This window comes from Carcharhinus amblyrhynchos, chromosome 9 (assembly GCF_965287045.1).
Source record: "Carcharhinus amblyrhynchos chromosome 9, sCarAmb.v2.hapA, whole genome shotgun sequence".
In the NCBI taxonomy this organism is placed as follows: domain Eukaryota; kingdom Metazoa; phylum Chordata; class Chondrichthyes; order Carcharhiniformes; family Carcharhinidae; genus Carcharhinus; species Carcharhinus amblyrhynchos.
This window is the reverse complement of record NC_137332.1, coordinates 69,851,339-69,995,517: the sequence shown is the minus strand read 5'-3', so window position 1 is coordinate 69,995,517 and position 144,179 is coordinate 69,851,339. Positions and strand designations below refer to the sequence as shown.

At 40.1% G+C, this 144,179-nt stretch overlaps 2 protein-coding genes and 1 pseudogene across 5 annotated transcripts; 1 reads left to right on the top strand and 2 right to left on the bottom strand.

The window, feature by feature from the left end:
• Positions 1-45,762: 45,762 nt before the first annotated feature.
• Positions 45,763-122,770, bottom strand: suco (SUN domain containing ossification factor). Of its 3 annotated transcripts, XM_080195915.1 has the most exons (24): positions 122,526-122,770; positions 97,659-97,749; positions 97,231-97,332; positions 87,273-87,415; positions 85,432-85,563; positions 85,060-85,240; positions 83,047-83,170; positions 82,439-82,560; positions 80,040-80,107; positions 79,731-79,838; positions 79,332-79,437; positions 77,741-77,761; positions 75,820-75,875; positions 74,385-74,476; positions 70,322-70,387; positions 66,701-66,781; positions 65,497-65,587; positions 61,128-62,399; positions 53,886-53,973; positions 51,984-52,088; positions 51,455-51,609; positions 49,317-49,408; positions 47,648-47,706; positions 45,763-47,489 (listed from the first exon to the last, which is right to left on the bottom strand). In XM_080195915.1, the coding sequence occupies exons 1-24, from the start codon at positions 122,576-122,578 to the stop codon at positions 47,046-47,048; spliced, it is 3,852 nt and encodes a 1,283-aa protein (XP_080052041.1). In that variant the 5' UTR covers positions 122,579-122,770; the 3' UTR covers positions 45,763-47,045. The 3 variants fall into 3 exon arrangements, with proteins under 3 accessions (XP_080052041.1, XP_080052042.1, XP_080052043.1); XM_080195916.1 differs by lacking the exon at positions 77,741-77,761; XM_080195917.1 differs by lacking the exon at positions 85,432-85,563.
• On the bottom strand, positions 87,929-88,679 carry LOC145348221 (large ribosomal subunit protein uL16m pseudogene; annotated as a pseudogene).
• A 525-nt stretch (positions 122,771-123,295) lies between the features above and the next one.
• Positions 123,296-143,790, top strand: tmed5 (transmembrane p24 trafficking protein 5). Of its 2 annotated transcripts, none has more exons than XM_080195913.1 (4): positions 123,296-123,524; positions 135,949-136,046; positions 137,681-137,861; positions 140,491-143,790. In XM_080195913.1, the coding sequence occupies exons 1-4, from the start codon at positions 123,339-123,341 to the stop codon at positions 140,707-140,709; spliced, it is 684 nt and encodes a 227-aa protein (XP_080052039.1). In that variant the 5' UTR covers positions 123,296-123,338; the 3' UTR covers positions 140,710-143,790. The 2 variants fall into 2 exon arrangements, with proteins under 2 accessions (XP_080052039.1, XP_080052040.1); XM_080195914.1 differs by having other exon boundaries at positions 123,371-123,552.
• Positions 143,791-144,179: the final 389 nt, after the last annotated feature.

Below are 144,179 nucleotides of genomic sequence, written 5' to 3'. Positions count from 1 at the left end.
CCAATCAGCCCATTGAGTCTGCACTGACCACAACCCACCCAGGCCCTATCCCCATAACCCCACATATTTACCCTACTAGTCCCCCTGACATCAAGTGGCAATTTAGCACGGCCTATCAACCAAACCCGCACATCTTTGGACTATGGAAGGAAACCGGAGCACCTGAAGGAAACACACACAGACTCAGGGAGAATGTGCAGACTCCGCACAGACAATGATCCAAGCCAGGAATCGAACTGGGATCCCCGGTGCTTGAGGCAGCAGTGCTACCCATTGTGCCACCATGCCATCCCAAGTTCACATGTATTGGTATACAGTGAAAAGTATAGTTTCTTGCGCACTATACACACAAAGCTTACTGTAAATAGAGAAGGAAAGGGAAGGGTGCTGAATGTAGTCTTACAGTCATAGCTAGAGTGTAGAGAAAGATATAAGATAGGTCCATTCAAAAGTCCGAAGGCAGCAGGGATGAAACTATTCTTGAGTCGTTTGGTACCTGAACTCAGACTTTAGTATCTTTTTCCCAACGAAATAAGGTAGAAGAGAGTATGTCTGGGGTGCGTGGAATCCTTGATTATGCTGGCTGCATATCTGAAACAGCCAGAAGTGTATATAGAGTCAATGGATAGGATGGGAGGCTGGTTTGTGTGATGGACCAGGCTTTTTTCACGACACTTTGAGGTTTCTTGCAGTCTTGGACAGAGCAGGAGCCATACCAAGCTGTGATACAACCAGAAAGAACGCTTTCTATGGTGCATCTGTAAAAGTTGGAGAGAGTCATGGCAAACATACCGAATTTCATTCGCCTCCTGAAAAAGTAGAAGCTTTGGTGCTTCCTGGTTGTCTTGCAGCTTGGTATGGCTCTTGCTCTGACCAAGGCTACCACAGGATCCTGTGAATTATTATTTAAAAGACACAACATTGATTTAGATTTAGAGAAAAACAAGATTCTTGGCAATTCCAGTCTCATGCTCAAAGACAATTAAAAACATAGAAACATAGAAACATAGAACATTACAGCACAGTACAGGCCCTTTGGCCCTCAATGGTGTGCCGAGCTATGTCCAATCCCAAGATCAAGCCATCCCACTCCCTATAATTCTGGTGTGCTCCATGTGCCTATCCAATAACTGCTTGAAGGTTCCTAAAGTGTCCGACTCCACTATCACAACAGGCAGTCTATTCCACACCCCAACCACTCTCTGAGTGAAGAATCTACCTCGGACATCCCTCCTATATCTCCCACCATGAACCTTATAGTTATGCCCTCTAGTAACAGCAACATCCACTTGATGAAATAGTCTCTGCACGTCCACTCTATCTATCCCTCTCATCATCTTATAAACCTCTATTAAGTCACATCTCATCCTCCTCTGCTCCAAAGAGAAAAGCCCAACCCCCTCAACCTTTCCTCATAAGACCTACCCTCCAAACCAGGCAGCATCCTGATAAATCTCCTCTGCACTCTCTCCAATGCTTCCACATCCTTCTTATAGTGAGGTGACCAGAACTGAACACAATATTCCAAATGTGGTCCCACCAGCAACCGGTATAGTTGCAGCATAACCCCATGGCTCTTAAACTCAAACTCTCTGTTAATAAATGCCTTCTTCACGGCTCTATCCACTTGAGTGGCAATCTTCAGAGATCTGTGGATATGAACCCCAAGATCTCCCTGTTCCTCCACATTCCTCAGAACCCTGCCGTTGACCCTGTAATCTGCATTCAAGTTTGTCCTACCAAAATGAATCACCTCACACTTATCAGGGTTAAACTCCATCTGCCACTTTTCGGCCCAGCTCTGCATCCTATCAATGTCTCTTTGCAGCCTGCAAGAGCCCTCCACCTCATCCACTACTTCACCAATCTTGGTGTCATCAGCAAATTTACTGACCCACCCTTCAGCCCTCTCTTCCAAGTCATTGATAAAAGTCACAAATAGCAGAGAACCCAGCACTGAACCCTGTGGTAGACCACTGGTAACTGGCATCCAGTCTGAAAATTTTCCTTCCACCACCACCCTCTGTCTTCTATGAGACAGCCAGTTACTTATCCAATTGGCCAAATTTCCTTATCTTCTTCATGAGCCTACCGTAGGGAACCTTATCAAATGCCTTACTAAAATCCATGTATAGACTCCATGCTCTACCTTCGTCCACACATTTTGTTACCTCCTCAAAGAATTCAATCAAATTTGAGAGGCAGGACTTACCCCTCAGGAAACCTTGCTGACTATCCCAGATTAAACTGCATCTTTCCAAATGGTCATAAATCCTATCTCTCAGGACCCTTTCCATTAACTTACCGACCACCAAAGTAAGACTAACAGGCCTATAATTACCAGGGTCATTCCTATTTCCTTTCTTGAAGAGAGGAACAATATTTGCCACTCTCCAGTCCTCTGGCACTATTCCCGTGGACAATGAGGACCCAAAGATCAAAGCTAAAAGCTCCGCAATCTCACCCCTTGCCTCCCAAAGTATCCTAGGATGTATCCCATCTGGCCCAGGGGGCTCGTCCACCCTCAAGTTTTTCAAAATTGCTAATACATCTTCCCTCAGAATATCTACCTCCTCCATCCTATCAGCACTCTTCCTCAAAAACAAGGCCCCTCTCCTTAGTGAGCACTGAAGAAAAGTATTTATTCAACGCTTCACCTATCTCTTCTGACTCCATGCACAAGTTCCCGCTACTATCCTTGACTGGCCCTAACCTCACCCTGGTCATTCTTTTATTTCCCACGTAAGAGTAAAAAGCCTTGGGGTTTTCTTTTATCTGACCCACCAAGGACTTCCCATTCCCCCTCCTAGCTCTCCTAAGCCCTTTCTTTAACTCATTCCTAGCTACCTTGTAACACGCAAGTGACCTAACTGAACCTTGTTTTTTCATCCTTACATACGCTTCCTTTTTCCTCTTAACAAGACATTCAACCTCCTTTGTGAACCATGGTTCCCTCACTCGGCCATTTCCTCCCTGCCTGCCAGGGACATACCTATCGAGGACATGCAGCATTTGTACCTTGAAAAAGCTCCACTTTTTGTTTGTGCCCATACCTGACAGTTTCTGCTCCCATCTTATGCTCCTTAATTCTTGCCTAATTGCATCATAAATACCCTGCCCCAATTATAAACCTTGCCCTTCCGTGTGACCCTATTCCTCTCCATTGCAATAATGAAGGACACTGAATTGTGGTCACTATCTCCAAAGTGCTCTCCCACAAACAAATCTAACACTTGGCCCAGTTCATTACCCAGTACCAAGTCCAATGTGGCCCCACCTCTTGTCGGCTCGTCCACATATTGTGTCAGGAAACTCTCCTGCACACACTGCACAAAAAGTGTCCCATCTGAACTATTCAACCTATAAAGGTTCCAATCAATATTTGGAAAGTTAAAGTCACCCATGATAACTACCCTGTGACCTCCACACCCATCCATAATCTGCTTTGCCATTTCCTCCTCCACATCCCTATTACTTTTTGGGGCCTATAGAAAACTCCTAACAACATGACTGATCCTTTCCTAGTTCTAACTTCAGCCCATATTACCACAGTAGGCAGATCTCCCTCGAAATGCCTTTCAGCAGCTGTTAAACTATTCTTGATTAACAATGCTACTCCCCCACCTCTTTTACCGCCTTCCTACTCTTACTGAAACATCTATACCCCGGAACTGCCAACAACCATTCCTGTCCCTGTTCTAACCATGTCTCCATAATGGCCACAACATCATAGTCCTAAATACTAATCCACGCTCCAAGTTCACATACCTTACTCCTGATGTTCCTTGCATTGAAGTAGATACACTTCAACCCACCATCCTGTCTGCCTGTATACCCCTGCGGCCTTGGTACCTTCCTCAATACCTCGCGACCCTCAACACTGGCTTTTGGGCTACATCTCATTTTCTCATCCCCCTGACAAATTAGTTCAAACATCTCCCCCCACTACCCTTGCAGAGCAGATGCAAATTTCCCTCCCAGGATATTAGTGCCCCTCTGGTTCAGGTGCAAACCGTCCTGTTTGTACACGTCCCACCTTCCCCAGAATGTGCTCCAAATATCCAAGTAAACGAAACCGTCTCTCCTACACCACGCGTTAATCTGCACTCTCTCCCTGTTCCTCAACTCACTAGCACGTGGCAACTAACCAGAGATGACAACATGCTTTGTCCTAGCTTTCAGCTTCCAGCCTAATTCCCTAAATTCCTGTTTTAAATCCCCATCCCTTCTTCTACCTACATCGTTGGTACCAATATGCACCACGACCTGTGACTGATCCTCCTCCCCCTTAAGGATCTTGAAAACACAGTCCAAGACATCACGGTCTCTTGCACCCAGGAGGCAACATACCATCTGTGAGTCTCTTTTGCTGCCGCAGAACCTCCTATCTGTCCCTCTGACCATCGTGTCCCCAATTACTATTGCTCTCCTCCCTTCCTTTCTGAGGCACAGGGACAGACTCAGTGCTCGAAGTCCAGTCACTCTGGCTTACCACTGGTAGGTCATCCCCCTCAACAGTATCCAATGCAGAATACTTGTTACTGAGGGGAACAACCACAGGGGATCCCCGCACTGGCTGCTTCCTCCCAGCCCCTCTCACTGTCACCCATCTATTTTCATTTTTCGGAGTCTCCAAATCCCTGAAGCTTTTATCTATGATCACATCTGCCTCCCGAATGATGCAAAGTTCATCCAGCTCCAGCTCCAGTTCCCTTACACAGTTTTTGAGGAGCTGGAGATGGGTGCACTTCCCACAGATGAATTCAGCAGGGACACTAACAGCATCCCTCACCTCAAACATCCTGCAGGAGGAACACAGCACTGCTTTCACTGCCATTCCCTCCAGATAAAAAGAAAGATCTCGCCTGATATTTCCTCAGCCCCTTAGATTAGAGGAATAAGTGAAAAAAGAAAAAAGAAGAAAGTTTACCTGCTCACACTCCAAGTCTTTTTTTTTAGGTTAGAGGAGGGGGGAGGGTGGGAGACTCTAGAAGTGCAGAGTCTCAGCTTTCCTCCCCTTTCAAATTTATTGGGGGAAAAAATCCTTCCAGGTGTCACTGGGGCCTACTTCTGGTTTTCCATTCCCAGTATGAAAAAAACCCTCCGAAAGAAGTAAGGTAAAAGTCCCTCTTACCTTGATTAAATCAAGGTTCAGGAGATCACAATGATCAGGAAGCACATCAGAGAATCCCTACAGTACAGAAGGAGGCTATTTGGTCCATCGAGTCTGTACCAACCCCAATCCCACCCAGGCCCTATTCTCGCAACCCACACATTTACCCTGCTAATCCCCCGACACTAGGATTAATACATCCAGCTACCTTCCATGCAATGATACTAGTTCACCAAGGAGCTCACTCAATTCTCTTTCGAGTGCTTCTAGTAAATTCACTGAACAAGCAAGGTGTGAGGAGAAATACCTCCTGTCTCACTCTTCTCTGCATTTTCCTTCATACAGATTTTCCCCCCTTTGGGGAACAATGGGCAGGCGGTGGAAGGATTCCCAGGCTCATTGAACCACATCAAAAACATCCCCCTCATGGCCAACAAGTCCTGGCAGGAGACTTGAACCAAAAGTTTCTGGCCCAGAAGTAGGGAGGCTCCAGCTACACCACAAGACCTCCTTTTTGCTTCAATAACTGAAACAGATACGAGACAAGCATCCTGACTCTACAAGTGTAGCGGAGGCACTGACAGATGCTGGAGTGGGATAACTGATTTCCTAACACCTGGCAACTGTCCCAAATTTCATACATACATATATAAATGTCTGGAAGCCACTCTATAGTGTCATGGAAAAGGTAGCCTTTCCAGTGGTTCACCCCAACAAAGGGAAGTTAAGATATAATGAAGCAAGATACATACAAATATATATAATGGATAAAATGAGATAGAGCATCAGTCTAAAGGCAGGCAGTACCAAACTGAAAACATACTGAGATACAAATACAATTTTAAATTTACTCACTTATTTTCAGCAAGTGGGAGTCATTGGTATGACCATTGTTTATTGCCCATCTTTAAATACTGTGAGAAGGTGGAGATGAGCCACCTTCTTGAACTGTTGCAGTGGTTGCGGTGAAGGTATGCCCTCCCACAGGACTGCTGGGGAGAGTTTGATTCATGGAGAATCCCTGCTCCCAATTTTTCTGTGTTTTTTGTGCACGCGCAGTGCAGCAGAAGTAGGGAAGGGGTCTAGGATTTTGAACAAGTGATGGTGAAGGGGCATAATATAGTTCCAAGTCAAGATGATGTGAGACTTGGTAAAGAATTTGAAGGTGCTGATGATACCATGCATCTGCTGACCTTATTTCTCTAGTTGGCAGAGGGTGTGGGTTTGGAAGGTTCTGCGATACATCTTGTAGATTTAAAGTTCATTTAATAGTGTTACAAGTAGGCTTATATAAGAACATAACATAAGAACATATGGGATGGATAGGATAGAGGTGGAGAGACTCTTCCCGCTCAGAAAGGACAGTAGGACTAGGGGGCACAGCCTCAAGATAAAGCGGGGACGGTTTAGAACGGAGTTGAGGAAGAACTTCTTCACTCAAAGGGTGGTGAATCTCTGGAATTCTCTGCCCGTTGAGGTGGTGGAGGCTGCCTCGCTAAATATTTTTAAGACGCGGGTTGATGGGTTTTTGATAAGACAGGGGATTAAGGGTTATGGGGAGAGGGCGGGAATGTGGAACTGAGCCACGACAGATCAGCCATGATCTTATTGAATGGCGGGGCAGGCCTAACACTGCAATGAAGTTACTGTGAAAATCCCCCAGGTCGCCAGACTTTAGTACTTTTACATGAAAGGGGAATTTAGCATGGTACACAATGCAGCCATGGGTGAACCATGGTGAAGGGGTGACTGCTTACAATGGTGGAACTGGTGCATATCACACTGACTGCTTTGTCCTGATGGTGTCAAGTTACCAAAGTGTTGTTGGAGCTGCACTCATCCAAGCAAGTGATGAACATTCAGTCAGACTCCTGATTTGTATCTTTTAATAACAGCATAAGAACTGGGAGCAGAAGTAGCCATCTGGCCCTTTGAGCCTGCTCCACCATTCAATAAAATCATGGCTGATCTTTTCATAGGCTCAGTTCCACTTACCTGCCCACTTACCATAACCCTTAATTCCTTTACTGTTCAAAAATTTCTCTATCCTTGCCTTAAAAACATTCAATGAGGTAGCCTCAACTGCTTCACTGGGCAGGGAATTCCACAGATTCACAACCCTTTTGTGTGAAGTTGTTCCTTTAGAGGTGGAAAAGCTTTGGGGAGTCAGGTGAGTTGCCCGCCATACTCACAACAGAATCTCAGCTTCCAATTTGCTCTTGTAACCCCGGTATTTATGTACCTGGTCCAGCTAAGACTCTGATCAACGATGACCCCAGGATATAGATGGTGGGTGGATTTGACATTTGTAATCTTAGTGAAAATCAATGGGAGCTGATTAGGATCTCTTTGATTAGATATAGCCATTGTGCAGCAACTGTGTGGTGCAAATGTGTCATTTATTATTGGAGGCACAGGTACCCCTGCCAGGATGGGCAAATCTTTTCTACTGATTGGTGCTTATATAAGTCTGAGAGGAAGTATGAGACTTGGTATGTAACTTGCAGCACTAGCTGCAGAACTAGAGCCCTCTAACAATTAAAGTTGAATTATAAGATCAGCATGAAGAATGTTAGTAACTGGTAAATAGATCAACACTTGATTGTATGATGAGAATTTTGCTGATGTAGTGTTTGCCCTCACAACGGGATTTCCCCTCCCAAGACTAATTATGGCAATATGACAGTGCAAAGTGCACTACACTGATTTAGAGAGAGTTTAAACTAAAATCGATCAATCTCAAGAGTATTTCAAAATTGGCATTTTCCCCATTCAAACGAAAAGATCAAGAGACTTAACTGTTGTATTCCAGCATCTGAATGTGAAGAGAATCTTTTTATCCATTCAATATGGCTAAAAGATGGTTGAAGCAACCAATGTTTAATGTATTCATGGGATGTGGGTGTAGTTATCTAGGCCAGTAATTATTTCTCATCACTAAACAATCTTGAGAATGTAAGTGGTGGTAAGCCGCCTTTTGGAACCACTCCAGCCCTACAGTGTAAGTACTCCCATTTTTCTGAATAGTAGTAATTGTTGAAATAACAACATTGATGGCTGGAAATTGACTAGAACTCTGAATATTTGCAAAAAGAGAAAGGAGGATTTTCTGAGGATGAATCTTTGGTATTGCAACAAAAATGTCAGAGTAACAGCTCACCAAATTTTTGTTCTTCCAGTTGTGGAGTATGCAAGTTGTGGGGGGGGGGTCCTTTTCTAGAGTGAGGGATATAAATAAAATTGGAAAGACCCAAAGTGGAGCTGCGTTATTCTGCACAGTTCAGTATGGGCAACATACCAGTGTCACATCCCTGATCAAAGAGCTGGAATAGGAACCATTACAGCAAAGTAGCAAGAAGGGCAGCACAGTGGTCGTCATAGAATCTGCACTGTACAGAAGGGGGCCATTCGGCCCATTGAGACTGCACCGACAACAATCCCACCTCACCCCCATAACCCCACATATTTATCCTGGTAATCCTCCCGAAGCTAGGGTCAATTTAGCATGCCAATTAACCTAACCTGCAAATCTTTGAACCGTAGGAGGAAACTCACACAGACACGGGGAGAATATGCTAACCCTACACAGATAGTGTCCCAAGCCAAGAATCAAACCCGGGTCCCTGGCACTGTGAGGAAGCAGTGCTAACCACTGTGCCATCGTGCCTCCTTGCTGCCTCACAGCACTAGGGCCCAGGTTCAATTCCCAGCTTGGGTCACTGTCTGTGCAGAGTCTGCACATTCTCGCCGTGTCTATGTGGATTTCCTCCGGGTGCTCCAGTTTCCTCGCACAGTCCAAAAGGCATGCTGGTTAGGTATATTGGCTGTGTTAAATTCTCCCTCAGTGTAACCGAACTGGTGTCAGAATGTGGCGACTAAGGGATTTTCACAGTAACTTCATTGCACTGTTAATGTTAGCTTACTTGTGATCCTAATAAATAAACAAATAAATATATAGAAAATAGTCTGACTATGTTTTGTAAAATATAGAATGAATTGGTGGGAATTGACAGAAACCTTGTGCCAAATGACAAACTTGAGGTAGCCAAACTACAAAACTATTTGTTTCCAAGGCTGTGTATCTATAATTTTTCTCACCAAAGACAATCTCACAGTGGAACAAGCTGCCAAAGGAAATAATCATAGCCCCCTCACTTGAAAGATTATTTCCATTTATAAGCTTCATTATCTGGACTACCATTTCAGTAGATCGTGCCTGATTTAACTAACATTGCCCTTATAAATAAATGTTGGAATAATATGGATGTGATGCTGACACAACTAAGCAGAAGCAGATGCCAAGGTCAAGATTTCTGGCACAGCAATTTATGTTGGGAGAGAAATGAAACTAGTTCCTTTATTCTGAGCACATTACCAAAGTTGAATGTTATTTAGTCCAGAATGGGAAGACCAGAAAACCAACATGAAGGAATTGCGAAATTTTAAGATAAAATGTGAATTGAAAACTATAGATACATTGAAGAAACATTGGATCACATCTTGCTGGAAGAGGGCTGCCTGTGTATACATCCTTAACTAAACATTTACCTGCATCTTTCAAGCAGTAACATGCTGGAAGTGCGCAGAACACAACTGGGTATTCAGGAGCTTAATTAATGGCGGGATCAATAGGTAGCTCCTTAACCAATGAGATTTAAGGATGGGAAAGCACGGGAATGATGGAGAAAGGAGGTTAATCCCTGTCAAACTAAATTCAAGAAAGAGAAATTTTGAGAGGAATGAAGATTGGATTCAGAATGACAGGACAGAAACAAATAGGGAAAGCAAGGATTGCCAGAATTCTCCAGTTTCATACACCCCATTACCACTGCCACTGAGAACAGAGAATTTGGCGTGCAGCCAAATTTTAAATATCCATGAATCATTTAATACATGAGAGTCAAAACAGTGCATCTCTGAGCCAGAGACGTTGATTGGCATTGCATCAATGATTATCAAGTATTTAACAGATTAAGTAGACTTTTGGTTGTAAGTCCTACTTACTGCAACAAGTTTAATGATGAATTAATGTACAAATCCAGCAAGTTCTTAGAAGTAACAGGGAGAGATGCCATTGTGTGAAGGACTGAGAGGTGGAAACCAAACAGCGAGTTATGGAGATTCAAATCTCATGATGTATTTCTTCTTCTCCCGAAATTATTGCCCAATTTGTGCATTAGCAACAGCATAGGTCGCGAATTTGCCATTAGGACTACAGCAAGATCTGGTCCAAGTAATACAACTGGAGGACTGTAGGTTCTTTCTGCATTGGTGAGCCTGTCAGGGAATGAATGCGCTTCCAGGTAAGTAATTACTTGGCAATCCCAAGAATAAAATGAGGGGGAAAGGAAAACAACAGGTAGCAGTCAGATATGTTATCATCAGAGGGCAACAGTTAAAGGTAAACGTGTCGAGGGAATCCCTTCAGTGGCACAAAGTACGGCCCCTTGGGGAGAGATATATGTTTAGACAGCTCCCTGGAAATGCCCCCAGAACTGCCAGGTTGGTACTGCCAATCTGTGCAGGCTGTAGTGGGATCCCCATTGGGGGGAGCAATTCATTTATATGTGGTGGAGGGGGTGGGGGTGGGGTTGGGTGGCAGAGGCACACTGCAGGGGTTGCCAGCGATTATCGTTGTGGGGTGAGGATTGGAATGCTAGCAATGATCATGGGGGAGGAATGTGGATGCTGATGATCATCATGGTGGAGGTACCCTCAGTAAAATGAGATTTGGGTGGCACTCAGGGTGCTAGGGACTCCAATTCAATTCAAGCCTCAGTCACCGGTGTGGAGTTTGCTCATTCTGCACCTACGACCGCCACGTCCACGTGAGTTTCTTCCAGGTGCTCCAGTTTCCTCCTGCAGTCCGAAGTATGCACTATTTAATGGTATTGCCCATGCTAAATTGTCCCTTCGTGTCCAAAAGACGTGCAGGTTAAGGAGGTAGGCAACGCTCAATCATCCCTTAGTGTCTAAATGATGTGCAGATTAGATGGATTGGCCATGGTGAATTGTCCTTTAGTGTCCCAAAACATGTAGATTAGTTGGATTAGCCATGCACGCTCTTCCCGTGTCTGCATGAGTTTCTTCCGGAGTTGCTCCAGAGTTACTTTATAAGACCCTTGTCAGGCCTCACTTGGAGTATTGTGCGCAGTTCTGGTCGCCTCACTATAGGAAGGACGTAGAAGCTATTGAAAGGGTACAGAGGAGATTTACAAGGATGTTGCCTGGATTGGGAGACATGCCTTATGAAGATAGGTTGAGGGAGCTGGGACTGTTCTCCCTGGAGAGACGAAGGTTGAGAGGCGACCTGATAGAGGTTTATAAAACGTTGAGAGGAATAGATAGGGTGGATTCTCGGAAGCTATTTCCCCGGGTTGAAATGGTCGCTACGAGAGGACACAGATTTAAGGTGCGGGTAGGCAAGTACAGAAGTGATGTTAGGGGTAAGTTTTTCACGCAGAGGGTGGTGAGTGAATGGAATCGGCTGCCGTCAGTGGTGGTGGAGGCGAACTCGCTGGGGTCTTTTAAAAGAATTCTGGATGAGTATATGGGATTTAATGGGATTGGGGGTTATAGATAGGTCTATGGATTGGTAGGTGTTGATGTGATCGGCGCAACTCATGGGCCAAAGGGCCTGTTTGTGCCGTAGTGTTCTATGTTCTATGTTCTATGCTCCGGTTTCTTCCCACAGTCTGAAATATGCACCATTTAGTGGGATTGCCGAGGCTAAATTGTCTCTTATTGTCCCAAAGATGTGCGGGTTAGGTGGATTGGTCGTGGTGAATTGTTCTTTAGTGTCCAAAGCTGGATTAGTCATGAGGTTACAAGAATAGAGGATTGGGTAACCTACTCTGTCAATGGGCCAAATGGCCTCTTCTGCACGGTAGGGAGTCTATGGTCCTCCATTGATCGGAGAGTCACAAGAATGATTCCAGGGATTAAACAACTCTAACTATGGGGATAGGATGTCACTAAATGGTGCAGACCACCTTTTAAATTACAAAGCCAATGCTCAGAGTGGACTGGGCAAACCCAAATCCATTACTTGCTTGCTCCAAAACCAAACCCAAATAAAGGTACTTCGATGGTGGTGGTGGGCGGGTGCAGTATGTGAGTGTGGTGCGTGAGTGTGTGTCTGTGGAGGAGTTAACTTAATGTTTGGCTCAGGTGCCTGGCATGGCCAGTTGTTTTTTTTCATTCATTTATGGAACATAGGCATCACTGACTGACCAGCATTTATTGCCCATCCCAAGCTGCCCTTAAAAAGGTGGTGGTGAGGTGCAGTCCACATGTTGTGGGTTGGCTCACAGTGCCATTAGGGAGGGAATTCCAGGATTTTGACCTATTCCAATAGAATCCATTCTGTCAGAGTAATGGTGCAAACCCCAGGCATTTTTTTTTGCTGTCAAAACAGGGAGTGGAGCTGGAGAAATCCAAACCAGTTTTCCCATCAGGAAAGACACCTTCTGGTAAGATTCCGCCTTGCGCGTGGAGGTAGAGGCTGTAGGTATGGTTCTGAGTGAATACTTTGCATCTTTCTTCACAAAAGAGGGAGATATTGCAAACATTGTAGCTAAGGAGGACAGAAAATGCAATAAGAGGAATAAAAGCAAATTACTGTGGATGCTGGAATCTGAAAGCAAAAGAGAAAATGCTGGTAAATCCCAGCAGGTTTGGCAGCATCTGTACAGAGAGAAAAGAGCTGACATTGAGTCCAGATGATCCTTTGTCGAAGGGTCATCTGGACTCGAAACAAATTCTTTTTGCTCCTTACAGGTGCTGCCAAACCCACAATGAGAGGATTAGCATTCTTGAAAGTGGCTTAATCATCAGAGCAGGATGAAATGTAACCCAGGCTTAAAAGCCAGGGAGGAAACCGTGGAGGGTCTGACCATCATTTTCCAATCCTCACTGGATACAGGCGAAATTAGAGACCAGCTAACGCATCTTTTTTTTTTGAAATGAAAGAGCAAGGGATGAACCAAATAATTATAGGCCAGTCAGTTTGGAATCAATTCTGTGGGATAGGACAAGTTGTTACTTAGAAAGGTAATGATTAATCAAGGATAGTCAGCATGGATTTGTTAAGGGAAAGTCTGACTAATTTGATTGAATTTTTTGAGGAAGTAACAAAAGGGAAATGCAGTTGATGTGCTCTATGGGGATTTTAGTAAGGCTTTGGACAGGATCCCACATGGCAGACTGGTTTAAAGGAATAAAAGTCCATGAGATCCAGGGAAATGTAGCAAGCTGGTTACAAAATCAGCTCAGTGGCAGCAGGGTAATTGTTGTTGGATGTTTTTGTACCTGGAAGGTTATTTCCAGTGGACGTCCCCTGTTTTTTGTAGTACGTATGCGGAGAATCATAGAATCCCTACAGTGGGGAACGCAGCCATTCAGCCCATTGAGCCTGCACTAACCACAATCGCACCTATGCCCTATCCTTATAGCCCTACAAACTTACCCTGCCAGTCCCCCTGATACTAAGGGGCAATTGGCATGGCCAATCAACCTAACCAGCACATCTTTGGACTGTGGGAGGAAACCAGAGGACCCAAAGGAAACCCATGCAGAGTCAGGGAGAACACGCAAACTCCACACGGACAGTGACCCAAGGCTGGAATTGAACCCGGGTCCCTGGTGCTGTGAGACAGCAGTGCTAACCACTGTGCCAGCATGCCACATAATCAAAAGTTTCCAGATGACAAAGAGATTGGCCTTGTGATTAACAGCAGGGAGGATTATTGAAAACTGCAGAAAGATATCAATGGACTGGTCAGCTGGGCAGAAAGGGGTAAATGGAATTCAACCCTGAGAAGTATGAGGTAATATATTTGGGAAGATCAAACAAGCAAGAGAATACATGATAAATGGGAGGACACCAAGAAGTGCCGAGAAAGTGAGGCACCTTGGAGTGAATATCCGTAGATCCCTGGGAGTAACCAGGACTTGGATGTTTTTTGGTTTTTACCCTTGTTGGATGGGGAACTTCATGTGGTATTCCTGGTAACATCACTTTGAGATATTGTCAATGGACAAATAACGGCTTTGGTCAATATTGTTTAGTCCCCTGCATCTTGGAGTGACAGCCAACTCCGTCCTTTGTGAAACGTTGGTTTTGGTTTGCAAAAACCATTTTTTCTCTTCAGAGGGAGAAATTAAGATTGCGGAAATAAAACGGTGAACTGTTCCAGTGTGGATGGCCATTCGGGTGGGGTGCTAACTGGTTAGACAATATCCCCATTACAGCTAAGACTAATAACAAAGTAGTGATTGTGTTATTGTCATGGGACTTTGGAAGTTACACCTGATAGCACCCTAATTTGTACTAATGTCTTGCCACAAACCTACAAGGAGGACAAAATCAAACCTGTTAAAAATGTGACCCTTTTAACTTTGGGACTTCAAGTGATGAAGGATTGAGTCAAGGTCCACCAGGGAACTTGACACCTTAAGAGGAAGAAAACAAAGAGTTTAGCATAGATAATGTAAATCTTAACACTTTCACTAATTTATCGTTTTACAATGAAAGCATTGAATTTAATTGGATGGTCTTTAATAATTTGAATGCCCACAAAGGATGGGACGAGGAAATCCCTGAGACCGGTACGGTGGCACAGTGGGTAGCACCGCTGTCCCACAGTGCCAGGGACCTCGGTTCAATTCCAGCCTTGGGTCACTTTCTGTGTGGAGTTTATCATGTGCTCTCCATGTCTGCATGGGTTTCCTCTGGGCGCTCCGATTTCCTCCCACAGACCAAAAATGTGCATATTAGGTTGATTGGCTATGCTAAATTGATCCTAGTGTCAGGAGATTCGCAAGCTAAATATGTGGGGTTACAGGAATAGGATCTGGGTGGGATTGTGGTTAGTGCAGACTTGATGGGCCGAATGGCCTCCTCCTGCACTGTAGTGATTCTATGATTCTACGTGGTAGACTAATCAGTAATGAGTGTAATAGGAATAATTTTAATGATAAGCCAATTAGTTTAATTTATCCATGTTGGAATTTTAGATGTTTATGTTCCATCATTTTGAATTCCATTATTAATTTTAGAAAAAATATTAGACAATCACAAATTTGTAATTCAATGTGGGAAATGTGATAAGAATTGAGAATTACTCTCTTGCCTTCCACCACCCTGAATGTTCAATAGTCCAAAGTGAAGCTTTGAAGTTTCCGAGGCTGCTCGGAATTCCCCTGCAGTTTATGCAGACAGATTTAAAATCAAAAGGGGACTCAGTCAGCACGAGGTACATAATCACCCTGAGGGCAGGAATAAGAAAGAATCATCTCTAATAATAAGAAGGTGGTTGATAATGTTGATAACAGTGAAGAAGAGAAATTTAGTCTGTCCAAGGAGGAAATGTTGCTCCTCATAGTCAGAAGAGAAATGTAAAGGACAGAAAAATATCAAAATGTTCAAATTGCTGAATTCTTAACATCTAAAACTAATAATATCAGATAGAAGGAGAATGGTGAAATTTCATAAACTGAAAGACAAATTCAACAAAAATGAATTGAAGTTAAAGTTCATTTATTTGTTACAAGTAGGTTTACATTAACACTGCAGTGAATTTACTGTGAAAATCCCTTAGTTGCCACACCGCAGCGCCTGTTCAGGTACACTGACCGAGAATTTAGCAAGGCCAATGCATCTGACCAGCACCTCTTACAGGCTGTGGGAGGAAACCAGAGCAACCGGAGGAAACCCACGCTGATACGGGGAGAAAGTGCAGACTCTGCACAGATAGTGACCCAAGCTGGGAATCGAACCTGGGTCACTGGCACAGTTAGTGAAAATCTTTATAGTCTGTTTGATAATATGGAAGATGTGAACGTTAATGTTGTTGTAGATAATGTAAATGTCAGCAATATGTTGAGGGTGATATGATATTGTGGATAAGAGAAATGGTAGTGTGGTGTTTGTAGAAGAAACTGGAATTGATCAATCTAAGAACAAAGATTTGCTTAGGTTTTAGATGTTATTTTAGATCTACTTAGATAGGATAAAAAGAAAAGAAATAGATTGGAAGTACAAAATCAAAATCAAGAATTGTATAGTTGCTGGATAAATCGAGAGTTTATAAATGTTGAGGAAAAGAATTGTAACAATAGATTGATTAGAAAGAGAACAAAATGAGGGATTAACAGAAACTCTGGTACTATAAAAATAAGGGCAATCAATAAAACTCACTTTATCAATGCGCAAAATTTATAACAAAATAATAGATTGTTGGCTCACCAATTAATGGGGGTCCTAAGCAAACTGATTACCCATTGGATAAAATAGAACTTGAAGATTATTTTAAGAACAAAATGGCTACTAGTAATACAAAAGCAGATATCAATAAATTCAGTCATTACAGAGAGAACATAGATAATGAAAAATTAATAAAACCTATCAAAAATAAGAGATTTCAGAAGTGACTCGTCAGTTCAAAGTTGATACAGTACCCAGAATAGATAACTATAAAAGAATTGATACAGTTTAATACTAAAAGTCCTCAATTTGTAAATAAACTATTCTCAATTTGGCTAATGTCAGGGGAGATACCAAAATCAATGAAAATATGCAGAATAATTCAGCTTCCTAAAGCTAATAACCCAGAACTACTGAAAAAATATTGGCTGAAGTTCTCCTATCTTGCTCGGCATGGGAATCATAGCAGGCGAGACAAAAACTTCAGTGGAACATTTAAAAGTTTGTTGAGCTTGGGCAGGAATTTCTAGTCCTGGGGTACATGCAGCAGGAGAATCCCATTCATTGGCTATTGGAGACCACTGACTCTCAGACCCATAATATTAACGCTATTTACAAAAAGCAAAAGAGAAAATGCTGGAAAATCTCAGCAGCCCTGATAGCATCTGTAAGGAGAAAAAAGAGACATTTCAAGTTCAAATGACCCTTTGCCAAAGCCCAGCTGTCCGCATTAATTTGCTTTAATCCTTTATTTACAAAATCTTTGGCTAATTGATTGAGCAGTGCAGTTAAACTTAATGAGAGGCAAAAAGGATTCATTGCCAGGGTCTCAGGATGTAATGATAATAACGTGATTTTGAAAAACTTTTTGTGAGGTGCAAAATTGCATAGGAAGAATTAAGCTGTAGTGTGTGTAGTCTTAACTAAAGCTTTTGATTCAATTGGTTACAAGCTTATTATTAAAAGTTTACAGTGGATTGGAGTGTGTGAGGAGTTTGTAAATCTGGTTGAACATTTATATATGGATATCTTCACACTGGTGGAAATTAATAAAATATCTACTGACCCCAAACCTTTAAAATGTTCCACTGTTTTTTTTTGTCTCACCTGCTACAATTCCCATGTCGACCAAGATGGGAGAATTTTGGCCAATTTGTTTTTTAGTAGTTCTGGGTTATTAGCTTAATGAAGCTGAATTATTCTGCATATTTTCATTGATTTTGGTATCTCTCCTGACATTAGCCAAATTGAGAATAGTTTACTCACAAATTGAGGACTTTCAATATTAAACCATATCAATTCTCTTATAATTATCTAATCCGAGTACTGTATCAACTTTAAACTCACTAATTAGTAAAGGAGTTAAACAAGGTGATCCTTCGTCACCAATATTACTTAATATTGTTATGGATATACTGATGTGCTCTTTGGTTGATGCTGGAGATGGTCTTATGATGGTAAAGGATCCTCAAAAATGTCTTGTTACCCCTTTGGCTTTCACTGATGATATAGCTCTCAAGAATATAGTATGCAAAGAAATTTAAATATGTTAGAATGTAAGAAAACAAGATCGGAAATTAATGTAAATAAAACAGCAGAATTTTATATGGAACCCAAAATTAAAATGACTATATTTAATAATAAGAGGGCTTAGAAAATTAATGGTATCAATCTAAATTTAATTGAACCTGGAACATGGGAAAATACCTAGGGTCTAAAATTGATCCCTGGGTTTGTCATGAAGAGCAAAATTGGGCACATAACTTACAACTGTGAATAAATAATTTAATACTTAGCTCGCTGAAGCCATCTCAACATTGAAATACTTTTAAACACTGTTTTGTTCTTCATTTTAATATCAGCTAATTTTGAGTCATCTCAGAGCTCACTAATAACCTTTGACAATATGATCAGAAAGACTGTTAAAAACATCCCTCATCTTCCAAATGAGATAGCTGATGGGTTGTTATACTCAAGAAATGGAGATGGAGGTTTAGGTTTGCCTGAAATGGAGTCAAATTCCAATTGCCATTCTTAAGAAACATAATACTCTTAGAGCAAATAAAGATAAGGTGATTTCCTTCTCTTTTGCATGTCAAATTGATATCGAGACTAATTGCAAGCAAATATTGGAACTGGGTATCATTAAGGAAATAATTGCCCAAGAGCCTCAAAATATGATTGTTAATAGAGCGAACCCAGAGGATTTAGAACTGAATTGGCAGCAATTGGAATTTTAAAAATGGATTAATCTTAGACATCAAAGTATTGGAATTTCCTATTTTGGTAATGACCCAGTTTTCAACCTTTGGTTGGGTTTTAATTGTTTTAAGGAATCCCAATTTTATCTTTGCTCTTTTACTCAGATGCTATTTCAACTCAATACCTTTTATTTGGGAGAACTGTTTTTACTTCTAAATGCAGAGTGTGTCATCTGGTAAATGAAATTATCTCCCATATAATTGGATACTGTCCACTTGTTAAAAATGCACAATTTCCTAGACATAACAGAATTTTAAATACGTTAAAAGGTTATGTTTTAAAGCACGGCTGTACAGTTTACATTGAACCATACATCAAAACTGAAAATGATCGACTTTCTGAACCAGATGTTGTGAATGGTGTCAAGGTGGCAGTGGTTGATGCAACTGTAAGACATGAAGACAATGGGGATTTTTGTTGAAAGCTTGGAATGAAAAAAAAATAAGGAAATGCAAGCATTTGAAGGACAAAAATTGCACAACAGAATTGTGCAATTTTCAGTTTTGTTGTTGAAGAACAAAGGAAGTGGTTAGAACATAATGGGCTTGAGCAAAACAGAAATTCCCGTTGTTGGACCCTCGCCCACTCCAATTCTATGACAGGTGAGCTGGTAGAGTTCTTTAATGTCTTTAAGATAGTTAATTTTAAAAGTTTAGCACATCAATTTGGTAGGAATAATGGTAGGAAGGATTATTACTTATGTGGCGAAAAACTGCAGCAGGTGACGGTGCAGAGGGACCTCGGGGTCCTTGTGCATGAGTCGCAAAAACCCAGCTTGCAGGTACAGCAGGTGGTCAGGAAGGCGAATGGGATGCTGGCCTTCATCGCGAGGGGGATTGAATATAAAAGTAGGGAGGTCTTGCTGCGGCTGTATAGGGCATTGGTGAGGCCGCAGCTGGAGTACCGTGTGCAGTTTTGGGCGCCGTAATACGCAAGGATATTTTGGCCTTGGAGGGAGTACAGAGGAGGTTTACTAGGCTGATGCCGGAGTTGAGGGGGTTGAGCTATGAGGAGAGGCTGAATAAATTAGGCTTGTACTCGTTAGAGTTTAGAAGAATGAGGGGAGATCTCATTGAGACGTATAAGATGATGAATGGGATGGATAGGATAGAAGTGGAGAGACTCTTCCCACTCAGAAAGGATAGTAGGACTAGGGGGCACAGCCTCAAGATAAAGGGGGGGGTGGTTTAGAACGGAGTTGAGGAGGAACTTCTTCACTCAAAGGGTGGTGAATCTCTGGAATTCTCTGCCCGTTGAAGTGGTGGAGGCTACCTCGCTAAATATTTTTAAGGCGCGGGTTGATGGGTTTTTGATAAGAGAGGGGATTAAGGGTTATGGGGAGAGGGCGGGAATGTGGAACTGAGCCACGACAGATCAGCCATGATCTTATTGAATGGCGGGGCAGGCTCGAAGGGCTAGTTGGCCTACTCCTGCTCCTATCTCTTATGTTCTTATGTTCAATGTTGTAGGATCACACTAGTTCAGACTATCAAAGTCTTAATTTTTTATAGACGATTGATTTTGTTCTTTACTTTATAATATGTTTAAATTGGTTTAAAATAATTTTAGTGTATTTTAACTTGTTAATTTTATTTGTTAATTTTAATGCTTGATATATTTTAGTAATAAAGTTAACTATTATAGCTTCAATATTTTCAAATGATGAGGGATATAACGATGTGCTCCTACATTCCTATTATTTTACAGTATTCGGCAGATAAAGATTTTTATAATTATTTTGCCCTTGTTTGCATATTACTTGCCCATTTACACCCAGGATAGTAAATGTTGTGGGCATACCATATTAAAAGATTGGTGCCAGAAGTTCACTGCTACACATTCCCCGGAATTAAGGTGGGTACGGCTCGCAGAACAGACTTTAATGACTGGGGGCACATTGACCCAAAATGTAATCCTTGTTCGTAATGTGTATTTTAAATAAATGATCTCATTTATTTAATTCCCAGCTTGGGTCACTGTCTGTATGGAGTCTGCACATTCTCCCCATGTCTGCACGGGTTTCTTCTGCATAATCTAGTCATCTCCCACAGTCCAGAAGTGTGTGGGTTAGGTGGATTGGTCATGCTAAATTGCTCCTTCGTGTCAGAGGAATTAGTAGGGTAAATGCATGGTCTTATGGGGATAGGGCCTGGGTGGGTTTGTGGGCAGTGCATATTCAATGGGCCGCATGGCCTCCTTCTGCAACGCAAGATGCTATAACAATTGTTTACAGCAAAGACTCCACCAGGAATGGTGCTTCCTAAGTGTAATTCTTTTTAACTGCAGGGAGTTTGCACTTGTGATACTGGATACCTTGAAATTTCCAAACTTCAGTGATGTTTCTTACCCTGATGCAGTAGAGAATAAGCATAGAAGCAGCCTGCTATAAAGTATCTCATAGGATCTGATTCTGTGTGGGAGGCATAGGGGGATGCTTGCCTCCTACCACCCCTTGAAATGCAAGAGGTATATTCAGAGGAGATGGTTGAACGGGAAAGGAATAATGCAATTAATCACACTAGCCTCTCTGGGATTACTTACATTGGTTGCAGAGCAAAGTGTCTTGCATATAAATAAAATCCAATATAGAATGGGTTCTAAAACAGTCAGTCAAATATTCAGACCTCCATAACCACCTCCTATACGCTCTGCTTATATATTGTTATAATATGAAACTCAAATCAAAAATTAACAAAGTCTAACTTTGAGGGAGGGGGACAATAATTTTCCAATATTTCACACTTTTTGCATAAGACATTAAACTGAGACCCCCACCTCAGTGTTGCAGGTGGATGCAAAAGATCTTGCGGTATTATTTTTGAAAAGGAGGCGGCGGGTTATCCCCGGAAAATATTTATCCTCAATCAACATCACAAAAGAACAGATAGCACGGTGATAATCACAGTGCTATTGTGGGAATTTGCTGTGTGTAAATTGACTGCCATGCTGCCAATGTTACAATAGTGACTATGCATCAAAAAGTACTTAACTGTAGAGTGCTTTGGGATGACCGATAGTTGTGAAGGGTTCTATGAAAATGCAAGTCATTTTTTCCCCTGTTCTGCCAAATTACAATGAGAACTTGTATATCTGTAATAATTTTTGTCCATCAGTTTAGGGAAAACAATGTATATTTACAGGTAAAAGCTTCCAAAGGCTTACAGCCTCGTGCCTGCAGTCAGCTCCAGAGATTGTTCTGGAACAAAAACCCAAGCTGACAAGAGCGATTCCCCCACCCTGCTCCCCGATTGGTTTTTCTGGTTCTCTAGATCATGTGATTCTTACTCTGCCGGTTGATCCTTAAAGGGACAATCACTACATCCCTCCCCTTCTAAGTCCTTTTATATAAATGTCAATACTCACTTTACACAGTCCAAGATAATTAAATATTTAGCACATAAATTTAGTCAATTATAAATTAAGGCCGTGATTCACCCTACTCAGCTCAAAGTGTCCATGCCAACAAGAAAACCAGAGTGCTTTTCACTGGCATTAGCAGTGGCTATGAGGTGGGATTCACCTACATCAGCAATGTAAATTTATGTATTGCAGGAAACACTCCCACCAGGCCAGCTGTGCAGAGATAGGGGCACCTTTTGAAATAAATTTTCAAAAGGTCAATTTATTCTCCATACCCCTGTACACCTGGAAAGCTTAGAAATCATAGAAGCACTCCATTCTGCAGAAGGGGTTTCCCTTTCTGTTTAGGAAGCTGCAGGTGTGAGAAGACCCTTTTGAAGTCCTCTAACTCAGAGGAGAAAATCACTAACTTCCCTTCCCCACAGCTGCTCACTCAGACTCATTTCTGTAACATTACATTTGTTTGACATCTGAGCCTTCCTAGAAAGATCAAATCCAGTGCCAGCTTTTGAAATCATTGCAGACCTTTGAATGCCTTTGTTCTCATTCAATTGCATTCTTCTTGAGAAGGTGAGAGGGCATGGGATCCAAGGGCCTTTGGCCTTGTGGATCCAGAACTGGCTTGCCTGCAGAAGGCAGAGAGTGGTTGTGGATGGGTCTTTTTCGGCATGGAGGTCAGTCACCAGTGGAGTGCCCCAGGGATCTGTTCTAGGACCCTTGCTGTTTGTCATTTTCATAAATGACCTAGATGAGGAAGTGGAGGGATGGGTAAGTAAGTTCGCTGATGACATGAAGGTTGGTGGTATTGTGGATGGTCTGGAAGGATGTCAAAAGTTGCAGCAGGACATAAATAGGATGCAGGACTGGGCGGAGAAGTGGCAGATGGACTTCAACACGGATAAATGTGTAGTCGTCCATTTTGGCAGGACCAATGGGATGAACGAGTACACTATCAAGGGCAGGAGTCTTAGTAGTGTTAAAGAGCAGAAGGATCTTGGGGTCCGGGTCCACAGGACTCTTAAATCGGCCTCACAGGTGGAGGATGTGGTCAAGAAGGCGTATGGTGTACTGGCCTTCATTAATCGAGGGATTGAGTTTAGGAATCGGGAGGTAATGCTGCAACTTTATAAGACCCTTGTCAGGCCTCATTTGGAGTACTGTGCGCAGTTCTGGTCGCCTCACTATAGGAAGGACGTAGAAGCTATTGAAAGGGTACAGAGGAGATTTACAAGGATGTTGCCTGGACTGGGGGGCATGCCTTATGAAGTTAGGTTGAGGGAGCTGGGACTCTTTTCCCTGGAGAGACGAAGGTTGAGAGGCGACCTGATAGAAGTTTATAAAATGTTGAGAGGAATAGGTAGGGTGGATTCTCAGAGGCTATTTCCCCGGGTTGAAATGGTCGCTACAAGAGGACACAGATTGAAGGTATGGGGAGGCAAGTACAGAAGTGATGTTAGGGGTAAGTTTTTCACTCAGAGGGCGGTGAGTGAATGGAATCGGCTGCCGTCAGTGGTGGTGGAGGCGAACTCGCTGGGGTCTTTTAAAAGACTTCTGGATGAGTATATGAGATTTAATGGGATTGGTAGGTGTTGATGTGATTGGCGCAACTCGTGGGCCGAAGGGCCTGTTTGTGCTGTAGTGTTCTAGGTTCTATGTTCTATGCATGGTCCAGTGCCTCGAATTCACCTTTGTTTGACAGCTCAATAGAGTTTTTCACAGATTGCTTGAGGTATGTATATTGATCTTTCCCTTCCCGGTTGAATGTATCTGAAGTATCCCCAAGGCTCCTAATTGCAATGTTTGTGAATATCCTAGCTCTGCTTGACAACTGCAGGTAACCTCAAAGCAGCTATGTGCTTTTGCTTCCTCTTTTCTAAATGCAGTGTTGCCAATACAATTTTCTGTGGACAAGAATTATTTGTGGAAAAACATCAAATATTTATTTACAGGTTAAAACTATACAGAAGCTTACAGCCTCTGCTGCAGTCAGCTCCCAAAATTATTCTGGGACAGAAACCTAAGCTCACTATGGTGATCCCAACTCCTGCTCCCCAATAGGTCATGTGACCCTTACTCTGTCAATTGATGCTTAAAGGGACAATTGCCACAGAATCCATAGTGAATATGGTGACCGCAGTGTTTTTAATGAGTGTGTTAATAAAATAACAACAAGTGTTGCACTCTGGTGGCGCACAGAGTTCAAGCTTGCAGTTAACCCCATCAAGAGGTGGCAGCCGATAACTGGGGACTTTCCCCATAGAACAGGAAGGAAGAATCAGCTGGAACATCAAATCAGATAACACTGGTGCAACTCGTGGTGAACGGTTACAGAATGGTTCTGGCAAAAATCTGGGGCCAAATTCCCTCCTTATCCCTGACCCTACCCCATCAGAATAAACTTTGTTTGGTGCAAGAACAGTATATGAAAAGAAAAAGACACTGTCTAGAATTTTCCCATCCCGCCACAGTGAACGAAGATTTGGCTGCCTGCCAAATTCTCCAACTTCACTGCAGATGTGTGGCGTGAACGACAGTTAAGATTGTGCCCACTGAAGGTTTTAACTACATTTACCAAATGAATAGCTGGGTGATACTCATTCAGACTGACCCTTGATTTGTACTGAATTAGTTTAAATTACTTTATCTAAGATAGGCTGAAAGAGCTGGATCTCAGCACTTTAGGGAAGCGTAGACAATGGGTACGTTTGTAAATGGTGAAGGGAATATTTGTGAAGAGAGCTCATTTAACTAAAATAGGTTAAGGAGGGTGATTATTATAATCTCAAATTGTTTAGGGTTGGAACCAGGTTAGATGAAAAGCAACTCTTTATGGGAGAACAGTAGACACATGAAACAAGGTGCCAGCTCATACATGAACATTGTCAATAAATTCTTTTCACTGAGAGCCAGGCCTGTTTCTGGTTGAGCAGACATCACTTTGCACTAAAGGAAGCAAACTAGGGTGACACAGTGATTAGCACTGCTGCCTCATGTCACTAGGGACACTTTGTGGATCTGCATGTTCTCCCCGTGTCTGTGTGGGTTTCTTCCAGGTGCTCCGATTTCCTCCCATAGTCCAAAAGATGTGCCGGTTAGGTGCATTGGCTATGCTAAATTCTTCCTTAGTGTATCCGAACAGGTGCCGAGTGTGGCAACTAGGGCATTTTCACAGTAATTTCATTGCAGTGTTCATGTAAGCTTACTTGTGACACTAATAAATAAACTTTAAGATCATAATATTAGTTAAGGCCAAAGTGGTCTTCTGGGTTAGTTTTGATCAGCTAAAAGAGTCCAAGGAATTTTTGAGATCTCCACCTTTTAATTGGCTTGATGTTTTAATTTGGCATTGTTTTCTCCAAGAAGGTTCCATGGTTTTGGGGGGCACAAAGTGGCCAGTTCACATCATGACGCACAAGGCATTGTAATTGTTTGTGGTAACTGAATGGACAAGGATCCATGCTTGTCATCATCCTATGTTTACATTAGTGGATTGTAACAGATGGTGTTGATGGAGAACTAACAAAAATATTGCTAAAAATATCTGTAAATGGATAAGGGCAGGCTAAACTGTGATGCTGTGGCAACTTTAGCTGAGTTTAAATAGCCTGTGACATAAAACAATAACCATGGGTGAACAGTTCCATGACTTTTGATTATGTTGGCCCCAATAAAACATCAAGGCTTTCAGATGAATGGTGGCAGAGTGGTTAGCACTGCTACAGCACAATGCCAGAGGCCTGGGTTCAATGCTGGTCTGGAGTCACTGTCTGTGTGGAGTTTACACATTCTTCCGGTGTCTACATGGATTTCCTTCAGGTGCTCCGATTTCCTCCCACAGTCCAAAGATGTGCAGGTTGAGTGGAATGGCCATGTTAAATTGCTCCTTAGTGTTCCAAGATATATAGGTTAGGGGGATTAGTGGGATAAATACGTGGGGTTATGGGGACAGGGGTTGGGTAAGAGTCAGTGCAGATCTGTTGGGTTGAATGGCCTCCTTCTGCACTGGAGAGATTCTATGAAGGAAAGGGAGAGGTTAAAAACAGCAGAAAATCACCAAGGACATTAACCACACTGCACTGCTCTAAATTTGATGCAAATTATCTTACACAAATCTTCACTAAACCGTTTTCTTTCCCAAGCACAGCGGCAAGTCAGAGTAAACTCTATTTGCATGATTTGTTCAAAAAAAAACATGGTAAGATAGATTTTAAACTATTAGATGTTTTTCAACCACCCAAGCAGAGAGCAACATTTGCATATTCCAAAATGAAAATTGCGTTCAGTTTTACTTTTGCAAACTTTTACCAATTACACTGACATTATCCTTAACAACGCTTGCGTATGTTAAGTTCACACCTTTCGACATCTGTGTGATTAGACTGCTTCTAATTCTCAAAACTCACCAGCAGGTAGGTTGACAATGACAGGCACAAATCTATCTGCTACCAGATCTTCACATCATTCAGTCTTTACTACTTCCTCAGGCACCCTCCATTAGCCGCAAAATAAAGATAACACATCTATCAACCCAACATCTAAATGCACCTGAAGGAAACGAGCAGACTGGTGTCCCCACTTACAAGGCTAATATGAAGAGCTACCCGGTTACTGCAAATTAGTGTGAAAGATATGTTACAGAATTATATACATTGGATGTACAGCACAGAAACAGACAGCCCAACCAGAACATGCAGTGTATATAAACTACCTGAGTCTCCTCCCATCTTTTTTTCATCTAAATCTACCATCATAATGATCCATTCCCTTCTCCCTCATATTTGTCTGGCTTCCTTTTAAATGCATCAACGGTATCCACTCCATCCATTCCCTATGACAGTGACTTCCACACTACTACCACACTTTGGGTGAAGACGTTCCTTCTCAAATCCCAATTGGATTTCACGGTGACTACTTTATATTGGTGACATCTTGATATTGATGCACAATGGTTAGCTCTACTGCTTCACCACGCCAGGGACCAGGGTTCGATTCCCAGCTTGGGTTACAGTCTGTGTGGAATTTGCACATTCTCTCCACGTCTGCGTGAGTTTCCACCAGGTGCTCTGGTTTCCTCCCACATTCTGAAAGAGGTGCTGGTTAGGTGCACTGACCCAAACAGGCACCAGTCTGTGGTGACTAGAGGAATTTCACCATAACTTAATTGCAATGTTAATGTAAACCTTACTTCTGACTAAAAACTTTAACATTAACATCTTGTTAAGCTCTCCACCCCCCCACCCCCGCAGAGGAAACGGGGGGGTGGGGGGTAGATTTATGAACTATTATGATTTCTGTCATGGTTTTAAATATCTCTGCTGGTCACTCCCCAGCCTTCCTTCATCAAGATAGAAGAGACAAAGCCCACCCATCTTTTCCCAGCTATGTATACTCAGGCAGAGGCATAGAGATATACAGCACAGAAATAGGCCCTTTGGCCCAACTCAGCCATGATGATCAGATTTCCTAAACTGAACTAGTCCTATTTCCTTGCATTTGGCCTATATCCTACTAAGCCTCCCTGAATCATGTACCTGTCCAAATGTATTTTAAATGGTGTAATTGTACCCATCTCTACCACCTCCTCTGGCAGCTCATTCCAAATACACACCACTCTGAAAAAGTTGGTCATTAGGTCTCTTTTGAATCTTTCCCCTCTCACCTTAAACCTATGCCCTCTAGTTTTGGACTCCCCTATATTGGGGAAAAGACCTTGGCTATTCAACTTATCTATGCCCCTCTTGATTTTATAAACTTCTAAGGTCACCCCTCATCCTCCTACGCTCAAGGGAAAAAAATCCCAGCCTCTCATTAGAATTCAAACCTTCCAGTACTGGCAACATCCTCGTAAATCTTTTTTCTGGGATCATCCCTGTAAATGTTGTCTGCAACCTTTCCAGTCCCTGTATATCTTTTTTTTACAACTTGCACACAATTCTGTGCTCAAATCAAAGTTCAATAGATGTTTAGCACAACTTCCTTATTTTTCAATTCTATCCCTTTAAATCGAAATCCAGTGACTTCTTTAAAAAATGGCCTTGCTAACCTGTCACATAACTTAATGATTGAAGTATTTGTGCTGAGGTCCCTTTGCTCCTCTGTCTCCACTAGACTTGCACCTCCCAAGTAATAAGTGATCTTCCTACTAAAATGTACTGCCTCACATTTATCTTTGTTGAAACTCATTTGGCAATTACTTGCCAAATCTGCAAATGTATTAATGTTCTCCCGTAAGTTAGAAATTTCTCTCAAGCCAATCATCCTGACTTAGAAATATATCACCAATCCTTCATTGTCAACGGGTCAAAATCCTGGAAGACCCTTCCTAATAGAACTGTGAGTGTACCTACACACTTGGACTGCAGCAGTTCAAGAAATGGCTCACCACCACCTTCTCAAGGGCCAGAGATGGGTAATAACTGCTGACCTAACCAACAATACCCACATCCCTTGAATGAATGAGAAAAAATGCTGCAGACCTCCTTAGTAATTGATTAACCACCCCCCCTCCCCCCAGCATGCCTCCCAGCCCACCCAAATTTACTGTCATCTGCAAATTTAGAAATTGTGGTTTTGATTCCAAAGGGCAGATTGTTAATGTAAATTGTCAACAATAGTGGTCCCAGCACTGATCCTTGTAGAGCAGCGCTTCCCATTTTCTGTCAATCTGACTAACTACCCTTTACTTCCAATCTACTCTGTCTTAAAAGGCAGCCTGCAATCCATTCTGTAACTTGTCTCCTGACTCCACATTCTCTAATCTTACGCATTAGTCTATCATGGGGCAGCTAATCAAAGAATGAGGATGCCAAATGGCTGTCAGAACGTTTTATTCATTGAGTCAATTATAACTTACCAGTTAAGAAGGGAAATATATGGACGCTTAGGCCTGGAATATTCACTCAGCAGTGCTGCTTTTTCAGTGCCATTCATGTGAACATGCCACTGGGAGCAGGACTTGGCCACACATACTTCCAAACCAAACCAGGTCATGGATTTTCAAGTGCAAAATACATCCTGTACAATCTGAATTTCTATTACCTTTTGCCTTTGCTTAGAAAATGTTGCACTAGATGCTGAACCCCCTCCTGCCACCAACCCCACCCAAAACTGGTCACAGCCTCAAAGAGGTTCCAAAAATTAACCTGTTTTCTTTAAGGCCAAATTCATGAATAGGTACATTTTAAAAAGCTTTGAATATTATTTTTAATTCACTAATGAAGACTGCTGCACACAAGTATAATGTAAAAGCCCTGAATCTTGTTGGCCCATTTCTCACCCTTCTGCTGTCACCACTGTCCTTCTCTTCCAGATGGCACGGTGGCATAGCAGTTAGCATTGTTGCTTCACAGCGCCAGGGACCTAGGTTCAATTCTAGCCTCAGGTCAGTGTGTGGAGTTTGCACATTCTCCCCATGTCTGCATGGGTTTCCTCCAGGTGCTCTGGTTTCCTCCCACAGTCCAAAGATATGTGGGTTAGGTTGATTGGCCATGTTAAGTTGACCTTAGCATTAGGGGATTAGCAGGGTAAATATGCAGGGTTACAGGAATAGGGCCTGGGTGAGATTGTGATCAGTGCAGACTCAATGGGCCAAATGGCCTCCTTCTGCACTGTAGGGATTCTATGAACCCCTGTTTCTTGTCCTCATCTCTCTTCCTGCCAATGTTCCCAGTCAGCGGATCATTCTCCACCATTTTTGTCATCTCCGGCATAACAGCCACCCACTTCAGCTTTCAGCATTCTATAGTAACTGGTGCCTCCACAAAACTTTGACCCACTCCTCAATCAACCTCAACACCTTCTACTCTTGCTATAGGAGTTGCAACATCTATTGTTTCACATCCTCTATTCCCACTATCTGGCAGAGCCACAATCACTCCCGAGGGAACCCATGGTTACTTGCGCTTCCTTCTATTTTCTTTTCCATTGTGGTAACCCCATTTTGCAGAACACTTCCCTTCAGTCCACGAGCATAACGCTAGAGTTTCTAGTAACTTGTTATTTTAATTCTCCACATTGCTCCCACTCTGATCTCACCGTCCTCAGACTCCAATTCTATTTTGATAAAACTCAATAAGTTTGAGGAATATCACCCATCTTTAGATTAGACACTTCACAGCTTTCTGGATTCAACATTGAGTTCAACAATTTCAAATTATAACCTCTGCCCCTATTTTTTCTCCACTGAGCAGCCGTTGGCAATGGCTTGGCCAAGGCCATTTATGCCCCCACTGGACCCATCTCGGATTGAAAATACCATAGAAAACACTCAGCTGGTCAGTCAGCATCTGTGGAGAAAGAGATACAGCACTTCAGGTTGATGACTTCCCGTCAGAACTGGAAGAAGTTTGAGACAGAACTGAAAGAAATGAGGTTTCAAGCAAGTGGAGGGATGGGAGGAATGAACAAAAGGCACAGTCAGAGAGATTCAATGACAAGAGTTTCTTATGGTACAGGGCAGAAGGGAATGGTAAAGGATCAATTAAATGATTAAAATGGCAGCAATCACTGTTAAATCCAGGTAAATCTCCTTTAGACCCATCTATATGTACTTGTTTAAAATCTGCTACATCTGTAACTTCTTCCAGTTCTAACAAAAGGTCATTAGCCAAAAACATTAAGTCTTTCTCTCTCCGCAGATTCCACCTGGCTTGCTGAACGTTTCTAGCATTTTCCATTATTTAAATTAGGGTTACTCAGAGTGGACAAGATACTTTTTTTTATTAAAGGAAGTGTTTTATTTTTAATATTGCATTGTAAAGCACTGCTTTGGACTGATTCATTACTAGATTTTTAGTTTTTTTTAATTCGTTTGTGCGTCATGGACATCATTGGCTAGGCCAGGCACTTATTGTCCATCCCTCGTCACCCTCAGGCCATCGCCTCACTGATATGCAAATGAGCTTGAGCAGAAACCGGGAGGAAGAAAATACTTCTCAATTTGCACTAAGACTGCTAATCATGAATCTCCAACCCTACATTTTTTATTCAGGAACAAAGAGAACAGATCCCAAACACAGTCAAAAGTTGGGAGAGATAAAGGTTAAGTCAACATGTCACCAGTCACAATTATTATATGCAAAAGAAAGGGACCTCACCAGTTTCAGGCAGCTGGCTCTGTTGCTTAAGATTAAAGTCAGGAACCACAATGGCAGCATGGTGGCACAGAGGTTCACACTGCTGCCTCACAGTGCCAAGGCCCCAGGTTCAATTCTTGACTGGGTCACTATCAGTGTGGAGTTTGCACTTTCTCCCCATGTCTGTGTGGGTTTCATCCAGGTGCTCCCGTTTCCTCCCACAATCCAAAGATATGTGGGTTAGGTGGATTGGCTATGCTAAATTGCAGTTAGTATCAGGGGGACTAGCTAGAATAAATGCATGAGGTTTTGGGTATAGGGTCTGGGTGGGATTGTGGTTTATGCTGACTCAATGGGCTGAATGGCCTCCTTCTGCACTGTAGGATTCTATGAAATAAAAAAGACAAGCAACCTGGAAAACTTAGCTGCCCACCCATATGCTTTCCATTGACCAGAAAGGGTTCCTGAATTCTGGAGATTGTCACGTGTGGCTGGACAGTCAGATTCTTGACAACCATTTCTCCCATGGTTTTTACAGATCATTTTTATTATTTGATTGAACACAAATGAGACAGCAAAATAAAATTGGAGGAAAGGTGTTTATTTTTGTTGGCTTATTCTGTATCAAGATGGGTTCCCTCTGCCTCTCGTTGTAAACTGATTAGGGACCAAGTTTTTTTTGTCACTACTACTGTTTGGGGATCCCCAGACTATTCCCATGAGGGACTTCTTTCCTGCACTATTTATATCCAGACTGATTCTATGTCTTGGACACCAGTACCTATATCATTTCTCACGTCAATACAGATCTTAACTTCACTCAAAGCTTCAACACCTCCTTTTCCTTCTAAATAGAGTACCCTTGAGCATTCAATTCCCAAACCTGGTTTCCCATCAACACATCTCAGTAATCACCACTAAATTGTACCCTTCAAATTAATTTGCACTGTTAACTTGTTAATTTTATTCTAAATGTTTTGTGCATCGAGACACAATGCACTTAAGTTTGTTTTATCCAATTTTCCTCCTCTGTTAGAGTCCTTGGCACAATATCACTCTCACATGATCTGTCATTATTTTTTGTTTTCTGTTGATCATTAACCTGCATCCTTTCTTTAACCTTGACTTCTTAATTTTATAGCTACTTAACCACCACCTCCCACTATTTAGTTATAAAGCCCTCTCTACTTCTCTAATTATACGGTCCACAAGAATAATGGTCCCAGCATGGTTCACATGTAGGCCATCCCAGCAGTACAGCCCTCGCTTTCCCTCGTGATGATGACAGTGACCCACAAACCAAAACCCTTTTCTCCCTCATCAATCTTTGAGCCACATATTTATTTAAATTTAACGCACCCTCTGCCAATTTGCACCTGGTGCAGGTAATAATCCAGCGATTGTACCCTTGGAGGTTCTATTTTTTAAATTTAATTTAACTCCTCAAACTGCCTACACAGAAACTCCTTCCTCATTCTACCGATGTCATTGGAACTGACATGAACACGCCCACCACAAGTTCCTCTCCAGCCAGAGCAAATGTCCTGAACCCTGGTACCGGGCTGGCAACACAGCATTCAAGATTCAATCCTAGCTACAGAGAAGAGTGCCTATTCCTTTGACTATATATTACCAACTATGACTACATTTCTTTTCTTTTCCCCCACTTGAACGATTCCCTGAACAATGGTGCCGTGATTAGTTTGCTCATCCTCCCTACAGTCCCTGTTTTCATTCACACAGGGAGCAAGAATCTCAAACCTGTTGGACAGTGCTATCTCTTGGATCCCTTTACCTGCCTCAGTGATAGTCACACCCTCCTGTCCCTGATCACTGACAGAATTTTAGATAATCTAAGGGGTGTAATTGTCTCTTGAAACACAGCATCAGGTAACTCTCCCCTTCCCTAATGTGTTGCAATAACTGAAGCTCAAATCCAGCTCACTAACGGAGTTAAATTTCCTCGAGCAACCAACATTTGCTGCAGATGTGGTGGCTATGAACCACAACGGGGTCCGCCAGTTCCCAAGTTTTGTTTTTATGCCTTCAGTTATATTGAATGACTACAGAAGCAGGATTGATCTCCTTGAAGCTAAGCAATATAAGGGAAGATGGATTCAAAACTTGAGGTTTAGAGGATTTTAGAGTAAGAAGACTGTAAAGAGGGACTGTCACCACAGGACACAGAATTAATGCAACTGGCAAAATACATTTCTTTTATCCAGCTGCTTGTTGTGTTCTGGAATACACTGCCTGAAATGGTGGTGAAAAATGTCAAAAGGGAATTGGGCATATTTGCAGAGGTATGGGGAAATAGCAGGAAAGTGGGACTAATTGCATTGTTCCTTCAAAGAAGTGGCAAAGCAGAATGGGCTGAATTGCTTTCTGAGCTCTATCATTCTACAATGTTTGTGGTTGCTTTTCAGTAGAACATCTCCAAAGGCTGCAGCATTTAAAAAAACAATGCCACTTCCAACAGTTGGTGGGTTACTACATGAACTATATTTATCAAAATGTCTATGATGTGGCTGGTTGAAGAAAAAAAAATCAATCATGTCTCCCTGCAATACATCCTGTTCTAATGGCGAGTTCAGCTATCAACTTGAACTGAGTGTTAGATATCGGGAGGAACATCTACCTATTCTCAATGCAGTTGACTACAGAAATTTCTCATTTGATTTTGGATAGAAATACTCAGCTATTCTGAATATATTTCAGGTTCCCATTCCTCTTATCATTTACAAATGTTAATTATGAACATTTTAATTACTATATTAGGATGGGCCTGGCACAAGAACCTCTCTGATTCAATGGAAAAGAGTATAGTTTACTTCTTCATTAACATGCAGGCAGGATGCACTGCCTGAAAGGTTGATGGTATCTCACTATAGCAAAATTAAGTTTGATAAATATCATGGTACATTTGTGCAGCCCATGATGTTTGATTCCATTTGCTGTCACATAGCATTTTATTCAGTAAGTGTAGTGACCCAAAGTAATTCCCTGCTTTTATTTTTCAAAATGGCACAAAATTATGGCCACGGATTCTCCCATTACGACCTGCAGCTTTTCTGTTGGGTTGGGCTGGGAGATGCAGGTGTCAGCCATTTCACGGAGCCCTGACAGCTTTTACGACCTGTGTGCATCTTCCAGCCAGAGAAAAAAGTGGGGCTGCCAGGAACCCGCAGAAAACTGGTGGGGCCTCTGATTAGCATGAGTTTACATAACTTTGCATGCCATTATTGGAATACACACGCCATCTTCACCCACGTCTGCTTCTCCCAGCTCTTTGGCGTGATGTAATTTTGGTGCAAATTAGAATAGGTATTTAAAAGTCGCAACCTGGCATGACAGCCTTGAATTGGCGTGAGGTAAGTTCTGCCAGTGGAATGTGGGAGATGTTGCAGGCAGACCTCAGGTGCCTGGTGACCTTCCTCCTGCTGCATTCAGGTGTTGGCCCATGGACCAGTGATAACTGTTGGAGAGGGGAGGGGGGAGTATTTCCTAAACTCCCTGGGTGAGGTTCCATCAGTAAGATCCCCCCCCACCCAGGCAGTTCTGTCACACAATGTGGGAAGTAGCTTCGAGTGCTCTCACTCCCCCGCCATCTCTCTGCCCCCACCCCCACCTCCCCCATTGTCTGCAACCACCAGCTCAAGATCATGCAGGTCGATGCATGTCAGTCGGAGTGTCCATGACAGCTTTGTGATCCGGCAGTCAGACATCCCTGAGCTCTTTGGACTCCAGGCCAGGATCCCAGGATGTCTACTGGGTGACAAGGGTTATCCACTGATGACGCCTGTGCGGAGGCCCCAGACCGAGGCGGAGACCCACTACAACGAGGCCCATGCAGCCACCCGGTTCATTGTTGAACAGTTTTTGAGGGATATCTTTCTTGTATATATTCTAATATAAAATTATTATTTTATTTAAAAGTGATTTTGTCCCCTGCTCTATATAAAAGTTCTTCCACTTGTCGACAGCATTAGTATACAGTGAAAAGTATTGTTTCTTGCACGCTATACAGACAAAACATACCATTCATAGAGAAGGAAAGGAGTGCAGAATGTACTGTATTAGAGCATTGTTAGACAGTTTAAGAGTTAGAATGAAGTTTTAGAAGCTTAAAACAAGAATAAAGGGTAGAATTAGAAGATATGCTGGGCACAGCTTGCAAGTAGTCACCTCACTCTGGTGCCATCATCCTGATGAGAAAAATTTCATGAAAAATTTTCTAGTACCTATGCTAATAGTAACCATTTAGTTTGAATTGTGTGTGCTTGTTCTATTCCTGTAGTTTAATGTAAAGTGGTATCATTTCTTATATCCCTAATCTGAAGTATACTTTCAAATTAATCTCAAATACTTGTATTCCAGATCAAAAAGCTCAAACTTCTTTCACTAGAATTGACATTAGATATTAAACACGTGGCTGCTCTTCACATTGCTTGTGGCATTCAAATATCTCATGTCTTAATTACAAGAACTGGATCCAGCAAGTGTCACAAAGAACAAAGAACAACACAAGACAGGAAATAGGCTTCAGCCCAATGAGCCCATGCTGCCATTTTAACTTTGAGTCCCCTCTCCACCCATGACCCTTGTCTATGCTTATGGCATACCACATTGAGGGACGACTAATTTAGGGACAATTTGTTACACCAATCAGCCTAACAGCACATCTTTGGGGCGTGGGAGGAAACCGGAGCACCCGGAGAAAACCCATGCAAGCACAGGGAGAATGCGCAAACTTCTGCAGACACTGGCCCAAATCCATGTATCTGCACAGCAAACAGTGATAGTCACTGAGCTGTCGTGTTGCCCAGCTTAAGCAGTCCAGTTTAAGCGTACGCTAACGACGTGAAGTACTAGGCTACTCGCGAAACAACCAAGAGCAGCCCTTGTACGACCCATCACGAGTATGCCCTGGGTTGGGCAGCAAGGCGGACCGAATAGATTACTTACATATAATTTGATCATTAGCTCCTCCGACTTATATTACACTGTTTTAGATGTATAATTCAACACCCTATTACCTTTGTCCAAGATGTATGGGTTTGTCAAACTTTTTGAAGGCTAACACCACATTGGTCCGTTTCAAATCTGCTGCTACTTGTCCAGTGTACAACTATTGAATGAGTCATTGGCAGATGTTTCACACGTTTCTTCCTTTTTTTTGCAAAGGAAGCTTGTAGGAATAAGGATCACCACAATACAAAAATCGAGAAGTTAAATAAAAGGCTGCCGTCATTCCCCAAATAGTTACTGGGGACAGAGGCACAAGAGGAATTGCTCTGAGATTGTAACCCACGAGTAAAAAAGATGTGCAGATTAGATCAGATAATCGGGTAACAGATTTACACTGAAAAGCACTGGAAAAAGTTATTCAGATCAAGTAATGCCATTGTAATACTCCTACTGGTGAGCAACTTTGCAATAGCAATGGTGAGGAGGGCACAACATTTCCACTGCCCCCATATATTGCTGTGGAACAAGGAGGAGGCCATTTTTAGGACATTTATATAAATCTTAAGCAATTACAAAAAATGCATTTTTTTTAAAGAAATCTCAAGAACTTGTAAACATTACCAATTAAAATGGAAATAATTCAAAATCACTGGCATAGATTAACGTGAAACATTTTAATTAAACAAAGCTAAACCACACTTACCCGAGTCTGTGCAATCTCTCATAAGCATGCTGCTCTTCTACATTTTTTGATAAGAACTTTTCAATACATTTAGCACATCAGGTCTGTTCCATTTCTTCTTGTCTCAGATGTAAACAGGAAGTATTGCTGTGGCTGAAGTTCTGTGACAGGGTCTAGCATATAGATTATATGCCCAGTGAAACAAGGCAAACTAGAAGGTATTCATTTAGCTGCACTAAGACACTATTTTCAAACTAAAATGCTCAAAAATCCTAGGGAAAATGCAAAACTGAACACATGCCATGTTTCACAGTTGAATATAATGGTCTCATCTCTGGAGTACTGCACACAAAGATGGTTGGTTATAGCTTGATCTTTAGAGATCAGTATGGGAAACAGCAGTACAGTGGCACAGTGGTTAGCACTGCTGCCTCACAGCACCAGGGACCCAAGTTAGATTCCAGCCTCAGGCGACTGGCTGTGTGGGATATGCATGTGCATATCCCACACAGCCAGTGTGGATAAGCTCCGGCTGCTCCAGTTTCCTCCCACAACCCAAAGATATGTGGGTTAGGTGGATTGACCTTGCTAAATTGCCCATATTATCCAAAGATGTGTAGGTTAGGGGGAGAACTGCATGGGATTATGGGGATAGCAATGAGGGCGTGGGGGGGGCGGGGTCGGTGGTGGAAGAGATCCTGTGTAAGATGGGTGTTTCAGAAGGTTGGTGCAGATTCACTGGGCAATGATTCTCTGATTGCTTCCCCAGTGTGTGTGGGAGCAGAGGTTATCTGGCTTATCTCCCCCCGCCATTCCTTTCTAACAAGATGGGAAAGTCATCACAGGGACAGAAGACCAATGAAGCTGTAGTGGTTCATTCATCTGGAAGAAGATAGCTCAATCGTGTCATAATTGCCACATCACAACCATATGATGGGACATTCAATAAGAGATCCTTTTCGGTGAAAATTCATTTTCAATAAAATAGAAAATGAACATGGAAATAAGGTCAGGTATTGCTTTCAAATACTCAAAAATTAGCGGGGGACTGTTTTAACAAAAGAACAAGTCGCAGGCACAATGGGCCTACTGCTACATCAAAAACTGTTCTGTTCTTATGGAATTCAGCTTTCACCATCAGTAAAAGTCACTAATATAAGAATATATACAAGATATCCGTCAAGAAAAACACAAGTTTGTCTTCCATCTACAAGCCCCATTGGTCCAGAAAGATAATGTAAACCAATCGGATAGCTCCCTGAAAAAAAACAGGACAGGTATGATGGGCTGAGTGGTCGCTTTCTGTGCTGCATGGTTCTATGGTAGTGCCTCGTGATTTGGACAATCTGTTTCAATTTGGTAGGCATAACAGTCTAATCATGTATCAAAATAAAACACAAAAGGAATTGTTAACTTTCAATAAAAAATGCATTTCAATATTAAGGTAAAATGATTTGTACATTTTCTACAAATTTTTTTCAAAGAAAATATAAATTTTCCAAAAATTTGTAAGTCTCTGCATGAGATCTACAACTATCTCACGTAAGCTGAAAGTTAGGTACTTTTATGTTTTATCTGTCTAAATTTACATTGCAGATTGCAAGCAAATAGATGCACATAAAAGCTTGACCAAGTTTCATGCAATGGGAAATGAGTCAACATTTGTCTAGTGGATTAAGTAGAAAGGATCCCCTGCACTTTATTTGCACGATTTTTTTTAACCAAAGGTTAGTGATGTGGTGGAATTCACCTACAGGGGATCCCTCAATTATGAAAGTATAACTTACAAAAGAAAAATATTTGAAATGTACATCCTCTCAGTTCTACCACCAATCTGTAGATTGCAGTCAAATAGGTTAGGCTAATAATTCAGTAGTTAGTAGCGAAAAAATGGACAATTATGCAATACTGCCAAAAATCAAACTAACTTGTTAATGTTGTTAAAGAGCTCCATACAGCATCTAAATGCTTAAACTGCAATACACTTGAAAACATCATTTGCAAGGTATCTAGGGTTGATTCCCAATCCATTGCCATCAAATTTTGCTCAAGACAATGAACCCTGACATATATTTGACTCAAATTTATAATGCATTATAAATTCTGATGAAAGGTCATCCACTAAAATTTTAATTATGTTTTCGCTCCATACACGCCAGCAGACCTGGGTTTTTCCAGCATTTTTGGTTACTTATCTCAAATTCAGATACAAGAGTCAAGTTTTGATGAGCTTGAAAAACTCTCATCATTCTCATCTTCTTTGTGTAGGACTACATTACCACGCAGGGTATGCACTATTATCCCCATTCGTTGAAGGCAGCCCACAAACTACATGCTGCCAGCTCATTTAGATTATCATGCAGCCACTGCTAAGTGTGCAGAGCAGTTCCAAATCTAGTGCTACCCTTTCTCAGCTTTGCATTGGTTCATTGTCGCTCTTAAAAGGGGAAGTGCATTTTGCTTGGTGTAGATGCTGGAAGTAATTTCAAAATGAGTTCACTTGTGAAAGAAATAGAAATGCACAAGTGTCAAGGCTTTTCTACACTGCATCGGAGACATTGGCACACAAGGCAGATGGAAGTCATCTGCCACATGAAGCCCTCTTGATAGGGCTTATAAAGACAGTGGGAACAAGTATCCAGGAAGGCCAAAGCCAGGATTCTATCCCAAGGGTCCTGGTTGCAGTGCCAGAAGTTCAATGATCACATGCAAGAGGGTCACAGGCAATTAATGCATCTTCAAACACAATGTCCCATCAACTGCATGATACCCCCAGTGCTCACCAACCAACAGTCAATATTAACCTTTACTCAGACTGAAGGACCAAGATTTTCTATTCGTGTGTCAGGCGGGTTCAATAAGGAGAACGAACTTGACAAGGATTGCTAAGTCATATTTTATGTCAGTGTAAAAGCGTGATATAAGAACATAAGAAATAGGAGCAGGAGTAGGCCATCTAGCCCTTCGAGCCTGCCCCGCCATTCAATAAGATCATGGCTGATCTGTCGTGGCTCAGTTCCACATTCCCACCCTCTCCCCATAACCCTTAATCCCCTCTCTTATCAAAAACCCATCAACCCGCGTCTTAAAAATATTTAGCGAGGTAGCCTCCACCACTTCAACGGGCAGAGAATTCCAGAGATTCACCACCCTTTGAGTGAAGAAGTTCCTCCTCAACTCCGTTCTAAACCACCCCCCCTTTATCTTGAGGCTGTGCCCCCTAGTCCTATTATCCTTTGAGCGGGAAGAGTCTCTCCACCTCTATCCTATCCATCCCATTCATCATCTTATACGTCTCAATGAGATCTCCCCTCATTCTTCTAAACTCTAACGAGTACAAGCCTAGTTTATTCAGCCTCTCCTCATAGCTCAACCCCCTCAACTCCGGCATCAGCCTAGTAAACCTCCTCTGCACTCCCTCCAAGGCCAAAATATCCTTGCATAAGTACGGCGCCCAAAACTGCACACAGTACTCCAGCTGCGGCCTCAACAATGCCCTATACAGCCGCAGCAAGACCTCCCTACTTTTATATTCAATCCCCCTCGCTATGAAGGCCAGCATCCCATTCGCCTTCCTGATCACCTGCAGCACCTGCAAGCTGGGTTTTTGCAACTCATGCACAAGGACCCCAAGGTCCCTCTGCACCGTCGCCTGCTGCAGTTTTTCGCCACGTAAGTGATAATCCTTCCTACCATTGTTCCTATCAAAGTGGACCACCTCGCACTTGCCAACATTAAATTCCATTTGCCATTTCCTGGCCCATTCGCCCAGCCTATCTAGATCCTTCTGTAGACTCTCCACACCCTCTACACAGTTTGCCTTTCCTCCAATCTTGGTGTCATCAGCAAATTTCGACACCATACACTCGGTTCCCTCCTCCAGATCATCTATATAAATGGTAAATAGCTGAGGCCCCAGCACCGACCCGAGGCACTCCACTAGTCACCATCCGCCAATCCGAATAGCACCCATTGACCCCCACTCTCTGCCTCCTATTTGACAACCAATCCTCTATCCACACTAACACCCTACCCCCAACTCCCTGTCCCCTGACCTTCTGCAATAACCTCCTGTGAGGTACCTTGTCAAACACCTTCTGAAAATCAAGACAGACCACATCCACCGGCTCTCCTCTATCCACCGCCCTAGACACATCCTCATAGAACTCCAGTAAATTTGTCAGACACGACTTCCCTTTAACAAAACCGTGCTGCGTCTGCTCTATCAAGCAATTCCTCTCAAGATGCCTCGCTATTTCCTCCTTGATGACGGATTCTAACATTTTACCTACAACAGACGTTAAACTAACCGGCCTATAATTCCCTGCCTTTTGCCTGGCACCCTTCTTAAACAACGGCGTAACATTAGCCGCTTTCCAATCTTCCGGCACTTCCCCGGAATCCAGCGATGTCTGGAAAATAACCAAGGCATCCACTATCACCTCCGCCATTTCTTTCAGAACCCTCGGATGCATTCCATCCAGTCCTGGCAACTTGTCCACAATCAGTCCCTCCAGTCTGTCGAGCACCTCCTCTCTAGTAACAGTAATGTCATTAAGACCCTCCAGTCCTACCACCTTTCCATCTCTAACACCCGGCAAATTATTCACGTCCTCCTCCGTGAAGACAGAAACAAAAAAGTTATTCAGGACCTCAGCCATATCCCCATCCCCTACCACTAAGTCCCCCTTCTCATCCTCTAAGGGACCAACGTTCACCCTAGCCAGCCTCTTCCTTTTTATATATTTATAAAAACTCTTGCTATCCTTTTTTATATTAAGCGCAAGCCCAGCTTCATAGTTTCTCCTACCCTTCTTTACCATCTTCTTTGTCAATCTTTGTTGACATTTAAACCTCTCCCAATCCTCTTCGCTACTCTAAACGCCTCCGATTTTAATTTAACACTTTCCTTCACCTCCTTCGTTATCCACGGCTTATTACCTCTCCTCCTACTGTCCTTTTTGACCATCGGAATAAATTTCTGCTGAGCACCAAGAAAGATCTCCTTAAAAGATCCTCCACTGCTCCTCAGCAGACCTACCTTCCAACACGCTTCCCAGTCCACATTCGCCAATTCTTCTCTCATCCTACCGTACTCCCCTCTGTTCAAACAAAGGACGCGCGTCCGGGAACCCACTTTCTCCTCCTCCATCTGCACCAGAAATGACTGTGATATGATACCAGTGATATGATTATCCCCTCCCCCATAACCAGTGCCAGGGTGAGTTTCCTGATGTTGAACATCAGGAACATCATTTGAATATATTACTATATCTTCACCCCACACCCCCATCAGAAAATCCATTCATAGCAGCGTGACGGTAGAATGCCCTGAATCACGTTCTCTTGGTGAGCAGGCCTCCCAGAGAATTTCAGGGAGGAAGAGTGTCATGTCAGGACCCTGATCCCAGCACTGCCTGGGTAGTATCAGAAGGCAATGCCTAGAGAGTGGGGGACAGTGTCATGGGGTTTCCTGGGTGCACCGCTTTGCTCTCTGCACTGATGCAGCCTTTAAAAATGGCATCCTGCTTGCTGTGGGTATGCCGGCGTTGGACTGGCGTAAACACAGTGAAAAGTCTGACAACACCAGGTTTTAGTCCAACCTATTTATTTGATAATATACTCGCAAGCTTTCGGGATAGGTACTAACCCGAAAGCTTGCGAGTATATTATCAAATAAATAGGTTGGACTAAAACCTGGTGTTGTCAGACTCATCCTGCTTGCTGGCAGGCTTGGTGACCATGATGAAGGAGCAGTGCTCCAAAAGCTAATGGCATGTGCTATCAAATAAATATGTTGGATTTTAACCTGGTGTTGTGAGACTTCTTACAAGATGGGCGAATCAGAAGCTACCCCACAAGTGATATATTTTGAGACCTGATCGTCGAAGGTTTTTTGCAAAATCCCTGATTACATGGTGGAGAAAGCCATCACTGGGGGCAGCAGTTTAACACCACTTGCTGCACACCATCAGCCTTTGCTGATTTTCAGATGAACCTCAGTCTGAATGTTGACATGCCTGATCCCACTCTCACACTTAGCACTTCATACCTTTATCTCACAGCTTGCACACACTTGATTTTAATGCCAAAATTGTTTACCTCCAACAGAAACAGTAAAGCCTCACCAAAATGGCATCTGACATGGCTAGTACCAATGCACTGCAGACTAATTGACAAAATGGTACTCAGAAATAAACTGAGGGCAATGGAGTTGGTGAAGATCAAGTGTAGCATTGACATACTATCCTTGGTTGGTTGAAGTCATGAAGTTATGTTTTAGCTTCATTTGAAAAAAGTGGCACCTTGGCCTTTTGGTAAGATGCAAATGAGATCAAGCCTTGGAGAGGGCACTAAGCCTACTCCAATCAGTTTCGATCATACAGATCAAGCCCAAGACAGGAGGCGAGAGACCCGTCTTGTCAGCTTGGATTGGGAATGTCTCGACTTGAGACTCTGAATTGGATTTGATCTGATTGAATTGGAATAAAAACAAAAAAAAGGAGCTGAATTTTGCAGCCTTAATATTTTTAGGCTATAGTCGTCTTTCACCTCATTCTGTTTATAAGGAGATATCTTCTGATTAAAATTGACCTCAACTTGTTTATTCACAATTGCACTGGCACCACCTACTGACTTATTTGAGAAATGTCTCATAGCTCAGAGGTATTATGCTTGTACTAATGAGTTTTGCAACTCAGTGAAGTCCTAGATTTGACTTAAACTAAACAGAGGCAGAAAGCTTAAAAACAAACTCAACTGCCACAATGCAGAAAAAGGTCCCCATCCTTCTATTGCTCGTCAATTCTTAATTGTCTAAGTATCTGCTGCGCTACAGCATTCCATGTTGGAACAGAGCAGCATTACCTCAACACATTTTCAGCTGCTAGATAAAGCACACGAGTAACTATTTAAATTGAAAGGAAATGGGTAAATTCTATTTCCAACTGGCTGTTTGATGGAAAAACACCTGATGCAGTTTGTCAACAAGTGCAGGAAAATATTCACAAATCACTAATCAACTGAAGTTTCATTTTGATATAACATTAATTGCAAGTTTAAGATCTGCAACTAGGTGGCACAGTGGTTAGCACTGCTGTCTTAGTACCATGGACCCAGGTTCAATTCTGGCTTTGTGTCACCGTGGAATTTGCACGTTCTCCCAGTGACTAGGTTTATTTCCTCCAGCTGCTTTGGCTTCTCCCACACTCCAAAGCTGTGCAGATTAGATTGATTGGCTATGCTAAATTCCCTTAGTTTGCGGGGGAGGGGGGTGAGAAGGGTAAATAGATGGATAGGACCTGGGTGGGATTGTTGTCAGTGCAGGTTTGCTAAGCCAAATGGCCTCCTTCTGCTTTGTAGGGATTCTATGCTCAGAATTTTTTTTAATTCCAGAATGTCAACTTGTAGATGTAACACAAGTTAAAAAGTGCTTAACTTTTAATTTTGCAGCTTGTGGACTCAGGACTGGACTAAAAAATGTGCTTATTGGTAATGAAGCCAAAAACACATCCTTTTAAATTAATCAAGTTTCATTCATTACAGGTGAGTATTTGTTGTTGTAGATGCTGAGCAACACACTAGCCTCTCTTATGCTACTCCTGTTTTAATAGAGGTTATCAATTGTGTATCAAAGTTAAAACCAGGAATGTGGTGTGACTAGACAGCTTGAAAGATTGGTATCATTCTGGACTCTGGTTTGTGGACTTGAATGAAATGCTATGGGTATTTGGTTAAGAGGCATTTGATTTGCAAAAGAGCTCTGCTGGAGCAGAATTCATCCAATTGTCCCTTATTTCAACAAGACAACCTTGAACGTGTTAGTCTCAAACCACTCCGTATCATGTTCCAACAACAAGCAACTGTTAACGGTCAAAGTCCAAGATGGGCAATGGATATGCAAGGGCACAAAATCTAATGAAATTGGTGAAAAATCAGCACAAAAAAATTAAACAAAAGTCTCTCTTGTAGGATTACCAAATAGAACACTGCCAGGCTTCTACTGCAACAACTGCTTAGTTAAACAATTGCCTGTTTGAATTTGTAGACTGCTCTGAAGTTGGCCAGCAGTAACAACATGGGTAGAATGACAAAAATAGAAACAGAAACTAGCCAGGGTTGGCAAGTAGCAGATTAGAAGAGAAGGAACATGCTGAGGGTGTGAGCGCAAAGTGGGGAGAGAAAACAAAGAAGAGAGAGAACAGTATTGGGAAAGTGCAAGACTTCAGAAAAAAATACAATGATACATGTTCGAGGTAGTAAGAAAGAAAAAGAACATATTTATACTTTTCAGAAAGGTTTTTGTTTCAACCATCATGACAGTCATCAAGAGGAGGAGTGGATCATGTATATTAATAGGGCTGGAATTAATTTGGGAAATTCAGCATCAAACTGATGAGAGAATTATCAGCTGCAAGTCAAGCACAGGGCAAGTCTCAGTCCATAGTACTAATCTTTTGCATACTGATCAAATCCGCAAACACCACGTGATCTCACACTCAAAAGGTTTCCCAAACTTTCCAGCCATGGAACCCTTTTGACCTCCCAAAAGTACTGATGGAACTCCTGAGAAACATTTTTATATTGAAGAGTTAATTCACAACAGAATTATTGTTCTTGCACAATGGTTAAAAAAGGAACAAAACCCAATATATATGGAAGTCTTTTCTATTGTGAAGTGTGTATGTTTAAGAACTTTTGAAATCAAGTCATACCTTTTAGCCATTTTTAATGGGATGAGTGCGGCTGGAACATTCTTGCATATAAACCCTTTCTCTTACATGCTGATGGTCCAAGGCCTGTTTTCTCTCCTGTTTTCCTAGTCACTCAGCTATCCACGCAGTCTCTGATTAGACGAGCAGTTTTGCAGCATTTTTTTCCAAATTTTATACAACCTGCCTGCTGTGGAACGCCTGGAAACCTCCCATGGAACTTCAGGGTTCTACAAAACCTTGCACTAGTACATTGAAATAGCTTCAGTCACTTGGGAAAAAGTGCCAGTGATTGCGAATGCAACATAAATGATGGCAAGAATAAACATCATCCATGAAATGTTGACCACCCGTTAGTTTGTTTGCATTAGTAACAAAAACAAACAAATGTTTAATTCTTTTTATTAGTTCCTGGATCTAATAAAAAAAGGGCAAAGGAAATTCAACTTATTTTAACAGAGTAAAGACAATAAAGTGTTCAGTTTTATTTAGAAATTCACAGTTTTCTAATGGCACTACAGCTCTGCAGTCACATTATGCTCCTGTTCCACAGTGTTGTGCATAGCACTCAAAACGACAAATTTTAAAAACATATAAATAACGTCAATTAACTTTAGACCTGTTCGCAAAGACCCATAACAAACGGTCCTCAAGTGCTGTGAGTGGCTAATGTGCAGATCAGCCAGGTAAGATTACTGCCAGCAGAGGCAAACTTGGTGGGGGCTCGAGCTGGGCAGGGTATGGAACACATGAAATCCAGTATTAAATTAGTTACATTACAGGATATGACAAACTTCAATTCAGCAAAAGACACTGGAATAAAAAAAAAGTGAAAGTGCACATTGAACTATAAGTTAACGATTGGACATCTCATGTATGTTTCACCATTAAAGAATGCTCTCCTCGAACACTCAACTCATTCGTTCACAAATATATACATTCAAAAAAAAATTCACTTTCACACATTACCTCTCTAATATATATATATACGCATCAGAAAATAAAAACACTGTACCAGGATGTGAAAGTACCAGGTCATACAAATCTGTAGCCAATTTAGAAGTAGTCGACTCACCTACAATGAACTGAATTTGATGCTGATTTGCAGAAAAATAATTTCATCAGAACCCCTTCCCATTACCATTTGACTTTTTGGAATTGACGTCCATCTGACTGTGTGCAGACCATCTCTACAGCACTATAGTGTTACACTGTCAAATTCTGTATAATTAAAAGGAAAGCTGAACACAAGGGGAACCAGAGATTGAATATCTCCATCTTTCAGCTACGTTATAAATATACAAAGGCACAAATATGGAAAGGTGCAAGAACGAGGAATACAGCTCGATGCAGAAAGTATGCATTAATCCCTGTTCCATCTGTAACCAATTAGTTATACTGATTCTTAATCCAGTTAATTCCACTGCATCTCTTTGCAGAAGATCTGGGAGATTCTTCTTCTGTCTCATGTGCCCTTTCAAAATTGACTTAGAGTGTTGCTTCCCATTAACGACAGCTAAAAAAGTGCAACTCTCTCCACCCTGAAGACAGACTCTCGTAGCAGTAGATTAGTAGCATGAAGTTCAGGCATTGCAAGGCTGAAAGCACCTTGTAAACCATAAACACAGAATAGGAAGAGGCAGTTCCAATCCGAGTCATTAAATCACAATCACACGTGGCCCGAAACTGTTGTGACACCAAATGCTCCCACTGTAATATCCTTGTTTCCTTTTATTATATCATGCAAACTTGGCATTGATCCCGATTTAGTCTGTATCAAGTTACTAATGAACTTCCCTTGATTTGTGACCTTTGACTTCTTCCTTTTCAAAGATCGTTTTTCAGTTTTAGTCTTTTGCGGTTGTCCATTACAGAGGCTTGTGCACGCTGAAATGCCGCAAAAATAAGATTCCTCTGATTGCGACGAGGTCTCTGAACCCCCTTCAGATGGAGGACCTTTATGAGAAGAACTGTATACAACACCCGTGCTAGAAAAGTCACTTGGATTTGAAAGAGGTTTGCAAGGTTTTATTCCTCCATTAACCATTGGGATTACAGACTCTGTGGGTTTTATAGTGTGAACCTTCTCAATTTTTGTTTTGCCGCGTTTTTTCTAATAAAAAAAATCACAAATAAGAATTCACAACTTTTGCAAACTCAATGAAAATATCTTGCTACATGTCCTTTCTGCTAGTCTGGTAGTCTGGTCATCTACTATTAGCTACAGTTAAAACTTGAGTCAAAAATATATTAAGATAAATAGCACAATACCTTTTTATTGTCTTGTAAAAACTTTAGTGGTTCTACAATATACAAGTCATCTGGACCCACTAAGGAAAGAATAGAAATTGGTATAGATATTAGCAATCTGTGACCTGGGTAAAACAAGGATTCACATTTATTGACTCACTTCTAAAGGGAGACTTAAGTAAATTTGCAATTTGCCTATTAAAGTTAGTGTGTTTTCACTTGCCTAAAGAGAACATAATGCAACAAATTTCATCTCCTCGCAATAAAGTTTAAATTACTTGAGAATTTAAAGTGAGGGAAAAAAAGCATTGAGCTGCTCTTTAGAGTTTGTATACAGTGAATCTGGCTTAGCCAGCCACCTGTTTATCCCTACTTTCACAATACCAATTCTCTTCTCTACTTTTCTGGAGAGAAAACATTATGTCTTAAACAATCCTTCAACCTGCCTCTTGGCAAATCCAACCCAAATATTCAACAAAGCAGAATAATTCCAAGAAATTCAACCTTTAAGCAAGTACAGCTGCATTAAAATAAGCCCATTGAGTTTTTTTTTCCTATTTCAATAGCATTAATGGAGAGTTGAATATGATGCAGCAGATGGAAAAGTTCAACTGCACTTTTCTTCTACCTCATCATTTTAAGCATTTTGACTTTACATTGAGCTCCTCTCTTGGAAGCAGAAAGGAAAATGTATTAAGGAAGCAAAAATGTTCTAATGCAAATGGCCTGGAGATCAGACAAATTTAAGACAAGAGCTGTTTAAATTGCTAAGTAACCCAATACCTTTGGTAATTATAGTCTGAGTTAGAGAAAAAAATCATTTATATTCCACGTGAGGGATCACGAACATGGCTGGCATTTTCCAGAGGTGATAACATGCTGCTTTTTGAAATGCTACTGGCCATGTTCTTTGCAGTGGTTTGAACCAAATTGAGTGGTTTGCCAGGCTGCTTCACTGGGTAAGTAATGGTCAACCAAATTGGAGTCACATACAGGTCCGATCAGGTATAATAGGAAACTTCTTTCCCTCGAGGGGCTTAGTAAAACAACTAGGCATTTAATGATTGGATTAAAATAGCAAGACATCATGTGATTTGAAGAATTTTTAATCACAATGTCTGCATTAACGTTCCCATAACAACCACTTTTCTATCTTGCGACTATCTTGCTTGCAATTCAGAGGAGTCTTGTATGTTCACTCATTCTAAAATGGGTGCTGAATTCCAAATTATTTTTGAAATTTAGTTAGGTGCAACAATAAGCAAAGGAATTTTAAAAATTGCCTTCAAACCTGCAACAGGAAAACAGCTCACATATGCTAATGATTGTCCTTAGCACTAAAGTTCTCTCACATATTGCTGTTGTCAAATCACTGAAGTACAACTTTTATTCAGCAAAATATAGTTAAAGAAAAGATTCTGCTCGCACTGAGTTGCCTCGAACTGTACTGCCTTCCGATGATATATCTCCTCCACTGACTGATTTACTGTGCTCGGCCCTGAACCTTTCCTCTGGTGATGATAAACTCCTCTCTTGTTGATTACCATGTGCTAATAAATAATGAGGGAAGAAAAACATTAAAAATAAGCCAGTGCAAATATTAACAGAAGATTTCATATAGGTACTGCTCAGGTTTCAAATTCAGTTGTTGGCTTGTATAAGTAACTTAGGATAACTTTAAATATTTCACCTTCTGTTGCAGGTAACTGAAAAGACTTTGAACGAACAAGGGGGAACGAAGTTCGTCTGCGAAGATTCATGTCATCATACGAAGAAAAACATCTATACAATAAAAAAGTTGTTAAATCAGGATTGCCTTCATTAAACATATTTTTCTTATGTTATCTTAAGCGCACAAGTCGCTAAAGAAAATAAAGAACAATTTTATTACAAGAATAAACTTCAGGAACTTCACTATATTTTGAAGTCCAAAAATCAAAATTCTTTCTAATTCAGTTCCGGGATACAGGGCAGCCATCAGCCCACAGTGATTTAATAATGGCCTGAACTTGTAAACTCAGCCAAATATCCATAATGTGAGGAACTGTGCTGTAACGCCAAGAGAAATACTGCACCAACTACAGCAGAAATATTTTCACACAATGTGGTACAACAAAAATCTGCAATACAATTTTTACTAAAAGCATCCCATTTATTCCCTTCACTGAACAAAAAAGTTACAAAACACAATTGTCGTGACTGTTACTCTGTTTGACTTAGGGGATTTTCACAATAACATCACTGCAGTGTTAATAAGCCCACTTGTGACACTAAATAAAACTTTAAATCACCAAAAACTGTTGCAAATAATTTATTTTATACACAATTCTAAAGCATGGTTACCCTTAAGCAGGAAGCATTTAACATGGCATCCCTTTAAAGTCCATCTAAAAAATCTTCCCATATAAACCTCTCAAAACAAACCAAAGTAGAATAGTAAGTAGTCTGCAACTGATTTCAAATTTTTAATGTTGAAGAGCTGGAGTTCATGAGGTTTCAGTTCCTTAACACTGCTGAACTCATGATCGAAATCATGGCAAGTGAAGGCCAGATACTTCCCCAGAAATGAGAAGGAAAATCAAGTAAGTAAAAGACGGTCCATCCTACATTCCAAAAGTCAAAGTAATATTTCAGCAGCATGCGGACAGGGTCTCAGTCAAAATTTGTGTGTGGCTCAGGCAAATAAGCTCTTGGAGTTTAAGTAATAGATCTGCCCTTTTATTCTAGTTTTTTTCCCCCAACCTCCTTCAACCTGCCATGCCAAAATCAGGCACCACTCAACCATTTCCACATTGGTCATGGCGTTTGTGCAGTAGAGTGACACAGTGGGGCCTTGTAGGGAGCCAGGACTGCAGCTATTGTAGACCACAACCAATGACTCTCCTCACTGGAGACTGTCCCCAGACAAAATTCAGTGAAGGGCTCAGAATTTAATTTAGCTCCTGTAGAAACTGTTGCCTGGCTTGGTGATACTATCTGCCCACAGTAAAAATAGTACTGGTTTGCATGAACTATGTTGGAATATTTACTAAAGCAAACCAGCATCAAACTAAAGGATAGTCAGACTTGATCTCTTTATTTCAAACTTCTCAGACCAACAAGTTTTAAAAATCAAAAACTTGTTTATATATTGTGATCAGTAATGTTAGCACAATATCTTACTGACACACTGCACAAGTGTGCAATTTGTACGTTTTTGCATGTTAGACTTCAGTATGAGACACAAGGCTGTAAAAAGTTTTCCCTCACCCACTGCAAGGGAGATTAGTTGCGTATGCAGATATCAGCCGAGTTGTGGCAAGGTGCATTCTCATTCCCTCTTGCATTCTATTTCTCAATGCAATACATACACTGAGCACTTGAAATCATTGATTTAGTTTAAAAATTTATTATTGTCACAAGTAGGCTTACGTTAACACTGCAATGAAGTCATTGTGAAAATCGTCTAATCACCATACTCTGGTGCCTGTTCAGGTACACTGAAGGAGGACTTAGCATGCCCAATGCTCCAAACCAGCATATCTTTCAGACTGCACGAGGAAACCAACGCAGGCATGGGCGAGCGTGCAAACTCCACAGTGATCCAAGCCAGGAAGAAACGCAGGTCCCTGGTACTGAGAGGTAGCAGTACTAACCACTGTCACCGCAGCATCTTAAACTTGAGGTGTATTTGCCCAAGCGTGTACATTTTCTACAAATCTCATTTAAGGTAGAGTTTTGCTACAAGTTTCCACTGAAGATGAAAAGATACATCTTTCTGGTACTAGCTTCTATTTAAAACTGCTATCCAGTCTCAAGCTGCAATCATACAAAAAATAAAACAATTACCTTTTTGGGCTTGGGTAGTGATTGCTTTTGGGAACTGTAGGTGAGTGAACACCTTGTGACATAGGGTTGTTCCAGCAACGCTGCACACAGAGTAGTACAGCCAGAATGATACAAACAGCTAAGGAAACCACGAGGTAGCTCTGACGATCAGAAACCTGGTAGGAAATATATTTGAAATGTTTAAATCAGAAATTACTGTCAGTATTATAAATATTTACCTATCAAAGAAGTTTCTTCATTTAGCTCAAGGAACTGCAGAATTTGCTATCCTGAATTTGTCATTTTACATCTTAAGTATACATTTTGCTGACACCACAAGAGACAGCTTCTTCCAAGCAGGATTTGTAATTTTGTAAAAGGAACGAAGGGCATTATGCACCAATATTGTTCTAGCCATTTAATTGTAAAGCATGGGAGGAATCCAGTTAAATAATGCAATTTAATCAAAACAGTCATATTCAAACCAGGATGCGAAAGTTTCTATATAATTTCACAATACCAATTAATAAGTGCTTTAAAAATTATTTACCTCATGGTCTAATTTTTTCACCGTTTCGGATAGATTTTTCACCAGTTCTGTCATGTTTGCAAGCTGCCCCTGTAGCAAACCAATTGCTTCAGTTTGACGCTGATCCTGTATTGAAAGATATCAGAACAATCAGCAAGCAAATTGCTGCCGCAAATATTTCCAAATTGAAATCAATAAACAAACACCGGGACATAAAAGCTCTACCTGCTTTTTTAAAAAAATGTTATTTTTAAAGCTATAGAATTCTACTCAACTTTGCATGCTTTGAACTAGGTTTTGTTTTGAACAGTTTTCCCCATGGGAATGAGGAAAAACAGACCTGCTTACTTCAATCCACAATTTATTTTTAAAAGTGCAGATGATTCTCAAACACTGAAAATACAACTTCCTCCATTAAATGTTATTTGATCGATCTGAGTACAAGTCAAGTCAACTGGGCAGTGGAAAAGATTAATTTTATTTTTAAATTGACCAAACAGCAATTTCTAGAGGTAAAGTTGTTAATTTATTAGTCACAAGTAAGGCTTACATTAACAATGAAGTTAGTGTGAAATTACCCTAGCCATCACACTCCAGTGCTTGTTTGGGGCAATGCATCTAACCAGCACATCTTTCAGACTGTGGGAGGAAACCGGAGCATCCAGAGGAAACTCACGCAGACACGGGGAGAATATGGAAACTCCACATGGAGTGACCTATGCCAGGAATTGAACCCTGGTCCTTGGCGCTGTGAGGCAACAGTGCTAACTACTGTGCCACCCACCTGGTAACATTTGATCAGTGAATCAAACACATTGAAAGCAACAGGAAACATGGGTATGGCTCCAATGAAAGCTTCTATTTGCGAGAAGAAATGTGTTTTACCGTAATCCTTTGTCAGAGGCAAGTTAAAACCCAGATTTTGCAGTGGTGTTGACAGTTGAAACTATTAATCACCATCATTACATAATCGAAACTGACAGCAACTTCTGGAGTCAGCACATGCACAAAACATGAAAATCCAGAAACTGCTGACAGTGATTCTCTGCTCCTCCAAAGTTTGCACTTCTTGTGCCCCTCCCCTTGTAGAATCAATGGGAAAATTCATGAATTGATGAAAATGTCCATTATGCTGTTAGTCTCACTATGGAAAACTTGAAAAAGTTTTATTTTGGTGAACGGGTGTAATTTTTTAAAAAAATAGTGAACTAAATTCATAATTATTGCTAAATACCCTTACTGGTCCTGGAAAGCTAATTTTATATTTGTGTAATGTCAAATTTGTTCAGTACAATGGGAAATTTTACATTCTTAGAAATTCTTTTCAAAGTTCTGTTTCTATTGATTTTTTTTGCTAAATCCATTCGGTTATTTAAATTTTCAGGTGCCAAAATAAAAATGAAGGTATTTACTGTTTTTCAATTTTCTGATTGCTGTCTGAGAATACTTCAATCCAAATGGTTGCTTATTGCAGTGTGACATCACTGCTGCTGCATGCCAAGAGATCTTTTTAAAGTGTCACCATATTTAAACTGTCGGAAAATAGGATTTTACTGGTGGATTTCAGAGATCAGCAGTGAATATGATTGCTGTCTCTGGCCACATAATCCAGCCAAAATGCAGTAGGGAACACAGTCGAGCTTGGGAAGACCCAAGAACTAGACAGAGTGGCAGAATTAAAAGGTAGATTTAGACAGACAGACAGACAGACAGACACAAGGGAAAGGACAGTTATGAAGAGAATTAATAAAAATCACAAGAGAGAAAAGACTAATGAGGGAATACGCATAGATTAGGGCCAACAGTTGCACTGCTGGTCTCAGTCAACTCAGAGCCTTCCTGATTTGTGGGCCTGAATACATAATAACATACTAAAATCAGCAGATTTCTGGGTATTCTTTTGGAAGTATTATTATAAAATACCTTCTCCTCTGCTATTCTTGAAGTATTTTGTAGCTTTATAATGGTCTTGTTAAATGCCTTCTGCATTTCTTCCATTTGTTTGCGATACCTAGAAAGCAAAACATAATATTTCTCAAGAAAACAATGGCAGAACTTGATATTTCCAAATTTGTTGATGACACAAAACTTGAGAATGAGAGTGGTGTGGAGGGTATTAAGCGGTTTCAGGGTGATATAGGCAAGTTGAGTGAGTGGGCAAATACATGGCAGATTAGCATAATGTGAACAATATGAAGCTATCCACTTCGCCACACTAATTTCTGGGATGGCAGGATTGTTATGAGAGATTGGGTCACATGGGGCCTGTACTTACTTGAAATTAGAAGAATGAGGGGGAAATCTAATGAAACACAAAATTCTGACAGGGCTGGATAGATGAGACAGAGTCACGGTCTCAGGATATAGCATTTAGGGCTGAGGAGGAGGAGAAACTTAACTCAGACTGGTGAAACTGAGGAATTCTCCACCAGGGACGGCTGTGGAGACTAAGTCACTAAATATATTTAAAAAACAGATTTTTAGACTAAAGGTGTCAAGAGATATGGGTAGAGAGCAGTAATGTCTTGAGATAGAGGATCAGCCATGAGTATATTGAATGGTGGAGCAGACTTGAAGGGAAAAATGGCCTAACTCCTGCTCCTATTTTCTATGGTTCTATGATAGAGGAAAGGCCAGTAAAGGTTGCTGCTTTGTAATGCATCCTCTGACTCAATGGCCATCACTGACTCACTCGCAAAGTTTACATTAGTATGATTACTGAATTAATGAAGCTAACAGAATCACGAAGCCAGTCATGCAAACATCAAAGTTCATTAATTTAACATAATTTGAAAAGACAGTATCTATTACTGTTTACCAATAACTAAGGCTTAGTAATAATTTCAGTGTCATTTTAGTGCAAGAAAGGCTGAGCCCGAGAAATAGGATTTTTTTTTAAACAGATATGTTCGGAGCTAAAATCAAATACTGCCACCTTAAAGATTCTAAGATTTAGCAGGATGGGGAGGAGCTGGAAGTTTGACACCAAAAAGGCAGAAAGTGAAATGTGTATGAAATGGGGCTGCATTAAAGAGAAGGTTCAACTGGCGATTGAAACGACTAGCAAAGTGCCAAAAGAAATTCCCCCCCACCCCACATCTTCAAAATATTTCCACTAATTGTAAAGAATTTAAAGTGCTCTCTCAATGGCTCTGCAACTTTACCCAGCAAGTAGCATGGTCCCAGGCTTGATCCCAAATTTGAAATCAGCTGCCCTCAGCCATGGTGGTGGCCCAGGTGCTGTAATTAAACTCATCAAAAAAGGAACTGAGGTTAACAGCCCATCATTCAGATTCTTGAGGTGTTCATTGGATTTTACAATTGGACAGCTGCAAGATGTCCTACAGTTAAATGCTTTGCCAGGTCTACATGAATAATGACCAACAGGACAAGGTACCAAGAGTCAATCTTTGAAAACATATCCCAATGATTCAACACACTTGAGGCACATGAGCAACAGCCAGGAAATCAGATTTTTGAATAAAAGCTGCTAAATATTACAATGTTATCCAATAAAAATTATGAACGCAAGGTTCAGTAACACTCATGGTCAACTGATACGAAAGCCCTTAGAAATCAAGAATGGTGGTGATCACTAGTGCAATAACTGGAAAGAAAGGTTGACACAAACAACTTTACATCAACCTTAGCTTAGTAACAAGTATCATTTTTCCAAGTCAGAAGGCTGTGGGTTCAAGTTTCACTAATGATTTTAGCACAGTCCAAGGCAGCATTTCAGTGCTGCACTGAGAGAATGCTGCACTTTGCAGTACTGTCCTCTGGATGAGACAAAAAAAAATCTGCTCTTTTACAAGGTGCAGAAGATGGCATATCACTATTCAAGGACCACCACTGTTCTCCAAGTGTCCTGGCCAATAATCATCTCTCAGCCAACACCTAAAACTGACAATCTGTTCACTCCATTGGTGCAGAGACACCTCGGGGTCCTTGTGCATGAGTCGCAAAAACCCAGTCTGCAGGTGGTCAGGAGGGCGAATGGGATGCTGGCCTTCATAGCGAGGGGGATTGAATATAAAAGTAGGGAGGTCTTGCTGCAACTGTACAGGGCACTGGTGAGGCCGCAGCTGGAGTAGTGTGCGCAGTTTTGGTCGCCGCACTTACGCAAGGATATTTTAGCCGTGGAGGGAGTGCACAGGAGGTTCACTAGGCTGATACCGGAGTTGAGGGGGTTGAGCTATAAGGAGAGGCTGAATAAACTAGGCTTGTACTCGTTGGAGTTTAGAAGGATGAGGGGAGATCTCATTGAGACGTACAAGATGATGAATGGGATGGATAGGATAGAGGTGGAGAGGCTCTTCCCGCTCAGGAAGGACAGTAGGACTAGAGGGCACAGCCTCAGGATGGGGGGGGGGGGCAGTTTAGAACGGAGTTGAGGAGGAACTTCTTCACTCAAAGGGTGGTGAATCTCTGGAATTCTCTGCCCGTTGAAGTGGTGGAGGCTACCTCGCTAAATATTTTTAAGGCGCGGGTTGATGGGTTTTTGATAGGCAAGGGGATTAAGGGTTATGGGGAGAAGTCGGGAAAGTGGAACTGAGCCACTTCAGATCAGCCATGATCTTATTGAATGGCGGGGCAGGCTTGAAGGGCTAGATGGCCTACTCCTGCTCCTATTTCTTATGTTCTGTGACCTTGCCGCACACAAACATTTTCCTTCTTTCCAATAATGACAACATACAAAAATGATCTTCTTTGCTTACAAGGTACTTCAAAATAGCCTGATACCAGGATATGCAACTACAAATCCAGTCTATCTGCAAATGAACACAAATTCAGGGTACAATTCTCAAGTGTTTAAAACCAAAAAAAATCCAGCCAATGCGCTTCACTCCACATGACCCCAAGTAGCTAACAGCAGGTGGTTACTGGCCAAATATCTTAAGCTGCAGCATTTACCAGAACGAGCTAACACTCAGCCAAGCAATCACAATTATAGTACTGCCATCCATTCTATAAAGTGGAAGCTGCCTTGTTTATGGCCATTCATAATAGTACAAATCTAACTTGACCAGCTGCCACTCTCATCACTTTTGCTACAAACAGATGGAGAGTCAGCTGTACTATCACCCCACTTCAATATTCACTCCCTCTGCTGACGAGTAGTCATAGCAGTGTGCCATCTACAGAACGCACTGCAGAAATTCACCCAGACTCAAGAGGCAACACCATCTATCAAATCAACAACCTCTAGCATCTAAAAAGGACAAGGGCAACAGGCACATGAGAACACTGCCAGCTGGAGATTCCTCTCCAAGCCACTCACAATCATGACTTAAGTATATCGCCATTCCTTCACTTTCATTGGGTCCAAATCCTGGAACTCCCTCTCCAACAGCACAGTGGGTGTACCTAGAGCACAAGACCACAGGGGCTCAAGGCAGCTCACACCCAGCTTCCCAAAGACAATAAATGTTGGTCTAGCCAGAGATACCTACATCACATAAATGAACTGAAAATAAAAATCAGATTATGCGCTTTGAGAACCTGCTTACCAATGATTATTTCTGGTTCCAGTAGAAGCACTCAACTCTAGGCTCAACCACACTACCAGATAAACATGAAGTCAAGGACTAAATGTCAAAGGAGGATGAGCATCTGCCTTGTATACAAAGGCAGCCTTTGAGTATATATAGCAACAATAAGCCTTAGTAAAACTGGCTAATGGAGGGCAAGTGGAAAATCACTGAGAGATTGGATTCATGCCCAACATGGGAACAAAGCAAGGTGAGCTTGTGCGCTGGTCCACCATTCAGAACCTCTCCCTGTAGCTCAATTCCATTTAATAGTGTTTGCGCCATATCCCTGGATAACCCAAACTAACAAAACTATCAATCTGAGTCTTGAAAGCTTCAATACACCCACAATTGATTGCCTTTCAGGGAGAGACTGCTCGAGATTTCTTCTACCCCTTATGAAAAACTGCTTCCAAATTTCACCAAAATTGGGTTAGCTCAAGTTTTAAGATGTCTGCTTATTTTAGCTTTCCCTACCAGAAGAGTGTTTCTATTGACCCCATTGAATTATTATATTAAGCACCTCAATTAACCTTCTAAATTTAGCATACATTCCTCTGAGTTTATGTATTTAGAAAAATGATCAGTTTCAAAGAAAATCAGCACAGCCTGACACATCACTTTGAGAATCCAAGACAGCAGCCATAATCCAATCATTTCCATATACTTCCGCAAATGACATTCCCTAAATTAGGTCAGGGACAAGGCACTGGCTGACAATTCCAAAGTTCTCAGTTTCATTTACATCTCTTGCAACAATAAAACAGCCCATGCTTGCTCACATTGGATTTCACTAAAGTCTTGGTTTAAACATGAACAAAATAGCTACACTGCCCTTGACATCAAGGCAGCATTTGACCAAGTATGGGCATCAAGGTCCAGCAAAACTGGACTCAATGGGAATCAGGGGCAAAATTCTTTGCCAGTTGCGATACTTAACAAATGGAAGATGGTGCTGTTATTGGAAATCAATCATCTCAGTTCTACAACATCACTGCAGGAGTTCAAGATCCTGTCTTTCACCTCAACCATCTTCAACTGCCTCGTCATCGACCTTCTCTCCATCATAAAGGTTAGAAGTACGGATGTTCACTAATGACTGCGCAGTGTTGAGCACCATTTGCGACTCATGTACTGACACAGCCCACATTGAAATTTACCACGGTCTGAACAATATCCAGGCTTGGGTTGATAAGTGGTAAATAACATTTGCGCTACACAAGTAGCAGGCAATGACCATCTCCAATAGGAGGGAATCCAAGTACTGCCCCTTTACATTCAAAGATGTGCAGGTGAGATGGATTGACCATATTGAAGTGTCCCTTAGTGCCCAGGATGTGCAAGTTGGGGGATTAAATGTGTTCAAAAGGCGGCTAGATACAGCACTTGGGATGAATGTATTCAAAAAACTGTTGGTATTGACGAAGGATGAGAGGTGACCTGATAGAAGTGTATAAGATGTTGACAGATATAGATCGGGTGGATTCTCAGAGGTTTTTTCCCTAGGGCTGGAATGGTTGCTACAAGAGGACACCAGTTTAAAGGTGCTGGGGAGTAAGTACAGAGGAGATATCAGGGGTAAGTTTTTCACTCAGAGGGTAGTGGGTGAGTGGAATCAGCTGCCGACGGTGGTGGTGGTGGAGGCAAATTTGATAGGGTCTTAAAAGAGACTTCTGGATGAGTACATGGAATTTAATAGAACTGAGGGTTATAGGTAAGCCTAGTAGGTAGGGATATCATCGGCGCAACTTGTGGGCCGAAGGGCCTGTTTGTGCTGTAATTTTTCTACGTTCTAAAAAGCAGGATTAGGCTATTGAGTTGGACAATCAGCCATGATCATGACGAACGGCAGAGCAGGCTCGAAGGGCCAAATGGCCTCCTCCTACTCCAATCTTCTTTGTTTCTATGAGAGGGTGACTGTGAGAGACTAAGGTATCTCTCCTCCCACAAGCTATTCAGTCCACATAAATTAGCACTTGCCCTGCACAAGACAGATTTTCAACAAGTAGGTTGAACGTTATGTGGCAGTAAGGCAAGGAAGTAGATTATGGTCACAATTAGATCAGCCATGAACTTTAGCACAGCAAGTTTGAGGAGCCAAATGGTCTATTTCAGCTTCTATTTCTTGTGTTCTTCTGCAGAGTTTTGTCAACAAAAGCAAACCAATGATCAAAGTTCTTATATATTAGAAGAGCATCATTAATAGAAAATAAATCAGAGCCTCAACTGCACAGTGAAATGACTGTTGACAGTCCCCAAAGTTGAACAAGGAAATCTGTTTGAGAGTCTCAAAAGTCACAACCTAGCAAGAATTCTTATATACATATAACACACAAGGGCTTTGCATTGGCACAATTGACAAAACCATAGCTCAAAAAACTCATCTTTATACTGCATTGCTCCTGACGAGCTTTTTTCTTTACAAGCTGCTCAGGCTCAGGCACTCTGATCATAGCTAACATTAGTTGTGCTCCGTCTGTCACAGATGTGACAGAGCAGCTGGTGCCCTCTTTAGCAGATTCAGATGCAAGATTCTGGCCAGTTTATGGGCTGTTGATATCTCTGGCCCTTTGACACAAGAAAAAGATTTATGTCGACATCTGGCTTACTAGAAAGGGAACAAAAATTGGCACCAAGTGCACAGATTTACAGGACACTTTGCACCAAGTGCACATACGGGCACACTGACCTGCTTATTCTTGCCTCATGTGGTCATGCACTGTATGGCAGTGAGAATTTACCCAGAGAAAAAAAATGCAAATAAAGGTCAGGTGATCTTTGGGGATTATTTTGGGGAATCACCCAAAGATTGTGACCTCCACTTTGAAAAACACCAACCTACATGCTGTGATATCCAGCTGAAAGACTAATCATAAGATGAACCCTTTGTTACTGATTCACAGAAAGTGCATTGCCACCAAGTGTCCAGAAACAGACTTTCCTGAGTTACATCTGTGGCCTCTGATCTAGTTAGTCATTAGAAGAAACAATTTGACAGTAATGTCAAAATGGCCAAATGTGGGGAAGTTAAAATCTCCACAAAGTATCTAACCCATATATTGCAAAACAAATCAAGCACCATTAAATTAAAAATGGTCTAGATGAGGCACAATATTGTTTCTGCCCAGTTATCTCTTGGCGGACTGGGCCAAACCAAAAATGTAATAATGATGCAACGTCTTGCTAACTGACCAGGGATAACTAATTGGGCAGCATGGTGGCACAATGGCTAGCACTGCTGCCTCACAGCAATTCCAGCCTTGGGACACTGTCCGTATGAAGTTTGTACATTCTTCACATATCTGCATAAGTTTCCTCCCACGCTGCAAACATGAGCGGGTTAAGTTGAATGGCCATACTAAATTGCCCCTTAGTATCATGTATAAATAGATGGGGTTAAGGGATCGGGTCTGGGTGGGATTGTTGTTGGTGCAGGTTGGATAGGCTGAATGGCCTCCTTCTGGACTGTAAGAATTTTATGACTCACCAGCAACACCACAAAAGTACAGGTTTCAGTGACATTTTTTCTCTACAAAACATTAAAATATACGTTGCTTAATGATTAAAACACATTTTTGTGTCTCAAGCAAATGTTTAAAAAGGTGCAGAAACCACTCCAGGCTATTGTACACACCGTTGGCTCAGTTCTTCTAGATACCGGCTACTCAGGGACATGTTCATTTCTAATGCCTTGATACGGTTGTTGAGCCGCATAAATACAGACTCCTTTTGATTGGATCCATGTACTTGATTCCCATTAGTATATCCCAGATCAGTAACATTGTGCAATTCTGCATAGAAATCAGTAACTGTTCTATTTAGCCCATTTGAGGATGGAACAGGCAGGAGGATGTCTTCTGCAGCTTGATCTTCATCTTTTGTCTCTGCTGCTGATGAGACAGAAATATCTGAACCTGAAGGCAGCAAAGCTACTTCCGTTTCTACCAAGGTCCTTTTCCCACCAGTAGTTTCATTCTGAATCTCAGTTGCTAGATGCTCATCTATACTATCAGCTGGCTGTATGGGCACTGTCGGCGTGATTGGTATTTGAGCAGTTTCTTGGTTTTCGTTCATAGACCCATTTGGTAAAACACCCAAGCTGGTCTCGTTAGCAGCTTCAGTTTCTAATATTAGCAAAGTCTCCTCTGGAGCTTCAGTTATTTCCTTCTGTGGGGTGTCCAATTTAGTTTCTGTACTTTGTTCCAGAATGGGTACAGTAAGCTCTGGTCGAAGATGAATCTGGTCAGACAGTGTGTCAGTGACAATATCATCAGAACTGTGAAGAACGGCAGTACATTTCACATCATATTTTGTATCAGATGTACTGACTTCAGGAGAATGGGAAGCAGGTGGAGGATGGCTGGGCTCCAATTCAATAGTGTCAGTCTGATTGGTTAAACTATCAGGCAAATCAGTACTAGACTGACTTTCACTGCTAACTTTCGTCACTTTATCAGCAGACAGGCTGTCCAATTCATCCTCAATCACTTCCTTTGTCTCATTGATCAAAACAGTTTCCTTCTGCCCAGTTAAAAGGTGGTGGATGTCAGGAACTGGTTGAACTTTTTCATTAACTAGGAGTGTTTGGCTGCGCTGCCTTCGGAGGGCCACAATGAGGAAGCAGGATTTATAAATATACTCTTGGAAATTAGAAATACAAGAAATACCAGGCAGCTCACTGCAGTACGTCTGTGTTTCAGTTTCAAACCAACTGCCTCTAATATAATCATCGTCATCATCTTCAGGTTTTAGAAGAGTGACAGTGGACTGCCGATTCACTAATTCCTCATCCTCATCTTGTACCAGCTGCACAATGAGGTTCTCTTTGTGAGTACTTGGATCAGAAGACTCTTGCTCTGGTTTACCATCTTCCCCAGTTATGGAACGATCAACAACCAAGTCTGGCCTAAAGACAAAGACAGAGCATCAATTAAGTTTCAGATAATTCATTAACTGTTGCAACGAACAATATTTTTTGGCATCTAACAGTTCAGGATAATCCGGTGTTGAGAGATCCATGTGCAGAGTCAATACAATACTAACAAAATGGCTCAAACCTCAGTAGGGTGCCCACCATACAGTGCAAAATTTACATTTGCCACACTTGCCCATCCCTGGGGCCTATAAGACATGTGGATGTGCCGGCGTTGGACTGGGGTAAACACAGTAAAAAGTCTGACAACACCAGGTTTTAGTCCAACCGATTTATTTGATAGTAAACGCACAAGCTTTTGAGGTTTCCCTCTTTGTCAGGTGAATGGAGAGTTCTGGCCTCAGACAGAGCATATAAAGCACAGACAGTTTAGAGATTACTGATTAGAAAGCGAATCTTTACACCTAACCTGCTGTTCAAGTCCTAAAGTGGCTGACAATGTGAGTGGAAGGAGCACTGATCACTGGTTAAAGAGATGTGTAGTGTCTCCAGACAGCCCAGTGAGTGAGGTTTTGCAAACCCAGGCAAGTCACGGGGGTTACAGATAGCGTGACATGAACCCAAGATCCCTGTTGAGACCGTCCTCGTGTGTGCGGAACTTGGCTATCAGTCTCTGCGCTGTCGTGTGTCGTGAAGGCCGCCTTGGAGAACGCTTACCCGAAGGTCAGAGGCTGAATGCCCGTGACCACTGAAGTGTTTGCCAACAGGAAGGGAACAGTCTTGCCTGGAGATTGTCGAGCATGATTGCTCGACAATCTCCAGGCAAGACTGTTCCCTTCCTGTTGGCAAACACTTCAGTGGTCACGGGCATTCAGCCTCTGACCTTCGGGTAAGCGTTCTCCAAGGCGGCCTTCACGACACACGACAGCGCAGAGACTGATAGCCAAGTTCCGCACACACGAGGACGGTCTCAACAGGGATCTTGGGTTCATGTCACGCTATCTGTAACCCCCGTGACTTGCCTGGGTTTGCAAAACCTCACTCACTGGGCTGTCTGGAGACACTACACATCTCTTTAACCTGTGATCAGTGCTCCTTCCACTCACATTGTCAGCCACTTTAGGACTTGAACAGCAGGTTAGGTGTAAAGATTCGCTTTCTAATCAGTAATCTCTAAACTGTCTGTGCTTTATATGCTCTGTCTGAGGCCAGAACTCTCCATTCACCTGACAAAGAGGGAAACCTCAAAAGCTTGTGCGTTTACTATCAAATAAATCGGTTGGACTAAAACCTGGTGTTGTCAGACTTTTTACTGCCTATAAAGACAGTCAAACAATGCCTCTAATATTCAATTCTTTGGTCAGTAGAGCTGTAATTTCCATCTCAGTGTAAGAATATACTAACTCACCATGCTATTGGCTTTTAATGCAGTCTACTGCTAAAATAAGAGCTCTGCTTACTTAAATTAAAAACAAGAACATTTGCTGCCATATTAATAGTGCAGAGGAAATGGAACTGGACTAGCCTACTAAATGCTGTGGCTACCAGAGCACATCAGAGGCTGGGAGTCTTGCAGTGATTAACTCACCTCCTGACTCTCCAAAGTCTGCCACCATCTACAAGGCACAAGTCAGGAGTGTGATGGAATACTGTTCACTTGCTTATGAGTGCAGCTTCAACAACACTTAAGCTGGACATCATTCAAATCAAATCAGTCCATTTGATTGCTACCCATCCAGAAATATTCACTCACACCACCACTGACAAAACAGTGGTAGCAACATGTATCACCATCTGCAAGATTGACTGCAGGAACTCACCAAGGCTCCATAGGCAGCACCTTCAAAACCCTAGAAGGATAATGCAGCAGGCATATGGGAACATCAGTACTTGGTTGTCCTCCAAGCCACTCACCATCCAGACTGGAAATATATTACCATTCCTTCACTGTCGCCAAGTCAATATCTTGGAATCCCCCTAACAGCACTGTGGGCATACCTACACTACAGGGATTCAAAAGTTCAAGAAGGCTTACCACCATCTTCTTACGGGCAATCAGGGATGGGCAGCACAGTGGCAAGCATTGCTGCCTTACAGCACCAAGGACCTGGGTTCAACTCTGTCCTTGGATGATTGTTTGTGTGGAGTTTGAACATTATTCTCACGTCTATGTGGGTTTCTTCCCACAGTCTAAAGATGTGAGGATTTGGGGGATTGGCCATGCTAAGTTGCCCCTCAGTGTCCAAGTGTGCGTGGGCTGAATGGATTAGCCATTATAATGGGATAGGACACAAGGGTGGGCCTGGGCATGATGCTCAGAGTTGGTGCAGACTCAATGGGCTGAATGGCCTCCTCCTGCACAATGATTGTATGAAATGCTGGCCTAACCAGCAAAACCCATATCCCATAAATGAACTACATTTCACTTCACAATCGGGTCGTCTTCAGCAATAGCATTAAAGTGTTTTCTGCACATTCGCAGGGGGGTAAATAAGGAGCTGTGGAAGATTTAAGTTAAATCATTAGAAAAACCAGCATCAGGATAAGGAATAAAAAAGCAGGTTATAAATGACAAGGGTACACTGCTCTGACAAAATTTGATCTAAGCTAATTCAAAAAAAATTATATGATACCCAAGAATATTCAATCTTTCTTCAAGCAATCTTGGTTTTTGTTTCTCTCATTTACGTCCGCCTCTCCCATCACTGGAATTTATGCCACAGGTAAAAACTGCCAAAATTACTCTTTTCATACGCTCTCAAGAGCCCCATTGTTCACTGTTACTCGTCTGTTTACTAAACTGCACAAATTAAGCTTCTATTTGAAAAAGTGGCTACTAACTTTCCTTATGATTAATGAGCACAGTGTTTGGGTGGCATGACATTCAAGTTGTTGAACCCAGTATAATTAGTGCTACAATTTAAGCTGTTATTTAACTTCCATCCACCTCAGATCTTTAAAACAAAATTTGTTCAAAGTGTATGGTCACTTACTTGATCACATCCAATCCCTATTTAAAAAGCTATATGTCAACTAAATACTTGAGGCAATAAAAACAAACCTCAAGAATTAAATTTAACTATGTTCTACTTTGGTGCACTAAGTGTTTAAAATGCTTATAACTACTCACTCTGGCAGTGAAGAGGTCGGACTAGGGCCCACCATAGGATCAGGAATGTCCAATTTTGCAGTTTCATTCTCAGATTTAATACTTCCATTGACTGAAAAATATAAGCATTCCAATATTGCTTTTAAAATGCAGAAAATTATTTTGCAATGCAATAACTTAGGCAAAGCATTAGTCTTCCAAGGTTTGGTGCAACGTCAGGTTTGGACAAGAAAAATCAGTTTGGTTCAGTGGCAGCAAATTAGGAGGAGAGATTGAGCATTACATGTTCTTGAACTGGAATATGTAATCCAAGCGAACAGTTCAATGCAGTACAGAGGTAAAGCAATAGTGTATAAGACTCTAGACAAGTGATTAAACCGAAATCCTGTCTGTTCATTCAGGTGGACGTGTTTTTAAAATCACAATTTGAAGAAAAGGTGTCTTATCTAAGATTAATCTTTACAGCAACAACACAGTTTAGTGGTATGCTCCTTCATTGTTTCTAGAGGTTGATGTGCACCAATCACTACTGCATCTCCCCACAGTAGCTGTATTTCAAAAAGTAATCCATTGGGTATAAATCATTCTGGGGAACAGAAACATTAAAAACAACCATACAAGTACAAGTTTGCAATTTCTTTAGATCCCTTTGATACCCAATAGGGTGCATCACAATGTGATTGTAATCCAGCCAGTGTCAATGAAGTATTATTTCAAAACTAAAATTTTAGTGGAACAGTTAGAAAGAACAAACCGAATCTTGTTGGTCTCAGGAGTTTCCATTCATCATTAGCTAGAAAAGGATGCGAATGCTTGTGTGTCAGATTTATGTTCAAGTTGTTGGCATTTTGTCCACTACTTCGCATTTTTACAAAGTAGAAGCAAAACAGTGATGAAACAGTCACAAATTAATAGTACAATTTTATTCGAAAAAAGGAATAGAACCAGATGAAATCTGCCCACGCAAACTATACTTCAATAGATGACTTGCTATGGGAGACCTTTTCACTTCTTAAGAACAGCCAATGATCAATCCAAAAAGATATTCATTTTGACTTCCACCATTATATTTTCAATTCCAAAAAAACCAAGAAAATAAATGCCTCAAATGTAATCACATGAAGTGCTGACATTCAAACTTTTGCAACGTGCAAGACATATCAGCATTTTACAATTAAAACAAAACGCTCTTGAAAATATACATGCAATTGAAAAGCTAGGGTACCTTCCATTTGAGACATTTCCTCAGCTTCATTCTTGGCCCCAAGCATGTTGGCAGCTATGTTCACCATATTGAGAATAGCATCTATATGGAAAAAGTAATATTTGAAAGGAGGCCTGTTTGGGAAAGGTTCACCCAGAGGTTTGCTAAAATTTGAGTCTTTAGGATCAAATTTCATATAAAGTAGAAGAAATGTTTATGTGGAACATACAAGTGGATGACCAGAGGGCACTGAGAATGGGTCATTCGCAGTATTTATAACTTGAAAGCAATATACCTTTGGTATAAGTTTATAATAAACCAACATATTCAAGGTACATAATTAAAGATTTGAGTTTGATTTTCTAAACAAAGTGAACTGGAAAAGCAAATTCCAAAAAACAAACATTCATGTTTAGATTTAACCTTGAAATTAGTTCTAATAAAGTATTTCACACCTCACTTTCAAGCAATTTCAAAGCATCTGAAAGAAGCTTTTAACTAGTAGTTTTACAGTGCTCCAAAGATGGTATCAAACGTCAAATAAATGACCAGATAATGACAATCAATATCATAAAACAAGACTAAAGTGAAGGGCATTAATTTCTGAAATAAACTCACCTTTATCTCTGTCTTCTCCAAAAGTAACTGTTAATATATATATATGTACACACACTATGTTCACAAGTATATCATTGCCAATAGTACATCAGTAACTTAACACAATTGAGGAATTACTTTAAAAACAGAAGTAGCCCATTAACAAATCTGAAATAAATTGTTCCAAACCTACCAGTTAAACATCTTATAGCACACAATCTATCAGCTTTAAATGAGAAACAATGCTATTTTATCTCTGTCCATTTTTGCACAAGGTCTTGTCATAAAATGTGTTCACAGCAAAGTGAGGGAAGCATTCAAATCAAAGTGCCTGGAGCAGGGGGAAAACATGCAAGTGCCACAGTTTTATCAAACGCAATTGTTTAACTTCTGTGGAAATACAAGCATGCTTTAATACAATTCTTCTCAGGGACTTTTTTCCATATGCAAGCTATTCCTGAATAGCGATGAAGACATTTTTGACATCAGTTTTAAGCAAAAATATTCTGGAAGGTCAAGTTTGCATTCAGAATCTGAAAATAGGCAGCAACTTGAGAAATAAATATCCAGAAATAAAACCAAGCTACTTGGGTTTGGCTAAAGTTTGCGAGTGTTGGTGCTTTAGGAGTGTTCATATCCGATAAATATCCAAAATATCCAAATTTTACAGAAACCATGGAAATTGTGAAATGCGCACCAGTCTGAATGCACATATTCCACATAATAAAAGCCTTGATTTCTCTTGGGAATGAGTCACACAATGACCATTTTCATATTTGTAATGCTGTTGCACAGGCCCTGACCACAATACCATAGGGCATTAGCACATGGTGCAGCACTTCTACTGATTAACTCTGTCAGGTCTCATCACTATCACATTGGTGCAACTGCCATCATTCATTAGCTTTCATGATTGTTCAAACAAAATGCTTCCATTTTAGCTGCAAACCATGCAACATTGACAAAACTATAAGGAGATTTCAACAACAAGAGAAAGCTAAACAACTGACTTCAAGGAAATGGAAGTTGAGACCTTTGTACTTCACACTGGAGCATTAAGTTGAACTGCAATGCCAGCAGTGCTGTTAAGCAACAGATAACAAAGACAGATAACAAAGATAACAGACAACAAACCAAGTGTTGGTCATGCTGTTTACCTTGCCCAAGTTTAGAACCAGAAAGCACCAATGTGGTGTGACCAGTGAGCAAAGACAAATCATATACTCCCTTCATCTGATCCACACTTTTGAAAGGGGCAGTGACAAACTGTAAAAATAACAGCTAATTTCCATTTCTAAAGCAGAGGTGCTAGGGCCAATTCCAACATCCTCACCAGGGTCCCAGCTGGCATCAGCTAACTCTACAAAACCTGATCTGACAAAAAGCAACTTGTGGTTGCTATTTTTCAGCCACTCACTGGATAATCCTGCTGAGCCGAAAAACTGCTTCCAGCAAAAATGTAAATGTAGTTTGATTGATGTGATATTATTGATATTTCAAAGCTATATGTATGAAATTCAATGGATTAAGAAACTAATAATACCTAAATATATTAGTGGTTTCATTCAGGTGTTTACCAGCATCTGATCAAATTTGTAATGTGGAGACAAATTCTATGGTCACGTGAATTTAAGCACAGAGTGTCACAGTGGTTGACACTGTTGCCTCACAGCACAAGGGACCCAGGTTCAACTCTGTCCTTGGGTGACTACACATTCTCCGTGTCGCCATGGGTTTCAACCGGGTGCCCTAGTTTCTGCTCGCACTCCAAAGACGTGCAGGTTAGGTTGATTGGCCATGCTAAATTATCCCTTAGTGTCCCAAGATGTATAGGTTAGGGGAATGAAGGTGGTAAATATGTGTGGTTACAGGTATTAGGGCCTGGGTGGAATGCTCTTCCAGAGAGTCAGTGCAGACTTGATGGGCCGAATAGTCTCCTTCTGCACTGTAAGAATTCTATGATGTACTTTTAAAAATAAGATACCTAGTAAGGCTCTAGCTTATTTAAAGACAATATTATGATGTCAGATAGATTTTTAATGCACCTTTGACCAATGTTGTGGTAACATACATGAAGCATGAAAACGATTTTGCACTCTGGATTCATAAATTGGCTAAAATTAAAACAAAACTTGTAGAGATTGCTACGTCAAGTACAGATACATTCTCCTTTCAGTGCTCAAATATAGTTTCTTCAACACATTTTTCATACAAATACTGTCAAATTTGATTAAAATCCAAATGGCAATACTGCACCATTAAAGCAATACTTCAGCTCCTGCAGAAGTGTCATTAATTAGACATTTAAATAGCTCCAACATTCAAAAGGAACAGTTTGACGATTTTGCAGAGTATTTACAGTCATCCAATAACTGGTTAGTAGTTAAGTTTGATGTGACAAACACACCAACAGCTCTGGAAACTAAATCTCTCTTGTTGCAAGGACAATATACTTAAATGTTTGAAATCAATAGCTTGTGTTTTAATGCTAATAATTTGATTTCTGATCTTAGAATAAGGAATAGTACTGCACTTTATGACTGTCTACTCAAGGGTGATCTCAAAAATTACTGACCTTAGGCACTACAATTTTCCCCCCCACTGCTACTGACCCAATATTACTCCTGAGAACACTTGGACATTTCCCACTTAAATCCATTATACAAAAACAGACCACACATTTTGAACCAGTTGAGAAGCCCAGTTGTCTGGAATGGATAAATCAGATGAAGCTGGTCTCCCTCTTTATTCTCTATAAAAAGATGCAAATCTTTCCCCACACATCTGAAAAATTACAAAGTTTGGGAATGGGAAACAGGAATTAAATCATCACTCTGCTTCCAATCATAAAATGCAGTAAACAAACATACATCAGCATGGAAGACTGAAGTGATAATCTAGGAAGAAGTGAGTACAAATTTCTGGTTGGATGGAGGTACAAGGGAATAGAGTATTTTCAAGGCCTGAACACAAAGCAATATATTTGCAGTCAAAATTTTTGAAATTCACCCCATCAAAATGGGGAATTAAAAATTAAAAACTCACTTGTGGCTGAACCCAGAAGATTTTTTGAGGATTTTTCTTCTCGAGTACCATAATCCAGTGGGTAATCTGTTTGATAGCAATGACAATACAAACATTTTCACAACAACTACATGCAAACATTAGATAGCATTGAGTGCATAAGCTGCTAAAATTGAAGAAAGCAGCTGTCAAAATTGCTTCAAGATTTTTGATTAAAGTCTCCATACAGTAGAAATAATGCACTACAAATGTAAAGCCATTCTGCATTTTCAGAAACAAATGCTTATGATAGTTTTGTTTTTCATGAGCCCAGACTCAATTCTGAATCTCTGCAAACAGCGCAACCACATACTGCCAAAATCCAAGCACAAACAGAAAACAAAAACAAGCTGTGGTTGTTTAATTCTTTTAGAAATCAAGATCAAGATACTGTTCCAAGAAGCTAATTTCCTTATTTTATCAAAATCGCTTTAGTAGTGACTTGCAAAGCACATGACTTCATCCACACTTTTCTCCAATTTCCCAGGCAGAGTGTGGATCATTAGCCTTTTAAAGTAACGTGCTCTGCATGGTTGTCATCTAAAATGGACAAAAGCAGCCCAAGGCCTACTCTGTCAAACAAAAGTAAAAATACTGCAGATGCTGGTAAAAGTGAAATAAACAGAAAATGTTGTAAATACTCAACAGGTTACGTAGCACCTGCAGCGAGAGAAATGGTTAACATTCCAGGTCAATGACTGTTCATCAGAACTTGTCACATTTACATTTGGTGACACTGAGTTCTAGTTTTAATTAATACATCCTTATTATAGTTAGTGGGTATAAAGGTAATGCCTGTCTCTACAACTTTTGTAAGAACTGAAACTTAAAGCTAATAGACTAGATCCAGTTCCAAAAAACTGTTTGCACCTTTCTCAATGTTAGCATTTCTCCAATTTGAGTTTTAATCCATCATTCAATATTTAAGAGTGTACATGGAAGTCTTCGCTTTAAGGATAAAGAAGCATTGGCACCAAATTTTAACTGCTTAAAGAGCAGCCTTCATACAATCTCAAAAGTATCTGTCCGAAATTGTTAAGTCCACTGTTTAAATCACAATTGATATTTAGCTTAGTCTCCAACAGAGAACTAATCAATACATCGACTGTAATCAAGAACTCAAGCAGAAAAATGTTATGCAGAACATATTACATTTTATTTTTGAAAGACTGCTTTGTTGAGTCAGTATCTTTATTTGTGATGTACATTTCCACCCAAAACTCTTTCCCCAATTGCTCTGTACCTGGATTGTTAATCTAAGTTAAGTTTTAAACTGTGTCTTGACTGAGCAAGGCAACAATGCCTCACATACTGCTGGCCTCACTATACAAAACAGTGTTTAGGAAATGTTACAGGAGTGGGTGCAAAAGGGAAAAAAACTGCATCAAGGACTATTTATCACTAAAACTTTATATATAGGAATTCATTTGAAAAAAGGTACAATATATCACACCTTAACTGTAACAAAAAGGCAAAGAAAATTCACGTTCCATACCCATCTGTCCAATAAGCTCATCACGTGCTTAAAGAAAATCAGCACTAATTCTGGCACATAATACTTTCCGTAAACATACATTTTTTTCCTTTGCTATTATAAACAATTCTTTTGACTATAGAACTGTCAACTCAGTGACCAAGACTTCACAATTTAAGGTGCTTGGGACTGCCAAACCTACATGCTACCGCTCTGAGAAACTGTAGAATAAAATTTAATGCCACATAACTTCATTAAGTTGAGTCATCGGTAACACTAAATTCCGAGTCACCTCAGAGACCATACGAAAACCTTGGCCATCACTTCAATGCATTTCTCTCACCAGTTCTGTACTGTTTGCAGGTACTGTCTTTCAAACGAGACCTGAAATTAACTTCAGTCGCTTTCTGATGAACGCAGAAGATCCTATTAGAAATGTAAAAGGACTCGGGACAATATTTAACCCTGAACCAAAACCTAACCATTACCTTATCACTAGTTTGTGGGTCTTTATTGCATGCAGGTCAGTTGCTATGTTTCACTACATTACAACAGTGACTTAAGTGCTTTGGAGTGTCTTGAAGTTACAAAAACATACAAATGAAAATGTATACTTTCTTGAAATGACATTTTTCTAACTTGGCTGAAATTAATCATCAAGCTGCTTGATGCCAAATGTTAACTGTAGGATTGACCTACTCTGTCAGGCTTGCATTGAGTGAATGTTAATTTAACATGGGTATTAAATTTTACATTTTAAGATTTAATATAGCCATGCCCATTGCAGCCTACATATATTAGTGGCAAGAAACCTATTTTAATTTTAGAGGGCTACACTGAAGTAGACAATGGAACTTCTTAAATTAGAAAATGTGGATGAAGGAGGAACGAGGGAAAGGTCAATCAATAGGTGAAACCTGTCGTCAAGAAACATCAGCGGGGGGTGGACACCAAAACATTTTAGCCACATCTCACATTAGGTGAGTAATCAAATATAAATAGATATGGAAATATTTTGCTGTTTGCTTCTATGTTTTAAATAGAAGGAATTGCGTTCATTTTCTCCCACAGCGCACAACCAACAAATTATAAAATCTGAGTGAATTGGTACTCTCCAATCGACTAAATACAGCAAAAAAAACCTCATTCCAGTTCCAGTTGGACGCCTATCGTATGGTGGTATGATAAGCAGGCAGGCTCCCCTGGCACTTCCCTCCACCACTGAAATGGAGAATTCGGATTTGAGAACAAACTGCACTGCACCAATTCTTTCTGACAGCATGCTGTTTCTCTGGCATACTCAGCATCAAGATTTTGCTGTCCATTTTTCATTACCTAATGTACATAACTTCTACTTGAGGCTGGGAAAGGAATCTGATATTTATATCTTTGTGGCCAAAGTGTAACCAAAAATAAAATGAATGACAAATTCACTCTCTCCAAACAAGCAGATATCTTCTGTCTTCCCATTAACCACAAGATGGAAAATCTTGGTTAATGGAGGGGCAGAAGGAAGTGGATGAAGAAATTCTAAATGAAAATAGCAAGATAACAATGGAAATCAGGAATTCTTATTTTAATTACAATGGGTATGCTCTGTTGCTGCCTAACATCACTTTCCATAAAGTTTTTTCTCCTTGAACGTCTCACCCCATTCCTAAAGAGTTCAACTTTCAATAATTTCAGCACGCTTCTTTAGGCGGTGACAATCTCTTTTGATGGACTTAAAGATTTTAATGAAGTATTAAATCTTGAGAAATAAACTGTTAAGTAGAAGCTGATAGAAATAGAAACTGCACAAATTAACCAGGAAATACCCAAATCATTTCTGCTTACATCAAACATTGAATGAAATCTAATTAGAAAGACATCAAAACTGAAAGCCATTTTACTGAGCCATATATAAAGCAACATATGATAAGAATTCACCCATCCTTAGATGCTTTCAAAACTAGAAATGCAGTTGAGAAAAATGATAGAAACTGAAAAGTTGAGACAAGTTGGCTAGAATGGGGAGATGCTTGATGAGTAAATGCAGTAGCATAAACTATTGCGCCACATGAACCATTTCTGTGCTGTACGTGTTCTACGCAATACAACGCATGCCTATTCAAAGTGAAGATTTTCCATATTGAAGAGATAGCTGCTTAGCATGAAATACCTCCATGTGAAATTGAACATATGGCTAAACTATTTGTCAACCTGAAGTACATAAACATTAAATAGTGGCAGTTATAGCCACTTGTTCTACTTCAGTGTGAGGCTTGAATTATTTCATGCACACTTAACTTACAAATTCCCAATACAGTACTGCCACTGACCAGTCTACTCAAGCTTATGTAATGCTCAGATGTGACAGGCAAACTGGAGTGATGGAAGTTTTAGCGGTCTTTAACCAGACCAGTAGGGAAAGCAATTCACAGCAATGGGATTTTTTTCACATTATAGAGAGGACACAAAAGGCTACACAATGTGATTTCAGCCTGCAAACTGCTTTCCTTCAATACCATCTTACTCAAGTAACTAATCAAGTCATCACGGAGATAAGAAAAACCATATAAAATCTCATACCATAATCTTCATCAAGGTATTCCAGACGCTCTGCATTGTACTGCGATTCAGCAATTTCTTCATATTCTTCCACCATGCTGGTACCAAACACCCTGCACAAAATTGTGTCATTACTTCTATTGTAAAAAAGGAATGGAAAACACCAACTAATCAGCCACCCTTTCCTCTTTTAAGATACTGATCAGTCATGTGGAACTACCAGGTGGTATGGTTTTCTCCCTCTCATTCCCTTTACAAGTGAGCAAGTAAAACTTAAGTAAATTTGTCCATTGCCACAGCTTTAATTTGTTTCTCTTCCAAACCTTTAGATCTTGTACTCTATGATTCTCAAGGGTAAATGTCAATTTTACACCCATCAAACGCTTCTACCTTAATCTTGACATCTAGATTAGGTTTCAATAATATGCATTAAACAACAAGCAGTGAACCCTATTGCAAATAAATTCAGCTTCACTTTCTTGGATTTTCATAGCTGTCACTTAGTCTTGTATGAAACTGTCAATTATTTTGAGAAAGCAGCTCGGACATGCTCCAAGACAAAAAGTTTATTAAATCTCAATACGTCTAGCATTCTTGTCCGGAACATGCTTTGTTTATGCTTTTGCTACAAACTAAATTCTATGGATTGTAACTAGATTTTTTTTTCAAGCAAGAGTTACCAAGCTAATAGACCCATAGAAATAAAAAAAGCATAAAGTGGACCATTCAGCCCATCCTATCCATGTGAATCCAAAGACACCCACATGCCCTTTCTCATCCCACCTTCCTGCACATGGGCAATAGGCCTGCAACTTACAGCACTTAAGATGCTGATTGTTTTTAAAACACATTGAGTGTTTCTGCCCTGACTACCAACTCAGGCAATGAATTCCAGACATCTACCACCCTCTGCACAAAACTTTTCTTGAATCCTTCTTCCGTTTATGCTATGACTCCTGGTTTTTGGACTCTCTGCCAAGGGAACCCTGTCTACTTTCGCTCTGCCCCTCAATTCTGCATGCCTTAATCATGTCACCCCCCCCCCCCCCCCCAGTCTTCTCCGTTCAAAAGGAAAACAACCCCAACCTCTCCAATCTCTCCTCATAGCTATGATTTTCCTCCCCTGGCAACATTCTAGTAAATCTTCTCTGCACTCCCTTTGGAGCAATTATGACTTTCCTATAATGTGGTGGCCAGAACTGTATTGTGTACACAATACTAGACCAACAAATATACTGCATTTTATTCAAGCTTTATGGTTCTGAACTAATGCAGGTGCCTGCCTTCTGTTTAGTTACAGCCAGTAAAAGTGAAATTAGATGCTAACATAGTTTCTACGCAGTTAAGATTCCAGGGTGTGATCTCTGGGGTGGAAAGCACTGATTGGAAAAATGGCCTTTATTGTCTGACATTAACACTGGTTCATGCAGTCAGTGAATTTCTACTAAAGTCTTACCTTATGAGGCTAAGGGGACAAAAATGTTCTGAACCAAAGTGCGATACTAATTCTACCTATGAAAAAGGCAAATGTTGAATTAACATATGTCAACAAATTAATTGAGTTAGGAGTAAAACGTGGGTGAAATTATTCAGAAAGAAAACAACAAGAACAGAAATTCTATGGAGTGACATTGCAAAATAGGAAAGTGTTAGCATGTTACATTTCAAGTGCAACTTACGAAAAACAAAATGCAGGAAATAATTAATAAATCAGTCTTACAACTTGCAACATAGTAACACTGTGTAAAGGGATTCTCTTGTATAATAATGAAAAAGCACGTCCCGGTAACGTAATTTGATTACACTGCATGCTCTTATTCAAAAAGGACAGCAAAATTTCTTCACATATTCACCTATGAAGTCAAACAACAAGGAGATCAACAATTCCTTATACAGGAAAATTTAGAAATTAATCTATGGGGCACAAAGACCCACAGGCCATCAATCTCAAGCCTTCAGTACACAGAAATGCAACAAAAGCAAAAACATTCAAAAGAAAGCAAAATCAATTCATTGGAAGCTGTAAGACTTGGATTTAAATGAGCCATGAAGATTTATTCAATGTGATTATAAATCTAGGATTTATTTACAGCACAAAAATGACTTCCAACTAATTACAAATCACTGAAGATTGTATACATTGGAAATCAGATCATAATTGTAAACAATTCATAGCTTTGCATGATTTTTTTTAAACATGGTATTTCAGAAATTACAAGATTTCATACACTCCTTTTTAAGGGAATGCAGCCTGATGAATTCACTTATCAAATGGCTCGTACCTAAACACGTTCAATTTACAAATTCAGTTTGGGAAACATGTTCACGTGCTTCCTTTCAAAAAGAAATGTACTAAAATGGTATTCGGCAAGAGTATAGAAACAAAGTTATATGGTTGCCAATGACCTTCATGAATATTAGTAAAGAATAACCAAGTATATTACTGGTTTACAGAGTGTTTTCTTTTTAAAAGGAATTTAAAAGCTGATGACCCTAACAGTCAAGTTTGATGAAAATCCAGTATGTGCTGAAATAATGCTCCAGTATTTAAATAGATATGGTATTTAAAGCTCAAGTTAATAAGATTGATTTTTCAAAAAAATTTTTAAAAGAAAACAATGAACAAAAGAATAAATTTTACATTTTTTATAAAAAGCTTAAAATTGAACCAGCTGTATGGCAATTCAACTTCTTACTGACGATAAATTGCCAACGTAGAGGTTAAACTACTCATTGTCACTCATTTTTAACGCAAGACCAGCAATTTAGGTCAGGTGATCGAGATGGGCAGCAGCTGCCTGACAATGAAACTAGTGACTATTCTCAGTTCACTTGGTTTTTTTTAAATATGAATTGTATGCAAAGTCATAAATCATTATTGTTTGGAAATGGGAACATGGGTTTCAATGGAATCCATAAAAACTTCCATAGAAATAAATTAACTTCCACATCATGACAATGCTGGAAACATCACTGAAATATATTTGTTGTTTAAACACAAATCAGTATTCCACACATTCAGCGCACAATGCTCTGTGCTAAAGCTTCAGTCACCACATGGGGAATGTTAGTGGTAACTGGCAGGTTTTAACCTGACCGGGAACTTAACTAATTCATTGAAATATTAGATTTATTGGACACAGATTTTCACCAAACTTCAAGAAGTGATTTGAGGGTATTAAGACAGTGACAAAAGTAAAAATATAAAATTCCCCACTTGCACTAGTGCTGCTATAAAGAGACATTTATTCAAGCAAGCTTGTTTTGCCAATGCACATTACTTAATAAAAGGCATGCAATACTGGATTTCATGCATGCTTGCAGTGCCTCCGAAAAGGAATTTCCCAATCCGGTGTTTAACTTCTAATAATGCTAACCTTTATGTATTTGATGAACATCTGAAGCAAGAGAAAGGGATAAAAGATGTCAGTAAGAGTAGTAACAGTCAAGATAGATTACTACATGCTACAAGCTCAAAAAGTACGATTATTCTCAAATCCCCCCTCCCACCCCATGGTTTCCTTTAAATATTGTGCTCTAAAGATGGACTGAAAGAAATATCAAGACAAGCAGAAAAATCTCTATCCAGATACTTAGAAATCTAGAAAGCTAAAATCAGTGAAATTACTGAAAACTTCAGAAACAGTAGTATAGAATATTTGTGAAACCTTAATTTTACTGATTTTAAGGCTTTACAGAAATCTTAAGCCTTGTATACGCTGCATTATACAAATTTCCAATCGATATTAAATCAGCACTATGTTTCAGTAATTTCAAAAAGATCTCCAGCCATTTCTCAAGCGACAGCATAGTGCTTGAAAGTATTAGCTTTCAGTTATAAAAGAGGTCTTTGTGCTGGAAAATAGTTCTTTAGCCAATACATCCGCAACAGAGACTCCAGTCCAGCAGACTACAAATCCAAATCAACTAACACTCCACCCTCCTGTACTTTCACCGAGGGAGTCTTGCTGAGTTGACAAGGAAATCAGTGAGAGATACTGGAGTGCCCCATTTCACAGAGGTGAAAAATAAAGCAAGCAAAGTACTCATCTAATCTTATAAAAAGGATGTCTTTTAGTTAAGCAAAGGCCATCATAAGTGCTCAAAAGCTGGCACTATAAAAAAATTAGAGTTGATTCGTGATTGCTGCCATCAAAATGCAATCACAGTAGAGCAATTACAAAATATTCTATGTCTTATCAAAAGAAGAAAATCACAAGACAAGAATCTTCAATCCAGCCATGAATCATATTACCTACTGATTGGTCTAAGTAAAATTTGAAGTTTTGTGGGTAGCTTTGAAAACAATTGTTTGCTATCTTGGGGAAAACTGCTGTTGTTTTGATTGATATAGAATTGCTGTCTGAAAACGTAAATGCTTTTAAGGTGATGTGTTGCTGTTGAGCGCCCTCTGGTGGTATGACTGCAGTTCAAAGTGCACTTTTAAATAGGTCATTGAACATTAGAAATTTTAGCTTCAACAGCCTCCAGTGAAAATGTTTTGTGTATAATCTTCTATGCATTATGCTTGGTAGATTCAGTATACAACCTTAAATCAATCTTCATTGGCTATTTTCAGAACTGTGACTTGTCTTTAACATAGTTGGGAACGTGGAGAAACATAAATGCCATCAAGATTCTTCTTTTTAAGCCTGTCTTAGTCAAAAGCCAGTCACAAGTATGCTTGTACTGGGGTCCCACTGGGTGCACAAGTCTTGTTGCATATATAGCAGTGAATAAACCAAAGTCAAATATTTACATGCAACACTCAGGGTCATACATTGAGTACACATTACTGCAAAACTTAACAACGCGTACACCATTTGCAGATCTGGCAGATAATGCAGGTCACAATACTGTCAGAAGTTCATGAAACAAAGTATTTACTACCAAACATTATAATTACTGAAGCCAGAGCAGACTTCCTATTCACATTTTCCCCTCCATTTTGACATTTGTAGTTCTTACCTTGACATACTTGGCATACATTTGCTCATCTAAAGGAAAGCTTTGCACAGTTCTCTCATCCAGGGCGTGGAATTTCCCTAGTTTAACCCATTTATTGGTGGGATACCTGCACGTGAACATAGACACAAAAACAAATTGAAGTACAAAAACCATTAAGTATTAACCACAGCTATATGTAAAAAAGTAACAGTAAACTTCAATTTCTGTGAAGGGGTAAAGTGGGCATTAACAGATCAGTTGAATGTTATATGCTGGTATATAATGGACACATGTTGAATTTTACTAATCCAGCAGTTAAACTGATATATACCATCTTGATCACCAACAGCTGTGTTGCACTGATTATTATGTAGCTTACATACCTTTACCACATTATTTCCAGCTTAAAATATAACATACCTGTCACTTATAGAAACTAGAAAGTCCTTTGGTGTAGAGGAAAATAACTCAAAGTTTGCAATGTCAAGTTGTCTGACTTGGATTGGTTCACATAACTCTATTACAAACCTGTGGAGAAGAATGTCATATTCAGATGCAATTAAAAACCTTAAACTAAGCCAATCTTTAGGATCTTTTTTGTTCATCTGTATGACCAATGTGAAAAACAGAGCAATACATTAAGTATACACCTGCATTATTTAGTTTGGAAGCTCATGGCCTTTTCATACACAGTCTTTACATGAAGCAATGTCAAGAGTTGTAACTTACCAAATTTTGGCGCTGCATGGGTTTAACATGTACAGGTCCATATTTTCCATTAGAATTGCTGAATTGCTCTGCAAGGCAATATTTTAATGCAACCATAAGCTCTTAACATTTTTATACTGATAGATAACCAAGTACAAATGCTTGCTTTTGACATATTGTTAAAGTGATATTTTCATAAAAATGATAAAAGCACTGAGAGAATGCAAAAGTTTGAAGTTTTGAACCTCACCCATCCCTTACAACTAATGAATGTTTACGATCAGGAGGCAACATTAGGGAACTGAATAATTTTAGTGCTCAGCAAGAATGAGCATTTCCAGAACAGCTACAACAGCTTGCATTTATAAAGCAGCCTTTAAATGTAGTAAAGCATCCCAATGTACTCGCTATATTGTACAGCAAGTTCCACTCGCCTCAATCCACAACTTAACTCCCAACCTTGAAAGGGAATTTTATACAAAGTTATTTTTATTTCCGAAATGTCATTGCCCCACTCAAAGTAGGGAGACCAAATATTGATAGTAAATTGGGTCAACACTAATCCAAACCCATTTCACCTATTACCCATTCACCTAACATTTCGAAAAATGTCAAAAAAGGTCATAATTGTGTGATGAGCCACTGTGCTATCCAGTTGTCACGGGACACAAAACAATAATGTTACAGAATACCGACAATATGATGTGGATGCCGCTCAGTCAAAATTAGGAACATCCATTCAATAACTTGAAAATGGAATAATTAGTACTATATCTCAATCAAATAAGTGAACCATCATATTCAAATGCAACTTACACCAGATTGAGACTCCAAACAGGACAATCATTATTTCCTTCACAAATAATAATAAACACTGGAATGTTTATGAAAAAAGGGTGAATTAAAGGAGTTGAAGTCTACTTTAGTGAGTGTAAGTGCAGGTCACCAGGGCAGGAAGTAAGCCTGCCTGAGGTGGAGGATCACAGCTCCAGGGACCTGGGTTCAATTCCCAGCTCGGGTCACTGTCTGTGTGGAGTTTGCACATTCTCCTCGTGTCTGCGTGGGTTTCCTCCGAGTGCTCCAGTTTCCTCCCACTGTCCAAAGATGTGCGGGTTAGGTTGATTGGTCATGCTAAAATTGCCCCTTAGTGTCCTGGGATGTGTAGGTTAGAGGGATTAGCGGGTAAAATGTGTAGAATATGGGGATAGGGCCTGGGTGGGATTGTGGTCGGTGCAGACTCGATGGGCCGAAGGGTCTGTTTCTGCACTGAAAGGTTTCTATGATATATGAACATCTGAAACATTCAAAACCTGAAGGAATAAATGAGCAATGCCATAACTTAATTGCTACAGGCAGTTTAGCAGAAATTAATCATTAAAAAAAGGTACTTAAATCACTTGAAATATCCATGGTGAATTTCATTTATCTGTTGCGTGAATGCAGCAACTTTGTGGCATTCAAAGTTCAAGGTGCAACTCCAAGTCATTGTCAAGACAGATAGCAAATTGCTGTTTTGGTTATGTTGATGATACAATCCAGATAAACCAAATATTCACATTTAACTCAGATTTGCCCCCTAAAATTGCTATATCATGTACCTCAAACAGTTATTGTCATTAGCTTTATCCTGATAGTTGTGCAAAACTTGCTGTCACAAACTGCAAATCAACTTGCTAGTCTCCCTTCCTTCACTAATTCCAAATTAGCCAAAACTGAGTCCTGCTTTACTTTCACCGTAGCCCTCACTGAACTACACTGGCTTGCTGTTCTGAGCTCAAAAACTTCATATTTTTAAGTTTTACCTCCTCTTCATCCCACTCCTGCACTTTCCTCCAGACCCATATTCCCTTCAAATTCTGTTCCCAGCAATTTGAGCACACAACCCCCAGTCTTCACTCCACACTGGCACCTTTGATGTGGAGATGCCAGCGTTGGACTGGGGTGGGCACATCAAGTCACTCAACATCAGGTTAAGTCCAAAAGATTTATTTGGTATCGCAAGCTTTCACAGCGCTGTTCCTTCATCAGAAGAGTCACGAAGGAGCAGCACTCCAAAAGCTTGTGATACCAAATAAAGCAGTTGGTCTTTAACCTGGCGTTGACAGACTTCTCACTGGCACCTTTAGCAGCAGCGATCCTCCTAAAAAGTTCTCCATTTCTCTCCCCTTCAGAGATCTCAAGCAGGTTTTGGTTACCCTCTCAAGTCTCTTTCATCCAGTAAATACTTTGCCAGTCTTTTGCGTTAAAAATTATGCTACTCAACAGTGTCATGCAGGAAGGTCTGCACTTTTAGCATTGAACACAGAATCAGAAACACTAACGTATCACAACAAATGAAACAATAGGATACAATGTAACTACAACAAGCATGTTCATCATTTTAATAAAAATGCACTAGCTATTGAAGTGAAACATAATACCTTTGCTTCCGGATTTGCAGCCAGAATTTTGGCTCCACACTCTACAGAGGCATAGTTATTGAAGTTTTTCTGGAGCTTTTTAGCAGAATGGAGTACACCATTAGAAGTATGCAACGATTGGCCTGAAAGAAAGTCATTTGCATTACCAAAAACTGTTCCTATTAGTCCTAACCCCAAGTTCTCATTTTCCATCCACATTCCAGTGATCCTTTCATTTCCATAACTGAAAAGGAATCCCAGTGACAAAAAAACTACCATTAAAATACCAAAGTGCAGAATAATAATCCAAAATGGTTCATCACCTTTAAACTTTCTAGGATCTGCAAAATCAAGACTTTTCCACATGGGAAACTGTGACACAAGCCAGAGAAGGGAGTAAGAGAAGTGCAATAACTACTTTACACAGATTGCTGGAAATTTAGGATCAACTGCATTGTGAGGCACTAAAGTGCATATTATGGAAAAAAAGTTAACAGAATCAGATATCTGAGTGAGTGATTAAGCTATGAGACTGCAGAGTCTCTACTGATCGTATACTTTTATACAGTATTTCTTCAGGCAATCTCAAAAACAAATTTCTTAATGACCAGCACGTCACCAATGCTTACTTTTCTCCTTTTCTTCCTCCATAACTTTCTTTTTCCATTCATCAAATGAGGGAATGTCTCCTGAATCCTTGGATGGAATCACGGAGGAGTCACCAGTATCTACTGCTCTTGAAACTTCAGTATCCTACACAGATCAAATAAAAATTTAGTTCATACAGGCTTGAATTTAAATACTGTTAATACTTGGCATTGATGATAAATGATATACAGTTGCAAAGTCAAGAATGTTAAACGTGATTGACCAGGAAGGATAAAATACATTTAGTATTTTCGCACACTTTGATGAGGTTGCATACATTAATTCAATGGTCAGTTATTTACTCCAGTCTCAATATCTTAATCTCACGAGTCAGAGCAGCATTTTGTAATGTTGAGCCAAAAATTCCTAAATTGGAGAAACAAAACTCTCCCCAACATTCAATAAGATCATGGCTCATCAAATTGCAGCTTAACTCCTCTTTCCTATTCAACCCCAAAGCTCCTTGTTGATTAAAAATCTAACTTGAATATGGCATGATGCAGTAACAACTGAAGACAGCAATTAAGGGAAAAAAGTTGAAGTGGCAAACAGCTAGTATTACAGTATTACTCCTTGTCAAATGAGCTTCTGAATCGGATCATTTCCCTACAGTCATTCACTCCCATCTATTTAGGAAGTTGGACTTGGAAAAAAAAATCAGAACGTTAAGTCCTAAAGATAACAAAAGCACCACGCGCTCAAGATTCTGACCGATTCTATTATTTTTATTTTGTATAACTCCTCTGACATTAGTGTACTCAGTGCCAACAATGGAGGAATTTTAAGCAACAACTCAGTTGAGAGCAACTCAAGTTTTCACAAAATTATGTACTAGCTTTGACAGCCGTGGACAGAAGCAGGCCTCACCAACTAAATGTGCTACTCGTCCAAGGCAAATCACCATGACTGGGAGTTTCTAATTGCACTTGCTGGCAGAGATTGAAGAAAGCTTCAAAATCTGGATTGTTTGGGCATAAGGGCTAAACAGGAAGGTTTCAAATGATTTTGAATTGATAAAGTAACTCACTACTGTACCTCAACTTGACTAGAAAATGTGTTCAGGAGATTTTTTGGTAATTTAAAATAAATGACACCTGCAAATAATTCTAAGTGCTTATCTGTGTGTACTAAATCTATCGTCAGCTGTATAACCAAAGTTACCCGTCCCAAAAATGTCAGGGAATATTGTTAAAGCAATTTTGTTTCTTGAAAGATATTTAATAAATGTTGCCCATTTTCACTGGCTCCCAGCAGGTTTTGTATTCAGTGATATGCAAAAAATTGGGTGGAAACATTGGACCTGAGGTGAACACTTCTGGAAAGGGTAGGGATTTTAGACTGTATTCACAATGGATTCACTGACAGCACTCAAGCAGAAACTCTACTCTCATTTCTTTGTTTCTTAGAAGATGAAAACTTGAATCATATTTTTTCCCTATTGTATGCTCAGATTACCCAAGCTTGACAATCTTACAGACTCTCTCCAAGAGAAAAGATATCTGAAAAGATAGCAATTCTCTTCAATTAAATATTTTAATTGGGAACCCAATTTCACTCAGTCTTCATTTATTTAATATTGGTAATTGATTTTACTGTTAAATTAGGATTAATTGCCAGCATAGACTGTTCTGCTTACTTCTCCAGTGCAGCAGTATAAATGGACTGCCCTGAAGTGATTTCAGAGAGTGCTGGGTACATCTTTCTTTCTGAAAGAAAGCTGGCATTAAATGTCAAGTACTTCGCAGATGCTCTACATTAGGTTTATAAAACAAAAGGAGACACAAACAAGGGTACTTAACATGTCACATCCACTGCAAACATAGACAACAGTATTTTCAATTAATAGACAATAGTATTTTGGTAATGTTTGTCCATTTTGCAGTCTTTGGGACAGCCCAATGCTTCAAGTGCTCTTTGCAAGGAGCACTGGGCTATCCCGAAGATGCAAAATGGACAAACATTACCAAAAAGTGTCAGACGGCATTCATACTTACTTTTGCCAGTTCTTCATTCAACAATTCCTGTGATGCATTAGACATTTTCTCCTCTATTGCTAGCTTCTGTTCATCAGCTTCAGGCAAGATTGTCTTTGGAATTTTGGAAAGGTCAGATTCAGGTGTGCTTTCTTTGCCATTCGAAGAAATTTCCCTACCATCACTAGGTTTCTGTGAAGGACTAAAAGTTTAAAAAACCTCTAAATGCACCATACTGCATGCCAAAAAATACTCTAGCTAAATTATGTTTTCTTTTATAATACTGAGCTTGGTGCTTATAATAATAATGATGAGAAGCAAGCAGAACATGAAAGCAATGAGACACTGCAGATCCAGCACAGCAGAGAAAGTAGAGGCTCATTCGATACTCACCCTTCAGGTAGGCTAACATAGGAGGAGGGCTTGCTTTGAGGAATAGCCTCACTTTTCCCTCCAGCATCACAGTCAGCTTTTGACTGCTCATAGTTTAATACAGGAATATCATCACTGGAATTTTCTATTGCACTAAGGGAAAGAAATAATGATACTATTTAACACATTGTTTCACTCAAAAAACAACTTTCCTTCAACCTGCCCTGACTGTTCTAAGTTGGAAACCTAAAACAAAAAAAATCCATGCATATACAAAGCTAAATGCTATTGTCAATTGAAACCAAATTCAAGTTTTTAAAATTGAAGGGTTGCTATGACCATAGCAGATATTATTTGCTAAGCAATCCAGATCCCAAAGAGAAATTTGTCTTTTTGATCATAAATGTTCTTTTTGCATACTTTGAACGCAAGGAGGAAAATAAACCCAGAACCACAACCACACCTTCAGGGTTTTAAAAGATTTATTCACAACAAAAATTTACACACATGGAGATTAAAGTTACACAGATCAGAACAAACACCAAAAACAAAACATCTTGGCCAAAACACACAAATCAACAAATCCTCTTGGCAACTCCCCATTATCCAAGACAAAGTTATCCAATACAACCGGTCCAATATTTGGGGAAATCTAAATGAAAGGCTCAGAAACAAATTGCCACTCTGAAAACAAAGACTTTTCTGGCTTGACTGCTTCGAATTCACACCTTTCATTCCTTCTCCTCGCACATTTCCCCTCAAATCAACTCAATGCCTTTCCTTAAATATCATTTCAGATTCCACTGCCTTCTTTGAACACAATTTACCAAATACAGAAATCTTTCATATTTTACTGTTGCCTCCACTTCAGAGTCAATAATATTTAACATGCGGTTGGAAGTTGTGAAAGTTCATGGTAGCTTTCATACTCCCTTTACAATTCAACAGATGAAAAATCAAGTCCTTATATATTCCACCATGCAAATTTTAAAGCCAACCCAATTGTAAACCGAACTTCACCATAACATTATAAAGGCACGAACCCAGATCTTTACCATTCATCTCTCAGTTCTCACAGATAAGCTGTCTTCATTAACCTCCTCCAGTTTAATTAATTTTGGATACAAATGCATGGCTTTCTTTACAGAATGCCACCATGGGCCCAAAATATCTTTTAAATAACCTCCATCTTAGGGGTACAGGTTTTTGCTTTCATTCTGATTGCTTCTCATAGCCTTAAATCGTTACATCATACTGGTGTGTCTGTACTTTGCAAAGAAATGTCGACAATTTGACCTTTGATCACATGACAATTCTTAAAGACATTTAAGAGGAAACTTCACATTATGTTGGCTATTCACATTTTAAAAGGAAATTGATCAAATGAAAGTCGTCAGATCACTGATTAAAAATTAATTTGATTAAAATCAAATGCAAATACCATTATATAAAAACAAAAAAAAAAACGCAGTTGTTGGTTTTTATTTTAAAAATTTATATTTCCAAATCTCTGGTCATCTAACTCTCAAAAAATGAGTTGAATTGTGATCACATTTAAACACTTCTTATAGTATCTAATGTTATATCTATACCTAGCAGTTTAAAGTCAAAGATGTTGGTTGATTGGCCATGATAAATTGGCCTTAGTGTCAGGAGATTAGCAGGGTAAATATGTGGGGTTATGGGAATAGGGCCTGGGTGGGATTGTGGTCAGTGCAGATTCAATGCGCCGAATGGCCTCTTTCTGCACTATAGGGATTTTATGATTCAAATCTATGATTTAGTTCTAAACAAGATGGTTCCAGTGCAATTTGCCCTGCATTATTAATAAACATACAATACATTTAGAGTGGGATACTTGCCTATCTTGCAAGAATGAGGAGTTCTCTGAGGTAGTCGAACTGGAAGTATTAGCAGTACTAGCAGCTATACGAGGAAGCTCCTCCAGTCCTACAGAAGGTTCCAGTCCAGATTCAGGAAAGTCAGATTGTTCAGAATTCACATGCTGTATAAAAGGAAGTGTAAAGGTCAAATATTATTTAAGTGATTAGTTAGGACCCCAAGTGGATGATGTATACATGATACATTTCAGTGAATTTACTGCATAGTTGCCATTTTGTAACAGCATTGACCTTAAAATTCTGATATGTTTCAGGCTTTACATTAATAACAACAAACACAGCACTTTTGCTATGGTGAGAGGGGAGTGCAAATTGCACAGCAATTTCTATTCACGAGCTGTTAAATGCTGTCAAAGATACTCTGCTACTCCACAGGGTAGGTGGCTTCAGTCTGGTTGAATCAGCAACTGCAACAGTATGTACCCACCCATCAGTTCTCCACTAAAAAGTGGACGATAAACAGCTTCTAAAACAGCATAACAAGCAAAAAATTACTAAATAATCTTCCTGACTTAGAAAAAAGTTTTATAGGTGTAGAATCTTATTGTTCAAATGAAATTTGGTGTTGGAAATTTGCCTCTTCCATCAGCCTTTTTTTTGCCAAACTTTTTTACTCTTCACACTCTATTAGGAACGTGTGATTTTCCGAAGAATTTGCCCTGAAATTTTAAGTCAAATGGGCTCAACACTTTGCGAATTCCCATCACGTTCATGGCTGCAATTCTTTCAAAATGTCCAGGGATTGATTGTTTTTGGCCTTCTGCTCATCTTCCTTCATCAGCTCCTCCAACTGTTTCTTGCTGATTGCCTTCACAGGAAATCGCAGTTTCTTGGCAACTTATGATAGAAACAGCTCCACCTCCTCAAATGCACACTTTCCTCCAAATTCCATTATAATCCGGCCATACTTAACCGGAGTGACAGTGATCAATGGCTCCTTTGCCACCACCCAATCTCTGGCCTAATCCTTTGCATGTGATGGGTTTAAATGGAGAATTTACACACCAGCAAGCAAATATGGTTTTGGGGTCCATCTGTCAGTTAATGGTGAGGCGCATCAATTCAAAGTGACCCCAGTGAAGACAACCACCTTCAAAAGCTACAATGCCATACGGTACCTTGGTGAATGCAGTAGCCCATGTTGCTGGTCTGCAGATTTCTCCCAGCGCCTGGGCTTCTTATAGTTGGGGACTTTATATTAAAAAATTTCAACTTTGGCTTCTCTGGAATGATCACATCGTAACAGGGAGGACACTCATATGTCTTTAATCCAACAGTGAGAACCTTAATATAATTCTGATAAGGGCCTGGGGTGGTGATTCCTGAGCACAAGGCCCAGGCTCTGGAATAGAAAAGCCATGGCAGCATCTTATCACCCTCTTCTTTATTTCTTTGTCCATATTTTGCTTTCTGTTCATTTACATGGAATTTATATTTCCTGCTTCATGCTCCCTGGTTTGGACTCCCTGTCTCTTGTTCAGAAAGGTTCAATCAGACTGATTGTTTCATTCCCTCTTAACAGGATGCCATGCTTGAAAAGATGGAAGATTAGAGGAAATGCACATTGAAAAGTCATGTAACTCTGCACACAATTTCAGTGAAATCCAAGTGGTATTCAGAACACAAGCTATAATAAACTTCTGCTGGCTTGAAAATGCATCGTCTACTATGGCAATTATACTGCAAATCTTGCAAAATAAAGCAGTTCACCTGACATTTTAAATATAACATTTGTAAAAGCAGAGCATTATTTGAAGACATGCAATCTGAAGTTTCCATTTTGAAATATTTTCTCTTAGAACATTAATATTTCTGCTATTCTTTCTCCACCAACAACTTGACAGCAATGCACCGTCACGTTCAGCACTATTTGCAACTCCTTAGATACTGAAGCAGTTCATGTTCAAATGCAACAAGATATGGATAATATCCAAGCTTGGGTGACAAGTGGCAAGTAGCATTCACACTACCATCAATGACCATCAACAGTAAGACCATTGCCCCTTGATATTCAATGGTGTTACCATCACTGCATCTCCAACTGTCATTGGGGTTACCATTGACCAGAAACTCCACTGGACTTGCCACAAACAGTGCTACAAGAGCAGGTCAGAGGCTAAGAATATTGCAGTGTGTAACTCACCTCCCAACTCCCCAAAGCCTGTCCACCACCTACAAGGCACAAATCAGGAGTGTGGCAGAATGCTTCCCACTTGTCTGGATGGGTGCACCTCAAGAAGCTTGACATCACCCAGGACAAAGCAGCCTGCTTGATCACCACCACATCCACTCCCTCCGCCATCAACACTCAGCAGCAACAGTGTGTACTATCTACAAAATGCACTGCAGAAATTCACCAAAGATCCTTAGGGATCACCTTCCAAACCCATATCACTTCCATCTAGAAGGATGAGGGCAGCAAATACTTGGGAACACCACCACCTGCAGCTTTCCCTCCAAGCCACTCACCATCCTGACAGGGTCATAGAGTGAGAGGTTTACAGCATGGAAACAGGTCCTTCAGACCAACTTATCCATGCCACCCTTTTTTTTAAAACCCTTAAGTTAATCCCAATTACTTGCATTTGGCCCATATCCTTTTATACCCATCTTATCCATGTAACTGTCTAAATGCTTTTGCAAATACAAAATTGTACCTGCCTCTACTATGACCTCTGGCAGTTTGTTCCAGGCACTCACCAGCCTCTGTGAAACAAGTGCCGCTCTGGACACTTTTGTATCTCTTCCCTCACCTTAAACCTACGCTCTCCAGTTTTAGACTCCCCTACCTTTGGGAAAGATATTGACTATCTAGCTGATCTGTGCCCCTCATTATTTTATAGACCTCTATAAGTTCACCTCTCAGCCTTCTACACTCCAGAGAAAAAAGTCCCAGTCTATCCAGCTTCTCCTTATAACTCAAATCATCAAGTCCCGGTAGCATCCTAGTAAATCTCTTCCGCACTCTTTCTAGTTTAATAATAGCCTTTCTATACAGGGTGACCAGAACTGTACACAGTATTCCAAGTGTAGCCTTACCAATGTCTTGAACAACTTCAACAAGACATCCCAATTCCTGAATTCAACGTCCTGACCAAAGAAACCAAGCATGCTGAATGCCTTCTTCACCACTCTGTCCACTTGTGACTCCACTTTCAAGAAGCTATGAACATGTACTCCTAGATCTCTGTTCTATAACTCTCCCTAATGTCCTACCGTTAACTGAGTAAGTCCTGCCCTTGTTCAATCTAAAAATGCATCACCTCGCATTTATCTAAATTAAATTCCATCTGCCATTCCCCAGGCCACTGACCCAGCTGATCAAGATCCGGTTGCAATCCGAGATAACTTTCTTCACCATCCATTACGCCACCAATTTTGGTGTAATCTGCAAACTTATAAACATGCTTCCTATATTCTCATCCAAATCACTAATATACATGACAAACAACAGTGGATCCAGCACTCATCCAAGGCACACTGCTGGTCACAGGCCTCCAGTTGGAAAAAAACACCCTCCACAAACACCCTCTGGCTTCTGTCATGAAGACAATTTTGTATCCACTCAATACCTCGTCCTGGATCCCTTGAGATTTAACCTTATGCAACAATCTACCATGTGGTACCTTGTCAAAGGCCTTGCTAAAATCTGTATAAACAACATCAACTGCACTGCCCTCATCTACCTTCTTGGTTACCCCTTCAAAAAACTCAATCAAAACTTGACAGACATGATTTTCCATTCACAATGCCATACTGACTGTGCTTAATCAGTCCTCGCGTCTCTAAATGCCTGTAGATTCTGTCTTCAAAATACCTTCCAACGACTTACCCACCAGAGATGGGAGGCTCACTGGCCTGTAGTTCCCAGGCTTTTACCTGCAGCCCTTTTTAGACAAAAGCACAACATTTGCCACTCTCCAATCTTCAGGCACCTCACCCATGATTATCAATGATTCAAATGTCTCTGCTCGGGGACCACAATTTCCTCCCTATCCTCCCACAATGTTCTGGGATACACCTCATCAGGTCCTGGGGATTTATCTAACTTGATGCGCCTTAATCTTCCAACACTTCTTTCTCTATAATATGTACACTCCAAGACATCACTATTTATTTTCCCAAGTTCCCTAACGTCCATGCTTTTCTCAACAGTAAATACTGATGAAAAATATTCATTTAGGATCTCACCCATCCCTTGTGGATCGGCACATAGATGACCTTGTTGATCCTTAAGAGGCCCTACTCTCTCCTTTGTTTCTCTTTTGCCCTTCATGTATTTGTAGAAGCCCTTGGATTCTCCTTTGCCTTAGCTGCCAAAACAATGTCCCCTTTTTGCCCTCCTGATTGATCTCAACTCTACTTCTAAACCCTCATACTCTTCAAGGGATTCACTTGATCCCAGGTGTCAATGGCACCGTGCCTCTTTCTTTTTCTTGACCAAGGCCTCAATATTCCGAGTCATCCAGGGTTCCCTGCTTCTGGCAGCTTTGTCATTCAGTCTAAGAGGAATGTGCTTACCCAGAACCCTGGTGAACAGACTTTTGAAAGTGTCCCACCTACCAGAAGTTCCTATGCCTTCCCACAGATTTCCCCAGAGATGTGGAAATATATCGCCAATCCTTCGCAGCGTCTGGGTCAAAATCCTGGAATTCCCTCCCCAGTGGCATTGTGGGTCAACCCACAGCACGTGGACTACAGGGTTTCAAGGCAGCAGCTCACCACCACCGTAGAGGGAAACAAGGGATACGCAATAAATGTTGGCCAGCCAGGGACACACACGTCCAACAAATTAATTAAAAATGCTCTTATCTGATCTGATTCTATGGGCTTGATTTTACCATTCTAATTTTTAATTCTAACTGCTGAATCTGGGAGTGTTTCACATGCGACTTTTAGACCTGTTCTCTGGTACCCCCATACACACTGAAAAAAAATCTGATTCCAAATCATGGCCGAAACACTGCTGCTCCAATCAGAATCTTCAAGTGCACATGCGCAGTTAAAAAAAATAGAAAAACGCTCCCCGCCACATTGCTTCCAGGCCTGATGATGCCTCCTCCCAGCCCCACAAACATTGTCCCACCCCCACAACATAACTGTTCCCCTTTATCTCCCCCCCACCCGGCTATCCAGACCGACCTGGCCCTGTCCTCCTTTCCCTGCCCCGATCGCACGCAGGGTGGCAGCGGACCCCCCTTCCCCCACCGGAGTCATCTGACCCCATCCCCTCCCCACCAGACAGCAATCTGACCTGCCTCCCCTCAACCCCCGCCCAAGACCAATTTGAGTCAGCCGTCGGAAGCTCTGAACTCACCTCCTCAGAAGCTGGAGCACCCAAATCAAACTTTTGCAAACCATGTCTGTTTTGCACCAAATCTGGACAGGTGAACGCAGTGGTAAAGAGGGGGGTGTCCAGCCCATTAAATCAATTTAAATGCATGCAAATGCATTTAAATTGCTATCACACCCCCAATCGCAGCCATTTTAGGTGCCTGGTAAAGGGGGAATGGGCAGGGAGGCAGTCGCAGACCACACTATTTGCCTCACACCCAACTTTATCAACTTTTCGCGCCTGAAAATGGGCACAACCTGATGGTAAAATTGGGCCCTATATTTTAGATACAATATAACATACGTTTACAGAAATGCACTTAAACCCCTATTTTGCCATAGTAATTTCATTTATGTTAACATAGTAAAAAGGGATTTCACAGAAGCATAATCAAACTAAAATTAATGCAATGCAAAGATTGGAAAGCAAGGATGGACAGTTTTGTTAAAAGGCTGTAATTAACAAAGCCAATGTAGGTCAAAACAGGTGAATGGAGCTTGGTGCAGTTAGGATACTGATGGCAAATTCTCAAATGGACCAACTTTTCTCGACAGTGGCAATGACTTTCATGCAGTGCAAAGTTTTATTTTACAGGTTTCAGATTATTGAAATAGAAACATAAGGAAGCTTACTCAAGTTACCTGTGCCTTGTCCCATGTGATAAACCACCAGAACATTTCTCAATAGCTGTACTGGCTTTATGCTCCAAAACTACAATTTAAAATTCTTATCGCAGTCCTCAACTCTGCAGTAAGACTCAAGTATTCACCATTTCTAGCTTTAAAACCCATTGATCTTCAGATTTCAGCCTTCAGATCATTTCTCCAATCCTGCATTCCATCACTGGTAGAAAAGCCTGTGACCATCATAGCTTTAAACAATGGGTTTTCCCTACATCATTCTACTTCTCTCTCCATGTTTGAGAATCAACTCAAAACAAAACCTTTGGATTCCCCACCTAATTCCCTCTGCCTGCTGCAACCAATATTTTTACACATCTTTTGTACCATATAACTGCTTAGAGGGCATTTTCTAAAAGTGTTATTTTTGGGTGAACATTTTCTCTTATAAAGGAGCTGATCTGTTATCTTTTGTCTGCAGCCCTAGTGGCTCTTAATCCATGCTCAGGTACAGTACAGCCAGGTGCAAAATAAAAGCTCCCTTTACTGCCATCATGCAAGTTTTTTTTAAATTTCACACACCAACCATCCCTATGACCTTACTGAAAGTGTGTTGTGCACTAAATTATGGTCAATCTTACCTTACAACAACCTCCATTTTATTTCCCTGTAGAGGTATGAAATTAGATTGCACACTGTGGTTGGTTTCAACTTAGGTCAGAGACTAAAGGACAGACTGTAAATGTATCATGCAATCCATTAACCTGCAGTTCAGTCATGGTATCTGCAGTTGCAAAATTACATCCAACATTTTCTTAAATTACTAAGTTATTAATACAGGCTCCCCAATGCACTGAACTCTCAAACTTCTCAAATGAGCTGTTGCTGATGACAACCAGGTTTGTGCCAACCAAGATTCCCGACAGCTGCCAAACCGCCTCCCACTAGCTGCTGTGGCTCATGTGTAAATAATGAACTTTTGTACATGACCGAATAAGCCAAGGATGGTTATGGAATACAAAACAAGAGTGCCTTCAGAAGTGTAAAATTTGTCATGACACAGAAGAGTGTTTCATAAAATTGGTATGAAATTAAAAAGTTGCACAGTAAACTTGCTTTTAAACTCAAGACTATTACTGAGGAACATAAGCTGACATTATGCTGGGCTCAATTGTTTGATCTTACCCTTAGAAGGGTTGTTCATTACAGATCATTCATTGTCAAAGGAATGTGGTGAATGGACATATTTTCTCCACTCTGAAAGTAGCAACAGTCATTCTTGCCATTTAATATTTCACTGGCAAAATATTTTCATAACATTATGAAAACAATCTGTTATCTGGTCTCCCTATAAATATTTCAGTAGGAATTTAATTGGATATCATTTACTTTCCTCTGGTCAGAATGTTCAGAATACAACGCATTTGCTTTTTACAGGGTGTTCCACTCTAGAACTGTATCAAATTCACCAACTGTTTTCATTCTGTCCCCGCTTCTCATGATATCCTTCAAGCAACAGGACAAAGTTGGCTTCTGCAGATATTTCATATGGCTGGTGGCATGATTATTCCTGTCACACAGACTGCATGCTAGGAACTAACAGATGTGTTCAAATGATACCAAGGTAGGATACAAAAATTTATGAATGCCCCAAGTTAATTTTTGCTTTTAGAGCTATTGAATTGCAAATTTAAAAATAGTATTTAATTCACAATGAACATATAAGGCTAATAAATCCAGACTATTATTCATTTTACAGTAGAAAATCATAATTGACTAAAATCATCCCCATTATGAAGATTTGTTTAGCCAAATATTGGACTTTATAAAAAAGCAAAGTTTTCTTCAAGACAGATGAAATTCAAATCTATAAGCTGGCCAAATCCAATTACACCACTACAAAAACAAATAATCTATGAATTTTGTTACAAATAATGGTTTCCCCAGGGATTTTGTCTTAAGAGTATCTACAAAGGTCATTCACAATGTTCAACAATGGGAAATGAACCATTTGAAAGTTGTGTGTTTGGGAAAACACTTGGCATTTTTCCTAAATTAACTTGATTAGTTCATCTGCAGAGTGATTAGAATTTTTTTAAAAATACTAGCAGGTGAAAAGTCACATGACCAACTAAGCTTTTTATGCATTTGAAGCACGTGCTTGGGGCAGAACATCAGCATCAGACAAGTGAATAGAGTACTACAGTGCAGAAGGAAACCATTCAGCCCATCAAGTCTGCAGTGACTCTGAACCAGGCCCTATCCCTATATCCCCATGTATTTTCCTCACTTACCCCCTTAATCTACTTTTCTGGACACTAAGAGGCAACTGACATGGCTGATCCACCTAATCTGTATATCTTTACACTGTGGAGGAAACCTGAGCACCCAGAGGAAACCCACATGGGAAGATCTTGCAAACTCCAGTCACTCAAGGCCGGAATTGAACTTGGGTCTCTGGCGTTGAGGCAGCCATTGCTAACCATGGTGCCATCTTACCGATTGATAGCTTCTTGCTCTTTGAAGACTGAGCCCTTTTGACTGAAGTTAATTGGTCTTTATTGCTACTCTATACAGATTTTAAAGATAGATATCAATTCCCCAGCAGCGTTGCCAGAAGGGAAAATACCAGCTACACCTTCAAAGAGGCTCAGCCTTTGGGCTGTAGCTGTAGCCAAACTACAGCTACAAGCTGCAAACTGTGAACTTTGTTTATCTTTATGAACTGTAATTTGGCAAAATTTATCCTTCCCTACTCTGTAATCTGCATTTCTGTATGTGGTGAAACAGGAGGCAGATGTATTTTTATATTTTACTTAGTTCTGCTTTTACTGTAATAAAAGCATCTTCTTACTTCATTACACTGAAGAAAACATGCCTGACAATTTTGATGTTACTTCTACTTTTTAGGGTTTACTTACTGTTGGCTTGAAGCAACATATGAATTTTATTTTAAACCACATTTTAGTAGTTCTGTTTAAATTTCTGCTAGTTGGGAAACTACATGATGGCAGTTATTTGTGAGAAACTACACTTAAATGGCTATGATTTTAAGTTGCCCAAGAGCCTTGACATACGCAGTTGCACGTTGTCTCAGCGTATTTTGGATAATTAAGAGTCGTTTTATGAGCTTGGAAGAAATAGCTAAAATGATGACACTATTGTTAAACAAAATCCATGTATTAATTTAATGGATTAGCACCTGCATTAAAGGGCACCATTTCTTTCTGTTTGACATTATAGAGGGAAATGCTATTGACTCTTGTTCTTAATAGCTTTAAGATATGTGGGCTTAGGTTAAAATATGTTGAAGATGCAATTTGTAACTGCTCTTTATCTAAAGTGTATTATTAAAATTTAAACTGTGGGGACCAAAGGACCAGGGAAGGACAGTTGCCTTTCATGTATATGACTCTAGATGACCTGCATCCTGAACTAAAGAGATGAATGAATTTGGACTATTTCTAAATAAGGGATTCTGGAATAGTGAAATATTTGGAAAATTGGATTTGTTGGCATAGTTTTGCCATGGCTTCTGGGTATGATTCTTCTAAACATAGTTCAACATCACTGGAGAAACAGAATAGAAAGTCATCACCTATGCTGGCAGTGCTCAAGGAAACTTATGAGCTTGAGAAATAAGAAACATCCATCTTGCCGTCATTGTTTTTTGTTAAGTATACATCAAATGTTGCTTCATAAATTCTGCTGGATTCATAAAAACTAGTCCCTCGTTAGGTCACACATAGAAGATCTTAGTGCTAGGAATTTGAAACTGAAGATATGTTAGAAGGGTTTTATACTTCAAAACCCTAAAATTTTACAACAGCATTTAACTATTAAGCACTCACTGAATTGACAAGTATAACCTCTTAAACAAAGACCCAGTTTAGGTCAAAGAGAGACAGATGAAGGACGCCTTTATTACTACCCCTTACTTCCACCTCTCCTGGTCATAACATACCTGATGGCTTGCTTTTGTACAGACTTCTGGTAACACATCTACATGACCACTGACATCTGAAGGCTCCACATCTCCTGATTCACCCGTCACATCCTGCGTAGCCTAGATTAGCATAGATAGTAAACATAAATGTGGTTCAGTGCAGTTACATAAATCTAAGCAAACTGTAGTTTGCATGATATTTAATATAAATTACGTAATTTACACCTATGAAAAATCAAGACTCTGCAATGATGATTCACTCCACCCAAATACAACTTTTAAAACTACATTTTTAACAGAAAAACATTTATAGACATCAAAAGTACTGATCTTGGGTGTATTTTCTTTCAAAGAAACATCCATGTGTGAAAGCATTCTAATGCTCTTACAAGCCACTATGCAATTACAAGCCTATTAAAAATGTAATTTTAAACACAATTTCTAACCTTTTCTTCAAAGTGCTCATCTTGTGCAAAATTTGTTAGTGTCAAGGAACTTTCCTGCTGCCCGGTACAACCTACGTGCCAATGAGGGCACCTGTAAAAGGAAAAAATAAATATTTACACTTGTGGTAAGACTACAAAATGAACATTTATAAAGAAGCAGGTGACAAGCATAGCAAAAAACCAGACATTTACTGAACAAATCAACTTTTCATTCAATATGGTTAGATCTTGGAACTGACTGTTCTTGGATAAAGATAATTCATATTTTATACAAGTAAACAGTCCTGACTGGTCATATTGTAGCATATTAATAGCATGCAGAGTAACAAAGTGTGGGTTTTATGCCTTGCTGCACTTCAAACTTATGCAGTATTAGGAAACTATGAAAAATGCAACTAAAGTAGACCAAGTTTAGACATGCATTCCCACAAAAAATCCAAAATAGCCTGTAAATATATTTCACATCTTAAGGCCAAGCTAACTACTGCTACTTGAAACAACTCTTCAGTTCGAGCACAAGTAGTAGTAGTAGTAGGCTATACAGTCACTGAAGGCAGCCAGACATTCAAAAAGATAATGACTGATGTTTTAACTCAGATTCACTTTCCCAGCCGATCCCCATTTCTCCTGGAGCCCATAAATCCCAGCACTGAGCACCAAGAGCTTCCACTACTCTTTGGAGTGGACTGTGCCATTGAGAACAAAACTATGCACAGTATTCCAGACCCCATTTAATAAAAGCCATTTGTCTCCTAGTTGCAAAAGGATCCTCCTATTTCACCAAAGTATTAAAATTTCAAAACAGAAATGCCCACTTCCACTTTATCAGCTCATTCTGTTGATTGAAGCCAACTAATGGTTTACTATACTGCAAAATTATATTTTTAAAATATTAATGCAACAAAGGTTTAAGATTGTCATTTGAATGTGAAACTATGTAGAGTTAGAGGGGGGCAAAATGGACAGTTTCTTTAAAACCTGGGATAGCTTCCAAAGTTCAACATCTTATTATCTGGGTTGTATGCTAACAAACACGGACAGTGGTAGATTCTTCAGTAAAGCAAATTGGGGAATAAACTATTCTGCAATTTTGAATAATGCTTTAATTATATAGTAACAATAGAATGAAAGTTTCCAGACAGTCAGCAGAGACATTGTAGGTTAAATAAGGATTAACACACAAAGCCCATGGCAGCTTTGAAGCTGACTCGAGTGTTTTCTAAATTCCTAAATATCAGAAAGTTTATTTTAGGATATTTAAAATCAGCAGATCCAAATACAGATGGATTTCTTTCCAAGCACAGACAATGTGCATCTTTACACCATCTTGTTCAAATGCAGTCACCAGATATAACGGATACAGAAAGCACAACATTTGGAACATTGAACAGAGAAAAGCATGATGCAGTAATAGATTAACACTGCAGAAATGCTTCCATCTAGAATCATAGAACCTTACAGTGCAGAAAGAAGCCCTTCGGCCCATCAAGCATGCACTGACCACAATCCGCCCCAGGCCCTACTCCCATATCCCTACATATTTTATCTGCTAGTCCCTCTAACTTAAGCACCTAAGTACACTAAGGGGCGATTTTAGCATGGCCAATCAATCTAATCCGCACATCTTTGGACTGTGGGAGGAAACCGGTGCACCTGGAGGAAACCCACACAGACACAAGGAGAATGTGCAAATTCCATACAGACAGTGACCCGAGCCAGGAATTGAACCCAGGTCCCTGGAGCTGTGAAGCAGCAGTGCTAACCACTGTGCTACCGTGCCTACCTTAATGAAAATATGCTAACAAAGCAAAATCAAGAAACTGTGGCTTCCCACTCCTCGGAGAAAAATAACAAGAGATGGACTACATTATGCAATAAGAATTGCTGAGACCCAACAGCTTTCACAGGATTTGAAGCTGATTCAATACAACAATTTCAATCGAGCTTCAATTGTTTTGGACTGCCTTAGGTTCACAAGGGAAATCATCTGAACCTTTAAGGCCATTTTTTTAAGTTTCAATTTAAGTTTGTGCATCTTCAACAGCATCTTTTACTTGAAATGCTTTTTACATTTTCAGAATCTATTGTTTCTTCATTTTATCGAAGTCAAGAGCCAGAATGATAAGGAGCAAGCATAAATGTATCAGTCACTACACTCGTCCATAGCCTGCAAAATGGAGTCAGCGGCAAGATGCGAACAAAAAAATGCAGACTAAAATAATTGTGTTATATTGTTTCATAATTTGGGTATTTCAAGTTTCAAGCAGCATACATCTCATTGAAACCATCACTAACTAACTTTATGGATGATTTTCAATTATTTCTGATAAACATGAATATAGGGATGAAAGCAGCCAGTAACTTTATACTAATAAAAATGTGACCAGATTTACAACTGGTAAAGTAACTTTTTGAAGTCTTAAAGCCTTTTAAAAAAAACTCACTCATACACAAAAATTGAACTGATTGCCTGCACTGTACTACCTTCCCCATTAACAAAATCATAATCTGGTTAACTTGGTTTTAGATCTAAAGTAACAAATACAAGATCAAATCTTCTGTAAATGACAGGATTCAATCACTAAAAGTACTGCGATTTTTAGTATTATACAATTACATACTTGTTATAACAGTCACAAGCTCATAATACAGTAGATTCTACAACATTAATATTTTTTAGTACTGCTGCACTAAGAGCCAGACCACTTAAATACTTCAAGATTATGTTAAATGTTTTATTCATAGCAGCTGACAAAGGCACAATTTTGAAGCTGAAAATTCAACGAACTAGTTAAATGATTACGATATAAGACATGAATATATACATACATATTTAACAGGACTGCAAATCAGAACAGCAATTTCTGCATTCATTCAGCACAACGGGGTATAATGCCAGTTGCACAACCCAACATACTTGAGCATCGAAAACCACAAAATATTTGCACAACACATACAGCAAGTTCTTGTCATAAAAATGCTTATTAGTTTTAGTAATTTAAATGAGGAATACAATTTGGCAAACATTAAACCTCAGATTAAAAGAAAACACAATTTTCCCACATCTAAAGTCCATTTGCAGTCTGCATAGTGCAGTAGAAAGATCCTGCTGCAAATACATTCCAGCCAAAGATTATCAGCAAAATTTGAGGCCAAATACATACTAAAGCAAAGAAAAACAACTGCAAAAGCCTTCCATTGGTAAATGCAAACTAAATACTTTTTTAAAAAGGCGCAACATGCTTATTTCCTTGTTTAATAAAAATATTTTATTTTGTAAAATCTTCCATGAGCAGAGTAACTAAGCTTATACTTCAATGAAGATAAACAAAAAATTAACAAGTCGGGCTTTAATATAGTTTTCGCTATATTTTACAAAAAGACATGCATTGCCCCCAAGAAACAAATAAAGCTTCTTGTGAGTCCCATAGATTAAAACCCATTACTTTGTGCTTTCCTACTGCTCCTGGTTTAGGGTTCTGATTGTGTATTCAGGATTCAGGTTATTTAAATGCTGCCAACCATGCTAAAGGGAAACAAATTCCTTCCCTGCTTAAATAGGCAGCAGCAAGATTCCACCAATGTGAAAGGTAGATTTATGCATTCCTCACTTATTGGTTCAGTGAGCAAATGTATTGCACAGCACTGAACTAAACCACACAGGAACAGAAAGAAGTTCTTGGTTTGTTGCATGGTAAATGCTGTACTTCCATCCAGATGGCATTGAGAAAGTTGGAAACACACTCATTTTCGTGGACTGGAGGGAAGAAACAAATGATAGCTCTATACCATCACTGGCTAGTCAGTGGGCAAAGCCAGCTGCAGAGGATAAAAGTTCTCTATTTTTCCAACTTTGGCTGTGCTTGCACTACGGAGTTTAGTTGACATCTTGCTTTCTCAATTAAACAAAGGAACACACCAACATCACTTTAGCATTACAGTGCAATTGATCAAAAAGGCTTCAAAAAAAATTAACCACCCTAATTGACAAGTATAATATAAACTCAAATTATTTTTCAAAACATTAGAGCACTGCTGGAATTCAAAGAAAGATAGAGGCATCATTGCAAAGAAACAACAGGCCAATGAGTCCCTCAAGTCTGTTCCAACTTACAGATTAACTTGGATCTGATTGAATGATTCAGCTTTATTCATATGTAGGTTGTAGTTACCAATAAACTGTACCAGTTTATACAGTTTCTAATGTTTTTGCATCAGTTTCATTTAAGTTACAAACTCAAAACATTTAAATCACTAAAAATTGCAGTGATTATTTGTATATAATTTCCTGGAAAGTAAACAAAAAACTTTCATTCCCTGTTTCATTACAACATATAGATGGAAGAATATTTTTCATTACATTTTTATCCCTCTTCAGTTCTGTACAAGAGTCACATGGACTCAAACATTAACTGATTCTCTTCACAGATTCTGCCAGAGTTGCTGAGATTATCCAGAACTCTGATTTTATTTAAGATTTTCAGCATCTGCAGTATTTTTTGCTTTTGTAAGAAAAAGGAAGAGGTTGGATATTAACATAACAGCTTCTGCCATATTTCATAATCTGAAAACATGAATTCAAATCCTATTACAACAGCTGGAAATTTTAAATAAATTGCTTTAAATAAATTTGTTGGGGAGGCAACAGCTTAGTGGCACTAAAATATTAAGCCAGAAACTCAGCTAATGTTCTGGGGTTCAAATCCTGCAGTAAAAAGTCTGACAACACCAGGTTTTAGTCCAACCAATTTATTTGATAATAGATAATAGATTCAAATCCTGCCACAGGGATGGTGGAAATTGAATTCAATAAAAAAAAACTGGAATTAATTATCTACTGATGACCACAAAACCACTATTGATTGGTGAATCAGATGGGTTTTCCTGACAATGTCCTTTAGGGAAGGAAATCTGCCATCCTTACCTGGTCTGGCCAACATGCGGCTCCATGACTTTCAACTTGCCCCAGGCAACTGGGGAGGGCAATAAGTGTTGGCCAGCCAGCAACGCCCATGTCCCACAAATGAATAAAAACAAACAGATAGGGAATTAAAAGTTAGCCTTAGTAACAATTTCTATGAAACCAAACTATTAAAAACCCATCTAATTAAATGCTAATGTCCTTTGGAGAAGGAAATCTGCCATCTTTACCAGGTAAGGCCCATATGCAACTCCAGACCTACGGGCATATTTTTGACTGTCAAGTGTCCTCCAACATAACCCAACATGCCACTCAGTTGTATTCAGGAAGGCTGCCACCACCACCTTCAAAAGCAACTAGGGACTTGCAACTCGAATGGCAGTAGTGATAGTCGTTACTGCAGTGTAGTCAAAACACTGGCAACTTTTGATCAAAAGCTTTGAGAGAGTTGAGATCTTGTACTAGGTCCAATAACTGACAAATATAATTGCGTGCAATTCACCTTGAAGAATGTGGATAATAGCCTGGAATTTGCAGATGTTAGATATCCTGAACTTGCCCTGTACAACACACTGAACAATGTGATTCTTTTACAATAGGCAAAAATTATCCAATACTTCAATATTTTAGAAAAACTGTTCAGGGCTGCAACATGCAATTATTGTTGCTAGCTATGATAGTAAGACAGATGCTGATGCATGTAGAACAACATGTTTGGTAGGGGGAGGTGCGGGAAGAAAAGTTGTGAAAGAAAAGTTATAAGTTTAAATTGATTGAGCACACTGCTACATAACATCCACGTACGTTACAAACAATTTGCCAGTGCACACTTCCCATTTGAAAATCTAAGCTCCCAATGTCTTTTTTTGGTTTTGATTTTTGTTCAGCTTAAACATGGTAACTTTTTAAGAGTTTTATCAAACCTTCTTAACCAGCAAAAGTCAGAAAGCTAATTTATTTGACAATACATAGTCCTCATTTACTTTGCTCCTTATTTACAAAACCAATACGAATTCGTCTTTGCTGCCCCTCACAGGAAAGGGAGCTTGTGGCAGAAACTTACAGGGCCTCTTGATTTCAATGCAGGTTTCATAATAGTACGGACACATTCCTTAGTTGACAGCACTGCGGTCCTACATAAAGATACAGGATCACTGCTTACATAAATACATTATACCCAGTTCTAATTATATGGCTCCTGTCATCCAAGAAGAGTTCAAGGCAACAAATGACCAAATATTACAGCCGTAGGGGAAACATATCAATGGAGCAAAGGTGAAAGCTCTTGGGTGACTGAAGCCATGCTTTCATCATTGAAAAACGTTATGATGACCAATGATAACTGCAGGGCACTGCAGTTTTGGAAAACAATCCCCATCTGTTTAAACTCCTGATTAACAAAGTATTTGCTAATTATTCCAAGGGTTCAATGTTCATCAACAATTCCAATGATAAATTAGTCCTTGGCAACCTACAAAGTATCTAGATAAACATTCAGGCTTAGGTTGGCAAGGGGGGCAATGACTAAGTGCTGCTTTTCAAATATCATAGGATTCTAACCAGACGAGCCACATCAACACAACAGCTACAACTGGAATTGAAACTGGGTACAATAAGGCAGGCTCAATTCTGGACTCTTGAAAACCATTTCACATGACAAGTCAGTAAGATGATGAAATACTGCTTTGTTGGGCAGGGACCATGGCCACAATGCAAGATGTGTCTCACTCTCTAAAGGGACCCTGATGTTAGACTCAATATTAACTCAGAGCATCAGGTGCACTGTGGCTATAGTATTACTATTTATGGCAGATACTATACCAATTTACCAAGTTTAATTCAACAGCACCTTGCAAACCCACTGTATTTTGCAATTCCTGATTATTGCTGCAGGAACACAGACCAATATGGCAAGTAACATACTAACAAATTGAAAGTGCAATACTGTAACCTCAATCAAGGTTTTAGTAAAATGAACTTTACTCCACAAATAACAACAGATGATGGGCACAACTCAAGTCATATTTCATACTTTGAGTTACCATTTCAACACTGCACTAGTTTAGAGAATTCTTCCGCCACTGCCAAGTTTCTCAAACTTATTCGTACATTACCAAATGGAAAATCTGCCTTCAACCAATTAGTGCAACTAGGCAACATTTTAGAATGTAATATCTTTAAAAATATTGCTTTAAAAAATATCAAGTATTTTAAGAAGAGTGGCAATGGGTTCAGTTCTCATTCCTTCAGAGCTCAATTCTTTTTGGAGACGTCACTTATTTCCCCACAATTAAAACTCTGTCTCTCATCTTGCAATCTTCTTTTCTTGCCTCTTGTTTGCTTTCTGCACAATTCAATTTAATATTGAATAAAAAAGTCAAACTTATACTTCTTAGCTTACAACTGCGTGTCTAGGTAAGGATTCTTCAAATCGGGAGGCATGTTGTTACTTGCCTTGTTCAGTTTTCAGATACCCTGTGAAGTACATAATGCTCTATCAGCCTCCTGATAATATTGTAGGTTGTAATGCAAAAGACTACATAAAGTCTGTGGGCAGCTGCAAGGAGAAATATCAAGTACTGTTCATTCTCTGCTGACTAAAATCCAGGCCAATGAACTTGAAAGGGAAGAATCTTATGCCTAGCTAAGAGAATTTAAAAAATGAATGTTGACTGCAACCATTTCCAACACTAACTGTAGCATTTTAAACTAACTGTTGCCTTCCAGTGCATAAATTGATACATAAAAACACGAGAATTATAGCTAATAAGGCTCTAATAACAGAATCAAATAATTTTTTCAGTGTGGTACAGGAAATAAACAGTGATCCTTAAAATGAAGGGGGAAAAGAGGCCATAATATGTAATTAATGGTCTACATGGGCCAAATATTACCTTACTCTAATGTCCCAAACACCCATAAGATTTGCTGTTATAAAATTGGGTGGCATGGTGGCGCAGAGATTAGCACTGCAGCCTCACAGCACCAAGCACCCAGGTTCGATTTCCAGCTTGGATCACTGTCTGTGCGGAGGCTGCACGGTCTCTCCGTGTCTGCGGGGTTTCCTCTGGTTTCCTCCCACAGTCCAAAAGATGTGCTGATTAAGTGCACCGGCCATGCTAAATTCTCCCTCAGTGCACCAGAGCAATGTGACAACTAGGGGATTTTCACAGTAACTTCATTGCAATGTTAATGTAAGCCTATGTATGACACTAATAAATAAACTTTAAAATCTTAATAAACTGAAGAACAGCCATCATAGCATTTCAGTGCTCCTACAAACCATTCAAGCCTCAAGTTTAATTGCACTTCAAAAACTATCCAAAATTTCCAATACTGGAGTTTTGCTCAATACCAAGTGAAGCAGCCTTTGCTGAACAGTTTTTATTCAGGCATTCAGTGGCTAAAACCCAATCCATCCATATATTGAAATTTGCATAATGAGCAACATGCCCTTGGGTCATGTATGTGATCTTAATAAAGATTATATGGCATTACAAAGTGCATCAAACCAAATTTAAAATAAAATTGGGTTGCTACAAGGAATTTTCATCATTCTACAATATGATTCCACAGAGGCTGTCGTCACCTGGAAGTAAACTTAGCAGAAAGTGGCATAATGTTTTTGCTTATAATTAGGAAAACCCACAGAAATGAATAGCATAGACTTCATTTCCTTGGAAGATTGCCTGCATTGAAAATTTTTTTTTTATTTGGATAACTCTAAAGAAAAAGTATCCCACATAAGACTGATGCAATAAATACAATGAGTAAATGAAGAAACTTAGCAAAGTGTTAAGTCAGCCTAGTCGTAAACATTTTCATTAACCAAGCTTGTCCAATATACAGAACTTCTGAAAAACTAATGCACACTAAATGCTTTAAGATTAAATGTTGCAAAAAATCACAAACTGAAGGACATTTTTGGTAACTTCAAACCATACAAGTTTGAATACAGTGAGTTTTTAAACACTGATTAAACACTCATCTATCTTACTTCCAGGAAGGTATTAAAATGAGTACGTTGGGCAAGTCAATGGTACATCAGCAAGTGGGAACACAACGGGCACAAAATATATCAAGTGCATTTTAGTGCAATTTCTTTTCTCTATAAAAGGCAGTCACCACAATTGAATGCCTGTCACTTTTGACATAGCCAGTTCTATGAAATCTATTAACAACTTGACTACATTCACAGAGACTCCACATAGCAAACTTCACACATTCAGTTAACAGGCTACAACAGCTAATTGACATTCTGTTAACCATATATTATTTAGCATCCAGGAGGGTCTTTAGGCAATGAATTAATGGGATATATATAGTGTGCAGGGATTCAATTCTAATGTCTTTATTCAAAAAAATGAAAAAGGACCCTAGAAGAGTAGATAATATGCCTTTAGTGTTTTTGAAGCACACCACTGCAGCACAAATGGAGTTTTAACAGTAGCCTAAAGGGCAACTGTCAAACATAATATCCTGTGCAGCTATTAGACTCATGAGGCTCCTGTAAAACAGGAAGATTTGAGTAGCATGCCCTTTCAGCTTCCTATGAGCAAGTTAGTTAACAAAATGTATTCAATGATGATTAAGAACATAAGAACATAAGAAATAGGAGCAGGAGTAGGGCATCTAGCCCTTCGAGCCTGCCCCGCCATTCAATAAGATCATGGCTGATCTGTCAAGATTCCTTCTATTTTGCCATGGGCTCACTATGGACCTTGTGCCACAAAATTTCAGCCCAAATTTATTCCATACATTTAATATCATGCTTAGGCGTGGCCACAATGCACATTCTAGCTGATATGGTGGACAAAACACAAATTATCCAACACAAAATTGATAGGAGGCCTTAGGACATGGTAAATGGTACCAAAGATTTAAAATAAACATCCTACCACAATTGTAGCAGGAAACTCATCAACTCCTGCAGGCTAAAGTTATCATGCAAAAAACTTAGTATTGCATGTTCCTTTAGGAAACAAATCATTGGCAAAACAAAAACATTTTTGTGCACTATTTCCATTTTGCTTGGACAAACAGGAGCATCAAGAGGAGGTCGCTGAACAAACTAATACAAGAGTACAAAGTAAGTGATGGACTCAAATTAGTTTGAAGTTATTTCAGTCCAGCTTAATGGCTTAAATACTACTGTAGAATATTGCCAGATGCACAAAATGTAGAGTTTGATCAGCTACTTAAAAGGTCACATCATAAACTTCATTTCATATTCTAGTTTCTGATGTTGTATGTTCTGCACCCAAGTTTCTATCTCAAAATTTTTTTGTTAATTCACGTACAGGATGTGGACGTCACTGGCTAGACAGCATTTATTGCCCATCCCTAATTACCCTTGAGACAGTGACGGTGAGCTGCGTCTTGAAGCCCTGCAGTCCTTAAGGTATAAGTACACTCAGTGCTATTAAGGAGGGAGTTGCAAGATTTTGACCAGCAAGAGTTAATGAATAACAATATATTTGCAAGTCAGGGTGGTGAGTGACTTGGAGGGGGATCCTCTAGGTGGTGGTGGTGTTATCAGGTATCTGTTCCTGTCTAAATAGTAGTAATCGTGGGTTTGGAAGGTGCCATCTAAAGAACCTTGGTGAGTTCTTGCAATGAATCATGAATGGTACACTTGGCTGCCATTGTTCATCAGTGGTGGAGAAATTGAAAGTTTGTGCAAGGGGTAGCAATCAAGCAGGCTCCTTTTTTCTGGTAAGTGGAGAGTACTCCATTGCACTCAACTTGTGGCTTGTAGATTTTTGGACAGGTTTTGAGGAGTCAGGAGGCTACTTACTCACCACAGGAATCCTAGTCTCTGACCTGCTCTTGTAGCCAAAACATTGACCAGAAACTGAACTGGACTAGCCATGACAATGGTAATCCCAGATTGTTGATAGTGGAGGTAACACTGAAAAGCACTGCATTTTGGATTCTTATTTCCTAATTGTGCATTCTTTCCGGCAGCGAGATATTTTTTCAAGGTTGTTTCCCTTCAAAAATTGAAAACGGTACCATTTACTATAAGAATAGTCATTGCTACCCTGCCAGTGGGAAGCAACAGGTAGCTAATACAGATTATTTTCAACATTTGTTTTTATTATAGCCAGTACGCTTACTAAGTCATGTCTTTTGGCAGCCAGTCCAAAATAAGCATCACTACAGTCACAGAAGCCATTTGGCTGCAAATGTATTATATAAAAACACATACTAAAATACTCCTTCTCCACTAACCAGAAATAACAATTTTAAAGGCACACGCCAATTTGCATATTTCTCTCACAAACCACAGGAAACTCTAAACAGAGCTGCAGAAGAGATTTGTGAATTACATGGTACAATGCTCCTATTATTTTAGGACATCAAATCACCTGACTTGTTACAAGTGTCAATCTACTAGTAGGTAATAAAAGTGAATGCTGCCTCCAATATCAAAATTCTGGGGACTACCATTGACCAGAAACTGAACTCGATGAGCCATCAAATCACAGAATCACTACAGTGCAGAAAAGGCCTTTTGGCCCATTGAGTCTGCATTGGCTCTCTACCCAGGCCCTCTCCCTGCCCTATCCTTGTAACCTTGCACATTTGCCATGGTTGATCCATCTAACCTACACATCTTGGGACACTAAGCAGCAATTTAGCATGGCCAATCCACCCAAGCTACACATTTTTGGATTGTGGAGGAAACCAGAGCACCTGGGGAAAGCTAATGCAGACATGGGAAGAATGAGCAAACTCCATACAAGCACCTGAAGCCACAATTGAAGCTGGGAAGCAGGTGCTGTGAGGCAGCAGTACTGACCACTATGCCACCATATAAACATTGGCTACCTGAGCAGGTCAGAGGCTAGGATTCCTGTAACTCACCTCTAGATGCCCTGAAGTCTGTTCACCATGCAAAAGCCACAAATCTGGCATGCGATGGATTGCTCTCCACTCATCTGGACAGTGTAACTCCAACAACACAAGTAGCTTGACGCCATGTGGCCAAAGTGGCCCACTTGATTGTCACCCCATCCCCAAACCTTTATTTCCTCCAACTGACACACAAGTGGCAGTAGTGTACACCACCCACAAGATGCAATGCAGGAACACATCAAGCCTCCTTAGATAGCACCTTCTTAAGCCACAATGGCTATAACTAAAAGGATCAGATCAGCATACACATGGGAACACGGCAACTGGGAAGTTCCCCTCCAAGCCACTTACCATCCTTGACTTTAAAAGTTTATAAAGTTTAATTATTAGTCACAAATAAAGCTTACATTAACATTGCAATGAATTTACTGTGAAAATCCCCTAGTCGCCACATTCCAACAGCTATTCTGGCCAATGTACCTAACCAGCACACCTTCCAGAATGAGAGAGGAAACCCATGCAGACACAGAGTGAACTTGCAAACTCCACACAGTGACCCAAGCTGGGAATTGAATCCAGGAGTGATAAGCATTGTGCCACCGTTTTTGGAACAATACCACAATTCCTTCACTGTTAATGGGTCAAAATCCTACAACAACGGATGGAATTCAATGGTTTAAGGAGGCAACTCACCACCACCTTCACAGGCAATTAGAGATGGGGAAATCAATGCTGGCCTAGCCAGCAACACCCAGGCTTCACGGATGAATCTTAAAAACGTATACACCACCTTATTGTTCATTGCAGGTCTAATGTCTTCAGGGGTCAAAGAAGAAATTATTTCCCATTGGCAAAGTAAAGTCACCAAATTAATAGTTTGGCAGGTTCAAAAATTTTTGGGGCGGGTGGTGAAGGAGGGGTAGCGAGATGATTTGGTCTCTTTTTTGCTGCACGATACCTTCATAGTTGAAACCACCACAAATTGAGGAAGGTAGCATTCTTGCTATCAAAGTGCACAGGGAGCTATTCTACCAAAATGTATTCACATTATACGTGGCCATTTTGGTCAATGACACCGTAGGTACATTTGCACTCCGTTACTAACCATTTTGGTGCCTGATTGCTAGGTGGCTCGTTTTAAATCCTAGTTAAAGCTGCAATTTACACAAATTCTCTCAGTAAATTCATTTTTAAACTATAAGTTGATAAAAACCAATTTAAAACATAGGACGTCGGTTGAGGATTTTTGCCAAAACAAAGTTAAACTTAGAAGATATCCCTCAGTGTCTTTATAAACTCAAAGCCATCTGCAAGTTTATGTTTAGTGAGATGGAGATGGTGGTGTGTTAAAATTACTCATCACTACTCTGGCAAATCATTACTGACATATGACATTGCTGCTCATTACCCAAGTCTGTGGTAACCATTTCAGACAGTTTTACAGAATGGATTTTGTTAACATGGAATAGAACAAGACAAAAAAAATCAAAATTAAGAAGTAGTTAGCTAAATAAGCTTTCTGAATGGTACCTTTTGTGTAGCTCATTCATAGCTCAGGTGACCAGAATTGCTCCAAGCCGTTCGGATGATTAATTCAAAATCTACCAAACCAAACTTACAATTAAAAGCCGTGCAACCACAAGAAATACTAAATTGAAAACAAGGCAACCCAGTATAGCTAACTGCATTTAAATATTCAGGACCCAGGTTTATGTTTATTTGCTGCTCTGATTCCAAATCCACATTCAATACCCTTTTTGACAAATGTGATAAGTGATATTAGAAAGGTTGAAACCAAACGAAATAATTCTATGTATGGTATCTAATTAAACTGTAATTTATTCAAAGTTAGAAACAATTTAAGGAAAATGCTACATCAGAAGCAGGACACAGAAAAGTCAACAGAACAGCTGGGGATTTAGTAACTGCACCACACACCAGGATCCAATCCCTAGTTGCATAGTCCCCTATACCTATATCTTCTACTTTAACCTCTGAGGACCTTTGTGGACACCTAACCAGGATAACACCAAGCTTAACTGCTAAGGTCACATGGACAAAATATCCTAAAGACATTCAGCTGTTCTTTGATATGAAGAATTGTTGATTCGGCATTTACTAGGCAAATGTTAGTTCCGTAAGAAACTAAGCTCAATCAATCACATGTTGCCACCTTTACTGGTGTGGGGGTGGGAGTGCGGGGGGAAGAATTCATGAGGAACTAGATACGGTTTTATTTCTGCTGCTGTCTCCCATTCTACATCTTAACAGATTGAATGACTCTTTTTTGTCATGAAGATCTGACAAGAGAAATTTCAAATAAAGGAAGTGAAGTTTTTATTGCTCATTGCTGGTGGACAATGGCTGTTATCAATAACAAAGGATTGGCTCATTGCATAGTATTGTAAACGTGAATTCATTACTTCCATGGTGAAGAACGTTATACAGACCGCCAATGACAACTAATCATATGACATATAATCCAACGGATGCAAGCAACTGAAAAAGACTTAAGCAACACTAAAATAACATGGTTGGCACAGAACAAGCCATTTTCGGACACCATGCCAGTAAAGCAAAAATCGCATTTATATAGCTTTGCAGAACTAGATGTCTCAAAGTGCTTTACTGTCAATGAAATATTGAGCATAGCAAAATCTCTCAAAAAGCATAACATCCAGATAATCTGTTGTGACATTGGTTAGGACAGTGGGGACATTTCCCCTGCCCTTTGATAAATTTCCATGGGATCTTTTAAATCCACCCAAGATATGTTTAGTGTCTTATCCAAAGGACGGCTCCTTCAATACTGTAGCACTCCCTCAAGTGCTGCACTGGAGTATCAGCCTTCGATTTCTATACTGGAGTGGCACTTGAACCCAGACCCTTGTGACTCAAAAGGAGAATGCTCAGTTGAACCATTGCTGATATTGCCATAATGCGTGAGGAACACATGGATGCTCTCTGGCTCTCAGATCCAAGCTGTTTCAAAGACAGATATGGGTGTGTGGGCTCCTTCCTGCCTTCAGGCTGGGAGTGGCATGCATTACAGGAAAATTATATAAAGAAATTAAAATACACATCTTGAATGATGACTGAAAAAAATGTTAGTGCAAGAAGTTTGTATAGTTATTATTCAAGTACAAACAACAAGTGTATCATATTTACTGCATTCCAGTTACCACCTACTGCCACAAAAATGTAAAGTTTTCAGCAGGGTGTATGCAAATAAATGATTCAGAGCTGTCCAGTTTAAAGTCAAGATCTTTTAAGCTAATTTTGCTCTGGTTATACAAAGCCCCAAAGGCCAGCGTCAACATGTGCACTAAAATTATTAGTATTTAAAGATAATTTGAATGAGGAGCTGTTTGAAATACTGCACATATTCAATACCATTCCTAGTTGAGATAAACTAGCAGAAACTCACCCCTTGACATTCAATAGCTTTATCATTGCTAAGACCACACAATCAACATCCTGAGGGTACCATTAACCAGAAACTTAACTGGAGTAGCCATATTAATACTGTAGCTACGAGAGCAGGTCAGAGGCTAGGAATCCTGTGGTGAATAAATCACCTCCTGACTCCCTAAAGCCTACCCACTACTATAGGATACAACTCAGGGGTGTAATGGAATACTCTCCACATACCTGGATAAGTGCAGCTCCAAAAACACAACACCGTCCAGGACAAAGCAACCTATTTGAATGTTTATGATTGGGTGCCATTCGCTAGCTCCACCACCAAAACACAGTAGTAGCAGCATGTACTATGTACAATATGCACTGCCTGAACTCACCAAAGCTCCTCAGATAGCACTTTCTAGGCCCCTGGCCACCACGATCTCAAAGGACAAAGGACAGCAAACACTTGGAGACATGCCACTCACTACTGACTTAAATGTATATTGTCATTCCTTCAACATTGCTGGGTCAAAATCCTGGAACTCCCTCCCTAACAGCACTGTGGGTATATTTACACCTCTGGATTGCAACAGTTCAAGAAAGTAGCTTACCACTATCTTCTCAGTGGTAATTAGGGATGGGCAATAAATGCCAACCTAGCCAGTGAAGCCCACATCCCTTGAATGAACAAATAAAAGCATGCAAAGAGTATGCGCTGCTGGATAACTCTTATCTAAAACTTGCTTCCCGGTTGCTTCCTTTAACAGAGGGAAACTGCATCCTTGGGAGTGGAAGAATCAGTGTGCTCAAGTCATATCAAGAACTAGAATAAAAGTTTGCCTTTAACTCACACAGATTTTATTTTGAATAAAAGGCAGCCCTGTATAATACAGAAGCAGGGGGTGTTCCAGGAATTATATGTACTCAATGAAAGAAAATGTTATCCTCCTATTTCCATCATGCTCACCAAGGAAGATGCAAACAAATTTCAGCAGCAATGCACAAATTACATGAAAGCTACACTAAGATTTTCAGTGGTACATTTGTTCAATTTACAGGTATGACATTTATTAATTTCTTAAATAGGATTGGATTACTTACTCCAGTCTTGTGTATCAAGTTGAACTTCTGCACAGAAACCTGGATGGATGGTTGCTATACATGGCAGCATAATGCTTATTAAATACAAAAAAAAATGAAGGGGGTTCAGGCTTACTGATAAATCTACATGAAAGATTAAAAGCAACCCTGCTCCCTCCAGGTCATGTTCTACAGTGAGTAATATTCTGATTTCCCTGTATCTTCATTAAATGCTTGAACACAGTCAGTTTTAAACAGAACCACAAATTTTCAAACTACTAAAATCAAACCAAAAGTAAAGAGGAAATACAAGATTGCTGAATAGCACAGATGACTTTAAAGGGAAAGTTAGGAAAATGAAGTGGGGAAGGAATAGAAAGAATAGAAATAGATGCAATAAGGCTAGGAAGAGACTTACATGAAGCAGAAAACTGGTAGAGCTGTAAGTTCTAGGCAAGTACTGCTATCTGAAAGTCTGCATTAATTCTTACATCATCATTCACGGTGATTTAAAATAACCCAAAATTCACTAGAAGTAGAGCTCAATTTGCAAATGAATGCATGTCAAGAAAAAAATGCAATTCAATGGTTGTAAAGCAGTAGACTTTCTTCCTTACAATTTGTGACAAGCAGCTGATGTGCCATAAATTGCAAGGGAATTTGTATTACTTATACATTCCTGAGAGTTAAGAAATTGCTGGATATGCACCTTAAATATGAATTAAACCCATCTTAGAAACTTAGAGCTTGTACTGCACAATACAAGGACACTTAAATGGGGATATTTATGTTGCTCCCGTCCTTGGAGATCCAACAGTGGAACAATTAAAACTCTGGAGGTTCACTCCAGCAAGTGGTAAATTGCAATGAGATATTTTAAATTTTCTTGTCTTTTCTTCCCCCCCCGCCCCCCATTCTTATATTTCTTTCCCTTTATCTATCCAAACTGACTTTAATTGACCCAATTTTCTTCTGTCCATGAACTCTGCTTCTTTCTCAAATCGTTCAATTGCACCATTTGAAATAGCAGATTATTGGTACCATTATTCAAACAAGATTGCAGAACCCCGCCGTCATCTCAGACTTCCAACAATGTGGTATAATTTTGTGAATAAATGCAAGCAGATTTACATTTGTTCATTATGTTTCCATTAATAAAAACCACAGAATGGGAAATAAGAGGTTTTAAGCAGCTAGAGGCAAGATGATCAGTTGCTTTGAATGTTGTCCAAGTGCAAGATAGTATTTTCTTAATATTTACCCAAACCATAAAATTTATTTACCTTTTAGACAAAACTAGATTTAGTACAAAACATAAATGGATGCCGTTGGCAGTTTGCTTGCATACTTAAACATTCCAGCACAGTAGCGTTTAAACATTTTTAAATGAGCCCACTGGCCGAGAATTCAATTAAAATCTGCTACAAGAAAATTCTGAACATAAAATACATGCTACAAACTAGCATCAACTTTTGGAGTGCCGTAATCTTAACCGCACCTCAATTTTCTTTGGAGAAATTTCAACGACTTTTTCCCTAGAATTCAAGTCAAATCAGATTCACAAATGAGTGAAAGACTGAGCGATGGCACTCAACAAAAATATCATTTTGAAATTTTTATTGCAAAAGCATAGCATCAAACCTATTATTGATTTGAAACTGATATTTATATTGTACAGCACCATAACAATTAACTGTAATTAATCACTTAAATGCCCCACATCATAGAGGGGTTATGGAATTAGTTGACCTTTGGAATTCTTAGGCCAGGAATTTCTGTGGTTTGTAAACTGTAAACCTGGAGTCAGTCGCCAAGGCCAAATACAATCTCTTCTGTATTTAGAATTATTTTTGAGCTTTCAAAGCTTGGAAGACCATTTGAGGAAATATTAAGGAATGACCTATACTACGGGTCCTCGTGGGAACTCCAACATGGGGATATTGAAGGCCTGAATCAGGATTAAAAGAGGTGTCAAATTTTGATGGAAATGTAAAATAAACACAATTTACCTGTTTGAAGCGTTTTGATATTCAGATATAGACATTGCCAGTTAAAAATACCAGCAATTATACATAAACAGACTAGAAGCAAAAACATCTGGAAATCTGAAGACAAAATAAAACACAAACACTGAACAGGTTAACTAGCATTTGCTGAGAAAGTTAATGTTTCACCTAAAAACGGTAATTTTTCCATTCTCCCCATTAAAGCAACCCGATCTGCATTTTCTGCTCATTTTAGACAGGCTAGCTTAGGTTAAAAGAAAACAAAAAAGACAGCTTGTGCTTCAAGGCAAGCTTAAGGATGGACCCATATCATTGAACACAGACAGAAACTGAAAGGAAGAAAACCAAGAAACTGGCATTTTAGTTTAAAGTAAAATTGAATAGTATTATGACTAATAATTCATGAACAGTTTAAGGCTGCTTAAGTTGAAAATTGAAGTTAATCACCAGATTCCATTAACATATTAAAGAGGATTCAGCTTTATACAGAAGTCAAAATATTTGTGGAGCAAGGATATTGAATATCATAACCTAAAACAGTTGTACAAATGTAAAAAAACCTGCAAATACAAACAAGGGACTTGATTCTCTACATTTTTGTTCATCAATCCAGACAATAAAGGACCCAAAATTCTGTCATCAAATGGAATGCCAAATGATTTCAAAGATTTTATCTACATACACGAACATACAAATTAGAGGTAAGCCTCGAGTCTGCTCTGCCATTCAATAAGATCATGGCCAAACTGCCCTACTTGCCAAACCATTTTGAGTTTGGATGTGCTTTTAGATAATTTCTTCATTCCATCTGCCCTCAATTTATTTTTCACTTGTTTTAAATTATGCTCACCTTCTAGTATTTCGGCATCTTAAACTAAAACCAACTTACCAGCCATCTTGCACAATGCCTTCAATCAACAGCTTCATAATTGAAGATCCCTACTTTTCCAGTCGTTTGCCCTCAGCAGCTGTCGGTATTGAAGGAATTTTGAAGACATTAACATATCCCATGGTTTTCCACCATCCATCTGAGATGGTACTTCCTTAAACACCAACTCAAACTCATTTATGGCAACTGCACATCTTCCCAGTTTTCATTCCTAGCTTCGCTAAATTCAGGAGATACTGTTCATCCCCAGTGGTTTGTTGTTTTGAGCTATTTCAAGCCTCTTGTAAAACTCTGAAATCTCCTTAGACTCCGTCAGTGGGACATGTTGCAGCTTTGAGAACATTTCAAGAAATATTCACAGAAACAGATGATAGAAGCAGGAGGCAATTCTGCCCTTTGAGCCTAATCTATTATTCATTAGGTTACTGGCTGATCATCAACTCAGTAGCTCGATCCTGCCTTCCCCCCCTCAAGCTCTCTGTACCCCTTTGCCCCAAGTGCAATATCAACTCCTTAGAAGCATAAAAATAATTTCCTCTGGTAGCAACTTCTATAGGTTGAACACACTCTAGGTAAAGAAAGTTTTCCTCATCTCTTCTAAACAGTTCACTATGTATCCTCAGACTGTGACCCCTGGTTCTAAATACCCCCACCATCGGGAACATCCTACTTACATATACCCTAGCCCTGTTAGAAACCTATCAAATTCTATGAGATTTTTCTCAGCTCCAGGACTTCAAGACTTAACAATTTACAGCAAGTACATTCATGATTGCTAACTGTATTTGAAGCAGCATTCAAGTCTCTAAGAAGAATGTTGCTTGTTTGGAACTGAAACAGTCAGAATAGAAAGTAAAATTGCTTCCTTTCATTTTAAAGCATTGTTCAATGTTAATAGTTAAGCTGCTTCAATTATGTTATATTTAAAATGTTAATAAAAAGTTTGTTTTACTATAAAAGATCCCCATTTTGTCAGCTTAATCAACCCTGAAGTGAAGCACGCTTTCCACACACTTATGCCAAAATAGAAAAATTGTTGGGGTCTCGTCTGGCTTCCTAACGTAAATTGGGATCCTGGTGCAGGAGCCTGCACCAGACATCATCCTCTGCTACTCAAAGTAGTGAAACAAGCTCATCTTCATTTCTAATTTCACATTTCCTTGTATTTGCTTAGAAATTAACCTGTTTAAATATTTTGCATCTGTCTTTACAGTTTGACTTTTCAAAACAGAGCATCTGGATGTCAGCTGTCTCCAGTATTGAATCCCAATTCACATTAAATTTAACATTTGGCTTCATCTTTTGCGAAGTAGTCCATTCCATTTCAGAAACGCAACAGGAACGAGTAGGCTGTTTACCCTCGTGAACCAGATCAACCATTTAGATCATGGCAGTTCTGTACCTCAACTGCATGCAACTTTAAATGTTTAGCTATTGAAAATATCTACCTTCAAAATTTCAATTTCCTCAGCATCCAGTTTCTTAGAGAGTTAAGATTTCCACTCCAATGCTTCATATTTTTACTCGTAAATGGCCCAACTCTAATTTTAAGTTTATCTGTTGTTCTGGACTCCCCCTCCAGAAAAAAATAGCGAGGTAAATACCCTACTGAATCCCTTCACGTGTCTGATCAAGTCATTCCGCATCCACTTAAACTCAAGGGAATACAGACCAGGTTTACGAAACCTGCCTTTGTAATTTAACGGTTCAAGTTCTGGTATGTTTATTGAACCTGCACTTCAACTCATTCGATTTGACTTTTTTATTGTCACACGTACTAACATAGTGAAAATTGTTTCTTGCGCACCATACAGACAAAACATACGTTCGTAGAGAAGGAAATGAAGAAGTGCAGAATGTAGTGCTACAGTCATAGGGTGTAGAGGATGATCAACTTAATGCAGGTTAAGTACATTCAAAAATCTGACAGCAGCAAGGAAAAGCTGTTCTTTAATCAGTTGATACTTGATCTCAGGCTTTTGAGATTTTCCCAAAGGAAGGTGGTGGAAGAGAGAATGTCCGGGGTGCGTGAGGTCCTTAATTACACTGGCTGCTTTGCCGAGGCAGCAGAGTCAATGGATGGGGGACTGGTTTGATGGCACAACAAGCCTTAGCTCAGTGGTGGCATTCTCACCAGACTCAGATTCAAGTCAGTCTTGAAATTTGAGCACATAAGCTAGCTTCAACTACAGTACAGAAGAAAAGCTATCCTGTCAGGGATGTAGTTTTTCAGACATTAAACCCACACTCATCTCAGCTGGACACAAATGATCGAAAATACTCTCGGAAGAGGGGCAGGGGAAACTCCCCACTGGCCTACTCAATATGGATCCTGAACCACTGTTCACAAAAGCAGATTAAATGGTCATCATCATAATGCTGTTTGTGGGACTGTGTGTATGCAAACTGGCTGCTGCATTTCTTAATATTAAAATTGTGATAAGACTTCAGAAGTACTTTGTCTGAAATGAGGTCGCCTGGCATTAGGAAAAGTGCAATATAAATGTACGTTTTTAACTTTAAAGATTTAGATCCCAAAATCAAAATGTTGTACTCCAGATGGGGTCTGACAATGGTTATGTACAATTTCCCCTCTGCTTCCTTGAGAAAATGGCAAATGTAGCCTTTGCAATTACTTGTACCTGTGCACTAGTTTTTGGTGACCCATACACATTGTCAAATTTTCCTCCCTTTATTCTCAGCTGGTGGTCTGTAGGTGAGTTAATTCCGTGTTAAAAAAATCCTTATTTATTTTACTAGGTATTTTTCCCTTCTTACTTCCTATCCACAGCCCAACATAAAAATACATCACCTACTTTCCTATTTACTCTATCCATCTGGAATATTCAATAATCACCAATAATCATCTTTCAGTTACATCGGCTGCATTGCCATGCCAAATGCTACAACAGTCTGCAGTTAGACTATTCCTGAATACTTCCAGTATTCATGCACAAGCACCTTCCTCATGCCATCAATGCTTAGCACTTGCCAAAGAAAGAAAAGCTTATATAGTGCCTCTGACTACCTGAGGCAATTCCAAACAGGCTGCAGCCAATGACGTAGTTTTGAACTGTAGACACTATTGTACTGCAGGAAACATGACAGCCACAGTAAGGTTCTACAGCCAAATATTGGGCCATAGTTATCAAATAGTGTCTTCCTTTAGTTAGGTTTTCCCATGTCCACTTATATTTTTGTTTGGCAAGTTATTGAAAGTGAGACAACAGCACAGGGGATACACAGTATCTGAGATCTGAGTGAACCAAGCAGGTAATTAACCAAATTAAAGGATTGCAATATTAAAGCATCAACACTGAGGAGATTAATTCAATGACAATCAGGTGTAAAACAAGAAAGAGAGAGGGAAAGAAAGATTGCAGAGAAAAGACAAAAGTTTAAAATTGAATCAAAAAGCTCCAAAAATTAAAAGGGGAGGATTGGGACTCCAGACTTGTAATAGTTCATATTCAAATCAGGGAGGTTATTTAGCAGTAACTAATACTGAATCGTGTCATCTAAAGTGAATTGGAGGTCTACTTAGATCACATTTATCAGGCAAATATAGCAACTTCAAACATTCCATCCATTTAAAGGGAACGATGGAGTGGGGTATTGCTGTTCGGAGACTAATGGTAGGCAGCAGAGCAACTGGGACAGCAACTGTTAGTTATCCCTGTTTAATGTGCACCTGTCGTTTGCCACTAGTCTTGCTGTTATTTTGACAACAAAATAGGGGCTAATGTATTAAAGACGTTGGCTGAGAAATAAAGATGCCAATTGACTTGACCAATATTTTCTGACTGAATTAATCCCTTCTAGCAAAAACCAGAAGTAGACATGAAAAAGCTACTTTACACCCCACTTAGCATTAATGTTCAAATATGACTTTTTGTGTTCCTGAACATTTGTACAGATGACATCCCATATTGTTAGCCCCTACGTAGGAAAATTATGAAAGTTCACAAGAGGCATCTCTAACTTAGTGAAATCCTTCGGCATGAAGAAAAAAAATTCATGCACAACATTTAGTGCTTTGCAAGACAGACTAATGCACATAAGCGACACTTAAGCTGCTATCAAGATGGGAACATTAAGGAGGATGATTAATGAAAAGAATCCAGAAGTCAAGATGACATAACAGATAAACTGAAAGAGCAGGCTAAGGAACTATAAATTCCTCACTTATCTTTGACACCACCCTGAAAATGCTTACTTTACAAGGAGACATCCAAATTTAAGACCAATGCCACCTTGTGTGTTTCTATTGCACTCGCACAGAACAGGCAATATAAAAACTAAATTTGGAGTTCTCTTTTACCCATGCTGCAATTTCTATATATACCATTTCTGTTGTAGGCCCAAAGATAATCTCTTGAGGCAATAAGTGTCACTGCGAGTAATTCAACAGAACAAAATTAAGCAATTATTCAGGATAACAAAAATACAAAAGCCCTGGCCTTGCTCAACAATTAATCACTGATTTATCTGGACAATTAATTGGCTGACACTGCATATAATCTCCATGACAGTCCAGAAGGAATTAAAGGCCAAAATGTTCAGAGAGGTGTAAAGTGTCCTGAATGATGCCTGGTAGTGTTGCCCTATGTTCTTGAATTCCTTCTCTGCACTTCTTCTTCCTCCTTTGAGCCTTTTCTGAAAGCCTCTCCTTTAACCAAGCTTGTTTGTGAACCTAATATCACCTCAGGTGGCTCAGTGTCATAGTTTGTTTGTATCATGCTCCTGTGAAGTACCTTCTAGTATGTTAAAAATGCTATATAAGTTTAAGTTGCTGTTGTTGACTATGCTATGAACAGAGGAGAATGCATCCTTTAGCACAGGGACAGAAAGCATTGCAATTTAAGATTTGGTAGTGCTGAACCTGTGACAAATTTTTACCAGCGCTTTATCAGTACCGATAATTACAATTGGTGGCAGTTTGGAGGTAAAAGATAGTAAATCTGTTTTACCATTCCTCTGAAACATACCTTCACAGATTATCTTCACCTTCATGTTTGAAACACTGAAATGCAGACTATTTAAAAGCAACCTCAAGTAATTAGTACACTTTTAGGAGCTCCTGCATGGCTGGTGAAGAGTTCACTAACTCACTGACTTTTAACGGCCAGCTGAGATAACCACACTTAGGCACTTGGTTAGAAATGGTGAAAATAAAAATCCAGAGAAAAGGAATTACAAAATATGACAATTAATACGCAATAAGTTGTCAAAATATATTACAAATACTAAAAATTACACATCCGGAATTGAAAAGCTACGATATTGGGGGGCGGGGGCGGGGGGGGGGGAGCATTAAACCTTCAACACCACTGTGGATAGAAATGTAGACTGGCCAAAATAGTAGGTCCAAGAAACCAACAAGCACATAACTGTGACCCAGATAAAAGAATATGAACCCACTTCCACGCAGGGGACGAGAAGCCAAGATGTTTTTCCTGAAAAAGCCGACATTGCCCTTGAACGACCATGTTCTGAAACTTCAATCGCCCAACCATCGGGGGAAGGGGGAACCCCCTAAATTTCAAATAACATATAGCCAAGCAGCTTTTAAAACAAAAAAAAGAGAAATACCATCCTGTTGCGAGGCCAGGCCTACCCCTGTTGGAACTCAAAGTAGAGGCCTTCACGGCCGGGTGAAAAGTAATAGGAAGAGAGAGAGAGAGAGCGGCGGGACGGACACTCACCAATACAACACCGAGAGAATCAAACATACAAATAAAACGTGCCGCTGGTTCATCTTTTCACAGTGATTGACATCGTCGTGGTTCTTTCTCCTCCAAGCGGCAGCCGCCGGGTTAGGTTACTCTGTCTGCCAGCCCCTCAGTAAGCTCCCCATGGAGACAATCCGGAGCCTTTCACCCTCCCCTCACACCAGGCCGCGTTCCCGCATGACAATCCCGTCCGCTCGCGCTGTCGAGTTGGAACCTCAGTGAAGCCACACCCCCTTCTCCTTCCCCCAGTGACGGACAAAGGAAGCCGGAGGAGGGGCCAAACGCTCCGCCCCTTCCTCCTCCTTCTCGTCACTGAAAGGAGACGCAACAAAGCTCAGCTACCGTCACGTCACCCCAATCCCGCACCCGGAGGCTGCCGCCGTGCACTCTGGGAGTTGTAGTTTTCCTTTATTTTCCCCCCGAGAAAGAGTCTGCGCGCCTGTCGGGGTGATCGGGACTACAAGTCCCAAGAAACCCTGCGCTCGCGGGGCACGTGAGAGGGTGAGATGCCAATACCAACGGGCTTAAATAACGACAGGATTTTTAATGTATATATATGGGATCTGTATTTAATTGAGTTATAATGAATAAGTCTCGGTTTTCAGTCAATCAAAGAGGCAGGATTTATTTTTGTGAATGGGGAGGACAGGTGGCGGTTGGTGGCCGCGTTCAGCGATGTGATTGGCCGCCCCGGGTGCTCGTGCTGCCTCTGCTGGGGAGCAAAGGTCATTTTGGGGCTGGTGCTCACCTTTGACCCCATCCCCCCCTTAGCCAAAGGGCTCAGCCATGGGCCTGTTCTCCTGCCTCGTCCTGTCCCCGCTGTTTCTCTGCCTCTTCTCCGACTGGGCGCAACTTTCCCTCTGTTTTCCCCAGTCCTTTGACAGCGATTTCACTTTCACTCTGCCGGCTGGCCACAAGGAATGTTTCTACCAAACCATGAAGAAAGATGCCACCCTGGAAATTGAGTATCAGGTCGGCCACGGTCAAGCTTCCTCATGAGGTTTTGTTTTAAATATTTGGGAAAGAAATCGCCGGGGTTTTCATTTGTTTCGTAATAGTAACACCCCTCCCTTAGCGCTGTGGATGTACCTACACCAAATGGACTGCAATGGTTCAAGGAAGTGGCCCACTGAGGACACTTTAGGGTACGAGTGGAATTTGGGTAGTGGGTTGTGGTTTGAGGTTGGTAGGTAGATGGTGAGCCAGAGGCTTTATAATCAACCACTCAATAACTGTATGAGGTCCCTACCTTGGGAAATTTTCAAAGTTTATTTATTAGTGTCATAAGTGGGTGCACATTATAATCATAGAACCTCTACAGTGCAGAAGAAGGCCATGTGGCCTATCGAGTCTGCACCAACAATCCCACCCAGATCCTATCCCCGTAACCCCACAAATCTTTCTAACCTACACAACCTGAGACATTAAGTGGCAATTTAGCATAGCCAATGCACCTAACCTTCCATGAGTTACTGTGAAAATCCCCTAGTTGCCACATTCTGGCACCTGTTCGGGTACACTGAGGGAGAATTTAACATGACCTAACCAGCACATCTTTTGGACTGTGGAATGAAACCAGAGCACCAGGAGGAAAACCATGCAGACATGGGGAGAACATGCAGACTTCACACAAGCAGTAACCCAAGCCAGGAAGTGAGCCTGGGTCCCTGGTGCTAAGAGGCAGCAGTACTAGCCACCGTGCCATCCATGATGCTCCATGCTATTCCCTACCATACAATTACACACTTCAGAACCAAATCTCCAAATCCCCTCACCCTATATACTCCCTCAACAGCCTCTTCCCCCAAATTCCTCAGCAGCCCCTTTTGCCAACTCTTGTTCCCCTTCCCCTCTACCAGGTGCCAAAATTATGACTCCCCTGATTCTAGACCCAGTCTCTGGGTCCTTCTTGGCAGGGACTTTGCCCTCCTCCCACTGCCCAGGGCCTGTCTGCTGCTCCTTTTCACAATCTTTCCCTTCCCTGTGCCATGCCAAATCTCGCAAGCTTTGGTAACTTAGCTTTCAGAGCAATTCCAGACCTCACGTCTGGCTCAGATTGCACCCCATGTGCAGGACCACAGATGTAAACACAGAAACCAAAGATGGGATTTCCCAACAGTCTCCCTCACTGTCCAAGAAATATGGGATGAATGGTATGAGGGTAACCAAATGAAAGGCAGGCCAAAACATATAATTATGGGAGGATCGTGTCAAATACAGGATGGTTGGTCACCCTGGGATTCACCACCGCCTTCTCAAGGACAATTGGGAATGGGCAACAAACATTAACCTTGACAGTGACATCCATGTTCCATGAAAGAATTAAAAAAGTAATGTTTTAGTGTAATGTGGAGAACGCATGTTTGTGAAGCTGAATGTCTTTGCAGCACAATTGGAAGTGCAAATGTGAGTACCTGAGATTTCAATTGCGAGACATATAGGATTGCAAATTTGGCTCCTGTACTTAGTGTTGTCATCATAAGGTACCTAAATTGCAAGGTTGGGTTCTTGATGTTCCAACTGTGGATTGGAGAATGGTTGACTACCTGAGATCGCAGTTACAAGGCGTTTTAAAATTTCCATCCAGAGCAGCGGGGGTGACGGGGAGACAGGAGGACCTCCTCATAAGCCAGATTCTGGGCCTGGCCAAGGTCCAGTCGAGGAAGTTGTCCGAACTACTGTCTATCCCTCTACCATGGCTACTTTCACAGCCAAGTAGCCCTAAAGAGGGAGCATACAACATCCACCAGTATGCTTCGGGCCTACTGTGACTGCCAGGCGTGGCTGATCACCATCTCCGGTCATTATATTTTAGTTTGATTAGTTAAGGTTTCTTTGATGTTTTGTTGTAGATACAATGCCCTACCAGAGGCTGTCACCCATCTTCAATTTGTTTAATTTATTGATCATTTGCTTCACTCAAAATAACACACGACTTAGATGGGATTGCAGTATTGCATGTGCAAATGAAATACCATCTACCCTGATAACCTATCACCCCCTTGCTTACCATGAATCTATACACTTCTGCCTTAAAAATGTTCAAAGATTCTGCTTCCACCACCTTTTCAGGAAGAGAGTTCCAAAGACACTCAATACTCTGAGAAAAGTTTTTGCCTCATCTCTGTTTTAAATGGATACCTTTTTGAAAAACAGTGACCCCTAATTCTAGATTCTCCACAAGAGGAAATATTCTCTCACATCCACTCTGTCATGACCACTCAGGATTTTATCTGCTTCAATCAAGTCACTTCTTCCACTTCAAAACTTCAATGCATACAAGCCTGGCCTGTCCAACCTTTACACGTAAGACAGACCACCAATTCCGGGTATTATTCTGGTAAGCCTTCTCTGTACTGCTTCCAATGCAGAGCAGAAACTCACCAAGCCTCCAGAGCCAGCACCTTCCACACTCAGGCCCACTACCATCTAGGACGACAAGACTGGAGACACATGGGAACACCACCACCTGGAAGTTCTCTGCAAAGTAACTCACTGTCCTGACTTGAAATGTATCATCATACCTTCTCTATTACCAAAATCCTGGAACTCCATCCCTAACAGCACTGTGGCTGTACCTACACCACATATATGGATTGCAGCAGTTCAAGAAGGCAGCTCACCACCACCTTATAATGCAGGAGGAGGCCATTTGACCCAATGAGTCTGCAATGACCACAATCCCGTCCAGGCTCTATCTCATAACCCCATGTATTTACCCTGCTAATTCCCCTGACACTAAGGGTCAGTTTAGCATGGTCAATCAGCCTGACCCACATCTTTGGACTGTGGGAGGAAAACAGAGTACCAAAGGAAACCCACACAGACACGGGAGACGTGCAAACTCTGCACTGACAGTGACCCAAACCAGGAATTGAACCTGTGACCCTGGTGCTGTGAGGCAGCAGTGCTAACCTACTATGTCATCTTCTCAAAGGAAGTTAGGGATCTGCAATTAATGATCGCTTCACTAGCTGAGCAATAAATGCTGCGTGTCCCATGAATGACTGAAAAAATACATACCTTCTCTGGATCTAAATTACTGCAAAAAACTACTGCCCAAAAGCCAGTTTGAGAAATCTGTTCCATTGTTGCAGTGATTCAGGGTAGCTCTTACTAGTATATACATTTATTATAACTGAATGCTCATTGTGAAAATAAATCTGTTTCAGATCCATGTGGTGTTTTTGTTTTGGAATAGTAGACAATTTTACAAAAACATGGTTTGCCAGTATAATTTGTGACTGTCCCATTTGTTTCTAGTTTTTATCCTCGCAATAACTGGTGCAGAGTAAAAATTTATACATTCAATCTAGAATGGAGTCCTCAAATTATGATGTGCATAGGTTTCCAATTAACTTGTTTTAATTGTAGAATAAAGTGTATATTTCCAGGAGCCAGGTATACTGGAATGACTGAAAATCTTACATTGCCATCCATTCAGTCCTGCACTGAGGGATGCATTCTCCTCTGTACGTCGTATAGTCAACCACAGCAACAGAAATTTATATAGCATCTTTAACGTCATTAATGGTACTTCACAGGAGCATGATATAAATAAAATATGACTAAAGTGATATTGGATCAATGATCAGAAGCTTGGTCAAAAAGGAGGCTTTCAGAAATAGTATAGAGGAAAAAGAGGCATAGGGAAGGAATTCCAGGGCATGGAGCAACTGAAGTTACAGCTACTAATAGTGGAGTAATTATGATTGGGAATGACCTCACGTTCACAGCGAGCAGATTGTGGGAGACTAGTCAGGAGTGTATTGGAGTGGTTAAGCCTAGAGATAGTGAAGGTACAGATGTAAATAGACTGAACCAGGAATGAACTTGAGTGATATTACCAGGGTGACTATAGACGGTCTTGGTGATGACATGAATGTGAGCTCAGAAGCTCATAAGAACATAAGAAATAGGAGCAGGAGTAGGCCATCTAGCCCTTCGAGCCTGCCCCGCCATTCAGTAAGATCATGCTCATGTCAGGGTCAAATATAACATTGAGTTTGTGAACAGTCTGGCTTAACATCAGACTGTTGCGAGGGCGAGGGATGGAATTAGGAGCTAGAGAACAAAGAATCCAAAACAATGGCTTCAGTCTTCCCAATATTTAATTGGAGCAAGTTTCTGCTGATCCATCTCTGGACGTTAAATAAGCATTCTGAAGAGGTGATGTTGATTTAGAGCATGTGAAAAACTTAATGCACTGTCCTCGGATGATATTGCGAAGGGGCACCATGTAGATGAGATATAGGAGAGGGTCAAGGATAGATCTTTGGGGGACATCAGTGGTCATGGTACAGGCAGAGGAAGAGAAACCATTGCAAGTGATTCTTATAGCTTCAGTTAGGTAAGAATGGAACATGTGAAAGCAGATGCTCCCAGCTAGATGACAACAGAGAAGTATTGGAGGAGAATGGTGTGGTCAACAGTGTCAAAGGAAGCAGCCAAGTCAAAAAAGACAAGGACAGAACGTTTTTCTTTGTCAGAGTAACACAGGATGTCATTTGTGACTTTGATAAGCAGGAGCAGAAACCTCATTCGATAGATTCAAACATGGAGTTCCACAAAAGATGGGAACAGAATGAGAAGGCAACAGCACATTCAAGGACTTTGGAGAGGAAGGGAAGGTTGAAGATGGAATAGCAGTTTGCAAGGACAAGGGGGTTTTATTTGAGTGGTGATGACAACAGATTTGAAGGAGACAGGGACAACACATGAAACCATTTACAGTATTGGTAATGAGGGTATCAGGAGGGGAGGCATGGTGATCAGTAGTGGAAACAGAATGCGAGTCTCATTATCCAGATGAGCTCAGGAAGGGAGTGAAGAAAGATAGGAAAGAAACTAGATAAAGATGTTGGGGCAGGGGAGAGCATTAAAGGAGGTTTGGCCAGACAGGCTAGTGGAAAGGAGGGACTCGGCAGAGGCAGCTGATTGGATTATCTCAATATTAGTGATAAAGAAGTCTACAAATTTGGAAGTAAGACCCAATAGTGTTTCATGTGATGCAACTAGATTTAGCGATGCATGGCTAAACCAGTTTTCCATTGTATTTTCAGGACTACATCCTTTAGACTTGAGGGGGAGAGATGATGGCTGTGCCAACAGAATGGCTAGGGTGAGAGAGAGTGATGGTTTTACTGCGGATTCGGACATCAAGGACAGAAGTGAGGGCTTGGGTAAGAAAATCAGTATTAAAGAGAGCGGTGTGCGAGAGTGACACAAGGTGATAATTTGAGATGGCCCTATCAGTGATTTAAATTATTGGACTAGTAAAGTCTAAGACCAACCCAGGAATATGGATTGAGAAGTTTTAGGGATGATAAAAAGGCATTTGTTGAGTTAGATGAGTAGAGATGGAAGTTGAAATGATGATAAGTCATTCAGTGGCGAGGTTGAGGGAGGAAAACAGTGGAGAGATCTGTGTCACCATTCTCTCTGGGAGGGAGATACAAAGTGATGATTTTGAGTCAAGAGTTGAGAGGGTGGAAAAGATGAGATTCTCAAAAGAGGGGGTGTGTCGGGCAAACGATGATCTTGTGATAAGTTGTTGGAAGATAAAGCCAGACATTTAAGGAGGAAAGTGTCATCACCCCTCACCAGGTTTCAGTTAAGAGCATGATGTTAATGCATTCGTCAACAGTAAGTTCCTGTATGACAAGGGCCTTGTTTACTAATGGATGGACACTCTGGAGGGAGATGCACAGAAGGATGGTGAGAGCTGATCCACCAGCAGAGTCCACAAGGTGAGCAGTGGGAATGGTGAGGTGGATAGGAAAAAGACAAGTAAAGTTAGCCTCCAGTAGGTGGGAAGTTCAATGAGAAAAGTGGACTGGGGCATTTCAGATTGCTTGTAATGAACCATTGCTGAGTGCCTCTGTGGGCCTATTAGAGGTTGCCTAGAAAGACAGCAAGAAGTTGTAGGTTTATGTAAGACAGAGCTAAGCCTCGGACAGTGGCAAGAAAACAGCAAGATTGAGGAGTGTTGAAGGGTTGTGGTAGGGAATTCAGTGTGTCGAGTACCTGAACAAGGAGAAGTGAAAGGAAAAGTTACAATAGGAAAGAATCCAGGAGAAGTGAAGAGAAAAGAAGATAAAAGAGCGAGCAAAGGTGGAAATAGAGTGAGGGACTTGGGTCTGGTGCAGCCAAACTGCAAGTGGATGCATGGAGAGTGCAAGTGACTTAGGCCTAATTAGATAAAAATTAGAAAACATTAAAACATAAACATGCAATTGGAAAATAGAAAATGATGAATATGAAGGAGTCTGGAAGTAAAGTTAAAGATCCTGTGGTGGAACAGTAATGACTTAGCAAAGATGGAACCAGCATGAAGCATCAATGAGCTCTTGCCTGGTGAAATGAGTTCAGTCTGGGAGCTGCTTCAGAGTATCGGCAATAGGAACGAAGATCCACAAGGTGTACAGACTCATTGCCAAGTCAAGGGCCAAAAGCAGTGGAGAATTTCTCTCTGGAAGAAATATATCTCAGTGAGTTTTTGATATCTGCTTTGACTTCCTGAGTGCAGTTAACAGTTCAAGTCAACAAGAATTGGTTTTACATAGTTCCCAGCAGCTTGGAGACTGGAACTGGCAGAGATGCTGTCACATTCACATCTGATTAATGATGCGTATTGCTAGGGGATCCCAAAGAAAACTAAAGCATTAAAGTGAAGTAGGGTCAGTCACAGATTTGTGTTAATCTGATGGTTTGGTTAGTTAATTTGTATATGAAAAATTGCCTTCATCTTTATATGCTACTGGCCAGTTATGTTATTTGGTGAATCACTGATCAGACAGTTCATTCCTTACTATCACTTGCCCCCATAGATCAGGGGCATAGATCAGCTAGATAGTCAATATCTTTTCCCAAAGATAGGGGAGTCTAATACTAGAGGGCATAGGCTTAAGGTGAGATGGGCAATTCTTTCTCACACAGGGTGGTGAGCCTCCGGAACAAGCGGCCAGAGCTAGTAGTAGAGGTGGGTCTTTTAGAAAGCATTTAGATATTTACGTGGGTAAGATGGGTGTAGAGAGATATGGGCCAAATGCGGGCAATTGGGACTAGCTTAGGGGTTAAAAAAGGGGTGGCATGGACAAATTGGGCCGAAGGGCCTGTTTCCACACTAAACCTCTATGTCTCTATGATTCTCATCATTACATGACATTTCAAATCTTCATCAATATCTATAAGCTACTGTTAGGCCTTGTGTTGTCAAATATGCAATCTCCTGCATTATATGTTCCCCCTCCAGTTCTTATTTGTGACCTACTGGGCATTCTCACCCCATTTGCCATTTGCAGCAGAGAATGCTCCATTTTTTAATTTGAAAGCAATCTCTAATCAAATCTTGCTAAACCTATCTAATTTCGCCTTGGAATCTTTTTGATTTGATTTATTATTATCACATATATTGGTATACGGTGAGAAATGGCTTATTGTGCTAGGCAGACAAAGCATACCATCCATAGAGTGCATAGAGGAGAAGGAAAGGAGAGGGTGCATAATGTGGTGTTACAGTCATAGCTAGGGTGTAGAGTAAGCTCAACTCTTATTCTACACCCAAATCAACTCGACAATGCTGGCTGCATTTCCAAGGCAGTGGGAAAGTGTAGGCAGAGACGATGCATGGGAGGCTGGATTGCATGATGTACTGGCTACATTCACAACTCTTTGTAGTTTCTTGTGATCTTGGTCGGAGCAGGTGGCAGAAACCATAGCAAGTTATGATACATCCAGAAACAATGCTTTCTATGATGCATCTGTAAAGGTCAGTGAGAGGTGTTGGTGAACTTTCTTAACTACAGCATTGGTGTGGAGGGACCAAACAGGTTCTTGCTGATCTGGATACCTAGAAACCTAAAGCTCTTGGCCATTTCCACTTCATCCCTGTTGATATAGACAGGAATATATCCTCCACCACGCTTCCTGAAGTCGATGACTATCTCCTTTGTTTTACTGACCTTGTGGAGAGATTATTGCCATTGCACCATTTTGCCATATTCTCTATCTCTTTCCTGTACTCTGTCTTATCATTGTTTAAGATCCGATCCACTGTGGTGGTATCATCAGCAAATTTGAAAATCGAGTTGGAGTGGAATTTGGCCACTCAGTCATAAGTGTATAAAGAGTATATGAGTCCCTTGTGTTGAAGGTGCTGAGTAGATACAAGTTGTGGTCAAAGAGTGACTTGGTTATGAAATAAATGTGTCAATCTTTTTACCTTAGCTCATCAAATAATTGAAATGCCTGTTGTTTTGTGGACCTCCATTCAAGATGTAACATCAAACAAACTGCAAGAAGAATATGAAGTACTGATGAGAGAGAATCAGGGATAAAAGAAAATGCCCAAAATAAGGATTGATAAATATTGGAGAAAAATGTTGGAGTAAATGTACAAAAAAGCACTTCAAGAACCTATCTGCCACGTTACTTCAGAACAAGCCCACGGACACCATTGCACTCAGTTTCATAGTCAGGAGTCTTGCTTTGGAGCTCATCCAAGATTAAAGATAGCTCATCTTTAAGAAGCATTGAAATACTTAAGTGAGGCTGCTCCTACTGACAGAACTTAACTCCTGATAGCCAGTTGGTGAAGGACATAGCTGGAGCTAACCTTGATTCAGTTTAGATTTATTCAGAGTGAAATATTACAAGTAAACACCTCCCAACTCAAACACACTGCAGTGTCAGTGAGAAGTGTGTCTTTATTTTCTCTTTTGAGAAGTATAAATTGTCAATAAATAAAGGGGTGACAGCCCCTGTTGGGCATTGTGATTGAAACAAAATGTCAAAAGGAAACTTAATTAACTAAGCCAAAATGTCATTATCAGTGTGTTGATGACCCCAACCCCCATGACACCCACTGGTCACAAAAGTGTCTCTCAATAACCTCCACCTGAATATAGTTAACCGCATTTGAAATACAATTGTCATGAGACCGCTTGTGAAATTAGACATCATCTGATGTTGGATATTCACTTTTCTGACCTGCCATCGCTGTGCACCAAAGTCTTGCTTGACATGTGGCATTGCAAAACCAACCAAGGGTACGTGTGCAATGAATCTAGGAGTCCTCGAGTCTGGAACATTCATCTGTGTGAGGAAAAATATGCCTCTGCAAGAAGTTTACACACAACTTTACAGGAAAACAGGAGCCTTAATTACATGAGTGAAATGTATTCTTGTGACTATCATTGACAATATTGTCTTTCTTGACGAATCTGTGCACTTTGTTGTCCCAATACCCCAACTAAGAAAAATCCAACAAAAAATGTTCTTCAGAAAGGCGAAACTAAAAATATCACCTAAATTATAGCAAAGAAAAGAAACTTAAATGTTTAAAGTTTATTTATTAACCTCAAAAGTAGGTTTACATTAACACTGCAATGAAGTTACTGTGAAAATCCCCTAGTCTCCACACTCTGGTGCCTGTTCGGGAATACTGAGGTAGAACTTAACATGGCCGAGCCACCTAATCAGCACATCTTTCAGACCGTGGGTGGAAGCCGGAGCTTTGGAAGGAAACCCACGCAGAGATGGAGAGAACATGCAGACTCTGCACAGACAATGAGCCAAGCTGGGAATTGAACCCGGGTCCCTGGTGCTTGAGGCAGCAGTGCTAACCACTGCGCCACCGTGTTGCTAGTGTCAGGGGTGTACTCCAGTCCCTGTGGTGCCATTTGGATTGAGAAAGTTTCAGGTGTACAGGATCACCCAAATGCAAACAAAGCCACGGAAGAGAGGCAGGCTGTCAGTACAACCACCTGTCTGGGCGGTGTCCAAACTGGTCATTTGGCAATGTGGCTTTACTTCAAAATGTTACGTTCAGAATTTACTGGTTCACTGTGACCTAGCACCACAAATACTGGGATGACCCAACAGCTCAAAGGTTTTCCAGGACTGAACTTTGTGATTTAGTTTATAATGACTCACAGACCACAAAATCTGCCTATGTGGCAGGTGGATTTTCAAAATGCCCCGTGACGCATGCATCAAAGTTTAATTTAGATATATTACAATACAATTCTCTGAAGCTTTTCAAAGATTAGTTTATTAAATGGAGCTTCATCAATTTGAACTGAAGCTCCAAATTATGTTCCTATTCACCCCCTCAAATTCAACTGAGACTATTTAACAAAAGCTATTATTAGTCCTCTGCTTCTCTTTCCTTTCCATCATTTCCCCAGGACAACTATCTTTCCATTTCTGATGCAGTGTAACCACTTTACATTCTTTTAGAATGTAAGTAGAAGGAGCTCCAACCTGGATGAATTGCAAAACAACCAGTCAATCCAGTTTTTTGTTCTGTGTAATTTGACTGCAAGTTTTATGAGCCCATTTCCACTTCAAATTTAACTTGCCTTATTGTCAAAATGTTCCTTCACCTGTTTATCAACATTTTTGAGGATGGTGGTTGCCATTTCTCCTGAGAGAATTTGAATTTATATATTTATACCCAAAGCTGGTCAGTGTGCTACGCTTCCAAAATGTAATTTTTCTTCTGTTGCTTTTATAATCCTTTTTTAAAAAAAACTTTTTTTAGGTTATGTTTTGACTACTGGACTTGGGGAGTGGAGGTGGGGTGGGGGTTTATTTTAAACTGATTATTTTCGCATTGATCGGGCAAATTGACCCAAATCGCAGTAATTTAACATCAACTCACATTCATTGACAATATGGTTTATATCTGTTCATACAAAGTGTTGTTGAGCGTAATGTCCTTTTTACTTGTTTCTCTGCACCCTCTAAGACTTTGTTTTGAATATATATATAAATTAAAATATTATGTTTAACATTTAGTTGTGTGTAGGTATCATTGCTATTACTGAAATTATCTGCAATATTCCACAATATGATATCCTGCCTCATTCAATGTAATAGCTAGCCTTTGGCACTTGCATTAAGTTGAAACACCTGCGCAAGTTTATTAAAAACGCCATAATTTTATCCAAAGCATTGTAAATTACTGACTGGGACCTTACTTTGCCAGCGTAACTCAAACATCTCAAAACTGTACTGGAACAATCCTTTTTGATGATGTGCTTCAGAAAGTGTGCCATTTTGCACTATGCATTTCCAGTCATTTAAATAGGACAGTCTGTCAATGCTTTTACAAAACAGAATGAGAGAAAACCTGCCCCGCTGCAAACCACCTGAAGGCTGGCTGTTCTGAATAAGGATCCAGAACCAGGACGGATATTGGTATTACTGGATGAAGCTTTGGTACAGGGGAGTGTCTGATCTAAACCATAATAATATAGTGTAGAACACCTTTTCTACAGTAAAGTAAGCAGCTTTTCAACTAAAAATTAAAAGTTATCTGTTGTTGCTGTATGCAAAAGGAATAAATTGTGCATTGTAAAACTTTACATAACCTCCTTTAGTTTAGCTTTCAAATTACCTGTGAAGAAAGAACACTTGTGTGTCATAGAGCAAACTTGCCTTTATATACATTTATCAAAAACTGCTTTGGAAAATATAATTTAAACTTCTAAAAAATGCAGTCAGCAACTTGCGGTTCAGGGCCACATGCAATCCATCAGGTGAGGCCCACAGGACATTTTGTTGATCATTGCCCCAGGTGCAGGGTTGCCACATTCTGTTGGTTTCCAACCGCTTAGCTTTTCTCTATCAGTATGACTGAAGTGATATGCACTTAAAGCAGGGGCAGGTGAAGTGAAGTGCACGCTGATTGCACGTAACATTGACTGTGAGAGTTGTACGTTCCCTCCGCATCCAACGAAAGTGTAAATATTTCCTTTTTTACTATTTGAAAAAATGTATTTATTAGTCACAAGTAAATTTACATTAACACTGCAATGAATTTACTATGAAAAGTAGACAGAACTATTAATATACAAAAACATGAAGCATTTCTTTTAACTCGTTTAGAAAATTTGGCATGTCTTAAATGGGGTCATGGTGAGCGAACAAGCCTGATTTCAATCTTGCGATGAAAGAGGGCAACTCATGCAACCCACTCAAGCCTAGCTTGCCTATCATTGATCTAAAATCTCAAACTGTAATGCATAGCATATATCTGACTATTTTAACGAGCATAACAGAAAATATCAAGACTTACAAATTGTATTTCTTTGCTCAGTCAGTAATCTGCTGTTGAATTTACAACTGATTCTACTTGAAGCTATTGCTGTCGATCCACCTGATTTCTGCAATTTGCTGATTTACATGGGGGAAATGATACATTGGTGAATACACTGGCAAATCACTCTCCTTGCTATTAATGTGATCAATAGACTGAAAGAAAATTTTGTAATTGCCTGTTTTGAAAAGGTTGAACAACTAAAAATATTTTTGAACGATTAAATATTTTTGCAGACATATACTTAGCAGCATCCATTGATTTTTAATTTCCCCCCCATCTATCATTTAGGTGATTGACGGGGCAGGGCTGGATGTGGATTTCTATATTGCATCACCAAATGGAAACATTTTGTATTTTGATCAGAGGAAGTCTGATGGGGTTCACAGGTAGGTGAAAGCAACAGGGATTCTGCTTTAAGTTATTTGTGTTAAATGAGTCTAGCTCCAGAGGTGTTCTGTTGGTTATTTTGGGTTAAACTTTAAACTGATCAACTCATTAACTTTAGATGTTACGTGTCAAGAACCTTTGTCATCAATGACATAATAGATATGTACTATCGTGTATCAACGATTAAATCTGTCATATTAACAGATCATGATATAGACCTGTATCCTTTTTATGTTTGTATTTTCTATTTAGGAATTATTCGTATATCTATAAATATTTATAGATAATGAATTTTGGTATAAACTGCCGACTTCAGGGCAATGGTGAGATATTGCCTCTCAGTGAGCCAAGGTCATTTAGATTAAATGAATAACGTGGTAGACGATATGTCACCGATGACAGTTACACAATTGAGACTCCAATGCACTAAATCATGAGCAGTTCATATGATCTGCAATGTGTGTATTTCCTCCCCCACCCCTACCCCCAATTTTTATCATGCAGCCTTTAGCTAAAACCTTGGCAGCAGGACCTTCAAGTAGTCCTCTAGACAATCTAAAGCACATTGAGGACTATTAATATACAACTGATGCTGACACCAGATGGTTACTGTGGATAGCTTCTCTGTCTCTTTACCCATGTGAATTGTTGGATATAAAACTGTGTGTCATTACTGTAATGCCGTCCTCAGCTAATACATTGGCAGCAGGAAAAAGGACCTTCAAGTGTTTTTTTTCCCTAGTTTGTCTCTCTACATCCAGGTCCATTAATATATAATATTGGTTCTCTTTGTTATTAATATGTATGCAAATTGTTGAATATAATTTAAAGATTTGAATTCAAACCCTTTTTGAAGGGCAGTATTGCACAGCTGAAGAGGAAAAAAGGTCTCATAGAGTTCTGAAGAAGTGCCAATCGATATTAAAATAGACTGCAGGTAACAGAAATCTGAAATAAAAACAGCAAATTCTGGAAGTAGTTTAAAGTTTATTTCATTAGTGTCACAAGTGAGTTTACATTGAAGTTACTGTGAGAATCCCCAAGTCAACATACTCCAGCGCCTGCTGGGTTTACTGAGAGAGAATTTAGCATGGCCAACGCATCTAACCAGCATGTTATTCTGATAGTGGGAGGAAACCAGAGCACCTGGAGGAAACCCATGTAGACACGGGGAGAATATGCAAACTCTGCACAGACAGTGACCCAAGTCGGGACTCGAACCCGGGTCTCTGGCACTGTGAGGCAGCCGTGCTAATCACTGTGCCACCGTGTCACCCAAATGCTCAAAGGATTAAAATTGTTTCCAGTCACACACAAATGTCTCACAAAAACTAAAAACTATAGCGTGTATTTACTGATAAATTTAGTTAATAATGATTAAGGCTTTTAATTGTCAAATTCTGATTTAAATTTCACTCTGCATTTCAACAGAGGGCTTCTCCCCCATTACTTATTTAACAATTTATAAAATAGGGCGTAAGTGCATCATTGCAGGAAATAGTGTATTATGGGGATGTCCGATATGACAGAAGCTTCTATCCCATTCGTCATCTGCACTGTTTTCATGTTTGATGAACAAACTTTAAATATTTGAATGTTTCCTCATGCTTAAAAATTTCTCTTCCTTTTTTAGCATTGAAACTGAGAATGGAGACTACATGTTTTGCTTCGACAACTCGTTCAGTTCGATCTCAGAGAAGATAGTTTTCTTTGAGCTTATTCTGGACAACATGGAACCCGAGGACGATGCAAACAGCTGGAAGGATTTTCTACAAGGAGGGGAATTGCTCGATATGAAACTGGAAGATATTCTGGTAGGTGACAGTTTAACCTATCATGTTACTCTGTTACAACTCTTGTTTGAACTGTAAAGAGAAACAAATAGATTGAGCAAAAACAAACATGGCTTAGGTAAGATTGCAACAGCCATTAAGCTCCCCATCTATGTCTGTTACTCCAAGGATGAGAAGTTCCCTCTGTTTAGACAAATTCTGACCTTTGGATCCTGTCTGCCATGAGGGACCTTGTCAAAGGCCTTACTGAAGTCCATGTAGACAACAACTACTGCCCTATCTCATCAATCATCTTCATCACTTCCTCCCCTTCACAAAACCATGTTGCCTCTCACTAATACATCCACTTAGTTCCAAGTGGGAATAAATCCTGTCTTGAAGAATCCTCTCCAGTAATTTCCCTACCACTGATGTAAGGCTCACCAGTCAGTAATTATCTAGATTATTCTTGCTACTCTTCTTAAACAAGGCAACAACTTTGGCTATTCTCCAATCCTCAGGGACCTCCACTGTAGTTATGATGTGGAGATGCCGGTAATGGACTGGGGTAAATACAGCAAGAAGTCTCTCAACGCCAGGTTAAAGTCCAACCAATTTATTTGATAGTAAACTCACAAGCTTTCAGGATTTGCCCCTTCGTCAGGTGAATGGAGAGTTCTGGCCTCAGACAGAGCATATAACAGCACACAGTTTACAGATTACTGATTAGAATGCGAATCTTTACAACTATCCTGCTATTCAAGTAACCCCCGTGACTTGCCTGGGCTTGCAAAATCTCACTTACTGTACTGTCTGGAGACAATATACATCTCTTTAACCAATGCCTAATGCTCTTTCCAGTCACATTGTCTGCATCTTTAAGACTTGAACAGCAGATTAGTTGTAAAGACTCATGTTCTAATCAGTAATCTGTAAACTGTCTGTGCTTTATATGCTCTGTCTGAGGTCAGAACTCTCCATTCACCTGACGAAGGGGCAAACCCCGAAAGCTTGTGAGTTTACTATCAAAAAAATTGGTTGGACTTTAACCTGGTGTTGTGAGACCTCTTACTGTGTTTACCTCCACTGTAGCCAGTAAGGAAACAAAGATTTCTCACAAGGCCCCAACAGTTGCCTCCCTTGCCTCAGTATTCTGGGGTATATCCCATCAGGCGCTGGGGACTTGTTTATCTTGATATTTCTCAAGAACCCCGATACCATCTCCTTTTTGATCTCAACATGATTCAAACTATCTGCATATACTTTCCCAGACTCATCATCCACCAAGCCCTTCTCTTTGGTGAATACGGATGCAAAGTATTCATTTAATACATCACCCATTTCCTCTGGCTCCACGCATAGATTCCCTCCCTTACCCTTGAGTGGGCCAACCCTCTCCCTGGCTACTCTCTTGCTCTTTATATTAAAAGCCTTGTTTTACTTTGACTTTGATTGCACGTCTGTAAGCGTATAAGATATCAGTGGCCAAGACCAAAAATATATATAACAAGTTATAAATCTTAAAGCAAGATTAAGAACAGGAAAAGACAGTTGCTTGATATAAAAAGATAGATTATTTTGACACCTATTGCAAGAGAAGATGTGGCACAGAATCTACAATGCAAAATCCCTAAGTATTAAATTTTCCAATATAATAACTGAATAACTCAAAATCTCAGATATTCTTAATTGTCTGTTGAATTCATTATGCCCCAGTAAGGTGCACATATTAATTTGGAACGTACTGGTTCTGTGTACATTTCCAAAATCTCTGTATTTGAATATGTCTCCAGTTACTTTGTGAAATTGCTCTTTTAGTAAACACACTGATGTGGGATTCAGCTGTCTGATTGTTTTTCTAGTTTCAAGTCCTAGTCTGAGAATAATATTTGAAAGAATAAAAGCACCGTGGCAGGTTGGAAAACTAGTATGGATCCTTTTTTAGATTTCCTGTCATTTTAGTTCAGCAAATTCACCCAGCCTCCTGTCCCTCCTGCTCCATCAGCTACTCAGGGATGCATATCATGTGCTTGTTAACAATGCTGTCTCTGTTGCTGTGTGATTGAGATTGTTAATGTAGTAATGAGAGATTAAACTTCTGTTTCCCATTGTAGTGGTGGGAGAAACCAGAGGAGAAAAATCCCACTTTAAAAATGCACTGAAGGGCAAATATTGCATCAATGTATGCTTAAACTAATTAAAAAAAGGTATTTACAAAATTGGGCAAGGTGACATTTGTATGAACCTTGCTTGCATTTCAAATATTTCTTCTTAGATAGTGGTGAAATTATAATCATATCAAGAATGTCTTGTTTTATTTCACGTAGTTCAGTTGGCAAAAATGAGTACGCCACTACGGATGCAACTGAGACTGTCTTCAGTATTGAGGGCAATAATCAGCCAAGTGGAAGTATCTTCTGGAGAATTAGGTCATCTTGCCTTTTTGAGAGTGAAGAGCTTTGATTCAGTGGAATTAAATTAAACCTTGACATTGTGAAAAATTAAAGATTATTTAGCTTTTTGCTTCTAGAATTTTATTTTCAGAAATAAAATGTGCTTCTCAATGGAAGTAAAATTGCTACCACTATTTAACTCGTTGTGCAGTTTTTTTTTGTTCTAGCTCAATGTCTTGCAAACTAAAATGTCTGACCTTTTTTGTGTTTTTATTTAGCAATCGATAAACAATGTGAAAGGCAGACTTAGCAAAAGCAACCAGATTCAGGGGCTGCTTCGAGCTTTCGAGGCACGGGATCGGAACCTGCAAGAAGGAAACTATGATCGGGTAAATTTCTGGTCGGTAGTGAACCTGGCTGTGATGATCACAGTGTCCTGTCTTCAGGTGTACATGTTGAAAAATTTATTCAACGACAAGAGAAGAAGCCGCACGTAGCGCCCGGAAAATAATTGTTACACCACAACAAAAGATGATGCCTGGAAGGCCACAGCAATTATTTTCATTGGTGTATGCAGAAATTTCCTTATTGTAATTTTTTTTTTAAAAAGCCCCATCACGTTCAATAGGACTATTAACTAAGCAACATTTTGGTCAAAATAGAGGAGCGTAATTGTAATCATTTGAGAGAATGAATGGACATGCCTGAACCTTCAATCCTGTCAGTGTTCCAAACTAAGGACTTAAAGCCTTAATATCATTGCCAAATAAAATCGATGGTTTATACTGGCACACTGATGGGAGGAGTAATGCTGGGATTATCAGCATTGGCAATTTACTGTATTCTGAAAGCTGTTTTGGTCAGAGATAGTTTGTGTAACTAACTTTCCAAATTACGTTGTCATTTCTGGAACGGTTTAGTACATGTTGGAAAAATATTTGATTTGAACGCCTGGGTTTCTCTGTTCGAGTGTCATGGATCCTTTTAAAACACCGAGGCCTGTTGCGTATGGGAAATGGTGCATTGTGAATTCAACCTGAGTGTTTCACACTCTGCACAGCAACACCACTGTTAAAGTAGTGATATGTACTGACCGGGGCCAAAGTATAACGCATTCAGACCACTAGGTCTGCCATTTGTTTTTAATAATTTGATTTGATTGTTACCAGAGAAGTTTACACACTGTAGAAATAATGTAAGATGCCATAGTGAACATTTATGTGCTGCAGAAAGGCTGATCTTAACAGAAACTGTGGGGGTGCAGTCAGCAGTGACCTCCATTTTAAAGCTAGCCCAGTTATTCTATCAGTCTGTGTAACATTTTAGATGAAAAATCTTTGAAGCCAAAATATAAGGAAACAAACAGCAGATGGACTTTAATGCTTATAAAGACTTGGTGAAACTGAAAATACTCTGTGGTCCAGAGCATTTCACTGAAATCTCTGTTGTCATCTGACCTCATTTGGTTTGGGGATAATTTTTTAATCTCTTGCTTTCGTATGCATTTATGAGAGAGCAAAGATTTATTGTTGATGATATAACCAGAAACATCCAGTTGTGATTTTGGCTTCAGGAACAATGTGATTGAGACAAATGTATGTAATTTCATAGAAAATCAAACATCTGTCTGTCTACACTTAAAGCAGAAGCAGTATTATTTGTTAATGCCTTCATTGTTGTTTCCTTGAAACCATATTACCTGAAAAACAACTTGCTTGACTTCTTCAAACATGTTTTAATCACATTATAATTAATGACTATTTTCATTTTTCCCCTATTGTTTTATAACAAAACTGTGAACTTGGACAGACTGTGTGGCTGTTTAGGATACATACTTTGAAATGACTTTTAAAGGCACTTTTCTATTGACTACTTGTTTCCCACTTGTTTCGGAGATAAAGCTACATGCTTGCTCTTTTGTTTCTGGCTCGGTGTTGGTCACATTAGGTTCCATTGTGGAATACCAAGATTCAGCAGCTGAATGAGTGAAAGCATTGAAGTTTGGTTTTCTCCCCCAGCCTTTACATTCATGAATCAGGCAATCTTAATCCAAAGTGTTTGCAGGTCTACAACGCTCTGTGTTAGTGGCACAGACAAGCTGTAGAATGCAGCAGATAAAGGAAGACACAGCTTTAATGTACAAGAGTCATAAACCAGCTGTAATATGTGCGTGGATACCAAATTTAAATTGCAAAAAAGTTTTGAAAACCCTACAATAACCGTTGAGTTTTTATCTTGTGCTGAATTGTTCTACTTTAGAGCTGCCAGGACTCAAAATCGCAACCAAGAGCCTGAAAGAAATATGGTCCGAGACAGACCATCTGGTGATATTCTTTAGAAATGTTACTCATGAAAGGGTCACAGTGTCTGTATACTGGTACTAATTGTGAGGAAAGTTTTTTTTTATAAATGTCTTGGAAATCTGACTCTCCTTGTATTTACAAAAAGACTGGGTTCTACTCTGGGTAAGAAGATGATAATGAAATCAAAATTGCATTAATTGTTTTACCGGTGCATCTAATCTTGGTGTAGCACTCAAGTTTTAAATTGGGCCAAGTCTTGCCTGAATACTAATGATCCATCTCTGTGGCCATTTATAGATTTGATGGCCCATTAGCCTACAGTGAAATTTAGTCAGCTTGGCAGTAAGTTTCAAGCGATCATGAAGTTTTATTTTTATCATTTAGAAACTAACCTTTTCAAGTATTTCTGTTGATGCCTTTTTTGAAATTAGATAGAATCCTCAGCTGCTTAGCTAAGAAAACAATTTTGTGATTGTATAGAAAAAAAGGGCTTTGCATATAACCAAACCTATCAGGCTGTGGTTGACTTATTCCAGCGACTGAACTTTTTAGGAAGTGCCTCCGTGTTTTTTATACAATTTATGTGAGCAGCAAGTAGAGGAAGTGTTGATTGTACAGGCACAACTGACAACTGGATATAAGTGCAGTGTAATCATGTTATGCACATGAAGATGTAATTGGCCTCACATATAGTAAGGAATTGATCATTAAAATCTGTATATACATCAGGAAATTAGCTCAAAATGCTTATGAGGTACATCAGACAGTCATTTCTCTTGTCTGAAACTTGATTGCCAAATACTGTGACTTGTAGGTTGCAAATTTAACGCATGTCTGTTGTTGGTATTGTAGGTTTCTATCAGTTCACACTTGTAGAAATTTCAGCTGAACAAGAGGTGTTTGAAATTTCCTGCATCTTATGCACATTTTGCACCGATAATCTTGGAAACTGAAAACTCGGACTTAAATGGATGAACGTTGTCAGTTTTTCTCAATTGAAATAAGTAACTATTTAATTTAGGTGACAAAGCCATAATCATACCCGAGAGCCTATGAAGCCTATCTCAATAATGCTCTTCCAATATGAACATGCATTCAGATGAATTGCAAATACCCCAGTATTAAAGCATTGCAAATTAGGCTGAGCCAAGAAGATCAACCGTTCCATTGCCTTGTGCAAATCTTAAAAATGGTAAATCTTCCATGTAATTAAAACATACTGTTCAAAATGTTTGATTCGAGCATTGGAAATAAAACAATCTTAATTATGTTCTATTTCATTTGTTTGATGTGCTCTTTGTTATTTGAAGAATAAATCCACTTTGGGTTGGATAAGATTAATTCTCAAAGCTGCCAAAGCTAGGAATAAAGCCAGTTAAATCTGAGAAACTTGTTGCCTTCCAATTGTTTTAGTTACTCATTATCCCAGTTCTGGCTTAAAACACTATTGGGTCTTGTTTGTCATCTGTCAAAACTTCTCACTATTTCAGGATCATCCCAGCTTCTTTTCTCAACTGGAAACCATCTTATCAAACCTTTGTTCCCTCACACCCCCGCTTTCACTTTAATAATGTACAAGGAACTCGCTGACTTCTTTGTGACTAAGATCGAGACCATCCAATCAGCTGCCTCTGCCACGTCCCTCTGTTCACGGCAATCACCGT

Bases quoted from the DNA above. Each gene is read 5' to 3' on its own strand.
- suco (XM_080195915.1), bottom strand. From the start codon at position 122,578: ATGAACCAGCGGCACGTTTTATTTGTATGTTTGATTCTCTCGGTGTTG. The intron at 66,782-70,321 runs GTGAGTTTTTAA...TTTTCCATATAG, and splicing joins TCTTCTGGGTTCAGCCACAA to ATGCTATTCTCAATATGGTG. The intron at 62,400-65,496 runs GTGAGTAGTTAT...CTTTGTCTTTAG, and splicing joins CCGACCTCTTCACTGCCAGA to GCCAGACTTGGTTGTTGATC.
- tmed5 (XM_080195913.1), top strand. From the start codon at position 123,339: ATGGGCCTGTTCTCCTGCCTCGTCCTGTCCCCGCTGTTTCTCTGCCTC. The intron at 136,047-137,680 runs GTAGGTGAAAGC...TTCCTTTTTTAG, and splicing joins AAGTCTGATGGGGTTCACAG to CATTGAAACTGAGAATGGAG. The intron at 137,862-140,490 runs GTAGGTGACAGT...GTTTTTATTTAG, and splicing joins TGAAACTGGAAGATATTCTG to CAATCGATAAACAATGTGAA.